Raw genomic sequence first — 136,869 nt, 5'->3', positions numbered from 1 at the left:
ACTTGTCCCTGAGGTCTCGGGGAAGAACATTCACTGCTGCGTCTCCTGAGTCATGCAGGGTCACCCAGAAGCATGAGAGGAGGGGACAGGGAGTCACCCACCTCTCCCTCAGTGTGGCATCCAAGCTGGGTGAAGGGCAGATTCTGAACTGCCCAGGTTTACCTTAAGGGAGCTGTGAAAGAGGGCAGAGATGCTAAAACAAAACAAGCAAACCAACAAAGGTGACATGCCTTTCTAAGGCAGGCGCTGCCTGCACACCTGTGTGTGAGCCGTCTGGAGGCGCTGTGCTAATCTGTGCTCCTCTGTCCCCGCCCCTCCAGCGCAGAGGCCCTGTCCTGCTCATCTCTGTGTGTCCAGCGCCTGTGCTAGTCCTGTTTACTGACCAAATGCAAACGTGTAAGCAAAGAGAATTTCTCTAACCTCCTCGCCAGGCATCTAACTACCGCAGTATCTAACTACTAGCACTTTACAACTTATAAACGGCTTTCCCTTCTTTTAAAATTTAATTTTTAAATTATCTTTTTTTTTTAAGTTAGTAGATCACACAAAAGCCTTTCCCTTCTATTCCAGTTGATCTTCCTGCAATCCTGTCAAACAGGCATTATTATTATTTTCTGCATTGAACTAACGAGGAAAGCGGGCTTGAGTCTGCTGCTTTGTATTTTGTGGTGTGCTCTTGGTCAAGTCACTTCACCTCTTCAATTTTGCCACCTGTAGAATGGGAGCCATTGTTTCTGACATATCCACAGGCCAGGGAATGTGTAAGAATCAAAGATTCCAAGAGACTAAGTGGCCAGAAGCAGTATGGGGCAGAGATCAAATTTAAAACCAGCTTCTGAACTATTTCTGCTGACACTTCAGCCACTGGAGGTGAAAGTCAACTCCTGATCATGCACAGCTGAAAGGGTTGATAAACCCATCTATTTTTCTCTTCTTGCTTTTGGTCATCATTAGGAATTTGGAGAAAGGGGACAGGCAAAGATCTACCTTTATACTTAGGTAACAATCCCTTTAGTGAGTACTATGTGCACAAGTGCTGGGCAGGCAGGTATAATTATGACACAGAAGAAAGAAAGAAATTTTAACTCCTGGCAGACTGTTGCCTGCAGTGAAAGTATCTGAATTAGAATCCCAGAATATTCGTGCTGGAAGGCTTCTTTGGGGTTAGCTAGTCCCTCTTATATAGCTGGGAAACCTGAAGTCTGGAATAAGGAAGTGACTTGATCAAGTTCCAGAAATTGGAACAGTCAAGTGGCCTTCAATTCACTTTATTAAGGAGAAAATAGGAGTGTTGGTCCAGGATCCTGGAATCCTGATGGAGCAGGTCAGGGTTGGGGGGAGTCACCCGAATAGGATCCAAGGCCTGGAACCCACTGCCTCATGGCTGGACACACTTGGAGCCTGCCATTCATTCCCTCACCAGTGGCCGCCCGCAAAAAGAGAGGAACACGGGCTTCTCTCACTTCCGCCAGGTGCATTTTGTGGTGTGCCTCTGGCTAAGTCGTTTCACCCCTCACTTTTGCCATCTGTAAAATGGGGCCTTTGCCCCTTGTCACGTTCGGCAGGCCAGGACGGCACAAGGGGATCAAAGAAGGAGATCAAGTAGAGGAAACATTATTTGTGCCCAGTTTTCCTGAAAAAGCCTATTTCTCCCCAGGACGTGTCCCAGAGAAGCGTCTGGAACTTCCACAAAGCCAGCCAGTCTCGCAGTTAAACCATCAGCAGTTCAACAATCAGCCGCGGGGACCCGGTGAGACGGAACAGCTCTTCAGGCCGCGGGGCGAGCGGGAGAAAGCAGCGCGGCTCACGCGCCCCTCCCGGCCCCACCGCTGCCAGGGCCGCCCCCCGCCCCGCGCTCGGCCCGCAGCCCGCACGCACCCCGGGGCGTTCCCCAAACTTGCTCGTACGCGGTCAGGGGAGCGCGGAGCGTGTCACGGCCGGGAAGGACGAGTGCGTCCGCGGCGGGGCCCCGACGTGCCGCGGGCAGCGGCCCCCGCCCGGCCCCGGCCACGCCTCGGCGGGCGCCACGTCCCGGGCCGGGCGCGATGCCCTCTGCGCGCCACGCCCGCGCCAGGAGCCCCGCGCCGCGCCCGCCGCGCTTCCTGCCGCCTGGACGCGGGGCTCCCCGGCGCGCGGGGCGTCGGCCTGCGGTGGGAGGGCGCGTTGTCCCTCCCTGACCTCCTGGATCAGCGCCTTGCTCAGCGGGGACACTTGCTCAGCTGGGGGTTGGCAACTTCGGGGCAGAAACCCAAAGGGGCAAGGGGCTCAGACCACGGAGCTGGGGCGGCGTCTCCCCTGCGCTCGTTAACACGCCCCTACCCCGGTAAGGCCGATCCACCAACTACGGGATCCGACGGCCTCGGGCGGAGGCGGGTGTAGGGAGCCCGTGGGTCCAGGCCGCGCGTTTACGGATGGGCGCACTGGGGCCCGGGAGGGCAGGGGACTTATCCGAGGTCCCGCTGTAAGGTACAGCTGGCCGGGAGCGGAACCACGTCTTGTCGCCCTGCCTTGGGCCTTTCCTCCAGCTTCTCTCTCCTACCTAAATTAAATCGCCTCTACCCTGGAGCTAAGGACACCCAGACTTTTTGCCAAGCATGGTTTGGCAAAATTAGTGAGAAGCCAGAAAAATGGAAGGTTTCTAATAAAAGCTGTCTCCACAGGTCCAGGGCGTTGTTCAAGTGCTTAGCCGCTGGCTCCTTCAATCATCTGCCCAGCCTTGCTCCGGGATTGCAGCCTGGTGGCTCCTGCCTATGCCGCACCCCCAGCCATTCCTACTCCCTTTACACACATACCTCCCCCCACGACATTTTCTTCTCTGGCACCTAGAAGAGGCAGAAATGCCCAGAGACTTGGTTGACCCTGCTTCTCTCAGGCCCTTGAACCCTGTCTCTAGAATTGCTTCACCCCAGGTGCCGGGGGGCCTCTCGTGGTCTCTTCTACATAGGAGCCTCCAAGGAGACCCAAGTGTCCCAAGGGTCACCCATCCTCCAAGGGCCTCTCAGGTGGCTGTGCTCCTGAGTCACACGCAGGTGCTTCCATACCAGCTGGCTTCCGACAGGAGCCCCCGACGTTTGTAGAGCACTTTGTCTCCCACCCTATGCTTTCCCGCTCCTTATCTCATTCTCACGACTCTGCAGCCAGGACACGAAGAGATCCTTATCTCCACCCCGGGAGGCGGAACGAGAGCTCTGCCCTGCTGCTCACCAGCCATGTGCCCACGGGCCAGCAAAGTGACCTCTCTGGGGTGCCACTTGTAAAATGGGACGAATACCTCCCTGGCAGGGTGGTAGATGGTGCCTGAAAGCGATGGGCTGTGTCTAGCCCCCAGCACACAGTAGCAGGCACCCAATACAAGTTAACTTCTGTTTTAGAGATGAGTTAGCTGAGGCCGAAGACACCTCATACATCAGAGGCAACAAGACTACCCCACCTACCACCTGCGTTTTTCCTCTACCATCGCTGGGAATGTGGGGCTGAGGAGAGAATTTCTTTTTTTTTAAACTGATACCTTTAGATATGGTTCTTCCACTCCATCCACAGCAAATTCTCAAACTGTGTCCTGTAGTTATATTTAGACATTCCTTCATTCCCAGTCTTTAGGAAGGGCTAATTTAGCCATTATCCAAATCCACCATGGCAATGTTTCTAACCACACCAAGGAGGATCCTCAGCTTAAAACTCCTGCATCAAAATGTAGTCTGGGGGGAAGCGGACTTGGTACAATGGATAGGGCGTCCGCCTATCACATGGGAGGCCCAAGGTTCAAACCCAGGGCCTCCTTGACCCGTGTGGAGCTGGCCCATGCACAGTGCTGATGCGCACAAGGAGTGCCCTGCTGCGTAGGGGTGTCCCCCACGTAGAGGAGCCCCATATGCAGGGAGTGCTCCCTGTAAGGAGAGCCGCCCAGCGCAAAAGAAAGTGCAGCCTGCCCAAGAATGGCACTGCACACACGGAGAGCTGACACAGCAAGATGACACAACAAAAAGAAACACAGATTCCCGGTGCCGCTGATAAGGATAGAAGCAGTCACAGAAGAACACACAGCAAATGGACAGAGAGAGCAGACAACTGGTAGGGCTGGGGGGGAACAGGGAGAGAAATAAAATAAATCTTAAAAAAAAAAAAATGTAGTCTGCCCACATCCCTGCCCCCAGACAGCTCAGAGAGAAAATGGCAAGCTGCCACCATTGTGGTAGACTGCAAGCCTTAGCCTGGTCAAGACCTTCTTTGATCAGATAACCTAAAGGGGGAACTATGAACACCAGCCAAGAATTTAGATTCCCACTCAACCCTTCAAGACCTTTTGCCTTCATCCCTGTTCCCTTGGAGAACCACTCCATCATCTCACCTACCAGGGAAGAACCATCTCTGTGATGACAGACCTCAAAATGCTCTCAGAAATGGAAAATAACAAGTGCTGGTGTGGTTGCAGAGAAATAGGAACCCTTGTGCATTGTTGGTGGGAATGTCAAATGATGCAGCCACTGTGGAAGATGGTTTGGTAGGTCTTTAAAAAGTTAAGCATAGAATTACATATGAACTGGCAATCCCACTTCTAGGTATTTACCCAAAAGACCTGATAGTAGGGACTCCAACAGATATCTGTACACCAGTGTTCATAATAGCATTATTCACAATCGCTAAAAGGTGGAAGCAACCCAAGTGTCCATCAATGGATGAATGGATAATTGAAATGAGGTATATCCATACAATGGAACATTATTCTCCCATAAAAAAGAAGGAAGTCCCAATACATGCTACAACTTGGATGAACCTTGAAGACATCATGTTGAGTGAAATAAGCCAGACACAAAGGCTAAATGTTGTATGATCTTACTTATATGAAATAGCTAGAATATACAAATTCATAGAGACAGACAGTAGATTACAGGATACCAAGGGAAAGGGTGGGGGTGGGGAATGGGGAATTAATGCTTAATGGGTACAGAGTTTCTGTTTGGGGTGGTGAAAAAGTTTTGGTAATGGATGGTGATGACAGTAGCATGACATTGTGAATGTAATCAACACCACTGAGTCTTATACTTCAAAGTGGTTAAAATGGGAAATGTTATATTTATGTTACCACATGTATTAATCAGCCAAAGGGATGCTGATGCAAAATACCAGAAATTGGTTGGTTTTTATAAAGGGATTTATTTGGGGTAGGAGCTTACAGATACCAGGCCATAAAGCATAAGTTTTTTCCCTCACCAAAGTCTATTTCCACGTGTTGGAGCAAGATGGCTGCCGACTTCTGCCAGGGTTCAGGCTTCCTGGGCTCCTCTCTTCCCAGGGCTTGCTTCTCTCCACACTCAGGGTTCTTGTCTTCCCAGGGCTTGCTTCTTTCTGGGCTCAGGGTTCCTCTCTTCCCAGGGCTTGCTTTTCTTTCCTCTGTGTGCTTACTTTTTGGGACTCCAGCTTAAGACTTCAGCATCAAACTCAAACATCAAAACTCAACATTAAAACCCCAACTCTGGGAAGTGGAGGTGGCTCAAGTGATAGAGCTTCCACCTACCATATTGGAGGACCTGACTCAATCCCTGGTGCCTCCTGGTGAAAAAGAAGAAGAGTAAGTGTGCCCACACAGCAAATCAGTGCCCATGCAAGTGCCCGTGCAAGTGAGTCACGCAGCAAGATGATGATGCATCAAAAGAGGGACAAGGGGAGTGTCAAGGTGAAGCACGCAGAAACCAGGAACTGAGGTGGCACAATTGACAGGGAAACTCTCTCCACGTCAGGAGTCTCCAGGATTGAATCACCATGAATCCTAGAGGAGAGAAAATGAGAAGAGAAGACAACACAGACAGTAAAAGAACAGCAGGGCAGGAGGAGGGGAAGGGGGGAAATAAGTAAATAAATAAATCTTTAAAACCCCAATTCTGTCCTTTGCCAAGTCTTTTATCTATGAGTCCCCACCCACCAAGGGAAGGGACTCAACACCCTCTGAATCCAATACAATCTAAATGCCCAGAAGAAAAGACCAGTTTATAAATATAATCCAATATTTCTTTCTGGAATTCATCAATGATATCAAACTGCTCCACCACAATAAAAATTTTAAAAAAGAAATGAAACCACAAAAAAGGAACTTAAAAATAAATGCTTTCAGATGATTGTCCAATACTAACAGAAGAAGAACACTGAACCCCCAAATCCTTTCCTTTGGACAGCCACTTACATACCCATCTACTTACTGTACACACATAATATCTTTGCATCCCAGAGACCAACTAGATTGGGGCACTTGGATCAAGGAGGCTTGGTTTAAGGGTTTAGGGAGTCTAGGTCTTTCTGTGGCATTAGGGCCCAACTCTGGAAGTGGGACAGGGTCATTATCACAGATTCCTAAGTAAGGAAGGGTACTTTGAGATTACCCAGCCAGACTCTCATTCTGGAGAGATTCTATAAGTATTTGTGAATTGAGTACCTGCTATGTGCTATAGCTAGAAAGAGGAGATGATCAAGACCATTCTCCTCCCCTTGAGGGGCTCACAGTAGGACTTGGAGACAAAAAAAAAGTCTGCCACTAATTATAAACAATGGGATAAGGACAGCGATGTTTATATACAGAATGTAGGGGTGACAGAGAAGGAGGGATCACCTCTTTTTGGGGAAGACTCAAATATACAGAGAGGGTGATGCTTGAGCTGGGAATTGAAGAATGAATGGTTAGTCCAGAAAGGTGGGTTGGGATAGAGATTGAGTTAGGGCTAGAACTGCAATCTCCTGTATTCTAAGCCAGAGCTCTTTCCATAGATGGTCACTGTTTCTCTCACCTTGAGATAACTTGTTGGGGTCAGGGAAGCTGGACACCTGAATCCAGGCTGCCTGAGCAGGGCCCTAGGTGAGGTCACCAGTGTTCACCCTGGTGTCCATCAGCAGCACCAGACCTGCCTGGGCAGTAGAGGAAAAAACTGAAAGAACCTTCTCATGCAAACAACTCATATAATTTGTGATCCCTGTTATGGAAGCCCCAGAAAACTAATACAGGAGGCAGGGAGCTAGTACAGGCAGAGAGGCTGTGTGGTGGTGAGAGGCCTGGTCTGAGGAAAGCAGAGGAGGCAGAGGGGCATGTGGGCAGAGGGGCTGCAGGTTACCGGTTAGGTGGACCAGAAGTTTCCATCTGGGGTTAAGCTCTCAGAATTCACTAGAGTGGCCTCTTAGGGTCAGTGGAGGCTTCGGACTCTCCACAATTCGTCTCTTGGGCTGAAGTCCCCAGCTTTCTCTTTGACCCTTCCTTAGGGACTGGAAATTTGGACAACAAAGAGGTGGAAAAAAACCACTGCCTTGTAAGGGCCTTGTTCTTTCACTCAGGACAGCGGGTGTGGGTCTTAACAGGCCCAACGCAAACATGTCGCATCACCCCCAGATACATAATTCTATTCATTTTCCAGAAAGATGTGGTTACCTGTGGGGGAGGAAGGTAAATAAGAGTCTTAATTTGTAACTAGCTGATGTTTGAAGTTCTAATTTTGCAGCTTTCTAGGGTGAACACTATTTTGTGGTCTAAGATTGTCTGGGATGTTGTTTGCTTACTGAAGCCACCACCAGTCACCTCAGCCTGCCTACATTCCTATCTGTAAAAGTTCCACTGCTCCAGGCCTGCTTGCGCTGGCATTCTCCCATTGAGGTCGCTGGATTTTACTAGAGACCACTGTGCTGGTACATAGTAATGGATACTCTCTCACCTGAGCTCGCATGAGAAAACAAAAATACAAACACTAAAAAACTAAAAAAGCCACCCCAGCTGTGAAATCAGGGCATTAGTCCAAGCAGCTCAGTGGCTTCCTAAACTGATTTTTGCAAAGTCACAACCAGAAAGCAAGAAAAGTAATTTCCATACACTATATACCAACTGCTCTCATTTCCCAGTTCAATATTCCTGACAGCAGGAGAGCACCCCTCATTCCTGTCAAGTCAGCCTATCATTCCTCTGCTTCTGACCCTCTTCAGGGTTTGACCTGGTCACAGTAGGGACAGCAGGGGGCTTGAGCTGATATATTCATCTTACAGGGACCCCCTCACCCCAAACACGTACAGCTGTCCTTTCCTCAAGCAGGAGACTTTTCAGCTAAAATCGTCTTTGGACTCATCTGTACCCACTCACCCAGTCTGGCAACACTCTTGTGGTTACCATTTCTATCAGTTGACAACATTACAAAATGTGATTTACCACCAAGTGAGGTTATTAACACTTACTGGGTTTTAGTGGGCAGCACTGAATACCAGCCCAGGGAGTTATGGCCCCAAATAGAGCTTTCTTCTTCCCTAGTCTTAACCTTTAACACCAAGTCCATATTAATGAGATACCACGTGACACAGGTGCTCAGTATTGGTTAGTTGTGGTCTTAGATCAGCTTCACTGGAAAGAGGTGATTTGTGACCAGGAGGTTTATTACCAACTGCCCTTAGATAGAGATGCTGGCAAAGCCAGACAAATACAATCAGTAGGAAATATATATGTGTGTGTAGATAGGACAGATGATAGATGGTTAGATAAATAGAACGATAGACAGATAGATAGTCACACAGATTTATTGGAAGGATTTGGCTTATGTGATTGTAGGGACTGGCTAGGACAAGCTGGAAGACTAGAAACTCTGAGGCAGGAGTTGACATTGCAGTCAGTCTACAGGTGGAATTTCTTCTTCCTTAGGTAAACCTTAGTTTTGTTTTAAAAGCCTTTCAACTGACTGGATGAGGCCCGGCCACTTTATCGAGAATAATCTACTTAAAGTCAATTGATTGTAGCTATTAATCACTTCTATAAAATACCTTCACAGAACACAGGAGTGTTTGATCAAATAACTGGTACTATAGCCTGCACAAGTTGATACATAAAACTAGCCATCACAGCCCATTCCTCCTCATCTTAGCACCTGTACACATCTCCTTAAACTATACTTAATCTCCAAATAAACACAATCACTAAACCACCTAACAAGATACAGCTGTCCTGAGTACAGCCATTAATGTGCTAACCCTGTCCCCAGAAGAGGATGCAAAGCCTTGGGTGATGTTCGTGCTTCTCTTTGATATACTGCAACTTAAAAACTGTGATATAGAGAGTTAACTATTATTAATACATCTTACATTAGATAAGGGGATAAGAGAGGGAATAAAACAAAATTATACACACACACACACATATTCATAACAAAATAAGGAGAAAATACTCCTAACAATTACAGTTCTCATTTCTGCAAGGGGTCACATGGTTGTAGCTGGCATTTGCAACTACCTTCCTCAACTACTCATTCCATATTCCCTTTGCCTTCAGCAAGCGCTTCAGCAAGGCTTGGTTCTTTGCCTGGTAGGGTAACCTAAACCTTCATTCCTGAAGGGTATGGGTTATTAAAAGTTCTACTTGAATTAGGTTGTTGTAGTTTTCCATTGACTTTGTTTGTTTGTTTTAAGGAGGTACCTGGAATTGAACCTGGGACTGCATACATACAAAGCAGGTGCTCAAACACTGAGCTACACCCACTCTGCTTCCATTGACTTGAATCACAGGACATGGTGGTGCTAGGAGATGCCTTGAAGAATTTAGTATATTTTGGACATAATCTTCCTTACCTCTATTGTATCGTAGGGCCCAAATTTTCCTTGGTAATAAGGATCTGTTAACTCAACCAATACAGAAATTCCCTTCATTACCTCTTGATTTAGAGGCATGAGATACCTAAAGAGGCCAGATGGCAGTCTTAACTTCCAGTTCAATGGAATGACTGTTGTGTCACCTGGAAGAAGCATTCTTCTCTTTGAAACTAAGACCTCTGGATGAGTAGAGCATAGTAAGGTCATGGGGATAGGGAGCATAAATTTTGCTAGCAGATCATAGGGGTAATTGTGTGTGGTGCCACTCCCATTTCCACCGTGTGAGTCCTGTCTGTGGGAGAAATAGCACCATATATTGGATGCTGATTTGGAGCATATACAGCCTCCTTTAGGCATTGTCACATATCTGGTGCCTGAAACTGGGTCTTCAAAAGGCCATTTCACCATTCTGCCAAGACAGCTGCTTCAGGATGATAGAGAACATGGTAATATCTGTGAACTCCATGAGCATGAGTCCATTGCTGCACTTCACTTGCTGTGAAATGAGTTCCTTGATCAGATTTAATGTTGCCAAAATACATCCTTCCTACGTGCAAAATACATTCACCATCTCCCAAGGTTCTCATCCTATTACGGCATCAATTCTAAGCCCAAATATCTCACTCAGTGACATCAGATCAAAAGTCAAAGACTTTTAACTCATCATCCAAATCAGGTGCACGAGGCTCCTGAGTGTAATTTATTAAATACAGCTCCTGGGCTCAATTCTTCTCCATCTATGGACCTATGAAGCTAAAGAGTAAATTATCTTTTCCCAATACTCCCAACTTACAGTGGTGGAGTGGGCATAGGATAATAGTTACAGACATTCCAGTTTTAAAATAAGATAGGAAAAAAAAAAGACATTCCAGTTTCAAAAGGGGGATAATGGAATCACCAGTCCAAAGCAGTTCTTAAATCCAGTCAAGCAAACTCCATTAGGTTTCAAGGCCTGAGAATAATCCCTGATAGCTCTTGGCTCTGCCCTCTAGGCTCTTGGTTCTTTCCTCTGAGTCATCTTTCCTCTTTCATGAAAGGTAGCATATGTTTGCCGCCAAGTAGTTTCTTCAGCCTGTTTCCTTCCAGTAGAATTTTGGGGATCTGAAACCCTCCTTTCATTTGTACTCCTTCTGTCTCTTTCAGTCTGAGCTGGCAGTGTTTGTGCTGGTACGAAATTCTCAAGAACTGTTTGTCGTGCATGGATTTCAAAGGCATTCACTCCATTAAACAAAATCCTCTTCCAAATATCTTTCTCTATTTTTGGCTTCTGCTGAGATGGCTAAGGGACACCACCATTAAGCTTCCTAGAGGTCTTTTGATTTGATTGAGAAGAACTATGAGGTCTTGTGATTGCATAATCTGGCCTTTTGATCTTTCTGAGGTTTCAGCAAAAGGCTGTACTCCTGGACCTTTTCTTTAGGTCAGCTTTTGGCAGCCATTTCTGAATTTTAACATTTTTGCCACCTGGATAGGCTGAGAATTTCCTAAATCATCAAATCCTGATTCCTTTTCATGGTACCAGGAGTATGTCTTCTTTCTTTCTTTCTTTTTACTTTTTTCTTGTTTTTTTCTTTTTTGTTTTCTTGATCTTCTTAGCAGTGTGTCTTTAATGTCCATAATTTTACTAACAATCTGTTCAAGGTTCTTTCTATCATTCTTCTCAAAATTCTTCCAGCCTCCATCCACTGACCAATTATAAAGCCATTCCCACATTTTTAGGTATTTATTATGGCGGCACCCCACTTCCAGGTACCCAAATCTGTTTTAGTTGCCTATCACTGCATAACAAACAGCACAAACATAGCACTTCAAACAACAAGAGACCCCCAGACGTTCAGACCTGCCTTCAATTGGTGGTTCAACACCCTCAGCCTTTCATTATCTTTCTCTAATGCATCAATGGCACATCACCGGGAGCCTTCAGGGTCCATCATCTTTAGAATTAGTACCTCCCCCAACCTCTCAAAGCCTACCATATTGCACCCCCAGTGCATTCCCTTCTACAGGTTCCCCACTACTGAAAGTTTTAGCAGTGCACCACTGCAGTCTGCTAGGGATGTGGGCTTCCTTATCCCCAGCTAGTCAGCAAGTGATCCAGGTACAACATCCCATTTTAGAGTCTGCTTCCCCGAATCACTCCTGGCACCAACTATATTAGATCAGGTTCCCAAAGAACTGACTCTGAGCATTGAGGAATGCCCTCAAGATCAAACCTGTGGGAGAGGGGAGGAATGGGCAGAGGTCAAGTTGGACACTGAGTTGAACTGTGATACAGTCATGACAAAGGCCTCAGCTGATCTCACAGAAGTTCAGGTGGCTCTTCAAAATGGTTCACGTTGTGACAACAGGTCCAGGCCTTTACACTTCTGCACCAAGCAGCCATTGGATGCCACTGCCCCCGGGGAGGGACTGTGACCTTGGGTGAGGTGGCTCTACAGCCACAGTAATTTCTGGAGAGAGACTCAGTTGAGCATGTCAGCACCAGAACTCTGGAGCAGCTGGGAGAATGAGGGCTCCAACTCTGAAGGGCAGAATATGAGTGGCAGGCACTACAATGATTTTCTGTCCTCTCCTAATAGTTAATATTTGTACTTTGTATTTTGTCTGTTGCTACACAACAAATTACCTCAAAATGTAGTGACTTAAAACAAACATTATTCTTATCTCAGTTTCTGCCGGCCTGGGTTTCTGGCCCAGAGTCCCTCTGGAGGTGGCCATCCAGCTGTCAGCTGGGGCTGCAGTAACCTCAAGGCTCTACCAGGGCTGGAGCATCCACTTCCAAGCCCACCCACGTGGCTGTTGGCAGGCTGCAGAAGATCCACTTCCAAGTTCATTCACGTGGTTGCTGGCCCATTCTTCATCATAGGGCTGCCTGGGTGTCCTCGTGCCATAGCAGTTGGTAATTGCTGTGAGAAAGAGACCACTCCCGAGAGTTTTTCTGTAACTTAATCTTGGAAATGACATCCCATTGCTTCTGTTGTGCTTTATTTCCTAGAAGCAAATCATTCAGACCAGCCCAAGTCAAGGGGAGGGGATTACACAAGGATGCAAATACTGGGAGGTGGGGATCATTGAGGGTCATTTTAGAAGCTGACTGGCACAAATACTATCTGACAGACCCTGGCGGAGCAGTTTACACCCATTGCTTCATTTAATACTTACAATGACCTTAAGGGAGGTGCTATTAATATCCCCTTTTGCAGATGTGGACATAGGTTTAGAGGAGATAACTTGCTCACTATCACACAAATTACTAGAGAAGACTGAGCCCAGGTTTGCCTCACTCCTTTGACACACTGTGCTTCTAACTTCTTTGCTAAAACGTCTTGAGAAGCATCCAAGTTTTACAGAAAATTGAAGTTAAATAGGGCAAAAGGCTAGGGAGTGCTCTAGGTGCAGGGACTGAGGGTGAGATGTGCAAGTCAGAGGCCAGAAGGCTGGTGGAGAGGAATTCTGAAATGGTTGTGGTGTTGGTGCAGTCATCTTCTGTGGACATGTGTCCAGTTTAGAGTTGCTAAGTATGGACTGGAAACAGAGGCAGCAGGGACCTAGAGACAAATGAGCCCAAACCTCAGTTATGGCCACAAAAAGTGAAGCTTCTCACAAGGGATTGCACAGATACTTGCAATTTAGGTACTGTTAGACCTAAATCTGGGGATACTTTGTTTTGTATTGCTGTGTAACAAACCACCCCAAATTATAATGTCTTCTAACAATAATAACTTATTTTTCATGATTCTGTGGATTGGCTGGGTATGTATCCCGCTTGTCTCATCTGGACTCCCAAACGTGCATTTAATTGGTAGGTCAGCTAAACCGGAGGGTCTACGTTGTCTTCATTAACACATGGAGCTTTGGCAGGGGCAACTTTGACCTCTCTTGCCACACAGCCTCTCATCATTCAGGAGTCTAGCCAGAGCTGCTCTACTAGGCAGCCAGGCTCCAAGAGAAGGCAGGCAGAAGCTGAAGGCACCTTGAGGTATAGGCTCTAGAATGTGCCATGTCACTTCTATCACATTCTGTTGGTCAAAGAAAGTCACAAGACCAGCCTGGGTTCAAGAGAGAGGAGAATGGCCATACTGGGGGGGCTGATGGGAGGAGGAAAAACCTCAGACTACACAATAGTGTAGACACAAAGAGGCATGGCTTACTGAGGACCATCAATATGATGGCTTACCAAGGGTCTTGAAAAGGGAGGTTCCCTTGGTAGTGACAGTGGATTACAGGTTCTATGAGGAAGGACTGCATAAGACGCCTGGGATTTGGATCATCTCCCTGCAGGGCACTGAAAGGAGCAATAGCTAATCGGTAAAGGGAGCCTCAGAGTTTGGGCTCAATCAGAAACAAAAACGCACAAAGGCTTATAAGATTGGAAGATACAGTTAGAAAAACCTGACTCTATCTGAGGAAAGGATCAAGATTCTTTCCCCAAATACAGTTCTCTAGGATATTTTCGGATTACTGCTCAGCTGGACAGAGTAGTGTTACCGAAACCAATCAGAAGTAAGGCAGGCAGCACTGCAAAAAAAAACAAAACAAAACAAAAACTAATTACTTGGGAAAGCAGATGTGGCTCAATGGATAGAGCATCCGCCTACCACATGGGAGGACCAGGGTTCAAACCCAGGGCCTCCTGGCTATGTGGTGAGCTAGCCCATGGGCACTGCTGATGTGCACAAGGAGTGCCGTGCCACGCAGGGGTGTCCCCGCGTAGTGGGGAGTGCGCCCCATAAGGAGAGCCACCCAGTGCGAAAGAAAGCACAGCCTGCCCAGGAGTGGCACCGCACACACGGAGAGCTGACGCAGCAAGATGATGCAACAAGAAGAGACACAGATTCCCAGTGCCACTGACAAGAATACAAGTGGACACAGAAGAACACACAGCGCATGGACACAGAGAACAGACAACTGGTGTGTGTGTGTGTGGGAGAAATAAATTAAAAAATAAGTTTAAAAAAAAACCAAAATTAATTACTTTAACTTTAGTCAAAGCCTTGAAAACACATTATCACTCATGAAGAAGTTTGGGTAGGGTATGAGCTGGAGGAGAAACTGGATAGCAGATCAGGATTGTTCATTTTATAGGAAAAGGACAATTCAATAAAAAAGGAGATATCAAAATGTTTTCCACTGGGGATGAGGAAGAAAGACATGAAACGGATATGGCTACTTTTTTTTTTTTTACTTTGAACATTAGCATTAAGTTGGTTACCATACATATCCAAAGGCCCAGCATCTCAGAAATATCATGAAGCGGCACACCTTGTACCAGAGTCTCACAAGAATAAAATATACAATGCTACATTGAGTGGTTAAAAATACACAAAAAAGTAGTTTTAACAATCTATAAATTTTTTATACTTAAAATCATGATTGAGTTGAAATAAAAAAGTGCATTTTAATTGCTAAAAAAATATTGGTATAGTTAACACAAGGTGGGGGGGGGATCAACACATTGAGGGATCTGACAGGATGCTGGGAAAAAGAGGACTTGGGGAAGCTAGTCAGCAGGGGCTAATTTGGAGATTCAGAAGGGGAGCTTAGTTCCACTTCATTGCAATTCCCTGGGGCCAAGCATCTCTCCTCTCCCCAGTGTCTTTTGCATCTTAAGAGATTCATTCTACCTACCTGTCACCTCCTCAACCAAAAGACTCTTCTAAACGTCTTTGAAGTATGAGAGGTACCTGCTGTACACTGAGCCCAACTTGACCTTCAATTGCGTCTCCGCAGAGAGGTAGGAGAGGGACACTGCCCCGTTCTGGACTTGACATAAGTACCCCAGCCGCATGGCCTTAATCCTTATGACCTACCAGGCAGAACAGGGACCAAGCAGCTTCTATTTTGTCAAACTCCTTTGGACAAATATTCAACATTCAACAACAAGCTCTGTAAACCTAATGCTAAACAATTCTGGCAAGTAATCTGGATTTTCTTTTCTTTAAGAAATGAGGGAAAGTGCAAGTGATTTCAGTACTGTTGGGGGAAACAAAAACAAACACAAACAAGTTACATCTGGCCACCTGCTACCTAAACCAATCACAGCTTCAGTTTTTTGTTTTGTTTTTTTTTTTTGTCAAGTGTTAAGAGTTACAAGTAGACACCGTTATCTACCTGTGTCTGATATTGCTCAGGGTCAATCTTAGGTGGGCGAAAAGAGGCCAGACAAGAATCAATTCAGAGGCCATTCCAGGCTCCACAGCTATTCAATATTTACTTCTGGTGTTTTCCCTTAGTTAATTACTGATCTGCTTATTGTGATGAAGATGCTATGATGAGCATAAACAAATCTCATGGTCAGAGAGCTGATTCTGCCAGAGAAAGAAGCCCTAAGACAAGAACTGACAGATGGGGAGCGCCAAAATGAGTCTAGCCTGGAGGAGTGCCTGCTGCAGGGGGCCCTCCCCAGGGTCAGGAGAGAAGTCTGACCCCAAGGACTCCCACCCTGCTGTAACAGATACCCATTTTGGAGGGGAGAAGGCAAGAAGCATTTCCTCACTCATATTCCAGTTGCCCTTGCCTCTCTTGTCTTTCTCAGAGATGTGGTGGTCCTGTGGTGGCGGTGGAATTTGGAAGAAAGAAATAAGGGGGTAGCCTTCCTGCTCTGGCACATAGCACATGATGGATCCCCCATGGAAAGGTCTTGGCTTTCAATCTCGGGGCACCATTATTTAAAGAGGTTATTAAGAGGCCTGCCCCATTTCATGATCCCAAGGCACCCTGAAGCCTTACATCAATCTTTGCTTACATCACGAAGGCTGAGCAACACCTGGACTTCGTTATGAGGAGAAAATGTCTTAAAAATCAAGATATATAAATAAGCATTGAGCTGAGAGAATATTCAATAAAATAGACTTAAAGGGGACTCTTTCCTCAGAAGGTCGAGGCTACAGAAGCTAAAGTACTTTATTGCTCCCTGGTGGACAAAGCCGGTACTGCTCATGGAATAGACTTAAACAGCACATGTGAAAAAAATTAATAAAAACCATTCAAACTTCTGGAAGATTAATTCATCAGGTTTTCAGAGGCTGGAATATAGCTTCGGAAATAAACACCAAAATTAGGCCACACAGTTTCTTTCTTTTTTCTTGTAACCTAATAAGAATGAGTCGAATAATCAAGCATACAACGGTATTTCCAGGAGGGTCAGGTTTTTGTAGAATAAAAATACTTCCCACCAAATTTTAAATGCAATTAAGCACAGTCTCAAGTCCTATGCAGGATGTGATTTGGAGTATCTGTCCTGATCACACAGTTCCTTTTCACCTGTAAAAGATGGGTAGGTAGGAAGCTGTGTTCATTCAGAAGAGCTGGATATGGAGAAGCGACTTGATTCTTTGGCACACCCAATATAAAGACAAGAAGACCCTTTAGTTGATCAAAACAACTAGCAATGCAAGTATCAGATTTCTTACAAAAGTTAAGTGAAATTCAGCTTCTACTCCTCTCCTTGCCCTATCCCCATTTTCTAACCCCCCCCTCAAAAAAAAAAAAATCCCTTTCAAGTAAATTTTAATATTGCTGATCCATCCAGAGATGCTAAAGTCACTAATGTGAGAGTAACCTGAACTAGAAAGATGTAGGGACACTTCTCCGGGCAAGGCCCTCTTAGATACTTGCAACAAATTTGTCCTATTGAAGACATAAAACAGGCCAATAGTCTATTGTGACGGATGTGAATTCTCTAAATGTGAACCACGTATGGCTCACCATCGTTTATTTGGGACTCTGGAGAGAAAAGCCAAATTTTAATGCAGATACTTTAGATAGTCAGATACTACATAAAAGAGGCAAATTTATAAGTAAAAAATGGGAAAAATCAAGGCAAACTAAAGTGAAAAATATTTTAAAACAAGAAACTTGTTACTTAGTGCTGTAACGCAGACATCTACCTTTTGCATTTTGTAAACTATTCTTCCCATTCCAAACAGCCAGTTAAGCCTTCAAATGTCTTGAATTTATTCCTATCGAACAAAACCAATTCTCACAACTGTCCCACCAATAAATACACTTTTGCCAAAGGGATTAAGAATTTAATAACAGCTGCCTTCTTAGACTCCCACCTCATGTGGAGTTAGTCTTGAAAACCTGAGTATTAGTAGCTTTAAAGAAAAAAGGCATGAGATTTTAAGTCAAAAAAGGAAAGATTTTAAATAAGGCCAAGATATTCAATAGCTTTCATTCATTTAAAATAATGAAAGAATACAATCTGATTTCCTCATTTTAATGAGTTTTTTTTGTTTTCAGTTTTGGAAGAACTAAAAGGGAGCAAGAGACCTGTATACATATACTGTAACTTCAGCTTTGGCTGTGAAAGATTACTCAATTGCTAAAATATTTTATGAATAAGATGCTCATATCACATCACACTGCCACTGCCTTTCTCTTCCATCCTTCATATACTATATCAATCATACCTTTAAAATGAATTAGATAAGAACAACCAGAAAAAACAGAAACTAGAGGTTTGGAGGAAAATGGAGATGAAAGAAGCAAATCAAGAATCAATAAGGGATTTTTTTAATAAACCAGAGCGCAATTTTAAAGTAATTTGACTAAAATAAAATTACGGGTACAACCTTGTGAACTGTTTCTTTGGGAGAGAGGTATGTGGGAAAGGGCATAGCAACAGCAGTGCTCAGGATCCCTTGATTAGAAGGGGGGGGCATTTAGGAAGACATAAGATGAGAAAAAGATGCTCAAAAGAGATACTCAGTGATCTTTAATTTGAAAGGAATATCCAAGGAACAGCTAGTTTCTGGGGAAAGAGAAGAAAATGAAGAGTAAGATAAGAATCAAATCTTTCATCACTAGAAATGTAAAATGTAATGAAATAAGATACATATAAATAAAAGTTTAAAATATCAACTAAAAATTACATGAGAGAACAAAAGAGAAATATGTTCAAAATTCTTGTCCAAGGTTTTAGCTAGTCGGTAGACCTAAGCCAACTGGAATCAGAGTGAATTCCAATACTCATGGAGAATGAAATAATCAGAGGTAGGATTTAGACCAGGAAAAGGATGTTCTAGGATGCTGGCTTTGTGAAGGCACTCAAGAACAGAGTGAGAGAGACTGAAGCTGCAGTGAGATAATAGAGGGAGGTGCATACTCACTTTATCTACCATAAAAAAAAAACAACTCCAGGAATGTTGTGACAATACATATATTATTGAGTAATACATAGAGTAACAGGGAAGAAATCCTTTAAGTAGTTTCTTACAACGATGTAGCTTCTACTTATGGAACAAGAAAGAGATGTTTATTTTCTGGATATGCAACTCTTCATAATAGTTTTGACTTAGAGGGTGAATTTGATAAAAGGTACACTATCTGGTTCTTTAAACAAATTTACCAAAGCCAAAGATTCAAAATTGGGACAACCAAGGATCTGATTTTCCTTTGAATCTTGCAAAACCTATCCTCTAAGATGAAAAGATCTGATCATAAATTTTATAAAAAGTATAGAGAGTATAAAAGTACAGAACTGTGAAAATGGATATATTGATAGCAACTTTTATGGCTTCCATAGAAAGTGTAGAGAGGATCTCTGGTTTGCTTTATCGAGGTAGTGTCCAGGGTTGGAAGGTCATCATTATTTTTATGATCAGTGCCACAGATGACAAGCAGTTTAGCTAGGGTGCTGTTATTGCATAACGATGCCACTATCTCTAATGGCTTATGACCTTTCATTCCTGAAAAAAGGGATCTTTTGGGAAATTTCCTATCTTTGTTTATTCAGGCAAAGGAAAATTAGAACCCAGTATTTACTTGCTCAATTTCATAAGTATGAAGAATTCTGATTGAGTTTTTTTTTTTAATGGTAGATACTTGGTAATATTCCTAAATATAACTATGTAACATAACCTATTTTTCATCAAATACACCCCAGTCTATTAAGTGTTCATCACATGGATCAGCAATGCAATAAAAGTTGTCTTTTCTATATAATAGCTCAAACAAAAGTGTTTCTCAGTTTTTTTGTTTTTGTTTCTTAACATTAAAACCAACCTACCATTCTGTAGTTTACTGACTGAAATCTGCAAGATGGGGTAAATTCTTATATATCTGCAATAAATTTCTATCTCAACTTCATCTTCTCACAATTTAAAACTTTCAGTGAAGTAAAAATGAAACTAAATGTACATATCCATTCAACAAACATAAAAACTGAAAAGGATTTCAAGTTTGTATACTAGGGACAATCAAATTATAGGGAGAGTTCTAACTACCATAATAAGGTACTTCCCAACAAAGGCAAATTACAATACAAAGATAGTACAAATATGGTAAGGTCTGTGCTCAGTCATTAATTGAGAACAGTTCATCTGAACAACAGACTATCAGAGTATATGTAGCTGATCTGCAAAGGTTTTTTTTAAAACTACGGTAAAGTTTTGTGTGGAGACCTCCCCTGCTTGCTAAATATAAGAATCAAATCACTCACAAATATAAGTGGCAATGAAGCCTCATGCCTTTAAACTGTTCCTTTATTCAGATTTAAAAATCTAACTCCATATGAGCCTATCTGACTCAATTTGGTAAAGCAGCAGCCTTTCATTAAGTCCAAGGAAGAGTTTATATTTGAATAATAAATCTGTAAAAAAAATAGAAAAATGGGGGAAAAATGCAATGTCAACTCAAGTCCTTCGAATTGATGCAAGCCTTTGAAATTCAGTAAAATTAAGAGATAGACTCAACTGAAAGCAATAAATGCTGAAATGTGGCCTTTGTTGTCTTTAAAAGAATTTCATAAGTACAGAGAACTCAAACTCCTCCACAGTTCTTTTTTCATAAACTGGTAGCAAGTACATAATAAAAGTTCTGAAGAATTTACAGGGTGCTGGTAGCATATGTGGGAAGGAACACACAGCAAACACAAGGTTTAACTTGTTAAAGGACCTCCACCAAATTTCCAACCCTGAGTTTGAGTCTGGGGCATTTTAAACCTGATGTACATATATGTTTAAGGCTAAATCCTACAGTTCTTATATTCAGAAGCATTCATGATGTGAATATTCTTCATGCATTTAATTATTCACATTTAATATGACACTGATAAGAAGTCATTAAGTTCTGAGCAGTTTTCCTGAAGACCACGATTCCCATGTCAGGGAAAGTATTTTGATCCAGGAAAACAATGGAAGTTTTCAGATTGTTTCACAATACATTTCACCAAGAATTATACTGTGTGACAATGCTGAGTTCTCTTTTATAATCCTTTGTGCTTCTGTTAAGGATGATGGTGATTATTTGCTTAATACTTGTTTTTCTATGTAGCAGATGTTTTCTTATGGCTATAATCATTTAAATGCAAAATCAAAGATAACTACCTGAATTTTCCAGTGTATACTTATAGTACACCTCATGAGAAGATTGATTCAATGGTCTCAAGTTTAGATTTCAGAATTGATGCCTAATACTGTAAATTCATTTCGAGCAAAATAAGGTAAAACCAATTAACTAAAATACAATTTACATTTTTTTCCCAAAATCATTTTAATATAACAGGCTTGACCATGAAATAGTGATATGCCTACATAAAAATGTAGATTAACAAATCTGTCATGGAATGCAAAAGAGATTGTTGGGGGAAGAGGAGGCAACCACAAGCCATTAACAGTCATAAGCAAGAAATTAACTTTCCTTATTAGCTTGGGTACCTGGATTCTCAAAGAATGTACAAAAATATTAAAAATAACATTCTTTAAAACATATCTAAAACAGGAAGAAAAGTATGTATGAGATACTTTTCTGCCTCATTATCAAATTTCTTATGCTCATAATAGAAGACAAAGGAAGAAATTTGGAAATATTAAACCAAAATGCTAATAGGGATTGTGGTATTTTAAAAATAGGGCCTTAATCTCAATTGAAAGAGCTCCATTTTCCTACCACAGAGCTAATCAGCAAGAAAAGTCCTTGAAGCATAGCTGTACATTTTATATTAAAAATAAATACAAGTCAGGGTTCTAAATCAGGCAATGACTTAAGGGCCTGAGGAAAGAAAGAAATGAAGGAATTTCAAGATTAAAAAGTGGAAAGAGAGAGAGAGCAAGAGAAAGAACAAGAGCGAGAGAAAGTAAGAGAGAAGTAGACAGAAGTTTTCAGCTATACTGAGTCAGGTCTAGATAAATTTGATCATTTACCCATAACCCACATGTTAGCCCTTCTGTTTGGCCTTCCCTGTAACAAGGTCCTGATTGATCACACTCTTCTGAATTCCCCAAACTTGAAAGTAACTTGCATAAGGAAGGGTATTGGAGGTGCTGCTCTCCTTATCACCCATGAACGCTGGTATCACAAACGTATTTGCAGAAGACAGGGCAGCGATACTTAAGTTTTCCCTTACCACAATTTAAACTGTTAGAAAAGCTCAAAGTTGTGGATATAGCTGATGAGACAAGAGACATTTTAAAGCTCATGTCCAATTTGTGTTCTCATCCACACTTCTCTTCAGCCACTTTGAGCAACATTATATGCCTGACAATAAGGGTTTGTCATTTTAATTTACTATTTTATTTTCTCCTAACAATTCTAGAAAAATAAAGCAACCTCAAAATAAGCAGTGTATTTTATGAGACTGAATTTGTCACCCCATAAGAGTTAAACATGAACACAGTTATTAAGGGAAGGGAGATAGATGTGACAGAGATGAAACAATCTTCACTACTTTATCTTCTTGACAGGGAATGGCTTTTTTATTTTCAAAATGTGCAAGCTCTTAGGTGACTTCTGGAACGAGATCCAACCCTCTGCCAATCACATCATTTAACTCTAACTGAACTAAATGGAACCTGGAGAACAGGAGCATGTCAGTGAGCCTAGAAGGCATTGAGTGCTAAGCAGATTCAAAACTACCAAGAACTTTTGTAAAGTTCTGAAAGCAAAACCTCATTTTTGCAGTAACCTGGTCTGGAGACCCTCTCAGATACATCTAGTCTCTGAAGCACCTTTGGGTTGTACAGATGTAAGGATAACTCCGAACTAGAGAAGTTATATGAATTTGTAAGAATCACATTTTGATGATTATAAAATTTTTTTTCTATTTTTACAACATAGGTCCAGCTACACTGAAAAAATTACACCGCTTATTGAAATACATTTCATTTTAGAAATAGACTACTAAAGAAGTCTATACAAAAACTCTAAAATAATTTCTGTAGTAAAATAAAGAGTGCATTAGGAGAACTACACAAAGAAGAAAATTTCTGTCTTTCTTTATAATGCTTGATATACTGTGATACATGGTGGCCAGCTCAACACTGTAGCCAGCACCAAAAGCCAAAAATAATTCATTACGATACACAGTGATACAATTAATGCTCTGGATTAATCTCACAGCCTTCCCGATTAGTACAAAGGAAACCAGGCCTATCCCCTCTTTGAGGAGAAGTCCAGGATATAAAAGCAAGCATACCTCATCAGCTGATATGAAATTATAAAATTCCACAAGTCTGAGTATTTGAAATTTATAAAAGTCACCAGAAAATGCAAGCAAATTGGGCTTTAGTCCGGTGGTTCCCCTGGTTTAGATGACAGTTCCCTCTGTGAGAGCATGGTAATCTTCTTGTTCATTCCCTTGGATCTGTTGATTTACCAGAGCTCTTGGTGGAGGCTGAGAAGAGTCTGACAGCTACAGAAATGCTCACTGACTCCCTCTCAGCAAACGGCACACATGGGAACGTAACTCTCTTCCTGGAGAACACACTTAAGGAGACAGAGGCTAATGGTGCTGTGCTGAACTGTTCTTCTCTGCCAGGTGCCGCAGGAAGTTGTCCTCACTCTGGCCTCTGTGATTTAAAGGCTCGCTCTTAAAGAGAGCTGGAGGTGGGGGGAGGTGAGGGACTGGAGGTATGGGGAGGTGGTGTGGGTGGTGAGGATGTGGGTGGATGTGAAGGTGGGAGAAGGGGTGGGGGATGGGCCGAGGGGGAAGAGTGCTCACAGGGTTCATGTTGATTGGAGGGGCTGGGGTGCTGGGTGTATTCACCACAGAAGGAACTGGGGTAGCTGGGGAGGTTGTAAGTGGAATCTGGACAGCAGGCGGCACATTCACGGGGCTAGTCACCCGAAAGCACTTCTCCTTGTGGGCCTTAAGCATGTTGGAGAAGCGGAACCGCTGGCCACACACATCGCATGGATAGGGTTTCTCGCCTGTGTGAGTTCTGCGGTGCCTCTTCATGTTGGGGCGGCTGGTGAAGCTTTTGCCACAGATTTCACAGATAAAAGGTTTCTCTCCTGAGATGAACAAAGACACAAAAAAAGTGATTAACATATGAGGCAGTAACTATTCCTCATATTGAAAAAAGGAAATTACCATTCCTCTCTCTTACTGCATATTATATTCTAAGAGTTATAAAGGAGCCCCCCAAATTTGGAGCTTACCAAATTAGAATAAATATGAGTAAAACTTATATACAACCTACCATCCAGCTTGGTTATTAAAAAAAAAAAAAAGAAAAAGAAAAGAAATAAGACACCTACAACACTGATCCTTCACATCTTACGTGAAGAGTTGGTCAGATGGCTTTCCTGCACTCAGGGGAACTAACAGCACTGATGAATTCCTGCCTTCACATTTAGGCACCAATGGCTGGCATTCAACCAAAAGTAAGACTGGAAATGTCCTGTGGAGCGAATCAGTCTCTACATGTCTATGCATACATAATCCTTAGTATGTTGAGAAGCGGACTTGGCCCAGTGGTTAGGGAGTCCGTCTACCACATGGGAGGTCCGCGGTTCAAACCCTGGGCCTCCTCGACCCATGTGGAGCTGGCCCATGCGTACTGCTGATGTGCGCAAGGAGTCCCTGCCACGCAGGGGTGTCCCCACGTAGGGGAGCCCCACGCGCAAGGAGTGTGCCCCATAAGGAGAGCCGCCCAGAGTGAAAGAAAGTGCAGCCTGCCTAAGAATGGCGTCACCCACACGGAGAGCTGACACAACAAAATGATGCAACAAAAAGAAACACAGATTTCTGTGCTGCTGACAACAAAAGCAGCGGACAAAGAAGACGCAGCAAATAGACATAGAGAACAGACAATCGGGGTAGGGGGGAAGGGGAGAGAAATAAATAAATAAATCCTAAAAAAAAAAAAAAGACACAGAGAACAGACAACCGGAGTGGGGGTGGGGGTTGGGGGGAGAGAAATAAAGAAATCTTAAAAAAAAAAAAATCCTTAGTATGCAGCTTATTCTTTGGTTTTTGACTTGGAAAATATTGACCTAACGCATACACTGCAGTGTTTCTCAATGGGCGTGCTACTCGCATTTTCTGCAGAATTCCTCATTATGTGAACTGTCAGGCACACTGAAAAGCATCCAGCATTCCTGGCCCCTGCCTATTAAATGCCCTCAAGAGATCTGGACAATCAAAAATGCTTGCCCACCATTTCCAAATGTCCCAGGGTATAAGAGGGGTAGAGGGGGTACTGCTCCTGGCTGTGAACCACTGGATCAAAAAGTCAAAAAGGAAACATAATCTCATAGTTCTAAGGGCACTTAAGGAGGAAATGAGCCTTGGGTTCTAAGGGCTTACTTTTTTAAGCTTCCTAACTTATTTTACTTCCATGCTATGTCTGATTGCTTCTCTACTGAAGCTAAAGAGGATAAATGAAAAGATTTTTGAACACATATGTCCATATAATCATGTCATATGGAATGCTGAGGTGAGGTGTGGAGTATCTAGGTACGCGTCAGGATCATATGCTTGTATTGATCAATTCTTAGAGTGTAGCTAGCGTCTTTAGAGTAATTTTTGCCACAGGAGTTTATTGTCACTTCAATTATTGCTCCCTTTCCTTCCAATAAGTGTGTTTATTCTACTCTATACTAGTAATTATTCTGTCCTAAGACTTACTGTGTGCTGGCCACTGTTCTATTAACCTTGGAAATTTCCATAACAACCCTATGAAGTTAGTATTGTTAAAAGGAAAACTTTTCATGCAATTTAGGATCTCAAAGCTTTATCAAGCAATTCATGAATCAGGAAGTATCTGTTCCTTACAAAGCATCTGAGTCTTACAAAGTTGGGAGCAGATATACATTGATTAGTATGGTATGCTTGTCCATACTGACAACACTGTAGGGTGCATTTTATTTTTGCAGAAAGCCCTGTACATCAATTGTTTTATCTTCTGGAAAATCCTTTCTCGGAAAATCCCTTCTGCACAATACCTTGTACAGGCTGCCATTTTTATTTTACTTAACAGTGTGTTATTATCCCTATTTGACTGACGAGGAAATTAAGAAACAGAGGTTAAGACACTTGCCCAACATTATAAAGCTAGTAGAAAGCCAGGATTTAAAACTCTGTAGTCTGACTCCGAGGTATGACACTTCACACCTCATACCCAAATGCTTCATGCTTTCTGCATGTCTGCATACACAAGGAAACACATTCTCCTCTGGGAACTCTTCTTATATCCAGAGCAAACACCTCTTTACCTATATCATAGTCCTTATTTCTTTTTTTCACCTTCTCATTCTAGCAGAAAACTCACATCTCCTTTGCCCTCTTTCATGGAAACCAGAATTTTTCTCACTTCCCTGAGAGATCAGATTGAGGAATCAGGAGGATCAGTTTTCTCCTTAACCATTAGTACTATTTTCAGACTATCATAGAAATGTTATCTTATCTTTCTGCTTTTCATTATTCATTCACTGCCACTGCTAGACTCTTCACTGCAATTCATATTCATTCTAGATAAGTTCTGTGCCCAGCTTGTTTTCCGTCTTTTTAATTCATCTCTTCCAATCACTGAAAACTTGAAATTCTATATAAAATGGAATTGGTTAAATAAATTATGGTATATTTATGTGATGGAAAGACCACTGAAAACAATGTTATAAAAGTAAGATGAAAATAAATATTAAGGGAAACGGACTTGGCCCAGTGGTTAGGGCGTCCGTCTACCACATGGGAGGTCCGCGGTTCAAACCCCGGGCCTCCTTGACCCATGTGGAGCTGGCCCATGCGCAGTGCTGATGCGCGCAAGGAGTGCCATGCCACACAGGGGAGCCCCACGCGCAAGGAGTGCACCCGTAAGGAGAACTGCCCAGCGTGAAAGAAAGTGCAACCTGCCCAGGAATGGCACCGCCCACACTTCCCGTGCGGCTGACGACAACAGAAGTGGACAAAGAAACAAGATGCAGCAAAAAGACACAGAGAACAGACAACCGGGGGAGGGGGGGTTTAAATAAATAAATAAATCTTAAAATAAATAAATAAATAAATAAATATTAGGTAAAACAAGCAAGTTTTGAAAATGTATGCATGGGTAGTATCCACCTTTAAAGAAAAAGTCTGCTTAGAAAAAGTATGGAAAGGAATACAACAAATGTTACTAGTAATTATTTCTAGGTAATGATGATGTTAACTTTACTCTTTATCCTTATCTGTATTTTCTGTTTTTCTAAAATAAACGTGATTTACTTGTATAATAAAATGTTTTAATAACTTACCAACCCTCTTAACCTCCTTCTCCCCACCCTTGACTCTCCCATTCTCAATAGCCATATGGAAATTGAAGAATACCTATATCAGAGGACCTATTTTTTTAATAATTAAAAGTCTAGTATGAGCAAACAATCTCTACTTGATTTATTAGTCGCTTTTTAGGTACACTAGACAGTTTACTTGTGAATAGCATATATTTACTGAAAGTTTATTGAATGTATGGCCATTGAACTTTCCCTTACATAATGTTCAAACCCCAAACCCGGATCTCTCATTATTCACAGATGGTCTCATTTCCTAATAGTGTTAAATGGTTACCATTCCCCTGAAACCTCAAGATTACACTGAGGCTGAAATACAGAAGAATCACAATGTAACATTTGAAATCTACAACCTGTACAATGTTCCACACTTCAAGCAAGAGCTGGTAAATTGGGAGGCTGGAAACTGTAGTAACAGATAAGTCCACTAAAGAAACTAGAACAGCTCAACTGTATCAATCAATATACCTGTAGACATGACCTGTTACCTACAAATAAAGCTAGTCTAATTGTACAAAACAGTATTATTTTGAGTCTGAAGAAAGAACACTGTAAATGAAGACAGAGAATCTACAGAGAAGATAGAAAAGAGCAACAATTTGGCTAGTTGTCTCTTTCATTAAAGCATTCTAGTTTGTTTAGTATGAATAATCTTGAGCGGCACCAGAAATCTACATATTTGTATTCTAACCTAAAGCTCTTTCTTGAGTTTGAAACACATGTTTTCAAACTGCCTACTGGTTATCACCGCTTGAATATCCTTTAGATACCTCAAAACTAACAAGTACAAAATGAAACACCATCCTAGCTAGCAAACTGGCTCCTTCCTCCACTATTCTTTAACTTGACAAATGGTACCCAAGCCCCAAGTGTGGGAATAACCCTATATTCCTCTCTCCCACACCACTCATATCCAATCATTCAATAAGTTCATTTGACCTTACCTTGCCTATCTCGCTGATTTCATCTACTGCATATGTAGTCTAGACCATGAAAATCATTCACTTGGATTACTGAAACATCCACATGACTGGTTCCACCATCTCTCTTCTTGCTCTCCACCCTCTAATCCGTTCTCCACAACAGAGCCAGAGTAAACTTGCAAACATACTGTTGTGTCACAATCTGCTTAAAACCATTCAAGAACTTCCCACTTGCTGAGACCCTTCTTCCCTTCGAGTCCCTGTTCAGGCACCAGTTGCTGGGCTTCCCTTTGGGCTCCACGTTTGGCACCAATTGCTGAGACCAGTTCAGCGAAAGGTTGGCTCAAAGGGAAGGCAATGCAGAACTTAAAGAAATAAAGGACTGAGAGAAAGACACAAGAGAGGAGATAAAGATAGGACCAGGGGACTCACAGCTTCTGGAACTGAGAGCCTCGACCCTAGTTTCCACATCATATTTACTGGAAACTACCAAGCAGCTGTTTGCTATCAGAAATGCAACATCATCTACAATAACAGGGAACAACTGCAACATATATAATAAGTAACAGGTCATACTAAGTTCAAATACAATTTAAACTCTTTTTCCCACACCCATTGTCCAAACTCTTTTAAATGGTGGATGGGGTTCTTGGTGATCTGGTTCCCTCTTACCGTTCTTTCTTATCAGATCTTAGCATACTCCCTCTTCCCACACATCCATTCATCAAATTCCAGCCAACTTCTTTCAGTTCCACCTACTTACTATGCTCTCACTGCAAAAGTTCCATTATGGTTTGCTTGTTACCTCAAGGTGACTACAAAATTCGCTTTCCTTCTCTACAGTTATCTCTTCTTCTAGTGTCCTCTCAGGTACTACTGCCATCCTCATTTAATAAACTGCTAGTGACAGGCAGAGCCTGTCCACAGTCCAGCTGTTTTCCCAATTTAAATTTGTACAAACAATATTAAACCATTTTTCATCTATAAAATTAGCAAGGATTTTATTTAGTATTAGAAAGAGTTGGGGAAATGAGTAGTTTCATGTACAGCTGGTAGGAGTGTATGCAGAGGGCTATTTTGCAATATACTCCATAAATCTTAAAAAATGTGCATTATCCTTTTGCCCTAATAATTCCATTTCTAGGAATTTATCCTAAGTAAATAATCATGGATGTGTTAGCCATAGTTATTTACCCCAGTGTTATTTATAACAGTAAAAAAATTGGAAACAGTCTAAATATCCAACGGAGAACTGGCTAAACAAAATGGGGGGTGGCGGACTTCACCCAGTGGTTAGGGCATCCGTCTACCACATGGGAGGTCCATGGTTCAAACCCCGGGCCTCCTTTACGTGTGTGGAGCTGGCCCACGCGCAGTGCTGATGCGCACAAGGAGTGCCCTACCACGCAGGGGTGTCCCTGCGTAGGGGAGCCCCACGCGCAACGAGTGTGCCCCATAAGGAGAGCCGCCCAGCGCGAAGCAAAGTGCAGCCTGCCCAGGAATGGTGCCGCACACACGGAGAGCTGACACAACAAAACTAAACACAGATTCCAGTGCTGCTGACAACAACAGAAGCGGACAAAGAAGAAACTGCAGCAAATAGACACAGAGAACAGACAACGGGGGGGGGGGGGGGGGGGAGGGAGAGAAATAAATAAATAAATCTTTAAAAACAAAAAAACAAAATGGGGATTAACATCCTTTACAGGATTTACTTTATAGGGTTGTTAAAAAGATTAAATGAGATATTGTATGTTAAGCACTAAAGATAGTGCTTTGCATACATGTATGCCTACTGTTACAGCAAATTTACAAGGTGGAATATTACTTAGTCATTAAAATAATATTGTTGGGGAGCAGATGTAGCTCAAAAGTGGTTGAGTGCCTTCTTCCCATTTACAAGGTCCCAGGTACGATCCCTGGTACCTCCTAAAAACAAACAAACAAACAAATGAAAAAACCAACTCTCATTGGGGAGCAGATGTAGCTCAGTGGCTGAGCACCTGTTTCCCATGCATGAGGTCCTGGGTCCAATCCCTGGTACCTCCTCATAAAAATTACGTTAATGACATAATACAGGAAATAAAAAAGCAGGTTATAACACAGTATAGACCCATTTTGCTTTATTACTACATACATGTACACACATACATTTATGCATAGTATATATCTATATGTGTATTTAAAAACTAAATAATTTTTTAAATCGGTGTACATCAAAATGTTAAGTGGTGATCTCTCAGTGGTAAGATGATTTTATTTCATTGTTTGCAATTTTCATATTTTCTAATATGCTTTAATGAGTTTTTATTACTCCTTTAATGAGATGATTAAAAATTTAAGTGATTTTAGATGATTTTATTTTAGATGACTTCAGTGTTTATTTATTTCATTGTTTGCAATTTTCATATTTTCTAATATGCTTTAATGAGTATTTATTACTCCTTTAATGAGATGATTAAAAATTTAAGTGATTTTAGGTGGTTTTATGCCTTTATAAATTATAGAAAATGTTCAGCTTGCCTATTTGGTCAAAGACTACATAGCAAATTTTTATTCAATAACTATAATAATATACACTTTGGTTTTATATTATGGCCATTTAAGAGTCTGAAGAAAAAAAGAAGATTAAGGGAAAGACAGAAATGCAAACAGAGGGAGGAAGGAATGGAGAAAAAGACACGCACAGGGAGACATGCAGAGAACAGGAGGTGAAGGCAGGTGAAGAGGCTTACATGCCCCAAAGTTCTCTTCAATAACTATAATAATATACACTTTGGTTTTATATTATGGCCATTTAAGAGTCTGAAGAAAAAAAGAAGATTAAGGGAAAGACAGAAATGCAAACAGAGGGAGGAAGGAATGGAGAAAAAGACACGCACAGGGAGACATGCAGAGAACAGGAGGTGAAGGCAGGTGTAGAGGCTTACATGCCCCAAAGTTCTCTTCAATTCTTGACAAACGTTTACCAAGCATCTATTATGTGTGAATTTGCAGACTTTCTGCTTCAAAAAAACTTACATTCTGCCTGGTTCTGTAGTTTCAGCCAAATAACAACAAAAAAAAGATTCCTTAAAAGTGACTTAGAACTAAGAGCCTATTCAAGAACTGTGAAACTAAAAGAAGAGAAACTGTTAAATATTCTGGTTTAGCATGCTATCACGTTGGCTATGGCTTCAAAGTTACTTTTTGAGGTTTAATTTAACTTATTAACTTCCTCTCATGACTCTTCATCTAGTCTAATCCTTAAAACCTGAAGGGGCTCTGCTTTGAATGGGAAAGAAGTCCACCAGGCAGGCATTTTCCTTTGGTCTTCAACAGAGAAATGAGAGTTAATGAGATCCATCCACCAGCAGTTTCCTCACCACGAATTAAAAAAGAACAGTAGGTTAAAGCCAGATAATCTCTTGTGATTCTTTCCAGCTCTGCTACTCTGCAAAGTAACAGAACCCAGTATCTCATGATTAGGTTTTATTTAGAAATCTGGAAAATATTTTCAAGCTGTTCAATTTGTACATAACAGTTAATTCCACAACATCAAGTTAAGACTGAGATATAATGATGTATTTATAGGGGAAGCTATTATCTTAGCCAGCTGCCCAGAAGCTGGATAATCAAAGGCTTACAGAGATTCAAATCCATGCTATGGAGAATATACCCTGAAAAGTACAAGGTGGTTAAAATATTATTTAACCTCATTTAATGAATGTATTCCTGAAAGGAGTGAATTCAGGTTAACTCAAATCCAATCAGACTTTAAGCATATTGGGAAGGTCTATGTAAAGCAGTCAGTGCCCTCTATCATTTAAAGGTCTATATCCTTCTGAGAGGGCTTTTCCTTAGAAAAATAACATGTACACATACACAAAACCATTTTCATACAATTTTAGGCAGTCCTGAACATGAGGTGAACAACCCACTGTTTAAAGGAATCTGCAGTTTAAAGGCATCCACAAATAATCCTTTTGAAATAAACGGATTTATGAAAGTCTAATTTCTCAATGTTATAAATTGTGTTTTTATATTTTGGTTTATTTAAAGTGGCATTTTCACTTAGAAAGCAAATTTGTGGTTTAGATTTTTAAATAAACAGACCCACAGATGATTATCAACAAGCACTTGAGACATATCTATACCTTTCCCAATAAATTCTTACCAGTGTGTGTTTTCATGTGTTCATCGAAGTATTGCTTCATGTTGAAGTCCTTGCCACACCACTGGCACATGAACTGTTTGTGCCCAATGTGGATGCTCATGTGGGAGCGCAGCTGATACTTGTATTGAAACCTTTCGTCACAGTTCTGCATTGGACACAGTGGAGATTTTTGAATGCCAAGCACTGTAGCTTCACTTGAGCCCACCCAAATATAGCCTCTGGGATTAGGTTTATTTTTCATACTCAAAATAGTATCACTACTCTTTCTGCTTTATATCTGGTGAAGTTGCTTGGGTCAACTGTTTGCCTTTTTTATATTTATGTTGCTGAGTTGTTATTAATAAAGAGGAAATTTCTCATATAATTACCATTGACATAAACTTAAATTCTCTGAATCTCAGAGAAAAGAAAAATAACTCATTATGTGCTACTCCCAAATTTAACCTAATCTAAAAGAATTGACAGTGCATTAAAAATGGCATTTCTCAATCTAGCCATGAAATAACACACAACCTCAGTGCACATCTGAAGGTTTTGTGGAAATGCAGCTTTGCGCCCTGTTCAATAGTACATCTCCTTCTCACTGCTTTGACATATATACAAAATACTAGCCCCAAGGCCTGGTGTGGCACATTCCTTACCTCACACCTGAAGGGCTTCTCTCCAGAATGCTGCAAGGAGTGCACCTTGAGTGACATACTGCGTTTGAATGACTTTCCACAGGTTTCGCATGTAAATGGCATGTCTTTTGTGTGTGCTGCAACACAGAATGCACTTATACTCAAAGTAAGTCCATGAAAAAAAAATCAAACTGGAAAGGATAAATATCCTACTGTAAGGCAATAAGCCATCTTAATTTTCTGCACTCTAATTTGTGAGGCTTTCATATTAATGTTCTGAAGAGAAAGTAACAACGTTGAAAGAAAACTGGGTATAGATGACTATCCCAACCAATATGGTGATGCTTACAGAAGATATGTCACATTTTGTTTAAACAAATCAAAACTAAGGCAGTTCCTCATATCCTGCCCAGTCCAAAGTATAAAGAGCATAGCAAAGAACATGAGAAAATTATAGGTATGAGAAAAGCAGAAAAACTTACCAACCATGTGTTTCCGTACATGAGCCATGGTATAGAATTTCTTCTCACAAATTTCACAGGAAAATTTCTTTTCTGCATATCCATGGACAATCTTGATATGTTCATGAAGGGACCAGAGTTTCTTGAATGATTTGTTACAGGAAACACACTGAGCAGGATGAAGAGAAATAATCTTTATTTACAGAGGCTTGCAGATAGCCGTTATCTGCCTAATGGCAGATGAAATGGGTGTGCTTTTGATTCATTGCACAAAGCTAGAACCTGGACAAAAGCTATTCCCTCCAAGGAGTCCAGACTCCAAAAACAACATCAATATGTTCTATTTTCCAAGATGCATCTTGGGAATACGAAAACAAAGGCAAAAACCAAGATAAGAAGAAATACAGAGGTTCCACCAACATCAAAGGATTGGCTGCTTTATCAAATTAGTATTGTGTGTATGACAAGAATCTTCAAGTTTTTTTTTGGTTTGTTTTTTTTATATAAGGATTACCAAAAATAGCTTCTTCCTACTCATGGGTCACTATGGGTTTTCACCAGAGAACACAAACTAATTTTAAATTAGCATAAGTAAAACCAAAACATAACAAAATACATATTAGGGGTTATAGATCTGTAGAGGTATAGAAATCTTTTGGTACCTTAGAGAATGCATTTGGAGCCTTCATTAATACAAATAATTGAGATTTCATTCCATTTTCCCAAATCTAATTTATTCTATTAAAAATTTCTCCCTGGTAAAATTTAATGTAACCTCTTAGTTATTAGTATCTCTCTCCCTTTTCCCTGATAGCCCGGTTCTAGATCTGTCTTACATAAACCTACAGGAAACATGTACCACTGTCTACCTAATTCCTTGTATTATGAATCATTAATAGCCCAAAATATCTGGTATAAAGTGTACCAAAATAAAATACTTCTGGATAAAGCAAAACAAAGCCAGAAAGCTCTTGGTAATCATCAAACCCCGGGTTAGTTAAGGGAATGTTAGTAGTCATTGTAAATAAAGATCCTTGACCATCACTGTTATCAGGAAACAAGAGACTCTGGGAAGAGTTAAAAAAGCTAAGACTCCAGTTGGATTTTGCGCAGAAAAAGAAATATTCCTATAGGCCATTTGTAAGGTAGGGTTTAATCTTTACTTGTTACCACATCATGAGAATTATAAGAATAGGTAAGAACAAAGTACATTGTTCTTTAAGACTGTGAAGAGAGTTCATTCAGCAGAATTCACAAAACCTAAACAGAAATGTAAATGTATCATGGAGAATAGTGAAGAAAGTCACAAAAAGGACTTACTAAAAGTCTTCTTTACTGTAACTTAAACAAATTAAAGTAAAAAAATCTCTTTTTAAATAAAGATCGAGAATGCTTTCTCAACAATGAATCATTACAGAATTTGAATTTGACCCCTAGGGTGCACCACTGTATCACACAACCTTTGGCCTGAACTACTGCAGTCAATTCATCACCAAGTGAGGCCACTTTGGAATAGCTCTGTCTTCTTTTTTTACATAATATGTTGGAGATCAAGTCACAATTGATGAATCAAAAAGCAGTGGATTTTTAGCAAATGCAATTTATATTTTTAAAAATCCCTTTAAAGTAAAGGAACAATCTTGGTTGTTGATTTAAGAGCAACAGAGGAAAAGTAAAACTTAAAGGTGACTACCAATCAATATGAGCAGCACTTTCAAAAATCAAAGCAAAACTATTTCACTTTTTAAAAGAAGTTTAGCTTAAATGCAGGACAAAATATTTCTATTTTACATATCTTATAGAGAAATAAACTTACCTTTTATGAACATTAATATGCATTCACATGTACAAATGCAATATAGCTGCAATCCACTTAACACAAAATAATTAGCATGTCTCTTAACCTACCACAATATAGTCCTTTCAAGACAGTAGCCTGGTTTGAATTCCCTGTTTTGTTATCTTAACAATACTGTACTAGTATTGTGTAACCCTACTGCCGGGTGGGCAACATTTTCAACCAGCTCAGCCTCTGTTTAAAGTTTGCATATTTCCATGGGCTCAGCCTCTTGACAAATTTAGTGTTGTCATCTCTCCACTGGTAAAAGCAAACTCACTCCTGGAGATCTTCCATTTCCACCGATCTGAGTCATTATAGTTTTTGTCCCCATCAGATGCACTAGAATCTGGCATCCTTTTAATCCTAAAAAGGGGCCTTTCTCTACTCCTGACCTTTATTCCATATCCCCCACCTTGTCAGAGAAGATGCCAGAATGAATTCTATTGCGTGTCCTAAAACAGTGAATCTCAGTGCAAAGTTGGTGTTGATTTTACCTCCTGGTCAGTCACCTAAAACAGATCCCCCTTCCAATGTACCTGGGTTCCCACTAGTCCAGCGTCAGTTAAATTTAATGTTTTTGAAATAAAATGCTAAGCCTCAGTTTTGAAAAGACCAAAGCAGGAGGTTAAAAAAAAATGTTGAAATCGGTCCCTTCAGCCTCTATTGCATTTATTCTCTTGGGCAGATACCAGATGAGTCTGAATAGCCAGGTTCTATCCTGGAAAGTTTGCCCTCTCGGTGATGAAACCTACCTGAATATTTTTTTCACAGTCTGTTTGCTGGTGAAGGGACAGCTCACTTTCCAGGACAAACTTCTTGCCACATTTATCACAAATCTGCATGCGCCTATGTGTAACGTTCATGTGCTTCTCCAGGTACCAGCGAGTATTAAACACCCTGGGGCACTTCTCACAGGTCAGAGTCTCTTTCTCTTCACACTTAGCTTTCTGGACTGGAGCTTTAGGCTCCTTTGTGGCCCGCTTCTTTCGCTTAGGTGGCTCTACACTCTTCCTACGACCTCTCGTAGTTCTGGGAGTAGGGGAAGTGGTAGCTGCAGCACCAGAGGCAGCTCTCCTTGTTCTCCTCTGTGCAACGCTGACCTTCTCCACTATCTTCTCCTTTTTCTTCTGCCGTTCGTTCTCTCCATAGTCATTGCTGTCATCTGTGGCCTCTTCCTCACTCTCTTCCTCGTCCTCCTCACTGCTTGTCTTAAGAACAGGAGTCTCTTTGGACTGAGAAGAGACACCCTTTTCCCCTTTAGATACATTTAACGTTTGATTATTAAGGTTTACCTCCACTATGATCTGCTCCCTTTTGTAAGAGACTTCTTCCTCCTCCTCCTCTTCTGTGTCATCAGAATGTTCCTGGTCTTCTTTAACAGCATGCACCTCGGACACTGATCTCGTCTCCCTGAAATATGGCTGCTCCTCTGTTTCATGAAGATGTGGTTTGCTCATCTTGGTGTCCACTAATACAGAATAAGGACTTCCTGATTCCCTTTTGTACACTTTCGTAGACAGGTCAAGTTCTTGGTTGGCACCATGGTAAAAAGTAGATGGCACTTGACCACGACGGCTATCTTCTTGTGCCATCCCTGCTACATGCACAGCACAGTTTTCAACCAGCTCTTGACAAGAACTGGCTGTGTGGCTCATTGGTAAATGGCCCAATTTATTAAGCAGTTCAAACTAGAGAGAAATTGCTTTAAAACAGAGCAATTAAGACCCAAATCTTTTTCCATCCACAAAGAATCACTCAAAATGCAAAAAAGATATTCCTGGAACCTGTGTACAATTCTTCTAGTGTTACAGCAACCAAAGCATAAGTCAAACAGGCTTGGTATTACGGCAAAACGAAGCACTAGTGATTTTTCTTTTGAAGATAGCTGCAGTGACTTGGAGGATCTTATCTACAAAGAAAAGCAAAGAGGGGGGAAAGTCAGATACCCATATTTCCTTCTTATAACATGCACTTAAATCACACAACAAACATAGCTAAAAATTATTAAGCTCTTTATATACAATGCTTCATATTGCTTAAATGGTTCAGTGTGGGCCATTACTTTACTGGATCACATGAATTCAACAAATATTTTCTGTTAGAATGCATATTCTATGACAACAAGGGCAACATATCTTTTTCATAAAGGTATCCTTGGAGCTTAGCCACAGTGCCTTGCACAGTGCAGGTGTTTAGTATATATTTGATAAATAAATGAATATCTACTATTGTACAACATTCATTGTTGTAGATGCTATGGACATATTGAGATGGCAGAAAATATGATTCTCATCCACAAGGAATTTACAATCTAGTTATACAACATGCATAATGCATGCAACACACAAGGGCTTTACGTTAATATCAGTCACTAGCACCCACTACAGTGAGGGCTCACAGAACAAAGGTGGTAGTGTGGGATAGGCACTGTGCACCAGGGAAATAAAGCAGCTAGTTGACAATATTATACGAGAGAGAAATGTCCAGCCTTAAATAATTTATAATTTAGTTAAAGAGATTATTTTTTCAGGTTTTAGAGTAATTTTAAGTTGCTAAATTTTTTATTTTGTTTAAATTTTTTCTATGCATAGCTCACTAAATATACTCAGTAACTGGGTGATTTTTCATGTCAGTTGCACAGTTTAAATTTTAAGAAATAGTAACCATCAAGTTGATATGGTTCAAAGAAAAAAAAAACTACTCCTTTAAAAAAAGATTAGAAGGGCACATAATCTACTTTGTGACATATCTCACACTGCTCGTCAGCCAGCCCCCTATCCTCTTGAGTCATCTGAACATTACTGTAAGCACATACTCTATCTAATGGCAAAAGGAAGGAAACTAATATGCACTGAATGCTTGTTATATGCTAGGCAGTATAAAAACACAGTACATTATCTCTAATACTCATCACAAAACTTCAGGGTAAATTTTTAAATTCACTTTTTATTTATATCAAAGTTACCAACAAAAACAAAAAAAGCATGCAGTTTTAAAAGTCAAATATATGACTAGGTTTGTGACAACAGGCTGTGGTGCTCTGCCCTACTTCATCCCAACTGAGTGCCGTATCTCAGAGGCAATAATGTCCAACAATTTTAGCTGAAAATTTTCCTCCTGATATTTCTAGATTCCTAAATAATGATTATATTCCTATTTATTGATTTTATCTTTCAAAATTAGATATTATTTCTTGTCTTTCACTATAGCTTTCTTACCTTATTGTTCCCAACTCTTCCATCGTCCTCCCATATAGGTATATCATTTTTGTTAAATCAGTATTTATTGCTTATGCTATACATTTATACCGTATTTATGTTATACATTATGACTACGTATCGTTTTACAGCTAATATTTTCTATTATTCCTCTGCTATTTATTGCCTTCTCTCCCATTTTCTTGACCTTATGCATTCCTTCTTCCTTTTTAAAAAATTATTTTACTTTCATTTTAGTGAAATTTCAGAAAGGAGTGGTGATAAATGTTGCTGTGTTTTACTTGACATCTGGGCAGATTTTTTGTACTTATAAATGAGGAAATCATGGCTCATAGAGGCTAAATATTTTGTCTTAACTCACATACTTATTAAATTACAAGGTGTTTGACTACAGGTTTGCTGACTCCAAAGCTCACAGTCTTGTATTTCTACTCTGAAATCATCACCTGTAATATCTCAGAAGGCAGATAATTTACCTCAAAAGCTATGTAGCTCTAGTGGAAAAGTTGGAAAATGGACTATTAAGAGTGTTGGCTATTGTTAGCTGTATTTTAAAAATTATTACATGAAAAGGATGGATTCAGAAAACAATTGCTCAATTTACAATCAGGAATAAAATGTCCAGAACATCTGGGATTTGTAGGGTTAGAAGAGAGAAATGCTTAACATAAAACTGAGAAGGTCTTTGAGCTACAAAGACTGATTAGAACTCACCCTTGAGGCAAAGGTCAATTCAATGATTTGGCCTTCAAAATTGATAAACCCTCTTAAGTGATTAAGGTAGTGCCAAGTAAAATAGCTTTTCTAAAAAGAGACTATAGATGAGGTTCTTTCTCCAAAACAGTCTCTTAGCACAGTCCTTTTGCTATAATGCATATTCCCTTAATGTAAATGAGTGCAAATGCTAAAATAAAAAGGGGAATGATGTCAGTACAAACACAGAAGTCATGTTGGTTTATTTGGGACTTTTCACCAGTAAATTGATATTTTAAGTGATCAGGAACAAGGTTTTTCACAATTAAAGAGAAAACCTTAGCAATATGTGAAGACCTTAAGAAAAAAGTAAACATCCTACTTTTGTGCCTTCCTTTAATGCAAGCAGTGGCTGGTTCAGTGGCTTTATGAATCTCTACACTTTCTACTTTATAAATCTGATTTGGTTGAAAGTGTGTTTTTCTCCCTGTTTAAAAATAACAGAGGTTTTTTTTATTGCTTAAGTCTATTCCATGGACCAAAGTAGTGAATGCCCTAGAAGCCCCATATCTCACACAAGTCTTTCGGGTTAACATATAAAGGTGCAGTTGACTGATGATGGCTGCAAATGCCAGTAGTGATTTAATATACTACTGTTTTTATTATCATTTTTATTGTTTTTATTAGTGCACTGATGCTGTGTTACACGGATTTTGAATGGCATGTCCCAATCCTATCATTCCCCATAAACCCCATATCTTAGTGTACAATTTTGTAGAATATGCATTTTTTGGGGGAAAGTATATGTGGCATTAAAGCAGAAATATCTGCACTCAAAATTAAGTCACGGAAGAAGTATGGCATCAATAAAGCATAGCTATATAGCAAATCTAAGAAGTATGGTTAGAAAAGAACTGTAGATGTAGATAGAGCACATGGTGCTAACTGGAATCAAATAGTAGGCCAACTAAGTTTTTGAATGAGTTTATACTGGCAAAAGAACCACCAGCTTGGGCTAAAAAATATTGTGACTGTTCAAAACTTTAAATAACCTTTGGATTCCCAACCATCTATTGTAAGAAGTGGGACAATAAAGCTGTTCATCTCCCAAAGAAAGCATTTTTCCCAATGTCTATTTTATATGTGGTCAAGGAAGAATGATGATACAGAGGAGAAAAAGGAGGGGGAGGATGTCCAAGAGGATGAAGCTAGAAACCACAGAAAAAAAAAGACCAGTACTATGCCTAAGGAGCAAAAGCAGGATCTATTTAAGAATATTCCCCATCCCTGGGGTAGGTGCCCTATTAAGGGCAGCTCAAAGGAAATTCAGAATTTGCTTCAGTCCAGTGGCTGCTACATGTCTCCTATTCTTTTCCCTTTCAAATGGGACTGTTTATTTTTATTATCCTGTCCCTATTCAAAAAGCATATTGTGGAGGGCGGGCAGGCAGCAGATCAATTGTCAATTTCTTTCATAGGTCTCTGGATCAAAAGGAGCAACACCTTGATCTGATATAGAGATTATTATCCATTAACCTCCTCACAAATAGACCACCAAGCATCATATAACAGATTCTGGACTTACAACTTGATGCCATGATTGGACTGGACTTTGGGGTTCTCTACTTTGGAGAGGAAGTGAGTATGTTTTGCCTGTGAGAGAGAAAGCAGACTGAATACCTAATGACCAAGAGGACAGATGGTGATAGACAACCACACTGTTCACCAAGTATTATCAGCTCTCTGTCTTCCTGGCACAGGTGTACTGCACTTCCTGGCCCTGTTGTTGCATGGGTCCACATAAGTAGTTTTGACCATCATGTTGTAAAGAGAAGTGATGTGAGTCACTTCTGAGCTATCATATTCAACTAATAAAACCTCCAGACCTCTTCTCCCTCTTAGCACGGTGACCATCAGCCTTGATCACCAAGTGATGACACAAGCAGGGCCCCTCTACTGATCTATTATGGCCAACGGGTATGGGAAAGAAACCCTTCATTGTTTTAAGTCATCTAGACTGGGGAGTGGTTTGCTACTGCAGCATAACCTAGCCAATGTAAAGGACTACAAGTTACCTGTTAACTAAACTCACTTAAATTAATTTTTTCAGCCTTACGCAGACAACAGAGATGGTAGAATTAGTATGTGAAAAGTTAAATATCAGAAAGACAAGGGGCTAAATTCACAGGAGAATCTTGTCACAAATTAGAAAGTAGGACTTTACATTCTCTTAAAAAATTCTGATTAAGTGCTTTATTGTAATTTAAAGTCTAACACATCCATGCATTCTTCCATGAACCTGAAAGTGGCATCTTACCACTATTCAAATCACAAAAACTCAGAAACATCAATAAATCACACTGTCACTAGAGAAGATGCAGGCTAATTATTCACTCTGAAATATAGATGGGCTTTCTGCCCACATTTTACTTTCTTTTTTCCCCTTTATATATGATTTAATAAACAACAAGAAGAGTTTGCAGTATTATTACCAATCAAATAACTTACTGTCACAAATTACTGTCCTATCAGTTCTGCTAATAATAGACCTTCCAGTGTACTTGATAAAGATGCCATGTGTCTAAAAACCCGAACTAGCCAAAAGACTAGGTTTTTAAAGTAGTAGAGAAAGTTGCTATTTAAATACTAAGCCTTATTGAAACTTCTTCAGCATATCTCAATAAAAAATGCTACTGAAGAGTAAATGCTGTTTACAATCATTTAATGTAAGCTTAACAAGCCTAAAATTTAAAGAACAGTAAAATTAGATTAAATTCATATTAATCTTGTGAAAAATCTTTCATAGATATTGTCACAGGAAGACAACCAACATTATTCTAACTTTTCTAAAATTTATTTTGATTACTTTGGTTATTTAAAACTTTCAGGGTAAAAATAATGACCCACATAAATGATCTTAGAAAGGCATAATTATAATCCAGATACAGAACATCTGATGATTCAGTTTTTGTGTTTAATGACTGGAAGTACTTATTACTTCAGAAAATATTAACATTTATGTTTGAAAGACACTTCCCATTTAATGATTTATTAGATAACCAAGATTTATTAGTTAAGCATTCAAATTATTTTTATGTAATTTTATAAAAAAGGAATTTTAGATGTTTGCTCTGTTTTTTTTTAATCTGCCCCCCCACCCTGCACTTGCAGCTTTTTGCTTGCTATCTGCTTTCTGTGTCCATTAGCTGTGCTTGTGCGTTCTTCTGTGTCTGTATTTTTATTTTATTTACCACCCCCCCTTGTGGCTTGCTTGTTGTCTCCTCTCTGTGTCCATTCGCTGCACATTCTTCTGTGTTTTTGCTTGTTTCCCTTTTTGTTGCATCACCTTGCTGAGTCGGCTTTCCGCTGCACTTGCAGGCTGGAGGCACTCTGTGGTGCTTGTGGGCCAGCAGCTCTTGCAGCATGCAGACAAGCCTGTCTTCACAAGGAGGCCCTGGGATGCAAACCCAGGGCCTCCCATATGGTAGATGGGAGCCCAACTGATTGAGCCACAGCCGCTTCCCTGCTGTTCTATCTTATGAATTATTTTTTAGGCTTTCATTTATAGGGTATACAACTTAGAAAAACATACTCATTAGATTTAAATGAATGAAATTACAACTAATACTAAGTTAAGCACTGTTATTACTTTTAAAATCTAAGTTTGAGTTTCATTTCAGTACAAAAATGATCAGGTTCACATTAACTGCTAGCCAAACTTTATGTTTAAAAACCTAAGCAGTCTGTAACAGAGAACACAAGAAATGCTTCTCATGCTCTTATTAAAAAAAAAAAAAAAAGCAACAAGTTCTGATATACATAGTGAATCTAAATGAAAATTCACAAATGGTGGCTGAAATGGTCAACTTTCAGGCCAGGACAACTTAAGTCCAGATATTATACTTAAACAATTCAAAACTAAAGTTTATAATGGAAATGTAAACAAGTCGTAACTATACATCACTAGTGATGGGTCCCACTAGACTTTCAACGGGCATAGCAGATGTGTATATTTGATAGACAGACTGCTTAGAAAATTAAAGCTATCAGAGCTATAAATAAGGTATACATAAAGAAGAACACAGCAGTGCCAAAGAATTAGGGCCATTTAAAAAAATGAATAAGACATGAAGTAAACACATCTAGTAGTTCTCTCTGTAAGCTACTTTCCACTGATTTATAAAGCTATGGCTTTATAATTCTTTTAAAAACAAAAATGTTTTTACACTGCTGCTTGCAGTAATTTCATTCTACATTCTTGGCTACAATGCACTCTTCAAATCCACTTGCAGAGCTTGACATATCTCATCAGGATTCTCCAGAAAGTCAATTTGTTATATTTTCAGCAGCCTTTAATGCTTCGGTTGCCTTGTGAAGTTCCTTAATAACTGATGATAAAGCTTCTGGGTTAATTCCTTGTTCACAAAGCCATACACAAATAGACTGTGTTTCCATATCTAAGCCAGTATTCAAAATTCTTGAAATCTCGAGCAGAATCTCCATGGTCTCCCTCACTGTGTTTAGATTCACTGCTGTGATGGCCACTGCCCCAGCACCAACACTGGCATGGCCAAGTCCACTGAGGCTGCGGGAGGTGAAGAAGAGCCTGACCTGGATTTTATTTTGGCCTTTATTATTTTATTATTATTATTTTATTTGATTTTGGCAACTTTTCACTTGTCTAAGTTTTGTTGAGAATCTTTTTAGGTTCAAAACTTTAAATATCTCCCAAGGGCATAACAGAGTAACCTTTACAAAACCAAACACATTAGTGAAATTAGGACATTCCAATTTTTCATTATACCACTTTTCATGTTTATCCTCCAACCCAACTTAATACAAATGATCTTAATATAGTTTTTTGTTTTTTTCTAAGAATAAAACTCCAGGTGAATATATGGGTTCTAAGAATTTGAAAATAGAAGAAGCAAATGAGAAATACCATCTTTGAAAGTTAGAGCTGTTTAAATTTATCACTCTATGGTATTAAAAAGTTCATGTTGTTGAGATAATTTTCTATTCTTTTGTAAAATAAATTCCAAAATAAAGTGGGTCATTTCTTAATGTTTTCTATACTCAAAGTACACATTATTCTAGACACCTGGGAGAAAAACATGGTGTGTAAGTTGAGGGGTATACAAATTGAGAAGCAACCAGTCCTGGCATTCTAAAACCTTGACCAGCTACTAGGAAGAAAATAAAACTTTAGGAAAAATTAGAAAACATGATAGCATATTATATTGTAGTAAATTACAGCTTTCAGAATGTGTTTTCTTCAATGCCATTTTTTCCAGGTGCTCAACCAAATAATGTTTATATAATCATCAAAAGTGTTTATTTACTTTTAGTTTTAAAAAGAAAATTTAGTTTTGTTCCCTAAGCATTTTTTTTAAAGGAGGTACTGGGGATTGAACCCAGGACCTTGTACATGGGAAGCAAGTACTCAACCACTGAGCTACATTGGCATCCTCCCTAAAAGTTATTTGTTTTGTTTTTTTTTAATTGTACTATGGGAAGATTTGGAGAATTATGCTTTTCTTTTTTTTTTTTAAAGATTTATTTTATTTATCCCCCCCTACCCCGCCACCGCCCCTCATTGTCAGTTCTCTGTGTCCATTCTCTGTGTATTCTGTGTCTGCTTGTATTCTCATTAGGCGGCTCTGGGAACCAACCCTGGGACCTTCCGCAGTGGGAGAGAGGGGATTTCTCTCTTGCACCACCTCAACTCCCTGTTCTGCTACGTCTTCTTATTTTCTCTCTTCTGTGTCTCTTGTTGCATCACCTTGCTGCACCAGCTCTCAGTGTCGGCTGGCACTCCTGCGCGGGGCGGCTTTCCCATGCTGGGCAGCATTCCCATGCAGGGGAGCACTCCTGCAAGGGGTGGGATTCCAGCGTCGGCAGTCTGCATGGCCAGCTTGCCCTCATCAGGAGGCCCTGGGCATTGAACCCTGGACCTCCTATATGGTAGATGGGAGCCCAATTGGTGGAGCCACATCCATTTCCCCCTGAAAGTTTTAACAGTTAATTTTTGAGATATTCAACAGATTTTTTTAATTCTATTAAAATACGTACCTAAGCATCCTCCTGGTAGGATAATTGAAAAATATTCTATTTGTCACTAGTCTTTTTTTTTTAAATATTTTTTTATTAAAGAAATTGTGGGTTTACAGAACAATCATGCATAAAATACAGGATTCCCATATATCACTCCCCTGCCAACACCCTGCATTGGTGTGGAACATTTTTTACAATTGATACTTCATTTTTTTGGTTGGACTAATTAAAGGCCATGGTTTAACTTAGTGTTCACTATTTGTGTAGTATGGTCCCATGGATTTTTTAAAAAAATTATTCTGTAACCATATATACAACCAACATTTCACCCTTGTGATCGTATTCAGATATGTATTTCAGTGCTGTTAACTGCATTCATAATGTTTTGCTGTCATCACCATCATCCTTTACCAAAACATTTCCATCATTCCAAATATGAATCCTGTACATTTTAAGCCTTAACTTCCCATTCCCTATGCTGTACCAGGTAACCTCTATTCTAGATTTTGACTCTGAGAGCCTACTTATTCTAATAGTTTCAAATCAGTGAGATGATACAATATTTGTCCTTTTGTATCTGGCTTATTTCACTCAACACAATGCCTTCAAGGTTCATCCATACTGTCACATATATTAGGACTTCATTCCTTTTTACAGCTGAGTAATATTCATTCCATTGTATTACATACCACATTATTTAATCCATTCATCAGTTGATGGATGCATGGGTTGCTTCCATCTTTTGGCAATTGTGAATAATGCCACTATGAACATCGGTGTGCAAATATCTTTTCAAGCCCCTGATTTCAATTCTTTTGGTTATATACCTGGTAGTCGGACTGCTGAGTTAAAAGCTATGCTTTCTGGGGAACCACCAAACTGTCTTCCACAACTGCTGCACCATTTACACTGCTACCAGCAATGAATAAGTGTTCCGACTTCTCTGCATCCTCTCCAGCACTTTGTTATTTTCCTTTTTTTTAACAGCAGCCATTTTAATGGGTGTCAAATGGTATCTCACTGTGTTTGTTTTTTTAAAATCAATTTTACTGATACGTATTAATAAATCATACAATTCAACCAAAGTGTACAATCAATGGTATTTGGTAAAATTACATAGTTATGCCTTCATCACTTCAATCATCATTAGAGCATTTTCATTATATCAGTAATAGTGATAATAACTTCTGGGAAGAGGGCAGACTAGAAAGACATAAGACTCTCTTCTCCAGAAAAATAGCTAGAGGACAGGCTGAAACAGCCCAGGAAAAGATCTTCTAGGGTTTAGGACACCAGGTGAAGGCTGGACACTGCCCAGTGGAGAGAGAGGGACAAAGGAGGGAAATCGTGGCTACAGAACTGTGAGTTGAAACCAGCGGCTCCTGCTGCTGGTAGCCTCCCCCACACTAAAGACACTTTAGAATTCTCAGGTCTCTGGGCCTGCTGGCTAAAGACAAAGGGGACTCCCAGGAAAGGTGAGAGAGAGGGACAGAGCCTAAGGTTGACTCAGCTTCTGACCCACAAATTTGGTCTGCTGTGTCCCAGGAGCCCTTCCAGGCCAGGTGGGACCACACAGTGGTTTGCCCTGGGAGCTGGCACAGGACTGGAGAAATCTGATCCTTGCAATCTCCCTCTCTTCTATTCTGGGCTGATTGTTGAGGATGCCATACCTCCCCAGGAAAGGGGTAAAAGATGGACACAACCTATGGCTGACTCAGCTTTTGACTAGCAAATTTGGTCTGCTGTGTCCCAGGACACCTTCCAAGCTGGTAGGGCCACACCATTATTTGCTTGTGGAGTCAGCAAGGGGCAATCTCCTTCTCTACTAAACAGGACTGATTGTAGAGGACTCAGAGGGGAGTGGAAATATTTCCTAGTGGGGCAAAGGGAAGGAGCTGCCAGAGAAGGCTGGAGAACTGTCTCAGAGAAAGTTTCATTTACAAGGTTCTTGGCCTCCAGGCAGGAAGCACTATCACTCTGATGCAATCTGTCCTGTAACAAATACATTCCAATGAGGCATCGAACTGAGAGCTGCCAAAGACGCCACCTGATGGTAGACCAAGGAAGTGCATGTGAGAAAATTAAAAACAAGTCAGAGAGGCTTTATCCAGCCTCTATAGCCTCCCTCCCCAAGGTCCTAGGAAGCGAGTCTACAACCAATTACTGGGTCCGGTGCCCACTTTTGAGCAACCAGCATGGACAATCCTAACAATCCAGGTGACGCCAAGAACCAAAGAGCAGTGGTAATACACAGCCTCCAACCACTAAATCCCTACAAAAGAGAAAGAAATTGAGCATCTTAGCAAACTAGATCTCAATCAAATGCCTACACATCAGCAAAATATTACAACCATACTGAGGAAATAGAAGACATGGCCCAAGGAAAGGAATATATCAAAGGCCCAGAAGAGAAGCAGGATTTGAGAGAACTAATTAGCAAGATATGTACAAATTTGCAAAATAAATTAGTGAGTTGAAAGACAATACGGTTAAAGAAATAAATGACATCAAGTTGACACCAACGGATAGGGCGGCGGCTTACCACATGGGAGGTCCAAGGTTCAAACCCAGGGCCTCCTGACCCGTGTGATGAGCTGGCCCATGCGCAGTGCTGATGTGCACAAGGAGTGCTGGGCCACGCAGGAGTGTCCCCCGCATAGCAGAGCTCCATGCACAAGGAGTGTGCCCCATAAGGAGAGCTGTTCAGCGCGAGAAAAGTGCAGCCTGCCCAGGAATGGCGCCACACACACAGAGAGCTGATGCAGCAAGATGACGCAACAAAAAGAGACACAGATTCCAGGTGCTGCTGACAAGAATACAAGTGGACACAGAAGAACACACAGCAAATGGACACAGAGAACAGACAATTGGGGGAGACGGGGAAGGGGAGAGAAATAAACAAACAAACAAACAAATACATAAATAAAATGATGACACTGAGCAAGTGAAAAGAAGAATTTGAAATCCTGAACAGAAAAGTAGTAGAGCTCATGGGAATGAAAGACACAATAAGTAAGATAAAAAATACATTAGAGGCATACAACAGCATACATGAAATGACAGAAGAAAGAGTAAGGGATACAGAAGACAGAACAGCTGACATTGAAGAAAGAAAAGAATAAAGTTAGAAAAGAATTGAAAAAATTGAGCAGGCTCTCAGAGAGTTGAATGACAACATGAAATGCAACAACATACATATCATAGGAGTTCCAGAAAGAGAAGGGAAAAGGGGCAGAAAGAGTATTTGAGGAAATAATAGCTGAAAATTTCCCAACCCTCATAAAAGAAATGAATTCATATGTCCAAGAAGCACACTGTACCCCAATCAGAATAAATCTGAACAGACTTACTCCAAGACACATACTATTCAGAATATCAAATGTCAAAGATAAAGAGAAGATTCTCAGAGCAGCAAGGGAGAAGCAAAGCATCACATAGAAGGGACACCCAGTAGACTTAGCATGGATTTCTCTTCAGAAACCATGGAGGCAAGAAGACAGTGAACTGACACAATTACAATACTGAAAGAGAAAAACTGCCAGCTGAGAATTCTTTATCCACCAAAATTGTCCTTCAAATATGAAGGTGAGTATAAAACATCCACAAACAAACAGAAATTAAGAGGTTTTGCAAAAAAGAACCCACCTTTGCAGGAAATACTAAAGGAAGCCTTAGAATCTAAAATAAAAAGATGGGAGAGAGAGGCTTGGAAGAAAGTATAGAAGAAAGAATAGCAGAAAGAGTACCAAAAGAGTAAAAAGACAGATTATGATATGACATATGAAAAACCAAAGCACAAAATGGTGGAAATAAATAATGCAATAACAGTAATATCATTGAATGTGAATGGATTAAAAAGAGAAATAAATAAATCTTTAAAAAGAAAAGTTATAGGAGATACAGAAGGCCATTATATATCAATAAAAGGAAAATCTACTAGGAAGATATATCAGTCATAACTATCCATGGAGAACCAGGGTGCCCCAAAATACATGAGACAAACTCTGGAAAAACTGAAAGGAGAAACAGACATTTCTATAATAATCATTGGAGACTTCAACACCTCACTCACATCATTACATAGAACAACTAGACAGAAGATGAACAAGGAAATAGAGAACCTGAACAACACAATAAACAAATTAGACCTAACAGACATTACAGAACGTTGCATCCAAACTCAGTGGCTTATACATTCTTCTCAAGTGCCATGGATCTTTCTCCAGGATAGGCCACATGTTAAGGCACAATGCAGCTCTCAGTAAATATAAAAAGGTTGGGGGAAGCGGATGTGGCTCAAGTAACAAGGCCTCTGCCCACCATATGGGAGGACCCAGGTTCAATCCCTGGGGCCTCCTGTTTAAAAAGAAGAGAAAGTGTACCTGTGTGATGAGCCAAGTGCCCACGCAGTGAACCAAGTGCCCATGTGGTGAGCTAAATGCCCACGCAGTTAGCCAAGTGTCCATGTGGGTGCCTGCGTGGCAAGCTGAGTAACCACGTAGTGAGCTGAGTGCCCATGCAAGTGGCCCATGTGGTGAGTCAAGTGCCCATGTGGTGAGCCAAGTGCCCGCTTGAGTGCCCACATGGTGAGCCAGTGCCCATGCAGCAAGCCAATTGTCTGTTGAGTGCTCACTTGGCAAGCTGAGTGCCTGCATGCTGAGCCGAGTGCCTATGTGGTGAGCCAATGTCTGCATGGTGAGCCAGTGCCCATGGGGAGAGCCGAGTACCTGAGCAGCAAGCTGAGTAACTGCACAGAGAGCTGAGTGCCCGTACAGTGAGCCAGTGCCCATGCAAGTGAGTCATACGGCAAGATGATGGTGTAACAAAAGAGAGACGAAGGGGAGAGTCAAGGTGAAACACAGCAGAGACCAGGAACAGAGGTGGCACAAGTGACAGGGAACCTCTCTCCACATCAGATGTCCCCAGGATCGAATCCTGGTCAATCCTAGAGGAGAAAGACAAGAAGAGAAGACAAAAAGAGAAATAGATACAGAAGATCACTCAGTGAATGGACACAGCAAAAAGAGAGCAGGGCAGGGAAGGGGGAAGAGAAGGAAAAAAAAAGATTAAAAAAAAAAAAAAAAGACCGACATTATACAAAGCACCTTCTCAGATCCTAATAGAATGAAACTGGAACTCAATAGACAAGAAAGAGGTAACTTTGCAAACATGTGGGAGGCTGAACAACACATTCTTAAGTAATCAGCGGGTCAAAGAAGAAATTGCAAGTGAAATTAGCAAATATATTGAGAAATGAGAACAAGAACAACTTATCAAAACTTACGGGATACAGTGTAGGTATCCCTACACTCTTTTTTAAAAAATTTATTTCCCCCGCCCCTTGCCACCTGCTCTCTGTGTTCATTTGCTACCCATTCTTCTGTGCCTGTCTTCTCTTCTTGTCTTCTATTTAGGAGGCACTGGGAACAGATCCTGGGACATCCAATGCAGGAGAGGGATTCAATTGCTTCAGTCACCTCAGCTCCCTGGTTGTTGTGTCTGTTGTGTCTCTCATTGTCTTTCCTCCTTGTTTCTTTTTGTTGTTTTTGTTGCATCATCTTGTTGCATCAGCTCAGGGTGTGGGTCAGCTTGCCTTCACCAGGAGGCCATGGGGAACCAAACCCGGAGCCCCCCATTTAGTAGATGGGAGCCCAATCCATTGAGTCACATCTGCTTCCCCAAAGGCACTCGTGAGAGGGAAATTGATAGCCCTAAATGCCTATATTAAAAAAGAAGAGCTAAACACAAAGATTTAACTGAACTAGAGAAACTAGAAAAAGAACAGCAAACCAATCCCAAAGCAAGCAGAAGGAAAGAAATAATAAAGATTAGAGCAGAAATAAATGAAATAATAGAATCAACAAAACCATGAGCTGGTTCTTTGAGAAGATCAATAAAATTGACAAACCCCTAGCTTGACTAACAAAGAAAAAAAGAGAGAAGATGCAAATAAATACAATCAGAAATGGTAGGGGGTAAATTACAACTGACCCCACAGAAATAAAAAGAATCATAAGAGGATATTATGAGAAACTGTATGCCAACAAACGAGACAACCTAGATGAAATGGACAAATTCTTAAAAATGAACAAACAACCTACACTGATGCTACAAGAAATACAAGAATTTAGCGAACCAATCATATTTAAAGAGACTCAATCCATCATCAAAAATCTGCCAGCAAAGAAAAGTCCAGGACCAGATTACTTCACAGGTGAATTCTACCAAGTATCTCAAAAAGAATTAACACCATGGGAAACGGACTTTGGCCCAGTGGTTAGGGCGTCCGTCTACCATATGGGAGGTCCGCGGTTCAAACCCCGGGCCTCCTTGACCCGTGTGGAGCTGGCCCACGTGCAGTGCTGATGCGCGCAAGGAGTGCCGTGCCACGCAAGGGTGTCCCCCGCGTGGGGGAGCTCCACGCGCAAGGAGTGCGCCCGTGAGGAAAGCCGCCCAGCGTGAAAAGAAAGTGCAGCCTGCCCAGGAATGGCGCCGCCCACACTTCCCGTGCCACTGACGACAACAGAAGCGGACAAAGAAACAAGACGCAGCAAATAGACACCAAGAACAGACAACCAGGGGAGGGGGGGGAATTAAATAAATAAATAAATCTTAAAAAAAAAAAAAAAAAGAATTAACACCAATTATGTTTACACTCTTCCAAAAAATTGAAGAGGAAGAAAAATTACTCAACACATTTTATGAAGTCAACATCTCCCTAATACTAAAGCCAGATAAAGATAATACAAGAAACGAAAATTACAGGGGAAGCAGATGTGGCTCAAGTGACTGGGTTCCCATCTACTATACCGAGGTCCAGGGTTTGATTCCTGGGGCCTCCTAGTGAAAGCAAGCTGACCCGCATAGTAAACTGGTCCGAGCAGAGCTGGCCTGCACAGGAGTGCTGGTCTGGCACAGCAAGATGACACAACAAAAAAAAGAGACACAGGGGAGAGACAAAAGAGACACAGGAGACCAGGGAGCTGAAGTGGCGCAAGAGATTGAGCACCTCTCTCCCACTCCGTAAGGTCCCAGGATCAGTTCCCAGTGCTGCCTCAAGAGAAGACAAGCAAACACAGAAGAACACACAGCAAATGGACAGAGAGAGCAGACGATGGAGGTGGGGGGAGAAGTAACTAAACCTTAAAAAATATATATACAGACCATCTCTCTAATGTACATAGATGCAAAAATTCTCAACAAAATACTTGCAAACAGAATCCAACAGCATATCAAAAGACATAAACATCACAACCAAATGGGATTTATTCCTGCTATGCAAGAGAGGTTCAACATAAGAAAATCAATGAACATAATATACCACATTAGCAAATCGAAGGAAAAAAACTCATGAGCATCTCAATCGATGCAGAAAAGGCATTCAACAAAATCCAGCATCCTTTTTCGATAAAGACACTTCAAAAAAGAGGAACAGAAGGAAAATTCCTCAATATAGTAAGAGACATATATGAAAAACCCACAGTCAACATTGTACTCAATGGGGAAAGGCTGAAAAGCTTTCCTTCTAAGACTGATAACAAGAAAAGGATGCCCACTGTCACTATTGTTATTCTATATTGTACTAGAAGTTCTAGGTAGGGCAATTAGACCAAAAAAAAAAAAAATTAAAGGCATCTAAATCAGAAAAGAGGAAGTAAAACTCTCACTGTTTGTAGATGACATAATCCTGTACTTAGAAAATTCTTAAGTATCCACAACAAAGCTACCTGAACTAATAAATGAGTTCAGCAAAGTGGCAGGATATAAGATCAACACGTAAAAAATCAATAATGGGGAAACAGACTTGGCCCAGTGGTTAGGGCATCCATCTACTACATGGGAGGTCCGTGGTTCAAACCCCGGGCCTCCTTGACCCCTGTGGAGCTGGCCCATGCGCAGTGCTGATGCGCGCAAGGAGTGCCGCGCCACGCAGGGGTGTCCCCCGCGTAGGGGAGCCCCACGCGCAAGGAGTGCACCCCGTAAGGAAAGCCGCCCAGCGGGAAAGAAAGTGCAGCCTGTCCAGGAATGGCGCCGCTCACACTTCGTGCTGCTGACGACAACAGAAGCAGACAAAGAAACAAGACGCAGCAAATAGACACAGAGAACAGACAACCGGGGGAGGAGGGGGAATTAAATAAATAAATAAATCTTTTTTAAAAAAATCAATAATGTTTTTGTACATTAGTACTGAAAAATCTGAGGAGGAAATCAGGGGGAAAATTCCATTTACAATAGCAACAAAAAGATTCAAATACCTAGGAATTAATTTAACCAAAGAAGTATAGGACCTATATGCAGAAAACTACAAAACAATGCTAAAAGAAATTTATAAGACCTAAGCAAATGGAAAGATATTCTGTGGATATTTTGGATTGGAAGAATAAATACCGTGAAGGTGTCATTCTTACCCAAACTGATTCATAGATTCAAAGCGATACCAATCAAAATCCTAACAGCATACTTTACAGAATTAGAAAAGGCAATTACCAAATTCATTTGGAAGGGAAAATGCACCCAAATAGCCTAAAGCCTTCTAAAAAAGAAGAGCAACATGGGAGGAATTTCACTGCCTGACCTTGAAACATATTACAAAGTTACAGTGGTCAAAACAGCACTCCCCAATACAGTCAACCAGTATTGACAAACCTACCAAGTTAATGTCAATGGGACAAAACCATCTCTTCAACAAATGGTGCTGGGAGAACTGGATATCTATAACCAAAAGAATGAAAGAGGACCACTATCTCATTCCCTATATAAGAATCAACTCAAAATTGATCAAAGACTTAAATATAAAAGCCAGGACCATAAAATTACCAGAAGAAAACGTAGGGTAACATCTTCAAGACTTTGTAGTAGGTGATGGTTTCTTGGACCTTAAATCCAAAGCACATACAACAAAAGAAAAAACAGATAAATGGGACCTCTTCAAAATTTAACGCTTTTGCACCTCACAGGACTTTGTCAAAAGGGTGAAAAGGCAGCTGACTCAAAAAGAGAAAAAACTTGGAAATCACATATCCAGTAAGGGTTTAATATCCATGATACATAAAAAGATGCTACAACTCAACAATAAAAAGACAAAGAAACCAATTTAAAAATGGGCAAAAGATCTGAACAAACATTTGTCCAAAGAAGAAATATAAATGGCAAAAAAACACATGAAAAAATGTTCAGTATCACGAGCTATCAGAGAAATGCAAATCAAAGCTACAATGAGGTATCATGTCACATCTATCAGAATAGCCACTACTAAAAAGACAGAGAGGGAAGCAGATGTGGCTTAACTGATAAGCATTTGCCTACCATATGGGAGGTCCAGAATTCGAACCCAGCACCTCCTGGCCCGTGTGGTGAGCTGGGCCACGCACAGTGCAAGGAATGCCATGCCACGCAGGGGTGTCCCCATATAGGGAAGCCCCACACAGAAGGAGTGCACCCCACAAGGAGAGCCACCCCTTGTAAAAAAAAGCACAGCCTGCCCAGAAGTGACACTGCACACATGGAGAGTTGATGCAGCAAGATGATGCAACAAAAAAAGACATAGATTCCCGGTGCTGCCAAGAATGCAAGCGGACACAGAAGAACATACAGCGAATGGACACAAGAGAGCAGACAACGTGGTGGGTGGGGAGGGTTGGTGAGAGAAACAAATAAAATAAATCTTAAAAAAAAAAAATACAGAACTACAAGTGTTGGAGAGGATGTGGAGAGATAGGGATACTTTTTCACTGTTGGTGGGAATGCAGAATGGTACAGCCACAGTAGAGGACTGTTTGGCAGTTCCTAAGGAAGTTGAATATACATTTGCCATGTGACCCTCCAATACCACTACTGGGTATATACCCAGAAGATTTGAGAACAGTGACACAAACATCTGCCACATCAATGTTCATAGTAGCATTAATCACATTGTCAAAAGCTGGAAACAACCCAAATGTCCATCAACGGAAGAATGGATAAACAAACTGTGGTGTATTCACAAGATGGAATATTATGCAGTTGTAAAAAGAAATGAAGTCGTAAAGCACAGGACAATATGGATGAACCTAGAAGACATTATGTTCAGTGAAGCAAGCCAGACACAAAAGTACAAATACTGTATGACTGTGTTACTATGAACCAAATACATTGCATAACATATTGTATGATTCCAAGAAAAAACTAATACGCATCCAGCACATTCAATTGAGAAATGGATGTTTTTATTCAACTGTATTTTTTCTTTTTTAATTGTTAATATTTCAATTATTAAATATATAAAATAAAGTAAAAAACAATGATAATAAAAAGCAAAAAACAAGGACATTCTTCACCCTTCAATCTCTCCATGCTGCTCCTGCAGTACATAGTTGCTATTTCTGCCTATTCTTGCACAATTATTTATTTGTTAAGCAATTTTATTAAGATATATTCATACACCACACACTATCCAAAGTGTATAATCAATGGTCTTTAGTATAATCACAATGTTGTGTATTCATCACCATAAAAAATTTTAGAACAATTTCATTACTTCAAAAAGAAAAACTTCTAATCCCTTAGCAGTCCCTTCTCATTGTGGTTTTGATTTGCATTTCCTTGATGGCTAATGATGATGAGAATCTTTTCCTGTGTTTTCTGGACATTTGTATGTCTTCTTTGGAAAGATGTCTGTTAAAATATTTTGCCCATTTTTTAATTGTCTTTTTGTTGTTAAGTTGAAGATTTTCTTTATATATACTAGGAATTAATCCTTTATCAGATTTGTGGTTTACAAATATTTTCTCCCATTGTGTAGGCTAATTTTTTACTTTGATGATAAAGTCCTTTGAGGAACAAATTTTTTTTAATTTTGATGAGGTCGCATTTATCTATTTTTTTCTTTTGTTGCTTGTGCTTTGGGTACAGTCTATGAAACCACTGCCTAACACAAAGTTCTGAAGATGCTTCCCAATGTTTTGTTTAAAGAGTTTAGTATCTTCTAGCTCTTCTATTTAGGTCTTTGATCCATTTTGAGCTGACTTTTGTATATGGCATGAGGTAGGGGTGACATCTTTTTTTTTCTTTTTTTGCAAATGGAGATCAGTTTTCCCAGCATCATTTGTGGAAGAGACTATTCTTGCCCAATTGAATGGTCTTTGCCACCTTGTCAAAAATCACTGGGAACTTCTGGGAAGATGGCAGACTAGAAGGACACAGGACTCTCCTCTCTCCAAAAAAAAGGAGGTAGAGCAAAGGCAAAAATGGCCTGGAAAAAAATATTCCAGGGTTTAGGACACCAGGTGGAGGCTGGACACCGCCAAGAGGAAAGAGGGCCAAAGGAAAAGAATTGCTATGGCAAAACTATGAGTTAAAAGCTGCAGCTGCAAATACAGACTTCCTCCCATATCCTATAGACACTTTTGAATTCTCAGGCCTTGGGGCAGGCGACCACAGACAAAGGGGTACCCAGGGATACTCCGACCCCACCCAGGAAAGGGGACAGAGAGGGACTCAGCAAAGGCCAACTCAGCTTCTGACCCACAAGTTTGGACTGCTGTGCCACAGGAGCCATTCCAGGCTGGGAAGGACCGTACCACTGTTTGCCTTGGGAGCCAGCAAGGAACTAAAGGGAGTTGACCCTCTTAATCTCCCTCTCTACTGACCAGGACTGGTTGTTGAGGATGCAGAGGGGAGTGGAATTATTTCCTACCCAGGAAAAGGGAGGGCGCTGCCAGCACAGGTTCAAGAACTGCCTATGAGAAAGTCTGAATTATGAGACTCTTAGCCTCTAGGCAGGAACCTCTGTCACACTGATCCTAAATAATCAGTGGGTCAAAGAAGTGACTGCAAGTGAAATTAGTAAATAGATTGAGATGAATGAAAATGAGAACACAACTTAACAAAACTTATGGGATACAGAGAAGGCAGCCTTGAGAAGGAAAGTTATAGTCCTAAATACCTATATTAAAAAAGAAAAAAGAGCTAAAATCAAAGATCTAACTGAAAACTGGAGAAACTAGAAAATGAACAGCAAACCATCTCTAAAGCAAGTGGAAGGAAATACTGAAGATTAAAGCAGAAATAAATGAAACTGAGAACAAAAAAAAAAAAAAAAAGAGAGAAAACAACAAAACCAATAGCTGGTTCTTTGAGAAAAACCAATGAAATTGACAAACCTCTAGTTAGACCAACAAAGAAAAGAGAGAAGATGCAAATAAAATCAGAAGTGAAAGGAGGGGAAGTTAAGAATGACCCCTCAGAAATAAAAAGGATTATAAGAAGATATTATGAGAAACTATATGACAACAAACTAGACAATCTAAATGAAATGGACAAATTCCTAGAAATGCACAAACTATATTGATGCTACAAGAAATACAAGAACTTAACAAACCAATCCACATTTGAAGAAACTGAAACAGTCATCAAAAATTTCCCAACAAAGCAAAGTCACAGGTGAATTCTACCAAGATTTTAAGAAGAACTGACACCAATCCTGTTTAAACTCTTCCAAAAAACTGAAGAGGAGGGATAATTTCCCAATATATTTTATGAAGCCAACATAACGGTAATACCAAAGCCAGATAAAGACACTACAAAAAAAAGAAAATTACAGATCATTCTAATAAACATAGAGGCAAAAATTCTAAACTAAGTAGTTGCAAACGGAATCCAACAGCATATCAAAAGACTTATACATCATGACCAAGTGGGATTTATTCCCAGTATGCAAGAGTGGTTCAACATAAGAAAATCAATGAATGGAATACATGACATTAACAAATTGAAGGGGGAAAACCACGTGATCATCTCAATTGATGCAGAAAAGGCATTCAACAAAAGCCAGCATCCTTTCTTGATAAAGACACTTCGAAAGATAGGAATAGAAGGAAAATTCCTCAATATGATAAAAGGCATATATGAAAAACCCACAGTGAATATTGTATTCAATGGCAAAAGGTTGAAAGCTTTCCCTCCAAGATGGGGAACAAGTAAAGGATGCCCACTGTTATCACTGTTAATTCAATATTGTATTAGAAGTTCTAGCTAGAGCAATTAGACAAGAAAAAAAAAAATTAAGGGCATCCAAATAGAAAAAAAGGAAGTAAAAGTCTATTTGCAGATGACATGATCCTATATTTAGAAAATTCTGAAATGTCTACAACAAAGCTACCTGAGCTAATAAATGAGTTCAGCAAAGTGGAAGAATACAACATCAACATGCAAAATCAGTAATGTTTCTGTATGCTAGTACTGAACAATGAGGAGGAAATTGGGGGGGGAGGGGAAATCCATTTACAGTAGCAACAAAAACACTCAAATACCTAGGAATCAATTTAACCAAGAAGTACAGGACCTATATCCAGAAAACTACAAAACAGTGCTAAAAGAAACCAATGAAGACCTAAAGAAATGGAAAGACATTCCATGTTCATGGAATGGAAGACTAAATATCATGAAGATGCCAATCCTACCCAAACTGATTTACAGATGCAATACCAATCAAATTTCCCACAGCCTACTTTACAGAAATAGAAAAGTCAATTACAAATTCATTTGGAAGAGAAAGTGCACCCAAATAGCCAAAAGCATTCTAAAAATGAAGAACAATGCGGGAGGAATTTCACTGCCTAACCTTGAAATATATTACAAAGTTGCTGTAGTCAAAACAGCATGGTACTGGCATAAAGATAGATACATTGATCAGTGGAATAGAATTGAGAGTCCAGAAATAAACCCTCATCTCTATGGCCAACTTGTTTTCAACAAACCTACCAAAGCCAAGTTAAAGGGACAAAACAGTCTCTTCAACAAATGGTGTTGGGAGAACTGGATATCCATAGCCAGAAGAATAAATGAGGACCCGTATCTCACTTCCTATACAACAAAGGTTCTTAACCTTTTTTGTTCCATGGACCTCTTTGCCAGTCAGGTGAAAACCATGGACCCCTTACTAAGTCCACACTATACTGTGTATTATTTAATAAATATATCACACCCATACCAACACATCTCCACAAGAATAAAGATGTTTTTTGAATTTCAATTCAAGCTCACAGACCCCTGTATAGGAATCAACTGAAAATGGACAAAAGACCTAAATATGAAAACCAGGACCATAAAGCTACTGGAAGAAAATGTAGGGTAATATCTTAAAGATCTTGTGATCTATGTGCTTTCTTTTGTCCTGAAACCCAAAGTACACGTAAGAAAAGAAAAAACAGATAAATGGGACCGCTTCAAAATTAAACACTTCTACACCTTATAGTGCTTTGTCAAAAGGGTGAAAAGGCAGTCAACCCAAAGGGAGAAAATGCTTGGAAATCACATATTTGTTAAGGGTTTAACATCCATGATATATAAAGAGATGCTACAACTCAACGATAAAAACACAACCCTATTAAAAAATGGGCAAAAGACTTGAACAGACATTTGTCCAAAGAAATACAAATGACAAAAAAAAATATGAAAAAATGTTCAACATCACTAGTGATCAGAGAAATGCAAACCAAAGATACAATGAGACATGATTTCACACCTATTAGAATGGTCACTATTAAAAAGATAGAACTACAAATGTTGGAGAGGCTGTGGAGAGACAGGAACACTTATTCATTGTTGGTGGGAATATAGAATGGTACAGTCACAGTGGAGGACTGTTTGGCAGTTCCTAAAGAGGTTAAATATAGATATGTCACATGTCCCAGCATACCACTACTGGGTATATACCCAGAAGAAATGAGAGCCAGTGACACAAACAGACATCTGCACACCGATGTTCATAGTGGCGTTATTCATGATTTTCAAAAGCTGGAAACAACCAAGGTATCCATTAACCAAATGAATGGAAAACAAACTGTGGTGTATACACACAATGGAATATTATGCAACTATAAGAAAAAATGAAGTAAAAAAGCAAAAAAAAAACCCTGGAAGATATTATGTTGAATGAGGCAAGCCAGGCATAAAAGGACAAATACTGTATGACTGTGCTACTGTGAAGTAAATATACTGTGTAACCTCAGAGTTAATAACTTGAATATGGATCACCAGAAAATAGTTGAGTTTCGAGAACGGAAAGCAAAGGGTTAACTTGTACAGAACTGATAAAATGGATATGTGTTAATTCTTTGGAAATGAATAGAAAAGGTGAAAGTCCAACATAATGTTTATAACTAGCAGTATTGTTACATGGGTATGACTGTGGTTTACATGGAAAGTCTAAGATCAAGCATGTTAATAAAAGGGAAGCTAAAAAATATAACACGGAAGTATACAGCATAGTAAACCCACATGTGAAATATGAATATGGGCAAAATTACATATGGAAGACTTTTTCTTTGAAAATGAACAAATATATGTTAATACTACAAGATGTTAATATCAGACACAAAAGGCGGCGGACTTGGCCCAGTGGCTGGAGCGTCTGTCTACCACATGGGAGGTCCACGGTTCAAACCCCGGGCCTCCTTGACCCATGTGGGGCTGGCCCATGCAAGGTGCTGATGCACGCAGGGTGTGCCCTGCCACACAGGGGTGTCCCCGCGTAGGAGAGCCCCACACGCAGGGAGTGCGCCCTGTGGAGAGAGCTGCCCAGCTCAGGGGAAAGTGCAGCCTGCCCAGGAATGGCGCCGCCCACGTGGAGAGCTGACACAACAGGATGACACAAGGGGAAGCACAGGTTCCCATGCTGCTGACGGCAAGAGGCAGATGGAGAAGACGCAGCGAGTGGACAGAGAGAACAGACAGCCAGGGTAGGGGGGAAGGGGAGAGAGATAAATAAATAAATAAATCTTTTAAAAAAAAATCAGACACAAAAACCCATTATGCTAAATGAAAGAAATTAGACAAAACATACTATAAATTGTATGATTCCATTTATATAAAATTTATGTAAAATGTGAATATGAATCCATTTACAGAAATAAAATTAGATTAGTGGTTATGTAAGGCTGGTAAAGGACTGCTAAGGGGTGCAAAATTTTTTCTTTTGGAGTAATGAAATTGTTCTAAAATTTTTTATGATGATGGCGGCGGACTTGGCCCAGTGGTTAGGGCGTCTGTCTACCATATGGGAGGTCCGCGGTTCAAACCCCGGGCCTCCTTGACCCCTGTGGAGCTGGCCCATGCGCAGTGTTGATGTGCGCAAGGAGTGCCCTGCCACACAGGGGTGTCCCCTGCGTAGGGGAGCCCCACGCGCAAGGAGTGCGCCCCTTAAGGAGAGCCACCCAGCGCGAAAGAAAGTGCAGCCTGCCCAGGAATGGTGCCGCACACACAGAGAGCTCACAGAACAGGATGCAACAAAAAGAAACACAGATTCCCATGCCACTGACAACAACAGAAGTGAACAAAGAAGAAGACGCAGCAAATAGACACAGAGAACAGACAACCGGGGTGGGGGGGGAGGGGAGAGAAATAAATAAATCTTAAAAAAAATTTTTTTTATGATGATGAATGCACAATATTGTGATTATACTAAAAAACATTGATTATACGCCTTGGATAGACCATATGGTTTGTGAATATATCTCAATAAAACTGCTTAATAAATAAACAATTGTGCAAGAATAGCCAGAAATAGCAGCTAAGTACAGCGGGGGACGCATAGTGAGATTGAGAGGTGAACAATTTTCTCGTTTGTCTTTTTGTCTGCTTTTTATTATTATTATTGAAATAATGAAAATGCTCTAATAATGATTGAAGTGATGAATGTACAACTGTGATTATACCAAATACCACTGATTGTACACCTTGGATTAATCGTATACTTTATTAACCTGTATCAATAAAATTGACTTGTTAAAAAAAAATCAGCTGGTCATAAATGTGAGGGTTGATTTCTGAGCTCTCAATTCTATTCCACTGGTCTATATGTTAGTCCTTGTGCCATTGCTATGCTGTTGTGATTAATGTGACTTTGTAATATGTTTTAAGATCAGGAAGTATGAGTTCTTCATTCTACATTTTCAGAAGGCTTTAGCTATTCGGGGCCCCTTACCCTTCCATATAAATTTTTTTAAAAATTATTACAGAAGTTGTGAATTTACGAAACAATCATGCATAACATACAGGATTCCCATATATGACCCCACCACCACCAACACCTTGCATTGTTGCGGAACATTTATTCAAATGATGAAAGAACATCACCTAAACATTATTGCTAACTATAGTCTATGGATTACATTTGCTCTATTTCCCCCATTAACCACCCTATTATTAACACCATGTATTAGTACTATATATTTGTTATAGTTCATTAAAGAACATTCTCTTATCTGTACTGTTAACCACCGTCCATCACCCATCATGGAGTTCACTGTGTTATATGATCCCATGCCTTGCACAATCTATCTAAAGTGAACACTCAAGTGGCTCTCAGTTTCACCAGAGTTGTGCTGCTATTATCTCAATTTTAAAACTTTTCATTATTCCAAAAGGAAAAATCTCATACCTCCTTATACCCCTATCATTGACCCTGAAAACTGATATAGTACCTTCTTTGTCACTGAAGCAAAAATCTTCCATCACTGCTAACTATAGTCCATAAGTTACATTAGTTGTATTTTTCCCATGTATCACCATATTCTTAACATCCTGTAACTGTGACATACATTTGTTCGAATTCATAGAACATTCTTATATTTGTACTATTAACCACAATCCTCATCCACCATGGAGTCCACCATGTTATACAGTCCCTAGATCATCTTCTGGCTTTTTTTCAGTTGACATTTACATCCCTACACTAACCCTGTCAGCCACAATCGCTCTTATAAATCAATAGTGTTACTTATACTCACTATAATGTATTACCATTAATTCTATTTCTACACTTTTTTAATAAATCTTATTAAAAATTCTACATATATTAAGCATCAGCTCCCCCTTCTCAACCCTCATTTTCTCTCCCAGTAACCTATATTCTAGAGTTTAACTCCATGACTTTTCTCATCATATGCAGTTCACATTAGTGAGACCATACAATATTTGTCCTTTTGTGTCTGTCTGACTCATTTCACTCAACTTAACGTCCTCAGGGTTCATCTATGTTGTAGTATGCATTCTGACTTCATGTTTTCTTAAAGCTGAGTGTAAGTATTCCATCGTATGTATAAAACACATTTTGTTTATCCATTCATTGGTTGATGGACGCTTGGGTTGGTTTCCATCTTTTAGCAATTGTGAATAATGCCACTACGAACACAGGTGTGCAAATGTCTGTTTACACTACTGTTTTCAATTCTTCTGCATATATTCCTAGTAGTGGGATTGCCTGATGATACAGCAGTTTTACATTTAGCTTCCTGAGGAATTGCCAAACTGTCTTCCACAGAGGCTGCACCATTACATATTCCCACCAAAAGGAATGTTCTTATTTCTCTAAATCCTCTCCAGCACTGGTAGTTATCTGATTTTTTTAAAAAAAGGATGGGCATTCTATATGGTGTGAAATGATATCTCATTGTAGTTTTGATCTGCATTTTCCTAATATTCTAGAAAATTTCTAATAGCTAGTAAAGTTAAAACATCTTTTCATGTGCTTTTTTGCTATTTGGACTTCTTCCACTTTGGAGAAATGTCTATTCAAGTCTTTTTAAAATTTTTAAATTGGGTTGCTTGTCTTTTTATCACTGAGTTATATGTCACTGAGTTGTATGATCTCTTTACATAACTTTGAAATCAAATCCTTATTGGATATGTGGTTTCCAAATATTTTCTCCCATTGAGTAGCCTGCCTTTTCACCTTCTTGACAAAATCATTTGAAGCACAAAAGTGTTTTAAGTTTGAGGAGATCCCATATATCTGTTTTTTCTTTTGTTGCTTGTGCTTCGAATGAAAGGTTTAACAAACCACCACTTACCACAAGATCTTGAAAATATTTCCCTACATTTTCTTCTAGGAGTTTTATGATTCTAGTATTTATAATTAGGCATTTGGTGCATTTTGAGTTAATTCTTTGTATAAGGTGTGAGACAGGGGTCCTCTTTCTTTCTTTTGGATATGGATATCCAGTTCACCAATTGTTGAAACCCTTCCATATAAATTTGATAATTGGTTTTTCCATTTCTGCAAAGAACATTGTTGGAATTTTGATTGAGATTGCATTGAATCTATAATTTGCTTTGCGTTGTACTGACATCTTAATGGTATTTAGTCTTCAAATCCATGAACATGGATTATCCACCCATTTATTCAGATTTTCTTTAATTTCTTTTAGCAATGCTTTGTAGTATTCTGTATACAAGCACTTTATATCCTTGATTTGGTTTATTCCTAGATATGTGATTTTTCAAGTTGCTATTCTGAATGCAATTTTCTCCTGATTTTCTTTTCAGATTGTTCATTGCTTGTGTGTAGAAACACTACTGATTCTGGGGTGTTGATCTTGTACCTTACCACTTTGCTGAATTCACTTATTAGCTTTAGTAGCTTTGTTGTGGATTTTCCAGGATTTTCTATATGTAGGATAATTTCATCTGCAAATTGGGGAAGTTTTACTACTTCCTTTCCCATTTGGATACTTTTATTTATTTTCCTTGTCTAATTGCTCTGGCAAGAACTTCAGGTACAATGTTGAATAATGGTGACAGTGGGCCTCCTTGCCTGTTCCTGATCTTACATGGAAAGCTTTCAGTCTTTCACCATTAAGTAGGACGTTACCTGCAGGCTTTTCATATATGACCTTCATCAGGTTGAGGAAGTTTCCTGCTATTCCTAGTGTTTTTTTAAGTGTTTTTTATCAAGAAAGGGTGCTGTATTTTGCCTTTCCTGCATCAACTGAGATAATCGTGTGATTTTTCTTTTAATGTGGTGTATTACATTAATTACTTTTCTTAAGTTGAATCAACCTTGCATACCAGGGATAAATCCCACTTGATTGTGGTGTATAATTCTTTTAATATACTGTTGGATTTGATTTGTTAGTATTTTGTTGGGGATTTTTATATCTATATTCATAAGAAATATTGGTCTGTAGTTTTCTTGAGGTATCTGAATCTGGCTTTGGTATGAGTGTGATGTTGGACTTAAAATGAGTTAGTGTTTTTCCTCTTTAATTTTCTGGAAGAGTTAGTGTAGAATTGGAGTTAAGCCTTCTTGGAAGGTTTGGCACAATTTTCCTATGAAGCCATCTGGTCCTGGGCTTTTCTTTGTTGCAAGGTTTCTGTTTAGTGATTCAATCTCTTTACTAGTAACTGGTTTGTTGAGATCTTCTATTTCTTCTTAAGTCAATGTAGGTAGTGTTTCTAAGAAAGTATCTATTTCATCTAGGTTTTATTTTTTGTTTTTAGTTTTTTTTCTTTTTGAGTTATTGGGCCGGGGATTGAACCCAGGACCTCATACTTGGAAAGCTGACACTTAACCAGTGAGCCACATCAGCTACCAAGTTGGTTTTTTCATTTGTTTGCTTGTCATTTGTCTTTGTTTTTAGGTGGCACCGGGATCAAACCCGGGACCTCCCATGTGGGAAGCAGGCACTCAACCACTTGAGCTACATCTGCTCCCCTAGGTTATCTTACTTATTTACATACAGTTGTGTTTATAGTATCCACTTACAGTCCTTTTTATTTGAGTGGGTCAGTAGTAACATCCCCCTATTCGTTTCTGATTTTTGTTATTTGTGTCCTCTCTTTTCCTTTGTTAGTCTAGCTAAAAGTCTGTCAATTTTGTTGACCTTTTCAAAGAACCAAGTTTTGGTTTTGTTGATTCTCTTTACTGCTTGTTGTTTGGTCTTTTATTTTTCATTTATCTTTGCTCTAATCTTTGTTACTACCTTCCTTCTGCTTACTTTGAGTTTAGTTTGCTCTTTTCTATTTTTTCCCTAGTTCTTCAAAGTTTTTGAGGTTAGGTCTCTGATGAGTCTTTCTTCTTTTTTATGATAAGCATTTAAAGATATAATTTATTAGCAGTGCCTTTGCTGCACCCCATAAGCTTTGGTATATTGTATTTTCATTTCACTCACTTTGAGATATTTCCTAATTTTTCCTCTGATTTCTTTAATCCACTGATTGTTTAAAAGTATGTTATTTAATTTCCACATATTTCTGAATTTTCACTTTCTCACTCTGTTACTGATTTCTAGCTTTATTCTATTATGGTTGGAGAATATACAAGGTATGATTTTAATATTTTTCAACTTATTGAGATTTCTTTTGTGACTCCACATATAATCTATCCTGGAGAATGAGCCATGTGCACTAGAGAAGAATGTGTATTCTGTTTTCTTTAGGTGCAGTGTTCTATATATGTATGTAAGGTCTAGTTTGGTTTAGTGTATCATTCAAGTCCTGTACTTTCTTACTGATCTTCTGACTAGATGTTCTATTCTGTGGTGTGTTGAAGTCTCCTACTATTCATTTAGAACCATCAGTTTCTCCCTTCAAATCTGTCAGTAATTGCTTCATATATTTTGGGGTTCTGGTGTTAGGTGCACATATAAGTGTTACATCTTCCTGTTGAATTGTCCCTTTTATCACTAGGTAATGACCATCTTTGTCCCTAATAACTGTTTTTGACTTAAAGTCTATTTCATCTTATATTACTATAGCCACCCCAGCTCTTTTTTGGTTACTACTTGCACAGTACATATTTTTTCCCATCATTTCACCATGAACCTAATTGTATCTTTGAATTTAAGGCGAGTCTCTTACAGACAGCATATAAATGGGGCATGCTTTGTTATCCATTCTGCTGGTCTCTTTTGACAGGAAGTTCAATCCATTTACATTTAAAGTTACTACTGATAATACAGGTCTTCCTTCTGCCACTTTGCTATTTAGCCTTCACATCTGTTAAAGCCTACTTTTATATTCATTTGCTTTCTTGTATTGTACCATATTGAATACCTTTTCATTTCTATCTGGATATATTTTTCATCTGTTTTCCCTGTGGTTACCATAGGTTAAAATTTAACATCCTGAATACATAACAAATATCTTTCATTGATACCACCTTAACTTCAATAGTAGACACACATATATTTTTCCTATATCCCCCTCCATCATTTTTTGGTACTTATTGCCACTTACATCTTTGTACATTATATGTACAAAAACCTAAATTTAACATTACTTTTTATGCATTTGTACTTTAACACCTGTTGGAAGTAAGAAGTAGAGTTACATACCAAACATTAAAATACAATAATACTGGCATTGATAATTACCCAAATAGTTATCTTTACCATAGGTCTTTATTTCTGTACCACTGTCTAGAGACTTTTCATTTCAGTCCAAAGAACTCCTTTAGCATTGCTTGTAGGCTAGGTCTAGTGGCGATGTACTCCCTCAGTTTTTACTTATCTAAGAGTGTTTTCCTATCACCCTCATTTCTGAAAGAGTTTTGCCAGGTATAAAATTCTTGGCTAGCAGTTGTTTTCCTTCAACACTTTATTTCAATCCTCTGCCTTCTTGCCTCCCTGGTTTCTGATGAGAAATTGGCACTCAATCTTATTGGGACTCCCTTGTAACATACTGCTTTTCCTTGCAGCTTTCAGAACTCTCTCCTTGTCCTTAGTATTTAATAGTGTCATCATTACATAACAAGGTATATTTTTATCCATGTATATCCTACTTGATTTTCTCTGAGCCTCTGAGCATAATCACATCTTTTGCTAAGTCTGGGAAATTCTGTCTTTATTTCTTTGACTAATCCTTTTGCCCCTTTTTCTCTTTCTTCTCCTTCTGGGACTCCCATAATGCATATATTGGTGCACTTGATGGTATCCCATAGCTATCTTAGGCTATTTCCACCTTTAATATATCTTTTTTTTCTTTTTGCTCCTCGGCCTGACAAATTTCAACTGTCTTGTCTTCAAGTTCACTGATTTTTTTTCATCTGCCACCTCCAATCTGCTCTTGAAACCCTCTTGGGTATTTTTCATTTCATTTATTATGGTATTCAAATCCAGTAGCTCTGTTTGATTCCTTTTTCTAATTTCTATCTATTTAGACTCTCCTACTGTTTATTCATTGTTTTCCTGATATCCTGTAGTTCTTTCTCTGTACTTTCCTTTATCTCCTTCAGGATGTTTAAGATCACTTTTTTAAAAGGCTTTGTTCAGTATGCCCACATTCTCTATTTGTCTTGTACTCTTTTGTTGCACACTGTACATTTTAATATTTTAAAATGTTAACTCTGGGACAACCAGCAAGATGGCAGCAGAGTAAGGGGGCAGTTAGTAATCACCCAGAGCTATCTAAAACACCTGTTTGAGGGCTCCAGGAGACCAGAAGAGCATCCTGCAACATCCTTGAAAGAATGGAAGGAGGAAACTGCCCATCTCCAGAGATGACTCATAAGTAGAGCACTCCAAACCCCTGAGGCTAGTGCCCATCCTCCACTGGCGGCACAAGCCACCTGAGGAGCTATTCTGTGGTTGGAACTGGAAGCCCTATTTCCTAAAAACAGGAGGAAGAGACAATTGGCCACCACTTCACTTCAGCTACTGATTAGTCAATTTGGCTGGCTAAAGATAACCTAAAAATAGCTAAAGTTTGAACCTGTCCAAGTAGGACAGAGGCTGGTAGCCACCATTTTGACTCTGCCCCCAGCATAAAGGGAAGCCAGGCTGACTGAAAATCACAGTGATGGTAGGGTCTAGCTACTTTCACCCAGATGGGCCTGCAGCTCTAGCCTAGACTTTAGCCCCATCCCTAATAGGGAGGAAGCTGGTGAGCCCTGTACCAGTCTCTCTAGGCAACTGCAGGTACATTTGGCTGGCACAGACTGAATAGTCAGAAGTCAGCCTGGCAACTGTGATCATTTTGGACCTGCATGGCATAGATTGCTACTCCATCCCTGCCCCAGGAGAGGAGAAAGGGGTGTGAATTTCCATTAGTCTCTCTGGGCATCTACAGTCTACGCCTGCACAACTTGGATTATAACACACAGTTGTGGCTCTGTCCCTATCCCTGGCAAAGGAGAAAGTTGGGAGAAGTGTCATCAGTTCCTGGAGCAATGAGGGCAGTTTGAGCCTCCATAGCTTACAGTACCAACTACATCCTTGGGCTCCTACTACATAACCAGCAAGGGAGAAAAGGGCAAGAAAGCCCTAAATTAAAGAAACTGCATCCAGAATAAATACATATAGTAAGACAGATGCCAAGACACCAACAAAAAATTAAAATCCACACCAAGAAACAGGAAGATATAGCTTAAAGGAAAAAGATAAGCCTCTCCCCAGGTGACATAAAGGAATTGAGACAACTAATCATAGATGTTCAAATAAATCTCCTTAATAAATTCAATGAGATAGCCAAAGAGATTAAGGGCATTAAGACGACATTGGATGAGCACAAAGAAGAATTTAAAAGTATACATAGAAAAATAGCAGACCTTACAGGAATGAGAGGCAAAACAAATGAAATTAAAAATACACTAAAATCATATAATAGCAGATTTGAGGAGGCAGAAGACAGGATTGGTGAGCTTGAAGAAATGGCCTCTGAAAGCAAACATACAAAAGAACAGATGAAGAAAAGAATGGAAAAAATTGAACAAGTTCTTAGGAAACTAAATGATAGCAAGAGAAGTGCAAACATATGTCTCATGCGTGTCCAAGGAGGAAAAGAGAAGGGAAAAGGGGCAGAAGGAATAGTTGAAGAAATAATGTTGGAAAATTTCCCAACCCTACTGAAGGACACAAATATCCATGTCCAAGAAGCAGAACATACTCCCATCCAAATAAATCCAAACAGACCAACTCTGAGACAAATATTAATCAGAATGTCAAATGTCAAAGTCAAAGAGAATTCTGAGAGCAGCAAGAGAAAAGCAATGCATAACATATAAGGGATACCCAACAAGATTTAAGTGCCGATTCTCATCAGAAACCACTGAGGCAAGAAGACAGAGGTATGATATATTTAAGATACCATAAGAGAAAAACTTCCAGACAAGAATCTTATATCCGATAAGACCGTCTTTCAAAATGAGGGCGAGCTTAAAATATTCACAGATAAACAGAAACTGAGAAAGTTTGTAACCAAGAAACCAGCTTTGCAGAAAATACTAAAGGTTATGTTACAGTCTGAAAAGAAAATTCAGGAGAGAGGGGCTTGGAAGAGAGTCTAGAAATGAAGATTATATCAGTAAAATAACTAAAACTGTCAAAAGTGGTGAAAACAAAATATGACAGATAAAACCCAAATATTTTGGATTAAACTTAACCAACGACTTGTATTCAGAAAAATTCAACTCATTGTTAAAATAAATCCAAAAAGTCCTAAATAATTGGAAGAACATTCCATGCTCATGAATTGGAAGACTAAATACCAGGGAAGCGGATGTGGCTCAAGTGATAGACCTTCCGCCTACCATATGGGAGGAACCGGGTTGGATCCCTGGGGTCTCCTGGTGAAAAAGAAGAGGAGAAAGCGTGCCTGTGCAATGAGCCAGTGCCCATGCAAGTGAGTCATGCAGCAAAATGATGATGCTACAAAAGAGAGTCGAAGGGGAGAGTAAAGGTGAAGCACAGCAGAAACCAGGAACTGAGGTGGTACAATTGACAGGGAACCTCTCACACATCAGAGGTCTCCAGGATCAAATCCCGGTGAATCCTAAAGGAGAAAAAATGAGAAGACAACACAGACAGGAGGAGGGGAAGAGGGGGAAACAAATCTTAAAAAAAAAAGACTAACTACCATTAAGATGTCAATTCTACTTAAAATGATAAACAGATTCAATGCAATCCTGATAAAAATTCCACCAGTATTTTAAAAATAAATGGAGAACATGATTATCAAATTTATTTGAAAGAGTAAGGGGTCCTGAATAACCAGAACATCTTAAAAAGGAAAATGAAATTGGAGGACTTTCACTTCCAGACTTTTAAATCATATTATCAAGCTACAGTGGTAAAAACAGCATGGTACTGGCATAATGACAGACACACAGACCAATCAAACTGAACCATCAGTTCACATCTATGGTCAAGTGATTTTTTTTTTTTAAAGATTTATTTATTTATTTAATTTCCCCCCCTCCCCTGGTTGTCTGTTCTTGGTGTCTATTTGCTGCGTCTTGTTTCTTTGTCCGCTTCTGTTGTCGTCAGCGGCACGGGAAGTGTGGGCGGCGCCATTCCTCGGCAGGCTGCTCCCTCCTTCGCGCTGGGCGGCTCTCCTTATGGGTGCACTCCTTGCGCGTGAGGCTCCCCTACGCGGGGGACACCCTTGCGTGGCACGGCACTCCTTGCGCACATCAGCACTGCGCATGGCCAGCTCCACACGGGTCAAGGAGGCCCGGGGTTTGAACCGCGGACCTCCCATATGGTAGACGGACGCCCTAACCACTGGGCCAAAGTCCGTTTCCCTGGTCAAGTGATTTTTGACAAGCTTGTCAAACCCACCCAGCTTGGGCAGAAGGGTCTATTCAACAAATGGTGCTGGGAGAAATGGAAATCCATAGCCAAAAGAAGGATAAAGGACCCCTAACTCACACCTTACACAAAAATTAACTCAAAATGGATAAAAAACTTAAATAGAGAAGGAAGAACCATTAAGCTTCTAGAAGAAAATGTAGGAAAATGTCTTCAAGATCTGGTGGTAGGTAGGAGATTCTTAAAGGAGATAAGAGGAGGACTGAGATGGACTACTGATATTTAATGTATATAGAAGTTTTAATTAACTTTACTATAAAAAGGTGGAAATGTAGAGTTGGTGGTAACACAATATAGTTAACAGCTGGCTTATAAACAGGAATGTGGCTGAAAAGAGTAGTCTAGGGATGTAAATGCCAACTGAAAGAAAGCTAGAGAATAATCTAGGGACTGACTAACACAGTACACCCAGAAGTGGTTGAGAACTGTGGTTGATGGTACAGATGCAAGAGTGTCCGTTGTGAGCTAGAGCAGGTGTACATCACTATTGCAGAGCGATGGGAATGTGAAGAAGTATGGGAAAAATACAACTGGAGTGACCAATGAACTGTGGTTAACAATAATAATGTAATATTCATGCATCTATGCCAAAGATGTACTGTGTTGATAATGGGGGAGTATGGAAAAAGTTTGCCAAAGGTACGCTATAGACCTGGTAATAGTCTGATGATATTATCTCATAATCTGTAACAAATATTCAACCATGGGTGTGTTGATAGAGGGGTGTTATATGGGAGTTCTGCACATGTGCATGACTGTTTTGTAAGTTTACAACTTCTGTCATAAAAATGTATTTAAAAAAAAATAATAGGGTAGGTTGGGGGAAAATACACCACATGTAAGATAAGGACTATAGTTAGTAGTAAGATAGTAACAGTATTCTTTCATAATTTGTAACAAATATCTCACAAAACTGCAAGGTATTGATGGTGGGTTGATGTATGGGACCCCTGTATGATGTCATGCAATTTTACTTTGTAAGTTCACAACTTTTACTATACAGTTATTGTTTATGTATACTCGTGAATAAATGACACAGCAATAATAATAATGAACTGAGTTGGGGGAAAAATACACCAAATATAAGATTCAATCAATCAATCAATCAAGTTAACTCTGGGATTTATTCCCTAGGATGTCTGTTTCTTGGTTTTGTAACCACCAGGTGATAAGACAGAGCTTTTCTTAAAGGCAGGGAGTAGATGTGGCTCAAACAGTTGGGTGCCCGTCTCCCACATGGGAGGTCCCAGTGCCTCCTAAAGAAGACAAACAACAGCAGACATCAAGCAAAAAAACAGGAAGGTCTGCCAAGGTGAATGCACTATACAGGGTTTTCCCTGTCTTACTGGGCTTCTGTCTTGTCCTGGGCTTTTGCTTGTTGCTTATTTCAGAGTTCCCCTGTTTACTTTACTAAGTTTGGTTGTCCCCTCTGCTTCCTAGGGCACAAACCTCCCTCTCCTAGGTATCTGAAGCTGGCAGGCTTTTGTCCAGACTGTTCACCTGTATGTTTATTTACTACCCCACCTACCAACCTCACCCTGTGATGGCTCCCTTGTCTCTTTGCTCATCATTTTTGCTTGCAGTCTGCTTTTTTCTTCTTTAGGAGGCACCTGAAACTGAACCCAGAACCTTCTATGTGGGAGGTGGGCATCCAACTACTTGAGCCATATCAGCTCCCTGCTCATTCTGTTTTTGCTCACTGTCTGCTTGTTGTTTGCTCACTGTCTTGCTCTTGTCTGCTACCTGTTTTGACTTGTTTTTCTCATTATCTGCTTGTCATTTTTGCTCATTCACTGCTTGTTGTTTGTCTTCTTTAGGAGGCACTGGGACCTCCCATGTGGGAGACCGGCACCCAACTGTTTGAGCCACATCTACTCCCGCCTGCCTAGCTTTTTACACTCCTTTTGTTCTCTCATGCTGCCTGCAAGGCAAATTCTGGAAGGAGCGTCATTTTGGGGAGGACTTTCTAGTTCAGTCTTTCCCAGCCAAAACAGGGCCAAGGACCCATGAAGGGGGTGCAGCCCAGCTCCAAAGTGACCCGTGGAGAGGGTCAGGAAGGGTCCCAAAAGCATCTAAATGGCTCCCCACAGCTGAGCTTTCCTGGCCTACCCAGCAAATGCAGCCCCTCTACTAACTTTCCCCCACAGTCCTGAGAAAGCTCTGCATGCATCTTTAAATCTCCACTGCCTCTGCTGCTGCCCCTGTCTGGAGAAGATTGAAACAATAGCTGCTCTCAGAGCCAGGACCCAGAGATCTGAATTTGCTAATGAAAAGCCAAGATCCTTTTCTTGGGGAAAAGGATTATGTCCCTTTCTGTCACCAGCTGCTAACCAGGGAATGCACCCCAGGGCAGACTGCTGTGAGAGTGGGGGATGGATGCTGATAGCCACAGGCGTAGAAAGAACAATTTACTGTTCTTCAGCGTAGTAGTTTATCAACCTCTTCCTCCCACTCTTCCCTGGATGCTGTACAGTGTTCACTTGGCCTCTGTAGTTTCAAAATAGTTGTTTCAGACAGCTCTTGCCTATTTAATAGCTGTTTTGGTGGAAGGACTGAGTCTTGGAGCTCCCTACTCCACCATCTTCCCCAGATGTGTGTCCTGTGACCAGTCTTTTCACAACAAAAGGGCAAACTACAAGGTATGTCAACTTGCTATCTCTGCTTACTGCACTCCATTCAGAGCCAATTCCCCTGAGCTCTTTCCAAAGCTCAAACTACCCATACATTGCCAGACCTCTGTGCTGCTGAATGGAGAGGTTTCTAGAGAATACAGCTGTCAATAAGGATCAGGTCAAAACTAAAACTATTAAGAAACTGAAAGGAACAAGGAGGAAAACATACACACGTATCAGCAAAGTTCTTTAAAAAAAATTATCCACTAGGAAGACATTTACATGTCTGTGACAGTGATGGTCTGCTTTTTTTTTTTTTTAAGTTTTGTTACTTTTGCAGAAGACTACTTGCTTTTTTCTTCATTAGGAAAAGTATGTTAGTGACACAGTTGCCAACTGGCAACTATGTTCAAAATTTTTGGATGGTCAGATAATAATTTAACACCTATTATATGCTTAATATAAGACAAAAAAAAGAAGTATAAAGTAATCCAAAAATTTAGAAGTGAGAAATCGCATATATTTAGGAAGATAGAGTCATCGAAAGTTTTTAAAGAAAGAATATGATTAGAGTTGTGTTTTAGGAGTCAAATTATATCACAGCAAACAACTGTAGGCCTATATTTAAGCATATTTTTGAACATATATATAATAAAAACAAATATACAAGACAGAATAAATTTAAAATAAGAAATTGAAGAAGAAAAATAGAAGATAATGCCAAGAGCTAGGATAATAAAATGCAAGTATAAACCATTTTATACTAAATCCTGTGATATATCAGTACTAAAACACCTGAACTGCAATTTTTTAAACTTTTATAATATGCAAGAATGTGTTCCTCACAGAAGATAATTACTTAATTTCCCTACCTAGAATTGAAATTGAATTCTAAATTCAAGTTCATACTAAAAGTTTTTTTTTTTTTTAAGATTTATTTTATTTACTTCTCTCCCCTTCCCCCCCCACCCACTGCCTGCTCTCTGTGTCCATTCGCTGCGTGTTCTTCTGCGTCTGCTTGCATTATCAGGCAGCACTGGGAAACTGCATCTCTTTTTTGGTGCGTCAGCTCTCCACGTGTGTGGCACCACTCCTGGGCGGGCTGCACCTTTTTCATGTGGGGCAGCTCTCCTTGCAGGGTGCACTCCTTGCACATGGGGCACCCCTGTGTGGCACGGCACAAAAAACCTTCTATCAGTAGGGAACCTTTCAATAAGCATTATGGGGTACTGGAGGTACTAAATTGCTATGTAATTTTAACAAATATAATAAGTCATTTAGACCCCTCTGATCTTTTTTTTAATATATAAAACAAAACATATCATGACAAAGATTGTGTGACCAAACAGACTGATAACTAGGGTTCAATTTTAACCCAATTTTTGCTACTATCAACCCTTAAATTTTACCTTAGTCTATCTGCCAGAAAAGTGGGAGTCAAGAAAACGAACTACAAAACTGAAAAGCTTGGTAAATTCTACTCTGATATATAAAATGCATATGGGAAAGATGATAAAATTTACATTTTTATGATGACTTAGTTTACATTTTTCATACATTTGTTAAACATTTGTTAAGTGCCTACTATGTGATAGACATTGTAGGAGTTGGAACCATTAAGGTGTTCAAAGATCTAACTGGGAAGGCAGACATAGAAACTGGTAATCACAATACAGTTTTCTAAGTGCAATAACAAAAAAATTCTGGTTTTCTATTAATAATTTCTAGACCCAATTCATCCCACTGTTTCCTATTGAGCTAAATGGTAAACACCATTATCTCAACAGATGCATTTAGACCTTGAACAAATAAATACTTGACACAAAGTAAAAAAAAAAATTTTTTTTCAAGGGTCTAAATTTTATCCTTGGCAAGTGAAATTCACTTCCCTTCCAAAATGCCTGCATGTCAGATTAATTCACATGAATACATTAATATTTTCAATTTAATCCACCTGCAGTTTGTGTGTATGCCATCATCATGTCCACCCCCCCAACCCCCACATTGTTTGTGGTCGTTGCACCTGCTCTCAGTGTCTGTTTGCTGTGTGCTCTCTGTGTCTGCTTCTCTTCTCTTTAGGAGGCACGGGGAACCAAACCCTGGACCTCCCAAGGTAGAAGAGAGGCGCTCAATCACGTGAGCTACCTCAGCTCCCTGGTTTGTTGTGTCTCTCACTGTCTTTCCTCTTTGTGTTCTCTTTTTTTCTTTTAACTTTTTATTGAATTTTATCATTTACACATGACTATACATTAACAATAACTGTATAGTAAAATTTAACATACAAAACAGACATGCATGTCATTATACAATCTCCTATACATTACCCCACCACAAGCCCCTTGTATAGTTGTGAAGCAATTGTTTCAAAGTATGAAAAAGCATAATCAAAACATTATCCTTCACTGTTGGTGAGAATGTATAATGGTGGAAGAGAGTTTGGCATTTATTCAAGAAACTCTATAGAACTGCAATATGATCCAGCAATCCTATTACTAGGAATTTCTTTTTGCTTTTTGCTTTTTTTTAATTTTTTAAAATTAAAGTTAATAGATCACAAGGAATGTTACATTAAAAAACATTAAAAAAAACAAGAAACATAAGAGGTGCCCATATAACCCACTCTGCACTCCCCACATCATTTTTGTAAATTGTAATTTTTGAAGATATACACATCACCAAAAAAAGTTACACGAAAAAATATAACAGGTTCCTGTATACCCCCCACCCCCCACCACCAAAAACCTCCCTCATTTGTGTTCTCTTTTGTTGTGTTATCTTGTTGCATCAGCTAATCGCACCTGCCCACCACGCCAGCACGCCTTTTCCAGGAGGAACTGGGAACTGGACCTGGGATCTCCCATGTGGTAGGCTTTGGAAAAGCCCAATCTCTTGAGTCACATCGCTTCCCAGTTTGTGTTTCACAGTAACCACTTTTGACACATGGCTAAAAGTTTTAATTGTTTTATTTATATCATTTTCTTGCAACAAAATGGTTTTCAAGTGCATAAAACTAAAATAATTTTGTGGTCTTTAAACTTAGTGTGTAAAGTAGAAGCTACAAAACTTAAAATATAAAGTGAAAATTTATAGTGAAAAAAGTTCCACATCGCAGAATACTGATAAAAATACTTCATTTCCAAGGTGCTCACAAAATTGTCTTTAAGTGCACTATTTACCAACACCAAATTCCAAAAGTCAATTTTATAATAAACAAAAAAACCTCAAATGACATATTTTAGATAAGCATTATAAAGTGTTCCCAGATGCCTATAGTTTATATGGCTGAAAATTAAACTAATTTAATACAATCTAATCTACTAAAATAAATGTCAAACAATTAATTTTTAATCAGCCCATAATCCATTCTCTGTAAGAACCTGGATTGAGAAATGCTTGTCACCTTCAGTTTTGACAAGGCTCTTATAAAAATAAAATTTTACTATTTTTTATATATGCATTTAAATGAGACTTCCTGAATAATATGCAAGTGCAGTTAATGAAAGAGGAGAAAGGAGAGGTATTCCTCTTAGGTGTTAGCAGAATGCTCTGGGTCCTGGGCTTCTAGGTGCTTGGCTTACGTAGTATAAAAGAACTTAAGGGGAAGTGGACTTGGCCCAGTGGTTAGGGCGTCCGTCTACCACATGGGAGGTCTGCAGTTCAAACCCCGGGCCTCCTTGACCCATGTGGAACTGGCCCATGCACAGTGCTGACGTGTGCAAGGAGTGCCATGCCACGCAGGGGTGTCCCCCGCGTAGGGCAGCCCCATGCACAAGGAGTGTGCCCCATAAGGAGAGCTGCCCAGCGCAAAAGAAAGTGCAGCCTGCTCAAGAATGGTGCCACACACACGGAGAGCTGACACAACAAGATGACACAACAAAAAGAAACACAGATTCCCGTGCTGCTGACAACAGAAGCGGACAAAGAAGACGTAGCAAACAGACACAGAGAACAGACAACCGGGGAGGGGTTGAGTGGAAGAGGAGAGAAATAAATAAATCTTAAAAAATAAATAAAAATTTAAAAAAATAAAAAAGAACTTAAGGACAAGCCACAGGGTAGGCAAGAGCGTAAAGAGTTTATTAAGAAACAAGAAAAGAGTACACAATCTGAGACATAGATGCAGGCAGTGGGTGCTGCAGGGCGAGAGGAGTACGGAGGAGTATGTGGGGGGGACCCCAAGTTAGGCCTTTTAAAGACCTTTACTCCTCCTCCTTCCTAATGTTGGGGAGGGGTCCCAACTGTCTGCTGTTTTGATTGGTTGCCTCACGTGTTAGCTCTCAGGGTACCAATGGGGAGGCCTGTTGTTTGGAGGTATCCAGGGTTTCTTGATCCTAGAAAGAGTTCCAAATGGGATATCCTGGCTGGGGTCTTTCTGGCTTTGTTCTTTACAAGCAGCCTTCCCTGTAGGAGTTTTCCAGGCAGGGTCTCATGGCCATGTTCTCTGCAGGCCATGTTCCCTCTTTCCTTATACTAACCTGCTTCATGGGTACTACGTAATTACCTTTAACCATCAACAATCTCTGCAGTTCCATATAAGACAATAAAAATAATAATCCCCCCTAGAGCAAAAGAAGAAATCTGCAGCACCTACATGATCACAGTGCATATTCAAAACATTTTTTCATTATTCAATTCAGTTCACAAACATCACTTGCAGGTAGGAAAATATAATTTAAACAAAGGAAAAATCTTTTTAAGGAGATTTGTGTATATTACTGTGATCATTTCTGTTAAAAACTGATAAGCAAAGTCGTGGCTACATGAATATTCAAATAAAATTCAGTGCCTTTAAAAACAACCAAGGAAGCAGACTTGGCTCAACGGATAGAGTGTCTGCCTACCACATGGGAGGTCAGCGATTCAAACCCAGGACCTCCTTGACCCATGTGGAGTTGGCCCACTCACAGTGCTGATGCGCACAAGGAATGCCATGCCGGGCAGGGGTGTCCCCCGCGTAGGGGAGCCCCATGCACAAGGAGTGCACCCATAAGGAGAAAGAAAATCCAGCACGAAAGAAAATCCAGCCTGCCCAGGAGTGGCGCTGCACACATGGAGAGCTGATGCAGCAAGATGACACAACAAAAAGAGACACAGATTCCTGGGCCGCTGACAAGTATAGAAGTGGACACAGAAGAACACACAGCGAATGGACAGAGAGAGCAGATAACTGGGGGAGGGGGGGAATAAATTAAAAAATAAATCTTTAAAAAAAAAAAAACAACCAGAGGAACATATCCACAAGGTCTCAGTCTAGACTGGACTGAATGCAATTATTTAATGCAGTAGTCCATTTTCAAAATAACTATGCAAGTACCTTGACCATTATTAACTGATATCCTGCCTATTAAACTTTTTTTTTTTTTAAGATTTATTTTATTTATTTATTCCTCCCACCCCTTGTTGTTTGTGCTCGCTGTCTCCTCATCTTCTCTTTAGGAGAGACCAGGAACCAAACCTGGACTTATGTGGGAGAGAGGCACTCAATCACTTGTGCGATCTTAGCAACCTGGTTTGCTGTGACTCATTGTCTTTCCTCTTTGTTTTCCTTTGTTGCATCAGTTCACCACACTTGCCTGTAGTGCCAGCTTGCCTTCTCAAGGAGGCCCTGAGAACCGAACCCAGGATCTCCAATGTGGTAGCCAGGAGCTCAATCACTTGAGCCATATCTGCTTCCCCCTATTAAGTTTATTAGAAAAAATCAGAGGCTTTTTTAAAGGCCTTGTGAATCTTCCCTTTCTTAAACTCCTAAAGGTAACCCCCAAGTTGGAAATGAGATATACTTAGCAGGTATATGTTAATATAGTGACTACCTATAACGTAATGCAACATGAGAAATCCATGTACAAGTCTATTTGACTAGATCACCAGTGAAATTGAATTAAAAACTCATTTAGAAAATGAAACCTCTGAGAAATGCCCTCATTAAGTTCCTATATTTTACACCCAAACAAAAATGACAAATATTTTGGATGTATGACCAACATCAGGAAATGCTGGTATTTATACATCTGACCTACTAAAACACAAAGGACTGTTACTGTTTTTTCATGAACAAAAATTTTTTGACATTTCAAAAATTAACACTGTGAAAAAAAGCTTAAATGAATTAGTCTTAGGTCAATAGGTATAAGGAAGTAGTCTAAATAAAAAATATCTGGGTAAGTGGCTGTGGCTCAAGCAACTGAGCTCCCATTTACCATATGGAGGACCCAGGTTCCATGCCCGGGACCTCCTGGTAAAAAAAAGGAAAAAAAAGGCGTCCCAGACCTGCATGGTGCAGAGGCACCCCAAAAAGACAATGATGCAACCAGATAGGAAAATATACATATATCTGAAAGCAGATGGGAAGGCTTATTAACTCAAACCACAATATACCTAAAACATAGTCAATGGAAAAAGACAAACTGCTAACACCATTGCCTGTCTTTTCCTTTCCATAAGTCTATCTGTCCCTCTCCTTTGTAGCAGTTCTTAAACTTAGGGGTAATGGGGCTTTGGTATTCTTTTGAAAATTATAAATCCTCTCCCTCAGAAAAATGAACATGCAAAATTTTACATGCAATTTCAAGGGACTTAACCATTCCCAGAAACTCATCCATGGATCCCCTGGCCTAAAAATTCCTGTCACAGAGCAGATTTGCTTTTGTTTGTGCATTTGGATTAGGTATATGAATTACATTTTTCTCTAACTCCTTTTCTCCTCTTCCTACATCTTTCTCTTCTAGCCTCTCTAGCACATCTATGGTCACAAACGAATAACAGGTTGAATGAAAGAACAGTATATGAGTAACATCTTTAAATGCACAATACAAGAAGATTAACTGTGGCTATAAACAAGAAGATCTGTACCTTGTCTACAATGTCCTGCTCTAGTTTCAGGGAGGAAGCATGATAGAGCCATAGAGATTTTAGTATGAACCTTAACATGCTACTTAACCAGGTATATGACCTTGGACAAGCCAATCAATCTCCCCTAATCTCAGTTCGTTCCTCTTTAAAACTAGAATAACAATACCTACATCTCTCAAAGGGTTGTTGTCAAGATTTAATCCAGTAACATAAAGTTCTCTGCACAGAGGGACCTGGACAGCTGACTCCTTTTTTCCTTCTAGTCTGATAAAGTCTTTCTTAGAAAAGTTATAAATTATGGATGGCAGATCAGATGGAGATATCCATAATTTTAGTTTGTTGCACACATTTTTTGCATAGTGAACAGAACGTAAAAGAGATGAGACTAAGGGAAATACTGGGAAGGGAAAGAAAATTAAGAATGAGATAGGGGAAGCGGATTTGGCCCAATGGATAGGGCATCTGCCTACCACATGGGAGGTCCAAGGTTCAAACTCAGGGCCTCCTGACCAGTGTGATGGGCTGAACCATGCACAGTGCTGATGCATGCAAGGAGTGCCATGCCACACAGGGGTGTCCCCTGCACAGGGGAGCCCCAACGCCCAAGAAGTGCGCCCCATAAGGAGGGCCATCCAGCACGAAAAAAGTGCAGCTTGACCAGGAATGGCGCCGCAAACACGGAGAGCTGGCGCAGCAAGATGACAATAAAAAGAGACACGGATTCTGGGTGCTGCTGACAAGAATACAGGCAGACACAGAAGAACACGCAGTGAATAGACACAGAGAGCAGACAACTGGGGGGGGGGTGGTGCAGGGAAGGAGAGAGAAACAAATAAAAAAATAAAATAAATCTTAAAAAAAAAAAAATAGGCCACACACAACCAAAGAAAAATAGATAAATTCATTTTCATCAAGATGAAAAACCTGTATCAAAGGACACTACCCAGAAAGTAGATAGACCACAGAAAAGGAGAAAATATCTGCAAATCATAGATCCGATAATATAGAAATAACTCTTACAACTCAATAACCTAATTAAAAATGGATAATTTTTAAAGACATTTCTCCAAAGAAATAAACACATGAAAAGATGCTCAACTTGCTTAATTATTAGGGAAATGCAAATCAAAACCACAATAAGATACAGCTTCACCCTTGTTAGGATGGCTATGAAATAATAAAACAAAGCCAGAAAATAACAGGTATAAGTGAGGATGTGGAGACCGGAAGCCACACAGATTGCTGATGGGAATGTAAAATGATACAGCTGCTGTGGAAAACATTTTTGGGGTTGCATAAAAAGTTAGAGTTACAGGTGGCAGACTTGGCCCAGTGGTTAGGGAGTCCGTCTACCACATGGGAGGTTCGCGGTTCAAACCCCGGGCCTCCTTGACCCGTGTGCAGCTGGCCCATGCGCAGTGCTGATGCACGCAGGGGTGTCCCCCACATAGGGGAGCCCCACGCACAAGGAGTATGCCCCGTAAGGAGAGTCACCAGTGCAAAAAAAAGTGCAGCCTGCCCAGGAATGGTGCCGCACACACGGAGAGCTGACACTACAACAAGATGACGTAACAAAAAGAAACACAGATTCCCGAGCTGCTGACAACAACAAAAGCGGACAAAGAAGACGATGCAGCAAACAGACACAGAGAACAGACAAACGGGGGGGGGGGGGGGGGGGGGGGAATAAATAAATCTTTAAAAAAAAAAAAGGAATGAAATACTGATAATGGTAGAACATGGTTGAACCCTGAAAACATTATGCTAAGTGAGAGAAGCCAAACAAAAGGCCATAACAATTGCATGATTCCATTTACATGAAATGGCCAGAATAGGCAAATCTATAAGACAGAAAGTAGATGAGTGGTTGCCAGGGGCTGGGGGGCAGAGAGTAATGGGAAGTGACTGCTAATGAGTTCAGAGTTGATTTGGGGATGAAAAAAATGTTCTGGAATTAGATATTGGTGGTGATTGCACAATCTTGTGAATATATTAAAAAGCACTTAATTGTACAATTTAGAATGGTGAATTTTATAGTATGTGAACTGTATCTCAATAAAAACAACAAACATCAACATCCCCTTTTATCAGTGAGGCACATTCACTGCATTTGGTGACTACACCCTGGAGCATTATCACACCGCATGGACCATAGTTTACACTGTAATTCACACTCTCCCCCAGTCCACCCAGTGGATTATGGCAGGATAAACAGTGTTCTCCAACTGTCCCTGCAATATCGTTCAGGACAACTCCAAGTCCCGAAAATGCCCCCATCACACCTCTTCCTCCCTCTCCCAGCCCTCAGCAACTTCCGTGTCCACCATCTCCATATCAATGATACAATTTCTTCCATTGCTAGAGTCACAACAGTTCTATAGTAGAATACCAGCAAGTCCACTCCAATCCATATTATAGTCCTCCATCCTGTGGACCCTGGGATGGTGATGTCCGCTCCAACTCTAAATCGAGAGGGGGCTTAGATCCCACATGGCTAATGGATGCAATTCTCCTGATGTTGATGTTGGAGGAGCAGGGGTGGTGGGGAGTGGGGTATATGAGAACCTCTTATGTTTTTTAATGTAATGTTTTATATGATCTATTTATCTTCTTAAAAAAGACAATAAAAAATGTTTAAGAAAAAAAAATAGGCTAACCATTCCTTCGTTGGTTCTATTCAACTCCCTTCTTAATCTTAAAGCATTTAAGATAGTAAAGCATTTAAGATAGGCTGTAGAAGAAACCCATGAAGCTTCAGGTACCTGCTATATCCATTCTATCTTTACTTTTTACAATGGTTCTTAAAAAAAAAAATACAAGGCATATGCTGAGTGTTTTACCTGGAAACAAAGCCAAAACTATGTCAAAATCAAAGGAAAGAGTACCCAACCACTCCTTAGGAGGCCTGGAGCAAAACTTTACTCAGTAGAGGTGTTCTACATTGGATGTTGGCAAACTGACCCAATGGATCCTCCCTCTCTTTTGGAAAGTATAGCTAAACATAACTTAGGTTACATACAAAGTTTGGTTTGTTACACTATCCACACTAGCTTTAGTTAAAGGTCAATAAATCTTGAGGCTTCTAGTATATCAGTCTTGTAAGAATGAGATCCTGTGTCACTAAAATTGGTGCTACTCAAACGAGTTTATATGATGTGAATGCCCATGTCTCTTTTTTTCCTCCCAGCAGAAAAAGAGCTTAATTTTTTTTCTTGATTATAAAGTTTATAGGTCAAATGGGTTTATATACGGTGGCAGTTTTAGATTATTTATGAATCCCAAAAAGAGAAAGATTGTTTGTAAACTAATCTGTTCTTCTGGGAGTGACACTCTTTGATTATATTGGATTCAGTTGAGGGGCCCTTGATTAAATTAAAATTAGGGCTTTGATTTGACCATGTCAGTAAGGCAGGACTCAGGTTGAGTCCCCACACCCTTGGTGGGCCAATATAAATGAACACGCACTCAAGAAGACACATGGGAAGAGAGAGAACTCTGTCATTATTTTATCCTGGGGCCCCAGTAAGAGATGAGTCATTTGCCTGATAGTTTGCAGCTGAACTTGGGAAGAGACCAAGACAGTTAAGAAGGCACAGAAAGAAATAAGCACTATGCCAAGAAAGAGAGGATGCCCTGAGAGACAAGCCCTATGCAAGCCTGCCACTGAAAGGAAGCCCAGAGGGGAAGGCTGAACTCTTAGAGATCAGAGACCATCCTGCTTCAACATGTGGCAATTGACTTTAGTGAGAAAGCAACCTTGAGGTGGACTCTTGAGGGCCTTGTAACTCTAAGTTTTTATCCCAAATAAATACCCTTTAGGGAAAGGGATGTGGCTCAAGTGATAGGGCTTCCACCTACCATATGGGAGGACCTGGGTTCAATCCCTGGGGCCTCCTGGTGAAAAAGAAGAGAAAGCAAGACTGTGCAGCGAGCCAGCGTCCGTGTGGTGAGCCAATGCCCATGCGGCAAGCCAGTGCCTGCGTGGCAAGCTGAGTGCCAGTGTGGTGAGCCAGTGCCCACACAAGTGAGTCATGCAGGAAGATGATGATGCAACAAAAGAGAGATGAAGGGGAGAGTCAAGGTGAAGCACAGCAGAAACTAGGAATCGAGGTGGTGCAGCTAACAGGGAACCTCTCTCCACATTAGAGGTTCCCAGGATCAAATCCAGGTGAATCCTAGAGTAGAAAAAATGAGAAGACCAAAAAGTGAAATAGATACAGAAGATGGCACAGTGAATGGATAGAGACAGCAAAAACAGCATGGCAGGGGGAGGGGGAGGAGGAGAGGGAAAGGGGATAAAATAAATAAATCTTTTTAAAAAATAAAAAAAGTAAATAAAAAATAAATACCCTTTAGAAAGCCAACATACCATTGACTATGAGGTGCAGTGGTGCTCAGGGATGTATTCACCAAATGCAATGAATGTCTCATGATGATGGAGATTGTTGCTATGGGGGGAGGAGTGGGGTGAGGGGGGTGGGGGGATATATGGGGACCTCAAATTTTCTGAATGTAATAAAATAAAAAAATTTTTAAAAGCCGACAGATTTTTGGTACTTTGCACCACCACCACCCCTCTGGCATACTAATACATACACTATGTGTTTTCTGCCCAATTCCCATACTCCATTCATTGATTCACTCACAAGCTTTGATGATTATCTATATCCAAATTACCAAGAGTCTAATAAAGGAGAAGATATTTAGTTATGCATTCCTTCAAATAATTATTATATTGACCCTAGCCTTCACGAGCTTAAAATTTGGTTGGGGAGCAAGAACTACACAGGAAAAAGGAATCACACTGCAAGACTATATATAATTTAATTATAAAACAAAGAAAAATTTTAAGTGCCACAGAATTATTCAGAAAGGTGGTGAGATCAGCTAACCAATAGGCAACGCAGAACTTCCAGAAATAAAGGGCAGAAAGACACAAGAGGAGATAAAGATGGGACCAAGGAACTCACAGCTTCTGGAAACTGAGAGCCTCAACCCTAGTTTCCACCTCGTATTTACTGGGAAACTACCAAGCAGCTGTGTGCTATCAGAACTGCAATATCATCTACAATAAGGATCACTGCAATATCTACAATAGAACAGGTGTAACATTTACAATAAGGCACAGGTAATTATTTTCCCACAGAAAGGTAAGAAAAATGTGGACTGAACAGGCTAGAGAAGGCCTTGTGAAGAGCCTGATATCTGAGCAGGGTCCTGAAGAATGACAGAGATCCAGAAAAGGCAGAGGAAAGACATTTTAGGTTGGGGAGAAGACTCCAGGGGTAAAGCTGTGGCATTCATTATGAATAGGAATACTACATTCACAAACTGATGGGGATGCAGGCCTAGCCAAAGGGGACTTTCCTGGGGATTTATGTGTGATAAGGTTACAAAAGTAGAATAGGGACAACTACTGGAGGGTTTTGTTTAGAGAGTTGAGTAATATAGGAACCAACAAAGGAGGCAGAGAGACAAAAAAAAAAAAAAAAAAGAGAGAGAAACCAACAGCATTTTCCAATTAGATGTGAAAGATGAAGAAATGGATCAGAAATTATTTAGACTATTTGAATTTCTATTCCTATATCTAATGAGAAACAGGAGGGAGAGATGAGAAGGCACATTTTAAAAAAATGTTTTGAGACAATAAACCTCAAATTCAGAGATAGTATCTGTCTTTTGCACAGTGACTAGATGGAGTTTTTTTGCTATTAATAAATAATGCCAAAAAATTAAGTCCAAACTTCTTTCAAGACTGGAGCCCTCACCTTACGTTACTAACTTCATTTCCTACCATTCCTCCACAAACCCTATGCACCAGTCTCAAGGATCTATTCAATGTTTCCTAAGCATGCCATATAATCTATGTCAATGATTAATGTATTTTGCCCCTTGCGTCAGGAATGCCCTTATCCCCTGCCCCCCAACAACTGAATCTCACTAATCTTTCAATGTTCAGCTCAAACACCTGTTATTCTGGAAGGGCTTTCCCAAATTCCTCAGCCCTCATCACTCTATTACTCCTCCTATTATACTTATTTCATTCTATTTTTTATGAAAATTTCTTGCATGCCCACATTCTCCAATGATTAATAAACTTCTAGAAGAGTCAATTATTTTTGTGCTCTATATCCAAACCTACTATGGTGCTTTTTTTTTTAACACATCCTTTAAGTTAAAGTTAATAGATCACACAGAATGTTACATTAAAAAAACATAAGTTTACTATAGTGCTCTTGAAATAAAAATTGCTCAATAGATTTAATAAATGCAATTCTTCTTTTCTCATTTTTCATTCATCCACTTGCTTATTCTGCTCATCCACTTCACTCCCTCCCTCTGTCTTCCACTCTATAGCCATCACTCCCTCTTTCCCTTCCATTCTACTACTTTACCTCCATGCAACAAATATTTATTGAGTTATTACTGTGTGTCAGGCACTGTTCTAAGCTTCGGGATATAGTAGAAAGATAAGACAAGAAGTTTCTGCCCTAATGGAGTTTATGTTCTATTAATATGTCTTAGATAAGAAACATATAAACAAAAATATAAGGTAATTTCAGAGAATAATAACTGCTATGAATAAAGCAAGATAAAGGGACAGAGAGTAGGCCAGAAGAATACCCTTTAGATAGGATAGTTAGGACATTCAAATTGACCAAGTTGGTGGTTTAAGATGCTCCAGAAATCTATGAACAACTAAGCAAAAACTGACAGAGCCATTTTCCTCAAAACTCAAAACAAACCAGCAAAAACAACAAAAACACAAAGTGTTCTAATAACTTGACAAATACTGAATAAAGAAAATGCAGCTTTCAAAATGGTAGGTGAAGCTTGTGGCACTCTCACTGGCCCTTTACCAACCCCTCCTCAGTGCAGTATGGAGCCAGCCTATGCTCCCATTATGGGTCCTGGCCCTGTTCCAGAGGGAGGAAAGAAATCCTGACACACATATAAGGTTCCTGTATGTCAGTGCTAATCTATCATGTGGGAGCATGAAAAACTGTACCAGGAAACTTGTCACAGGCGCACCCTCCTAGAACTTGCCCTGTAGGTAGAAACACCTTCCAGACTACTAAATAAGTGAATGGATAACAATTAAGTGAAAGAAGCCTAAGGCAAAAGATTGCGAGCACCTGGGAGGGAGAGAAAGTCTATTTCACAGGGAGAAGAACGGGCACTCAAATCCCTGTAAATGGGGGAATTCCAAAGGCTATATGCGAAAGCACAAGCCTAGGACAAGACTCAGGCTCAGAAAACTGTGAGAGCACCCTGAACTTTGCATTCACTTAGAGCTGATCTAAGGAGATCAGCTTAGGAGGGCTAAACTCTAAAGAGCACCAGCCAATATAAAGCCAATCTGCAAAGACTGTGAATGGTATTTGTTTGTTTGTTTTTGTTTTTGACATTAGTTTGTTAATTTTCGATAGCTCCCTGGCACACAAGGAAATCTGTCATATCACTAGTTAGCTACAAACTGAAGGAACAAACAGCTGAGGAACTAAATCCCAGAATTTACACTTTAAAATACTAAAAAAAAAAAAAAAATACAAGACAAGACAAATAAAGAAACTGGAAATGATAGTCCATCCAAAGGAACAAGATAAAAATTCACAAACCACCAATGAGGAGACTTTGGACATAGTAGACAAATACTTTTAAAAAACAATCCTTGATATGCTCAAGGAGATAAAGGAAAACATGGAGAAAGAGCTAAAGGAAATGAGGAAAACAACCAAAGAATAATAAAAGAATCCCTTTAAAGAGATAGAAATTTTTTAATAGAACTACACAGAAATACTGGAGTTGAAGACCATAATAACTGAAATGAAAGATTCCCTAGAAAATTTGAACAGCAGATCAGAGCTGGCAGAACAATCAGTGAACTCAAAGACAAGAAAATTGAAATGATTCAGTCTGAGGCGCAGAAAGAAAAAACAATTAACAACAGCAAACAGAGCCTAAGAGACCTGTTGAACACCATCAAGCATACCAATATACAATATATGCACTGAGAGGGAGAAGGAAGAAAGAAAGAGGCAAAAAGAATTTTCAAAGAAAAAATGGCAAAAAAACTTCCCAAATTTAACAAGAGATGAATATGAACATTCAAGAAGTCCAATGAACAGCAAAAACTCAAACAGAACTATACCTGGACACAATAATCAAGTTGTTAAATGCAAGGGACAAGAAGAAAGCTCTGAAAGTTGCAAGAGAAAAGCAATATGTTATGTATAAGCGAGTCCCAATAAGAATAAATCTCAATTTCTCAACAGAAACCACAGAAACAAGATGGAATTGAGAAAAAATATTTAAAATGCTGAAAGAAAACAATTTCCAATCAAGAATTTTAATCCAACAAGACTATCTTTAATAATGAGGGAGAGATTAAGATATTCTGAGATAAAAGCTGGGGGAGTCCATCACCATTAGGTCTGCCCCATAAGCAATGCTAAAGGGAGTTCTTCAGACTGGAAAGAAAGAACACTAGACAGTAGATCGAAGTGGCATAAAGAAGTAAAGAGCTCCAGTAAAGGTAACCATATAGGCAATTATAAGTGTCAATACCATTTTTTTGGATGTAACTCCATTTTCTACCTCTTACAGCTTCCAAAATGCAAATACATAAAAGGCAATGATAAATCTGTGGTTTTAGATATATAAGAATAAGAAATAATTTGTAACAAATACAACAAAAAGATGAAGATGGATGGAGAGGTACAGGAATATTATATAAGTATATGTTACTGAACTTAAGTTGGTATCAAATCAAATATGATTGTTATAAATGTAGGATGTTTAATTTAGGTCCCCTGGTAGCCACAAAGAATATATATGAAAAATATATATACAGAAAGAAATGAGAAGGGACTCAAAATGGTACAATATGAAAAAACCAAATACATGTGAAAGTGTGAATTAACGGAGGAATTGGGAAACAAAAAAGATATAAGACTTACAAAGACCAAAGAGCAAAATGGCTGAAGAAAACCCTGCATTATCAGGAATTACTTTAAATGTAAATGGATTAAATTCTTCAGTCAAAAGGCAGACATAAGCAGAATGGATAAAAAAAGCATGACCGGACCATATTCTGTTTACAAGAGACTTACCGTAAATTAGAAGACACAACTAGGTTGAAAGTGAAAGGACAGAAAAAATATACCATGCAAATAAAAATCAAAAGAGAGCTATACTAATATTAGGTAAAATGGGCATTAAGTAAAAATTACAGGGAACAAAGAAGATCACTATATACTGATAAAGGGATCAACTCAACAAGAAAACATAACAATTATAAATACATATGCACCTAATGGCAGAGCTCAAAATATATGAAGCAAATATTGATAACTCTGAAGGGAGAAAGAAAAAGTTCTACATTAATAGTAGAAGATTTCAATGTGCCACTTAATAATGGATAGAGCATCTAGACAGAAGATCAATTAGGAAACAGAAGACTTGAACAATACTCTAAACAGATAGATATAGAACACCTGACTCAATCAATGGCAGGAAAATACATATTCTTCTAATGTGCACATGGATCCTTCTCCAGGATAGAACATATGTTGGGTCACAAAACAAGTCTCAACAAATTCTAAAATACTGAAATCATTCCATGTATCTTCTCCAACCACAATGGAATGAATTTAGAAATCAATAACAGAGGGAGAACTGGAAGTTTCACAATGTGTAGAAATTAAACAAAGCATTCTTAAAACCAATGAGTCAAAAAAGATTTATCACAAGGGAAAGTAGGAAATACCTTGAGCTGAATAAAAATGAAAACATAACATACCAAAACTTATGGTATATAGCAAAGGAGGTGCTGAGAGGGGAATTTACACATTTATAATGTAATTTAAATGCTTATATTAAAAGAAAAGATAGAATTCAAATGACAACTAATATCACAACTGAAGAATCTGGGAAAAGAAGAGCAAACTAAACCCAGAGCTAGCAGAAAGAAGGAAATAACAATTATTACAGCAGATGTAAACGTAATAGAGAATTTAAAAAAAAAGATTCAGTAAAACCAATCTTGGTTCTCTGAAAAGATCAATAAAATTGACAAAGAAAATGAGAGAGAGAATACAAATAACTAATGAGACATTACTAATGAGACATTACTACTGATCCTACAGAAAAAGAAGGGTTATAAGAGGATAATACGAGGAAAGTAGATGTGCTTCAAGCAGTTGGATAACTGCCTCCACATGGGAGGTCCCAGGCTCAGTTCCCCATGCCTCTTAAAGAAGAGCTGATGCAACAAGCCAATGCAACAAGCAGGGAGCAGATGTGGCTCAAGTGGTTGGGCACCTGCCTTCCACATGGGAGGTCCTGGATTCGGTGTCTGGTGCCTCCTAAAGAAAACAATTAGACACAACAAGCAGAAACAATGAGCAGACACAGCGAGCAGACTGCGCATGGACAGACAAGGGAGTCATGGGGGGGTAGCATGAGCAACTACAAGCCAACACACATTCAAAACGCCTACACTGATTCAAGAAGAAATAGAAGATATCAACAGACATCAAGTCAACAAGATAGCAACAAGAGGTTGAATGAGTAATTTAAAAACCTCTCAACAAAGACAAATCTAGGACAATCCTGCCTAAACGCTTCCAAAAAACTTAAGAGGAAGGAACACTTTTTAACTCATTCTATGAAGCCAACATCACTCTAAAACCAAAATCAGATAAAGGTAATACAAGAAAAGAACATTACAGACCAATATCGCTTATGAATACAAATGCAAAAATCCTCCGCAAATTCCTAAAAAACAGAATCAACAGCACATTAAAAGAAATATAAACCATCATCAAGTGGAATTTATCCCAGTTATGCATGGGTGCTAAGACATAAGAAAATCAATTAATATAATACACTGTATTAATAAAACAAAAGGAAAAAAATCACATGATGATCTCAATTGATCCTGAAAAGGCATTAGACAAAATTCAGCACCCATTCTTTCCCCCCCAACTTGCCCTTCTCCCGCCCTGCTGTTTCTGCTATCTGTGTCCATTTGCTGTGTGATCTTCTGTATCGATTTCTCTTTCTGTCTTCTCTTCTTGTCTTTCTCCTCTAGGATTCACCAGGATTCAATCCCGGGGACACCTGATGTGGAGAGAGGTTCCCCGTTACTTGTGCCACCTCAGTTCCTGGTCTCTGCTGTATTTCACCTTGACTCTCCCCTTTGTCTCTCTTTTGTTGCATCATCATCTTGCTGCATGACTCACTTGCATGGGCACTGGCTCATCACGCAAGCACTCGGCTTTGCTGCGCTGGTACTTGGCTTGCCATGAAGGCATTGGCTCACCACGCAGGCACTCCTGTGGGCACTCAGCTCGCCACGTGGGCACTGGCTCACCATGCGGGCACTCACATGGGCACTCGGCTTGCCATGTGGGCACTTGCGTGGGCACTCAGCTCACAACGTGGGCACTTAGCTTGTTGTGTGGGCAACCACGTGGGCACTTGGCTCACTGTGCAGGCATACTTTCTCTTCTTCTTTTTCACCAGGAGGCCCCTGGGATCAAACTGGGGTCCTCCCAAATGGTAGGTGGAGGCCTTATCACTTGAGCCACATTCGCTTCCCTCAGCACCCATTCTTGATAAAAACAGTTCAAAAAACTAGGAATGAAAAGAAACTTCCTCAATAGGATAAAGGGCACATATGAAAAACCCACAGCTAATATCATACTCAATGGTGAAAGACTGAAAGTTTTCCCTCTAAGATCAAGAACAAGACAAGGATGCTCACTGTCACCACCATTATTCAACATTGTATTGGGAGTTCTGGCCAGAGCAATTAGGCAAGTACAAGAAATACAAGGCATCCGAATTGGAAAGGAAGAAGTAAAACTTTTCCTATTTGCAGATGACATGATTCTATATTTAGAAAATCCTGAAAAATCCACAAAAAAAGCTACTCGAGCTGTTTTAGTTTCCTTGGCTGCTAAAGTAAATAAGATGTATTGGGTTGACTTAAACAATTTGGAATTTATTAGCTCACAGTTTTGAGGCTAAAAGAAAGTTCAAATCAAGGCAACATCAAGACAATACTTTCTTCATGAAGACTGTCATTCTGGGGCTGGCTATTGGCAATCCTTGGTTCTTGGCTTCTTTATCACATGGCAATGCAAATAGTCACCTCTCCTGGCCTCTCTGTTTTCTTCCAGATTCCATTAAATTTCATTTTCTGGCTGCTCCCTCTTTCTGTGGAAACTTCATTCTGCTTATAAAGGACTCTAGCAATAGCATGAAGATCTATCCTGAATGATATGGGCCACCTCTTAACTGAAGTAACTTCATCAAAAGGTCCTACTAACAATGGGTTAACACCCACAGGAATGGATTAAGCTTAAGAACATGTTTTTCTGGGGGTACATATAGTTTCAAACCACCACAAAGCTAATAAATAATTCAGCAAAGTGGCATGGTACAAGATCAACATGCAAAATCAGTACTTTCTATATACTAGTAATAAGCAATCTGAGGAGGAAATCAAGAAAAAATATCCATTTACAACAGCAACTAAAAGAATCAAATATCTAGGGATAAATTTAACTGTAAAGGAGTTGTACATGGAAAACTACCAAACATTGCTAAAAGAAATCAAAGAAGACCTAAATAAAAGGAAGGACATTCCATGTTCATGAATTGGAAGACTAAATATTGTTAAGATATCAGTTCAACCCAGAGCAATTAACAGATTCGACACAACTCCAGTCAAAATTCCGACAATCAGGGAGCAGGTGTAGCTGGTGGTTGAGTGCCTGCTTTGCATGTACGAAGTTCCAAATTCAATTCCTGGTACCCCCTAAAAAAAAAAATCCACCAGCCTTCCTTGCTGAAATGGGAAAGCCAATTATGAAATTTATATGGAGGGGGGAGGGGGGAAACAGATGTGGCTCAAGCAACTGGGCTCCCAACTACCATATGGGGGGGTCCCAGGTTTGGTTCCCAGGGCCTCTTGGTGAAAGCGAAGCTGGCCCACACAGCAGAGAGCTAGTCTGTGCCATGGAGAGCTGACCTGTGCCGTGAGCTGATGCAACAAGATGATGCAACAACAAAAAAAGACATAGAGGAAATGAGACACACACACACACAAATCAGGGAGCTGAGGTGGCTCAGGCGATTGGGTGCCTCTCTTCCACAAAGGAGGTCCCAGGATCGGTTCCTGGTGCCTCCTAAGGAGAAGACAAGAAGAGAAGACAAGCAGACATAGAAGAATGCACAACAAATGGACAGAGAGCAAACAGCAAGAGTGGGTGGTGGGGGATACATAAAAATAAAATAAATCTTTAAAAGAAAAATTTTTAATGGAGGGGTAAGGAGCCCTGAATAGCCAAAACCATCCTGAGAAAAGAAAAATGAAGCTGGAGACTCACACTTCCCAATTTTAAAACTTATTACAAAGCTACAGTAATCAAATCAGCATGGTATGGGCACAAGGACAGACATACAGACCAATGGAAGTGACTGAGAGTTCAGAATAAACTCTCACTTACCACTAAGCTACATCCACTCCCCAATGACAGTTGCTCCCCCAACTGATTTTGACAAGGGTTCCAACTTCGCTCAATTAGGAAAGAACAGTCTCTTAAAATAAAATAAAAAAAGAACAAAGGTGGACCCCTTCCTCATATCATATACAAAAATAAACTCAGAGAGTGGATGTGGCTTAAGCAGTTGAGTACCCACCTCCTACATGGGAGGTCCCAGGTTCAGCTCCTGGTGCCTCCTCAAGAAAAAACAGACAACGAGCAGAAAATGAGCAAAAGCAATGAGCAAACAGATGAAGGATTCCCATCTGGGGGGGAATCAACTCAAAATGGATGACAGACCTAAATATTAGAATGAAAAACTATGAACCTCCTAGAAGAAATCAAAGGGAAGCAACTTCAGGACCCTGTGTCAGACAATGGTTTCTTAAGATTTTACACCAACAGCATGAGCAACAAAAGGAAAAATAGATAAATGGGACCTCATCAAAATTAAAGCCTTTTGTACAAAGGACTTTATCATTAAAGTAAAAACACAACCTACAGAATGGGAGAAAATATATAGAAACCACATATCTGATAAGGGTTTAATACTCAGAATTTATAAAGAAATTTTGCAACTCAACAAAAAGTCAAGTAACCTAATTTAAAAATGGGCAAAAGAGGAAGTGGACATGGCTCAAACGACAGCATCCGCCTGCTATACGGAGGGTCCAGGGTTTGATACCCAGGGCCTTCTGACCCATGGGGTAAGCTGGCCCATGTGCAGTGCTGCCACACACAAGGAGTGCTATGCCAAGCAGGCGCACCCCCACGTGGGGGTGCCCCACACACAAGGAGTGGGCCCCGCAAGGAGAGCACTCCACAAGGAGAGCTGCCCCACGTGAAAAAAAAACCACAGCCCGCCCAGGAGTGGCACCACACACACGGAGAGCTGATGCAGCAAGATGACACACAAAAAAAGAGATACAGTTTTCCCAGTGACACCTGATAATGCAAGCAGACTCAGAAGAACAGACAGTGAATGGACAGGGAGCAGACAACGGGGGGGGGGGGGGGGGGGGCGGGGGGAGTGAGAGAAATAAATAAAATAAACCTTAAAAAAAAAAAGGGCAAAAGACTTGAACAGCTGTTTCTCCAAAGAAGATATACAAATGTCCAAAAAGCATATGACATAATTAGCCATTAGGGAAATGCAAATTAAAACCAAAATGAGATACCATTTCACACACACTAGAATGGCTACTATCAAACAAGTGGAAAAAAATAAGTATTGAAAGGATGCCTGGCACCGAGGGATTACTACCAAGTATTAATCAGTGATGCATTTGGAGATAGACCTTGATCAAAAGGGGGAAATATTAAATAAGAGAGTTTTTATGGCTAGGAGATTTAAAGTGAGTTCAGAGGTCATTCCAGAGGTTACACTTACGCAGGTCTCAGACAGACTTCACAAACTGCCACCATAAATAAAGTTTCAAACAAAAGTGCTCCTGAGGGGAGCAGATGTGGCTCAAGCAGTTGAGTGCCCACTTCCCACATGGGAAGTCCCAGGTTAGGTTCCCAATGTCTCCTGAGGGAAAAAAAAACAAAACAAAAACTAACAACAAGCAAAGCAAAAGAAAAACCCAACTCGGGGAAAGCGATGTGGATGTGGCTCAGTGGTTGAGCACCTAGCTTCCCACATACAAAGTCCTGGGTTCATTCCCTGGCCCCTGGTACCTTACCAAAAAAAAAAAAAAGTGCTCCTGAGGTCCCCAAGGGCATCTGGACATCATAGGCAAGCCACCACAGCCACATAAAATCAACACCGTCTCAGTGGGTTCTATCTGGGAATATATGAAAAAAATACCCCAATTTAACATAGTTATACTTATTTCTAAAACCAGTAATGATTCTTCTATTTCTCTTATTTGAACCAATAATTTTCAAATTACCTGTTAAGTATATTTCTCAGAGACTTAAAGCCTTGGATTGATCCTATGCAGGTTAAGCCCTGAAAATCAGCAGATATGTAGCCAACTCCTACTCTCTAGTTCTTCAGGCTTGCCCTGGACAACTAACAAAATGATGATGATGGATGGATCAGTCCCATCCCCAATACAAGGAGTATCTTCAACAGGAAGCAAAACAATTCCTTCCTCTGCCCCATAATATCTATGTCCCTTTTCAGCCTGAAGCAGATGGAGATTTGAACCCAAATCCTCAAGACTGAAGAATGAACAAAAGAAGGGGAGAAGTAACCACTGACTGAAGCAGATTTATTGTTAATTGTAGTTATCTTGTGTTAACTGAATAACTTGAAATACTGATTTAAAAAAAAAAAAAAAGAGGAGTTCTACAAGGCCAGTAGGAGCACTAACTAAAAGTGGCCCTGCGATTGCTCGGTCAGTCAGTGATAATGCCTGGGAAGCGTGGAAAGGAGGTCTCCAAGTATGGCCCATGGGAATCTGTGCCAGCACAGAGACAAAGTGATAGCCTTAGAAGTATCCAGTCCAGGCGTGGATGGATTTCTGAAATCCAATGAGAGACAAAGGCTAGCCAAAGCAAGATGAGAAGGAAGATAAAAATGCCTGGTTGCACAAAAACAGCAGATCCCGGAGAAACAGAAAAAAGAGCCAAGCTCCACGTGAAAAGCAAACTGAAGGATGGTGAAAACTAGAAAAGCAGTGCCAGCAGGAGGACCAGAAGAGGGCAGCCGTGTAAGAGAAGAGGAAGCAGAAGTTCTGGGAGGAGCAGCTGGAGGCAATGATACTTTGGTCTGTGGTCCCTGAAGCAGACGTAGCAGCTAGAGCTAAAGAAGTGCTCATCGGAATGTAGAATGGTACAGCCACTGTGGAGAACTGTTTAGCCAGTTCCTAAGAGAAAGTGAATATAGACTTGGTATGTGACACTACCACTACTACGTATATACCCAGAACTGAGAGCAGTGACACAAAAAGACATTTGCATACCAATGTTCATAGCAATGTTATTCACAATTGCCAAAAGATGGAAACAACCCAGGAGTCTATCAATCAGAGAAAGGATAAACTAATCATGGTGTACACACATGATGGAATATTATGCAAATGTAAGAAAAAACGAAACCATGAAGCATATAACATGGAGGAACCTGGAGGACATTATGCTGAGTGAAGCAAGTCAGACACAAAAGTATAAATACTGTATGATTGTGCTACTATGAACTAAATATATACTGTGTAAACTCATGGAATTAATAACTAGAATATAGGTCACCAGAAAATAGGAGGTTAGAGAATGGAAAACTGAGGATTTATCAGTATAGCCCTGGTAAAAACGTTCGTTAATCTTTGGAAATGAATAGAAAAGGTAAAAGCATATCACAGTGTTTGTAACGAGCAGTCCTATTATATAGGTATGACAGTGGTTGAAAGGAAAAGTCTAAGGTCATATATATAACTAGAAGGAAAGCTAAAAAAATGTACCATGGGACTGTATAACAATGAAACCTCATGTGAAATATGAATAATATTGCATATATAAAACTGTTTTTCTCTGAAACTGAACAAGTCTATGTTAATATTACAAGATGTTGATGTAAGGCAAAAATACAACCAAAGAAAACTATGGTAATAAATTAACTATATAAACTATAGTATTAATAATCGTCCAGTAAGGGTAAAAAAAAAAAAGAAATATACTAAGGGAAAGAAATTTGACACAAGGCACTACATATTGCTTGATTCTATCTATACAAAATATAAATACTAACTAGAGACAGAAACAGAATAGCAGCTATGTACAGCAGGGGAAGCATAGAGAGATTGACAGGTAGTAAGTTTTTGCTTGTCTGTTTTTTGTTTACTATTATTGGAATAATGAAAATGCTGTAATAATGACTGAATTGATGAATGCACAACTATGTGATTATATCAAATACCCCTGATTATACACTTTGGACTGATTGTGTGCTTTATTAATATGTATCAATAAAATTGATTTGTGAAAAAAAAAAGCATATACACGTTCTCCAAAGAGCATGAAGCCATCATACCCAGGGTCTCCCATGAAATACCACCTTTCTTCCTTTCCCAACTGAGAAACTCCCAAGAAGAAAGCATAAAAGAAAAGACAAACAAGGAACAGGACAGTGTCATGGGCCAGGAGGCGTTTGGATCACCTAGGGAGGAGACTCCCCAGAAGCAAGTTGTGGACAGGCATCTCTCCAAAAAGCATGCTGCTTCAGGAGGGAAGGCCAAGAGCCACGAAGCCTCAAGCCATAAAGCCTCAGAGAAGCCCACAGCAGGCAACACTTAGGTGGAAGAGGCTGCAAAGTTTCTGGCTGAGAAGAGACCACAGGCCCAGATCCAGAAGGCACAGAAGGAACAAGAAGAACTGGAGAAAGAAGAACAAGATAGACTGGAGAGCGAGGAATTGAAAAGAAAGTCAGAGGCAGAGAGGAAAAGACGTCATGTAGAAGAAGCCTGTACATAAGAAGAAAGAAAGCAGCAAGAAGATGAAAAAAGAAAGGCAGAAGAGGAGGTCAAGAGAAAGGCTGAGGAGGAGCTGTCATTGAAAGAAAAGCAAAAAAAAAAAGCTATGCTTGAAAAGTCTAGAAAGAGAACAAATCATATTGCAGATTGAGCAGAAGTGACCGTAGAGGAAGAAAAGAAGAAACCACGAAGAGAACAAGGTAGAGCGATGTTATCTCCAGAAGTAAAGAAAGAAGACCCTAAAGTGGGGTTTCAGCCCGTTCTGTGTGTGTATGTGTATTTGTGTGTAAAATAAGACAAAACCAGTTGTCTCCAACAAAATAGAAATCAATGTGTTGAATACCTGCTGGGAAGTTCAAGGTGTGGGGCCCACAGAAACTTTTCCCAGAGACATCTGCACTAATGGGCTTAAACTAGTCAGGAGACTTATTCATCTAGACACCCCTGATGGGAAATCAAAGAGTCTAGATGACTGAAAAAGTTCAGTCTATGGATATGAGTTGGTGTTTGGAGAACCTGTGGAGCTGTTGGTTAGTGAAACCCCGGCTGACCATCTTGCAGAAGCTTCTGTCATCCTTAACCTCTGGTTGCCAAACGATTCACTCTGAATATAATTGTATTCCTAGGCAGCATGTCAAACATTGGTGACACTTTGATTGAAACCTTGAGCCCTGAGCCTTGTTGGGCTTTGGTGAAGTTTCATTTTATGGTTTTATTTACAAGCTTCAGCTGCTGATAAAGCACTTCCAGTACTTCTCTATTATCATAGAGATCCTCTTACATGATGCCAGTTTGGAAATTTACTTTATAATCATCCTTATTTCCAAAGTTAGAGCACATAAGCATTTAGATGTCTTCACTTACAAATATTCTACACCTTTACTCAAACTCTATTTAATTACCTACAGAACTTGAGGTGCATATCTCTGTTTGAAAGAAGAAATTCATGAGCATCACCACTCTCCCGCTCCTGGGGTATCTTCATTGGAAGATACTGTCAAGACGCCCTTCTTTATTATTAAGCTTATCCACCTGCAAAATGCATTGCCCCACATTACTCATTTGGGGCTAAAATAGTAAGTCCAGCTGAGTTAGGAATTAAAGTGTATAGTGATTTCTGTTCTACTATGCATATACACTGGCAACTGCACATAGCTAGGACCTTTTCATGTTGTACCTTAAAATAAACAAATCATAGTACCTCCAAACCACTGAGTAGCTTTTGGGTTGAATGAATGACTGATGTCTCATTTGCAGGTAGTTAGTTTTCATGCTGTTTGTTGCTACTGTTTTTCTCTTGGATCCCAAGGGTTTTGTTTGTTTGCTCAACTCTAATAACACCAGACACAAATGATCAGTTCTCTGAAACGAGGGGGTTCTGAATTGGACCCAGTATGTCACTTTAACAGACTGTAACTTAAAAACTTCTGGATGACTACTAACAGAAGAAATTGTATCACTGATGGGGAGAAAGTGGCCACAGTAGTTGCTAAGGGCAGGGAGTGGGAAAAAGAGATATGATGAGGGGGCATTTTTGGGACTTGGAGTTGTCCTAAATGATATTGCAGGGTCAGATGCTGGACAGTATATATCCTGCCATAACCCACTGAATGTACTGGGGGAGAGTGTGAACTACAGGGTAAACTACTATCCACGTGGTGCAGCAGTGCTCCAAAATGTGTTCAGCAAGTGTGATGAGTGTGCCACAATGATGGGGGAGGTTGTTGGTGTGGGAGGAGTGGGTTGGGGGGATGGGTGGTATACAGGAACCTTTTGTTTTTTTATAATTTAACCTTTTTTTGTGATGTAGGTATCTTTAAAAAAATACAATTTACAAAAATGATGGGGGTGGGGGGTGGGATGTGGGTTATACAGGAACCTCATGTTTTTTTAAAGTAATGTTCTATGTGATCTATTAACTTCAATTTTATAAAGTGTTATTTAAAAAAAAAAAAACTTCAGGATGAGGGAAAAATGACATGAGAATGTATACTCCACACATTTTATGCCATATATTGATGTGTCTTCTTAATTTAATTTCTTGTAGTATAATGTGACTTTTGGATTAAAATGATCTCCTGGTGAACAATGAGTGCTTTGGAAGGATCCATAATTCTGAGAAAGGTTTGCAGCCAGGAGGTACAAAGAAGTCTCAATAATCCTGTTCATGTGCTTTTAAAACCAACTACACTTTAAGAATGTTAGTTATGGAAACTGTGTATGTTTGTGTGTACATATATACATAATAAAATACATGCCTCTAACAATGCAGTGCCATTTATCTTGATCAATAAGAGGGGAAAAAATCCCTCTGATGATAAGCACACAGAAAATGATAGTATGGTTCTTCTGTCTTCAAACACTGTCTTGGGAATGGGTGTAGCTCCGTAGTTGAGTGCCTGTCTCCCATGTACTAGGTCGCGGGTTCAATTCCCCATACCTCCTAAAAAAAATTGCCTTGCCATCTTTTCCTACAGTTTTATTTTCCTCAATGTTAAAAAAGCTGTAAGAATTACCATATGACACTGGAATCCCACTTCCAGTTATATTCCCAAAAGAACTAAAAGAAGGGATTCGAACAGATGTTTGCACATGATGTTTACAGTGGCATTATTCACAACTGCCAAAAGAAAGAAGCAACCCAAGTCCTCCATGGATTAACAGATAAGCAAAATGTAGCATATACATACCATGGAATATTATTCAGCTATAAAAAAAGTGAGGCTCTGATACATACATACAACATAGATGAACCGTGAAGACATCATGTTACGTGAAAAAAGCCAGATACCGAAGGACAAGTATATGATCTCACAGATATGAAATCAGCAGATTCATAGTCAGATATTAGAATACAGGCTACCAGGGGCCAGGATGGGAATAGGAAATGTGGAATTAATGCTTAATGGGTACAAAATTTCTGTTAGAAGTGATGGAAAAGTTTTGGTAATGAATGGGAGTAATGGTAGCAAACACTGTGAATGTAATTAAAACTACTGAATTATATATTTGAATGTGGCTAAAAGGGTAAGTTTTTGGTTGTAATATGTTACTAGAGTTAATTTTTTTAAATCATAGGACTATTACAACACAAACAGTGAACCTTAATGTAAACTATGGACTATAGTTAAGTATACAATTATAATAACATTCTTTCATCAAGTGTGACAAAGGGGGAAACGGATTTTGGCCCAGTGGTTAGGGCGTCGGTCTACCACATGGGAGGTCCGCGGTTCAAGCCCTGGGCCTCCTTGACCCGTGTGGAGCTGGCCCATGCGCAGTGCTGATGCGTGCAAGGAGTGCCGTGCTACACAGGGGTGTCCCCCGCGTAGGGGAGCCCCACGCGCAAGGAGTGCACCCAAAAAGAGAGCCGCCCAGCGCGAAGGAGGGAGCAGCCTGCCGAGGAATGGCGCCGCCCACACTTCCCGTGCCGCTGACGACAACAGAAGCAGACAGAGAAACAAGACGCAGCAAAAAGACACAGAAAACAGACAACCGGGGAAGGGGAGGGGAATTAAATAAATAAAAATAAATCTTTAAAAAAAAAAAAAGTGTGACAAAGGTACTAACACATTAATACAAAGCACTAATAACAGTGGGGTTATATGGGAACCCTATTTTCCGCATGATTTTTCTGCATACCTACAACTTCTTTAATACAGAAAAATTACATTAAAAATAAAAGGATAGTCAGAGACTGCCTCTATGAAAAGATGACATCTGAGCAAGGTCTGAATGAAAAGAAGTCAGCTATGCAAAGATTTGAGGAAAGAGCAGTTTTCAGAAACAATCAATGCAAAGAAAGGACTTGAGATAGGAATCAGCAAGAAAGTAAGGCCAATGAGGCCAGAGCAGGGTAAAGGTTGGGGAGGACATTACAAATGAGGTCCAAGGGACATACAAGCAGCAGATCACATAGGGTCTGGTATACCCCTCTGCTGGATTTTATTCCAATCACAGTTGATCAGTCATGGAAGAGTAAATTGAAAGCAGGTGAAAGACATAATCCAAATACTGTTTTTAAAAGAGCATTCTGATCACATATGAAAAATGGACTATAGGGAGGCAAATATGAAATCAAATTATAAAGATCCATAAGAAGATGTTTTAATAGTCTCAGTAAGTGATAACAATGGCTTAGACTTGGGTGGCAACAGTGAAGATTGGGAGAAATGTTCAGATTATCTATTTTGGGGACAGAGCTAACAGAACTTGCTGATAGTGACAGGGCATTGTGTGGGGAAAAGCAAGGCTAATTCCTAGGTTTTGACTTGAGCAAGCAGGAAGATCAGTTAATATCATTAACTGAGATGTAGAAGACTAGAAAGAGCAGTTTGAAGGAAGGGAAGAGAAACAGATATCAGAAGAGAAACAGATATCAGGAGTTTTATTTTAGATGTTGCATTAAACTGTTGGTTACCTAGATTCTCCGATTTTGTTTAAATATTTACCCTTAGACAAAGTGATCCCTCCCTCAGCTGAAGGGTAAATCCTAATTTCTAATCCCCTCCCCTTGTCAGTGACTGGTTTAGAAACGGGCCCATGAGCAGGTTTTGGAGGCTAGATTTGAATAAAAGTCTACAGGGAGGCTTTTAGGAAAGGTTTCCTAACTTCTTGGGGGAAAAAAAGCAAAAGGAAGAAACCATCATCATCATCTTCTGCTGTACGTCATCTTGTCTGTATGTGATGACTACGATACCCATCTTGCAACCATTATGGGAGTTGGCAAAGGACAGGCAGACATGTCGAAGCTGGCAGAACAGAAAGGTGGAAAAAACATGGGTCTTGGATGCTGTCATTAAGCCATGGACTTAGATCAGTCCTAGACTGTGGAATCTTATTATTTGTGGTAATCAAATTTCCTTTTCAAACTATTTTTTAACAAATTATTTTTAACAAATGTATTTTATTGATACATATTAATAAAGCAGAAATCCATCCAAAATGTATAATCAATGGTATCTGGTATAATATCATAGTTGTATACTCATCACTTCAATCATTATTACAGTATTTTCATTATTCCAATAAAAAAAAAAACTCATTACCTCACAGTCTCTCTATGCTTCCCCCATAGTACCTAGCTGCTACTGTTTCCATTTCCCTAGTTTGTATTTACATTTTATAAAAACAGTCTTATATATGCAACATTACCCATATTAATATTTCACATGAGGTTTCACTATGTTATACAGTCCCATGGTATATTTTTTAGTTTTTCTTCCAGTAATTCTAAATTCTTTTTTAAATTGGGTTTTCTATTATTTGAAGCTTAAAGCACCCTAATTTATAGTTTGAGGGGCAAATTAGACATCTAAGTGAAGCTGCCACTATCCATTGAATATAAAGAGTGTGGATATCCAGAGAGAAAAGTCAGGGCTAGAGTTATATATTTGGGAGACATAAGCATACAGAAAGAATTTTTTTTAATTCAAACTTTATTTCAAGTTGAAGAGATAAAATAACATACAAAAGGCAGCTCAACAAGGTATGGAAGTATTACTCCTAAAAAGTTCTGTCCAGGCACTGTTATCTCATCTAATCCCAACAACACACTCAATTGTTCTTCCCATGTTCAGAAAGATACACAGATGAACATAGATTAAATGGCATTGTTAAGGTGTCCTTATTAATGAAGAAAATAGAGAAAAAAATGCTTAATAATTATTCATGCCTCACAAAACCAAATCCCATATTTTTTCACCTTTAGCATTAATATAGCAGCTTCTTTGATTTTGCTACAAAACATTACAATACTTTTGTTAACTATAGTCTAGACATTACATTAGTTATATTTCCCCATGTATCACCACATTCTTAACACACTGTAGTAAAAGAACTTTCCTGTATTTATATTATTAACCACAAACCTCACTACTTCCAAAATCATTGTTATACATTCCCAATATTATCCTCCATCTGTCCTCCAACTAACATTAATCTTCCTAGACTACTTGTTTCAACCACAATCACACCCATGAATCAACAGAGTTTGTTACATTCATTATAATGTATTACCATCAGGTCCAACCACTACCACATATTTACACTGACCTTATTATACATTTTACATACAGAAAGAATTTAAATTTGGGGGCCAGGAAGACAGAAAAGGGGCTGTACACCAAGTCTTCAGGCACCTCAAGGGCAGAGATGAAAGAACCAACAAAGAAGAGAGAGAAGAAATTAACACTGAGGTAAGAAGAAAACTACTCAACTGCAGTGCACAGAAGCCAAACGTAACACAGAAAAGAGTAACTGTTGAATTTAGTGACTGAATAATTCCTTATCATGAAGACCTCCTGTCTTACCACCCAGTCCTTCTCCTTGTTAAAACAGTAATTAGTGTAATGGTTAAGGTTCAAACTTGGGCTGAGTTCTGGAACTATCATTAGGGATTAACTATGGGGTCTACTTAACCTCTTTTAGCCTTGATCTTCTTGAAAAATGAGGATAATAATAATAAATCTCTTATAGGGCTAGTGAGAGGATTAAATTAGATGATGCATGGAACATTAACACAACACCTGGCACAAAAACAGCAATAATAATAATTAGCCTTCCTTATTCCTATATCTAAGCTGCTAGGGAAAAAAAATCACACTGGTGCTGCCATATATTCCTGCTGTCCAACCTCAGGTAGGCCCTTACTGGCATTTAGCAATACAGCTACCTCTCGATTCCCACAGACCACAACTTATTGCATATACCCATCATTCTCCTCCAACCTTTCATCTCATCCAGGTCCCTCTTTTCAAATGATCCTACTTCATACTGCACAGAAAAAATTAAGATTATAAGAATGTATTCCCTAAACTTGTCTCTATCTGTTTCTTCCATCTCTGTCTGACCTCTAGGGTGACTTCACTCAGAGTTTAGGTACTCAGGCTTTGTTGATCCCACTCCCTCCAGGCTCTAACAGATACAAGATTTGTTCACTTGGTAATAATGTCCCACACATCTCCTCTCATTTCTCTATAGGATGATCACCCATGGTACTAAGTCACAGTCAAATCTCTATCTGTAAAAACAATAAACAAAGCAAAGCAAACTTTCCTAGTCTAAGTCCATCGCTAGCCACAATCTCTCTCTCCTTCCTTCTGTTCCCAGCCAGGATCTCAGGATCTTGTCCATGTTCTTGTTTTTCATTTTCTCATCATCAATGTATGCCTTTTTAAATTAGAGAAGTTATAGGTTTACAGAAAAATCATGCATAAAATACAGAGTTCCCATATACCACCTATTATCAATTTACTATTCAACCCACAGCAACTGGACTTCTGTTTCCATCACTTCACTGAAACTGTAAGTCAGCAATGACTTCACAACTGCCAAGTCCAAAGAGCAATCTCATCTTACTTCAAGTCTAGGTAGACAAATAATACTAAACATTCCCTCTTCTTAAACTCATTCTCATCATTATTCCTTCCACTTCTTTGTGTTTCTGACACTCCTTTGAAACTTTTTTCTTCCCCTGCTCATCTTCTAAATACCGATTTCCAAGGTTCTATCTTTATTAATACTCTTATCACTCTTCTAAGTGATAGCTCATGCATTCTTATGGCTTCAAATATCATCCATATGTTGAGGAAACCCAATCTTTACTGCCTAAGGCAGACCTCTCTTCTTTGACAATTCTCCATCTGGCCAGATACAGTGTGGTAAGGTAGAAAAAGTAGGCCCTTTGATGCCCTTATCATCACAGGTGATTATATCCTCTCTGACCCTCAGAGATAATGTACAAATGGTATCTATCATAGGACCTGGCCCATTAGTTAGAGAAACAAACAAACAAATAAATGCTAATATTATAGGCTTCAAGAAGCAACTGTCCAGAAACATCTCTTATCACTCTGCAAGTTAAAAAAAAAAAATTACAGACCCACCTACACTACTAAACTACCTACCCAAAAGATGCATATGCTAAATCACTACAGAAGAATTGTCTATTTGGGGGAGGGGAATACCTACAAACAAAGATCATTTGTTCATACATCATTAAATAAATGTTAACATTTTGTTCTCTGTATAAATGGTGTCACAGTGACAGATATATATACACACACACATATATATATAGCTCTATTAAGCAAAAAGTAGCCTGTATAACGATTCAATTGTTAACTCGTTCATTATTTTTTTTCAGACACTATGCTAAGCCTTCAATTATAACTATATACAAGACAGTCCCTGCTTTCTGGAGTCTCCGAATCTAATGAGGAGCACAAACAAATCAGCAATGACCACATAGTATGATAAATATCACCACAGAGAGTACAGAGCATAGCCAGTCAGGCAGCCAAGGAAGGAGTGTCATGGGTGTGTGGGAAACTTCACTAGAGGACTCAACTGCCAAGGTGTAACTCACAGAAGAGTAGGAGCTGTTAGCCAGGTGAAAGTCAGGAAGTGAGTGGCAAAAAGATGAAAGTGAGAAGAGGAAGACTGATGGAGTCAGGAGAATACATAAAGACAAAGAGATTGTATTGTGATGAGGAAGAGTAGGAGCAAAGGAAGGTGGTAGAACAGAAGCAGGAATAGAACTAAAAATAGAGGAGAAGTTTGAAGGTTTTTTTTAAGATGGGAGAAACATAAGCATGTTTAAATGCTGATGGGAAGAACACCCTTAAACAAAAGAACTCCATTACAAGAAAACATTTTGGAATCCATCATAGTAGGAGTTCATAAAACTTTTGGAAACTATATATAGAAAGAAAAGTATGATAAAGCTACAATCTTAAGCTCCAACTCATTTCAGAATACATCAACCAAAAGAAAAAGACAGACACATTACAAAAAGCGCAAGGAAAGGTAATACAGTGCCTAATTTTCTCTTGGTTATATTATAAAAATGATTCCAATATTAAACACAAACTCAGAGTACTAAATCACAAATGCCCTGGTATTTTCAAGTGAAAGATATCTATAATATACCTACCTAAAAGCAATTTCATTTGTTTTTCATTTCTATAATATGCCTACCTAAAACCAATTTTCATTTGGAATACTTTCAGTCATCACTTCCTCAAATCTGGTAAGCCTTCCCCGCCCCCCCCCCCCCCCATTTTGGTCTTACTGAAGAAATATGTCATCTTGAGATAAGCTTTCTATAAACTTGTGTACAACAACCACATAAGAAAATATTAAAACATTTTTATGTTCACCTTCAGGAAATTCTAAACTTTAAAACCACTCTAAATTATAATATGACCACTTCAAAGAAAAGGGGACAATATCAAAGTTAAGACCAAAACAGCTTTTGACACAAACCACTGCATTTTGCAGAAACAGTAACCTAGTTTCATTTTGAATGTCCTGTTTATTGCCCTCAAGGGATCTGCAACTTTCGAGCAAGAATTTTTTCATTAACTGCCAGGTAAAGCAGAGACTGCAAAGAAAAAAGTCAATACATCTTCATGCTACAACACATCTCAACTCCTAATTTAAAGGGAAAAAAGTGCAGTCCTTATGCATACACACACATACATATACTGGTTATGTCTCTTATTGGTGGCATAACACTAAAATTTTAACTCAAAGCTAAACTACAGAACATGGGCAATTTAACAATCTGTTTGTGAAGAAGGAAAATCCTCACATAAAGTTATTCTTGGCTATTTGCTCCCTAACACAATAACTGGTCAGCAATAACCCGAGTTAGAAAAGCTGATGAAAGAGTATAGGCAGTTTGAGATTATTTATGAATTCCAAAACAGAGATTATATTTGTAAACTTGTCTGTTTCTCTGGGCAGGATAACCCTTTGATTGCATTAGATTCAGCTGGGCCATCTGATTAAATTATGTAAAGATTAGGGCTTTGATTCAACCACATCATTAGAATCCCAGGCCCTTTGGTGGATGAATAAAACAGACTCTCACACAGAAGAGAGATACACAGGAGAAGAACACAGAGGAAGAGAGACAGCTCCACAGACACAGCAGAGGTCCTTGGAAGAGAGATGAGCCTTAATGCCAGCCTACCGATGAGATCAGAAGAAGCTGGGACCATGCAACCTTAAGAGGAATGGCAAGTCTGAACCCTCCAGAGACTAACAGCCATCTTGCTACAACACATGGCAACAGACTTTGGTGAGGGAATTAACTTACTCTTTATGGCCTTGTTACTGTATGCTTTTACCCCAGATAAATACCCTTCATAAAAACCCAACAGATTTCTGGTACGTTGCATCAGCACCCCTTTGGCTAACTAATACAAAGATGTTCAAATAAAAAAGATTTTCTCCACATAAAATTCTTGACTACCTTTTCATAAAATATGGTTCTCTAGACGAATTGTGAAGGACTGTGCATATTTCAGTAGGTCAAAAAAATTCCAAACATCCAAATTTCTGAATGAATTATCTGTTCAAGATGCTATCTCCCCATAAATTACAAAGGAGTTATTTTTAGGATATAAATTAGTAACAATATACATTTTAGACGATTATATCTTAACTGCACTGAATGTCTAAAATATGAGCCTATGAGCCTCAAAGGCACTGAGCCCAAGAGGAAGTGAACAGACCCCTGGAGCTTGCAGACAAATGAGTAGGTGGAGGAAGTATTTATGTGGGGAGATGATTTTTATACAATGCCTTTCTTAATCTATAATCTAAAGAAAACCACAGCTCTTCACAATATGTGTATTATAAGTAGATGTAATTAGTCCAAAACCTTAATAAATATTTTGTTTGCTCTTTGTGCATGTGTATAACTTTTGTCATAATCCAAATTCAATGAGTGGTCAAGATAAAAGTGAATGCTGTCATACTACCAACACGACCAAGCAGGCTGTGCAGTCAGAGACTTAGGAAAATAGGAGTAAGTCTAATTCTCTTTCACTTAATCATGTTTAAGAAAATATTTTAAATAGTAATGTGGATTTTTATTGTGATATTCCTAAATATACTTCCCTTGTCAAACATCGAAGAATTTTCACAGTAGTTCACATCTATGCAAATTTTCTATCACTAATCTTACAATATCTTCAAGAAATGTGACAAGAGCAACCAAGGGCAGTTTTGATGACAGAAACAACGTGTAATCTGTCCTCTGGTCCCAAAAAAATTTACCTAAGAATCAGAGAGTCAAGTGGGTATTAATCTCTTTAACAAATGGAGGAAACTCTGAAAGAGCAAGAAGTAGTCAAATATATAAATGCTATGCTCTTTCTCCCTTAAAATAAAATCCAACCAGATAATAGATGATTATTTTGTTTTTTGAAGTAGAGGTAAGGAGGGGTGGCAGTAAGGTGGTTATCTAGATTCTCTAACTTTCTTACAATGAACATGCATTATTTCTGTAATAAACAATCCTAAACTTAAAAAAATTTTTTAAAAACTTGAATTCATCAAACCCATTCAGATTCAATATCTAAGATCATTCAGATCCAAGTGTTGATGAAAGTTGACAAAATCTAACCAAGCCTCAAAAAACCAGCAGACTTTTATTAACATTCAACAAATATTTACTGAGTGCCTACTATGTGCCCAGTGGCACAGACACAACTGTGAACACAAAAGATAAGGTTCCTGTTCTCAGGAAGCTTACAGTTCTGCCAATTAGTTTGCAAGACCAAAAATTATATCATAATTTAGAAACATATAGGACACTGTAACCTGACAAAAATAGAGAAAGAAAATTTATAGCAACTACAATTTTGTCTTCAGTGGAACTTATTATATAGATCTGGCTAAAAGTAAGGTTTAAACTCTATATTGCTCAAACTGAAAACCAGCAGATAAGTAGCCAACTCCTATTCTCCAGTTCTTTGGGCTTGCCCTGAACAACTAACAAAATGATAATGATGGATGGACCAGTTTCATCCCCAAAACAAGGAGTATCTTCAACTGCGAGCAAAACAATTCCTTTCTTCTGTCCCATAATATCTACATCCCTTCTCAGCGTGAAGCAGTCAGAGTGATGAACATCATTCCAAATCCCTCAAGATTGAGGAATGAACAAAAATAAGGGTGAGTGTAACCATGGACCAAAGCAGATTTGTTATTATAGTTATCATCTTGTGTTAACAGAGTAACTTATAACATTGATTTAAAAAATCTGTATTGCTCAAGTACATGGCCTATGTTTTACCAAGAGCTGGTATTAAAGTTGTTATTTGTGTTCTCCAGCTTATATACTACACACTATGTTCTGCCACCTTCACATATATACCAACTAAGAAGAGAAGACTATTTTAGAGGGTTTTCTAAGTTTGCTGTACTATGAGTTAACAAGGATACTCTTCTTAGTCATTGTGTTGTGTTATTGTTTTTAACGGTCAGTACAATGATCTGAAGCATTTTCCTTTGTATAAAAAAATCAGATGGAAGCACAGCCCATAACTGCAGCTCTCTCAGTTAAATAAAAACCTAATGTCTTCCTTCCCTGATTCGTTCCCCCCATCCTGAACTAATACATGCCTTAATTTTAAGCTGCACATTTTACTGTTTCTAAAATAAGAATGATATATACTTTCCCTCAGTTCTAAGATGCTACTGATTTCTAAGTTCTTCTTATATAGATACAATGGGCTTCATCAAAATAACGTTATCTGTTGCATTATTCACAACAGTCAAAAGACAAATGTCCAGTAACAAATTAATGGATAAACAAACTGTGGTATATACACATCATGGAATATTATTCAGCCTTTTGTAAAAAGGGATGAAGTTCTGATACATGCTATGATATGAATGAACCTTGAAGACATCATGTTGAATGAAACAAGACACACAAAAGAACAAATACTGTATTATCTTACTTATATGAAATAGAGTATGCAAATTCATAGATATCAAAAGTAAAGTACTGGTTATCAGGTGAAGGGAGCTAAGGGATAATGGAGGAATTAATGTATAATAAGAGTGTGGGGTTTCTGTTTGGGGTGATGGTTAAATTCTGATAATGCATGTGAATGCGATTAATCCCACTGAATGATAAGCTTGGGACTGGTTGAGATGGGAAAGTTTATGTAGTGTATGTTTCCACAACTAAAAAAATAAATAGTTACTAAAGAGACAGTAACAATTTAACACAATCCATGATCTTCAGCTGGAACTAATAATGGAGGAGAAAAAGCACCGAAACACTGGAATACAGACTGCAAGCTTTCTATAAAGGTTAAATTTCTTGAACTAGGTAACTGTACTTAAGATAGTTAAGTAATGGAAGAGGATTTGGCTCAACTGATAGAGCGTCTGCCTACCATGTGGGAGGTCTAGGGTTCAAATCCAGGGCCTCCTTGACCTGTGTGGTGAGCTGGCCCACACGTAGTACTGATGTGCACAAAGAGTGCCATGCCATGCCATGCAAGGGTGTCCCCCGTGTAGGGGAGCCCCACACACAAGGAGTGCCTCCTGTAAGAAGAGCCACCCCATGTGAAAAAAAAAAAGCACAGCTGACCAGAGTGGGGCCACAAACACAGAGAGCTAACACAGCAAGATGACACAACAAAAAGAGACACAGATTCCCAGGCCGCTGACAAGAATACAAGCAGACACAGAAAATCCCAGAGCGAACGGACACAGAGAGCAGACAACTGGGGGGGGGAGGGGAGAGAAATAAAAATAAATAAATCTTTTTTTAAAAAAAGGTGGTTAAGTAAGACTTTGACATCTCATATTCATGGGCAAAAAAATACTTTAATAATGTCATAACAACACACATATTATTTTACCAGTTATTAATTTTTCCCTTTTGTCCTTATCTTCTCCATGACATTAATTTGTTTTCAATTTAAAAATTTTTAAAAAGATGGTTAAGTGAGTATCTTTGTTCTCAAGAAATGTACAGGGAAGTGTTAAGTGTTCTAGGAGCATTATATATACAACCTATTCTCAAATATTCTGAAAAAGGTAGCTAGATAGATGGATGAGAGCGAGGGAGGGGTGGCAAATGTTGAAAGTTGGTGGATGTGAGTAATCTGGGTATAATTGGGTGGGGAGTATGTTGGAAATCTCCATATGGTATTTGTATTATTTTTGCAAATGTCCTATAAATTTGAAATTATTTCAAAATAAATATTTAAAATGTGGTAAGCTAACAGAAGGAATACACGTTCCATTTAAGCTAGAAGGAAAATGATTTTAAAAATCCCTATCTGGGCACCCGCCTCCCACATGGGAGGTCTCGGGTTCAGTACTGGTGCCTCGTAAAACAAGATAAGCAGACGCCACCCCTGCCACAACGAGCAGATGCCACAAGCCAGCAGACGCCACAGCAGCCTGTGGGGAGCAGATGTGGCTCAAGCCATTGGGCACTCGCCTCTCATGTAGGAGGCCCTGAGTTTGGTTCTTCGTGCCTCCTGGAGAAGGTGAGCAAACAATGAGCAGACAGACAAGAGAACCATTTGGGGGACAAGAGGATAAGTAAAGAAAAATAACGTAAATAAATAACTCTTTAAACCAATCCCTTCCTCCTCTGCCATAAGTTAAGCTGTTTCAAGGAATGATTCAAATTAATATTCTGAGTTTGGGTGCTATAGTTTGCCTTGGGAAGGATTCTTAACATTAGCAACTATGGAGTGAAACATGCCAAAGTACTGGCCTGTCTACAAGGGTACTCTACCTCAAGGCCAGGATCTTTTTCTGCTTTAAGAATGGCCAAATACTTAAATATCCTCAGAGCAAGATATTAGGGACAGTGAAACCAGCTTCTGTAGTAGACTATTGGCTACTACTCTTGATTCACAGATCAGTTCATTTCCTAATAAACAAAAGGTGGCCATTTTCTACATGCTCCTGGAGAAAGTGGCTTGTAACTGTGCTGAAAAAGAGTACCACGGGGAAGTGGACTTGGCTCAATTGATAGGATGTCCATCTGCCACATGGGAGGTCTGCGGTTCAAACCTCAGGCCTCCTTGACCCGTGTGGAGCTGGCCCAGTGCTGATGCACACAAGGAGTGCCCTGCCACGCAGGGGTGTCCCCTGCATGAGCCCCACACACAAGGAGTGCACCCCATAAGGAGAGCCGCCCAACAAAAGAAAGTGCAGCCTGCCCAAGAATGGCGCCACACACAAGGAGAGCTAAAACAACAAGACGATGCAACAAAAAGAAACACAGATTCCTGGTGCCACTGATAAGGATAGAAGCGGTCACAGAAGAACACACAGCAAATGAACACAGAGAAAGGACAATGGGGGGGGAAGGGTAGAGAAATAAATAATAAAAAAAAAAATCTTAAAAAAAAAAAAAGAGTACCACAGTGCAAGACCTAATAAATGTTATGAATCATATTTCTGCATGGAACACAAGGGCAGGGGAAAAGAATCATCAAGTCTACCTTAAAAGACCCAGTGGTTAGGGCGTCCGTCTACCACATGGGAGGCCCGCGGTTCAAGCCCCGGGCCTCCTTGACCCGTGTGGAGCTGGCCCATGCGCAGTGCTGATGCGCGCAAGGAGTGCTGCGCCACGCAGGGTGTCCCCCGCGTAGGGGAGCCGCACGCGCAAGGAGTGCACCCATAAGGAGAGCCGCCCAGCGCGAAGGAGGGAGCAGCCTGCCCAGGAATGGCGCCGCCCACACTTCCCGTGCCGCTGACGACAACAGAAGCGGACAAAGAAACAAGAAACAAGACGCAGCAAAAAGACACAGAAAACAGACAACCGGGGGAGGGGAGGGAAATTAAATAAAAAATTTAAAAAAATAAATCTTAAAAAAAAAAAAAAAAAGAAGTCTACCTTAAAAGAGCCCGGGGCAAAACTGTCTGTCAATGTCAAAAGATAACTTTCAAAGATATTAATGACAAACACAACTGACATTTGTTTAAACAAATACAGAGATCCAAATACATTATATATAGTATGTACATATGTAGAATGTTTATTATAACTAAAGTACATCTAAGAAAAGATATTCAAGCTTATTTAAGTACAGAATTAAGCTTGATAGACGTCCACGTCCACCTACCATATAGGAGGTCCAAGGTTCAAACCCAGGGCCTCCTGGCCTGTGTGGAGAGCTGGCCCACATGCAGTGCTGCCAACGTGCAAGGAGTGCACCCTGCAAGGAGAGCCACCCCATGCGAAAAAAGCGCAGACCACCCAGGAATGGCCCCACACAGAGAGCTAACGCAGCAAGATGACACAACAAAGAGAGACACAGATTCCCGGTACCACTGAGAATGCAAGTGGACACAGAACACACAGCGAAGGCCACAAAAGAGCAGATAACAGGGGGAGGAGAGAGAGAAGGGGAGAGAAATAAATAAAAATAATCTTAAAAATAAATAAATAAAAGCTTGATTTAAGATATTTCCAGATAGAAAAAGAATATATGTGAAAAAACTGGTGAAATCTAAATAAAATCTGGAGTTAATAGTTATATACCGATGTTTGTTTCTTGGGATTAAGAAACACACCATGGTTGTTAACAATAGAGTAAACCAGGTGAGGAGCATACAGGCACTCTCTTTGGAACTTTTTTATAAATCTAGAATTATTCCAAATAAGTTATTTTTTTAAAAAAAACACTTATTGGAATTACAAATATTCAGTTATAACATTAATTAAAAGACTTTCTTTGAATAAAAAAGGTGGTCTGCTTTATAAATTATTTCTCTTAAAAGTGAACTTTTTAAAACTTTTTTTTTAAGCTTTGTTTTTAAATATTCTCAAGTTTACTTGGTAAAGACTATCAACTTGCAAATGGTCTGAGTTTTTTTCACCATGTATAAATGTTTTATGCCTTAAATCTCTAATGCTAAGATAACAAGACAGACTTTTTTTTTTTAATCAAATACTACAGTACTGATTTAATAAGTATAAACTTGAAAGAGCTATAGGTCTGTAATAAAAATTCAAATTTGGGGAAGGTCAAGCTTTAAAAGAGCAGCTAGTAAAGAAGGGTAGAGAAAGGAGCAGCAAGGTAAAGAGGCACACCCGACTGTGGGGACGTATAACTGACTGCTATCAAACCCATGCAAGTTTCTTGGTTTCTCATGGAAAACATGTTATACACCTATTTTTTACCTGGCATACTTATGTCCATCAGTTTCTAAATAATAGTCTGTTACATTTTTTCAGACCGACTTTTGACATTAACTGGCATGGCTAACTTTAACTTATGTATATGATGCTATGTGAATATGGAATAGCCTTCCTTAGAGCAGGTCAGCACTATTTTCCTAAGTGTGAAGTGTGCATATTTTCAGACTCAGCCATTGAGGATCTCACAATTATAAAAAGATGTGTTCGAAAGCATTCATTATAGCTTTATTTATTATAATAAAAAACTTGAAACATATAAAAGTACCCACAGACAGGGGCATACTGTAGTCATCCAAATTATGATATAGATTTATATAAACTGGCATAGAAATATGTGCATATGAAAAAAAAAAACAGGTTAAAGAACATGTGGGAACAGGATCACACAGTCCCACTTATGTGGTGAATACATAATCTGTGGCATGTCCATACAATGGAATACTACTCAGCAAATAAAAAGAAAAAAAAAAAGTGTTGACATACACGAAAGCTTGGATGAATCTCAAAAGCATTATGCTGAGTGAAAGAAGCCAGTTTCAATGGTTACATATTATATGATTCAATTTATATAACTTTCTCCAAAAGACAAAACAACAGCATTAGGTAACAGATCAATGGCTACCAGGATAGAGGGGGAGGGGGAAGGTGTGAAGGCAAAGGGAAAGCACCAGGGGCCTTCTGGGGCTATGGAACTATTCTGTATCCTGCCTATGGTGGTGATTACACAAATCTATACCTGTACTAAAATTCACAGAGCTATACATATCAAAAAGTTGATGTCACTGTATGGTAATTCGAAAAATAAATGATCTACTCAGCCTCTGGTTTCTAAAAGCCAGAACTTCTCAGAAGACAAATATATATAGAGAGAGAGAGAGATTTTAAATTCTACTCTTTTTTTAAAAATAATTTTTTGGGAAGCAGATGTGACTCAAGCAATTAGGCTCCCAACTACTACATAGGAGGTCCAGGATTCGATGCCCAGGGCCTCCTAGTGAGGGCAGGCTGGCCCGTGTGGCAAGCTGGCACACACACAGTGCTGGCCCACACGGAGTGCTGCCCTGTGCAGGAGTGCTGGCCCATGCGGAGAGCTGGCGCAGCAAGATGACACAACAGGGGGAGACACAGAGGGGAGAAAACAGAGGAGATGCAGCAGACCGGGGAGCTGAGGTGGCGCAAGACAGTGATTGTCTCTCTCCCACTCCAGAGGGTCCCAGGGTTGGTTCCCAGGATCGGTTCCCGGAGCCCCCTAATGAGGGTGCAGGCAGAGAAGAGCACACAGCGAATAGACACAGAGAGCAGACAACGGGGAAAGGGGGGTTTCGGGACCTTCTATAAAGTCCCATTGCCAAGAAAATAACACACTGAACATGGCAAGGTACATAACGTCACTTTGCCTGAATTTTCCCATTGGTAAAATGGGGATAATAATAATACTTAACTCAAAAGGTTATTATGAGGATTAAATAGTAACAAGCAAAGGTTTGTTAAATTAAAATATATATACATTTACACAGTATATGACTTTGCTACAGAAATGAAAAGACAATCTCTGGCAAACCAAGTTCTGCTCATTGCTTTTCTGATAGAGTTGTCTCTGAAATACAACCCCAGGGTCCAGAGTCTGACTTTTTGCAGAGAAGTAAATGTTCAGTATTGAGACTTTGCTGTATTTTTATTCTGTAACCACTTACACAAGTAAATTATTGTTTAAACCAGGCTCTGTAAAGGTTATACTATAGAGTTTAAAACATCTTTCTTTATCTCATTAATCATCTCTATTCCACCTAACAATGAATAAACAGGTAGACGGTGTGTGTTTCTATGAAGCAACAAGAGGTGTACCACCCTCCCGAAAGACCATTCAACCTTAACCTTTCGAGAGTTTCAGAGCTTTTAAGTTTTACTCATCTACATGGAGTAAGTTATAAATATGATTTTTTTCATCCCTAATTTTTTAGCTTTATAGTAAATCCATACCTCTAAGCATAGCTTTCAATTTTATCACTCTCCCCTGCTTATTTAATCCAATAAGCAAGTGTTTAGCATCAATTACAAGCAAACAATTTTTGTTACACACTATTCAAGGCAGTGATTTTCACACTGCCTGTCTCAACCCACTTTTTTTCTAAATAAAATAGAATAAAAAATAACAGACTGGCTCACAGATAGCAAAAGTAAGTACTGTTTTACAAAGCGTTTGTTTCAGTTGTGAATGTGAATGAATATATGTGGGTACACCCTCATTGCCTCTTACTGTGGATCATGGTCAAAACTTTGAGAAATTTCCTTTAGGGAATTAAATAAATGATAGTTCTAGATTAATAACAGTCCAATCCTACAAGTGATGCCTTCTGTGAACATGTCTTTTAGTACTTGGTGAATCACCTGACCTTAGACACATAAGCCATCTTTAAAGGAAAAAAAAATACTATATATCTAACTTTCGAATTGGATAATGAAAGGATTAAGGAGAGACAGGAAGGAAGAACAAACCACCTTTTGGATATTGATTAAATACCTGACAAGCTGGAGATGTAGAAATTTATATATTCTTTACCATAACCTGGCAAAATTAGCCATTTGAAATTAAATAGCATTTTTTAAATGTAATTGAAACATTTTCTCACCCAGCAAGCTTTTTTTAAACTTACTTTACCACATAAGATTGAAATACATTCTGTCAAACAACCAAATATTTTCCTTTAGAGCAAAGCAAGATTATCACGAAGATTATAAAAGGAGAAATCTATCCGCTTTTTAAAAAATTATTCCCCTATGTCTTTGCAATGTAACATATAAAAGAACTTTTTTCCTCTGTGATTAACCTTTAGATAACAGCAGTATTTCAAGGTAATTTGGCTTTACCCAGTAGGGGACTATAAATAGCCTATTTTTAAAAAAAGAAAAAGATTATTTTCCTACTTAGACCTATTCTAAAATCAGTTTTCATATTTAAAATCCTACTGCTATTTAGAAAATTACCTAGCTTATTTCTTCTCTAAACTAAATAAACTAAAACTGAGCTTCATGTACTAAATCTAACAAAGTAAATGCTAAAAGTGCTACTTGTCTACTAGCATCAGTTTAGACACTAGCTGCTTTACAGCAGGGTTTTTCAACCTTGGCACTTTTGACATTTTGGACCAGATGATTCTTTGTTATGGGGGCTGTCCTGCTGTCCTGTACAATGTAGGACATGTAGCAGCATCCCTGACCTCTAGCCACTGGATATCAGCAGCACAGACCCACCTCCAGCCATGACAATCAAAAATGTCTCCAGACATAATCAAATGTCCCCTGAAAGGCAAAATTGCTGTTGAGAACTACTGCTTTACAGATCTATATTTTAATCATTATTTCCATGTTTGGGCAAAAGGAGGGGAAAATGACACTACTTCAACTAAAGCGAAAAACTGTTCAACTGCAATTGTAATAGAAATGACGTCTCAGCCATTATTAAGCTACATGGTTACATATAATTATATTCCATCAACAAACATGTTGACAGGTCTACCAAATTTCAAAATATTCAAAACAAGATTAACAATATTTAAGTTTTCTTGTGTTCCTTTATGTTTAGACTCTTGAGCTTGTAAAGAAGTTTAAATACATAGCAGTTATAAAATTACATTAAGTAAAACATTTTTTAATATTAGTAATGTAGGAAGGATTATTTCAATATTATGAAATGACACAGCAAAAGAAATATTTAGCATTACAAAAACAAATATTTCAGGTACTGTAATTAGTTTTAAGGCATTTTCCATATTTAACTTCTCTTTATTTTAGGATAAAAGAATATGGGGTGGGGAAGAGATGTGCTCAGTGGTTGAGTGCCTGCTTCCTATGTACAAGGTCCTAGGTTCAATCCCCAGTATCTCCTTTAAAAAAAGGAATACAGGGAAGCGGATTTGGCTCAACGGATAGAGCATCCACCTACCATATAGGAGGTCCAGGGTTCAAACCCGGGAGCCTGTGGTGAGCTGGCCCACGCACAGTACTGATGGGCAAGGAGTGCTGTGCCGCACAGGGAAGCCCCACATGCAAGGAGTGCACCCCATAAGGAAAGCTGCCCCGTGCAAAAAAAATGCAACCTGCCCAGAATAGTAAGATGATGCAACAAAAAGAGACACAGATTCCAGTGCCGCTGACAAGAATACAAGTAGACACAGAAGAACACACAGTGAATGGACACAGAGAGCAGACAACTGCCAGGGGAGCGGGGAAAGGGAGAGAAATAAATAAAAAATAAATCTTGGAAAAAAAAAAAAAGAATATGGGCTGGGTCCTGAGCCTCAGCAGAGTTGCAACACCTACTCTCCAGTTTGTTGGACTTACCCAGGTCAGCTAACAAGGAGGTGAGGATGGACAACCACCACACCAAGGAACTGAGAGTCTATAACTGCAAGCAGGAGAGTCCCATTCATCAGCCATGTGGGATCAAAGCTCCCTCTCAATTAAGAGGTGGAGTGGGCACCATCCCAGAGTCCTCAGGATTGGGGAATAAAATATAGACTAGAGCAGACTTATTGGTACTCTACTATAGAATTATTGTGACTGTAGCAATGGAAGAAATTATATCATTGATGTGGAGACAGTGGCCACTGGAGTTGCTGAAGGCAGGGAGAGAGAAAAAGAGGTGTAATATGGGAGCATTTTCGGGACTTGGAATTGTCCTGAGTGATACTGCAGGGACAGATGCAGGACATTACATATTCTGCCATAACCTACTGAATGAACTGGGAGAGAGTGTAAACTACAATGTAAACTATAATCCATGCTGTGTAGCAGAGCTCCAAAACGTATTTATCAAAGCAATGAATGTACCACACTAATGAAAGAAGTTGTTGATGTGGGAAAACTGGGGGAGTGGGGCATATAGGAATCTCCTGTATATAAATATATATATATTTTAAGATTTATTTTATTTCTTTCTCTCCCCTTCCCCCCCCTTTCTGTTCTCTGTGCCCATTTGCTGTATGTTCCTCTGTGTCCACTTGCATTCTTGTCATGTGGCACCGGGAAACTGTGTCACTTTTTTTATTGCATCATCTTGCTGTGTCAGCTCTACACGTGTGAGGCACCACTCCTGGGTGGGCTGCGCTTTTTACACGCAGGACGGCTCTCCTTGCGGAGTGCACTCCTTGAGCATGGGGCTCCCCTACACAGGGGACACCCGAGTGGCACGGCACTCCTTGCATACGGCAGCACTGCACATGGGCCAGCTCACCACACAGGCCAGGAGGCTCTGTGTATCGAACCCTGGACCCTCCATATGGTAGGCAGGGGCTCTATAAGTTGAGCCACAACCGCTTCCCTATTTTTTTTTTAAGATTTATTTATTTCTCTCCCCTTCCCCCCACCCCGGTTTTCTGTTCTCTGTGTCTATTTGCTGCGTCTTCTTTGTCTACTTCTGTTGTTGTCAATGACACGGGAATCTGTGTTTCTTTTTGTTGCATCATCTTGTGTCAGCTCTCCATGTGTGCGGCACCATTCCTGGGCAGGCTGCACTTTCTTTCACGCTGAGCAGCTCTCCTCACGGGGTACACTCCTTGCGCATGGGGCTCCCCTACACGGGGGATACCCCTGCGTGGTGGCACTCCTTGCGCGCATCAGCACTGCACATGGGCCAGCTCCACACGGGTCAAGGATGCCCGGGGTTTGAACCACGATCCTCCCATGTGGTAGACAGACGCCCTAACCACTGGGCCAAGTCTGCTGCCCCCCTATTTTTTTAATGTAACATTTTTTAAGATCTATGCATCCTTTAAAAATAAATTAAAAATATATTTTTTAAAACTTGGAAAAAAAAGAATACAGGGCTAAAAAAAAAGTTTTGAAATTATTTTGTCACATCAAATATTTCAATATTTATTTTAAAATAGCACATTACGATTTTCCTATGAGTCAGTTGGAGAATACACTTTTTTTTTAAGATTTATTTATTTATTTAAATCCCCCCTCCACCGGTTGTCTGTTCTCTGTGTCTATTTGCTGCGTCTTGTGTCTTTGTCCGCTTCTGTTGTCGTCAGCAGCACGGGAAGTGTGGGCGGCGCCATTCCTGGGCAGGCTGCACTTTCTTTCGTGCTGGGCGGCTCTCCTTATGGGGTGCACTCCTTGCGCGTGGGGCTCCCCTACACGGGGGACACCCCTGCATGGGGCGGCACCGCGCATCAGCACTGCACATGGGCCAGCTCCACACGGGTCAAGGAGGCCCAGGGTTTGAACCGCGGACCTCCCATGTGGTAGACGGACAGCCCTAACCACTGGGCCAAGTCCGTTTCCCAAGAATACATTTTAAATATAAAAAAAGTTAATATACATAAACTTGAGTCAAAATGTTAAGTATAAAAGTATACACAGGAGGGGGGGTGGGGGGTGGGGTTGAATGGGACCTCACATATATATTTTTAATGTAATATTATTACAAAGTCAATAAAAAAAAAAAAGTATACACAGTAACCAGAACAGCATTACTCATTACAGTAAAAAACTGGACACAACCCAAATGTCCAATAATAACAGAGTGGACAAATTACAACATATTCATACAATGGAGTATTATATGAGAATAAAAATTGTTACATGCAAAAATATAGGTGAATCTCAAACACAATCTCAAGTTAAAGATGTCAGTATGTACAAATAAGTCCATACTGTGCTCCACTTATATACAGTTTTAAAAAAAACAGGTAAAGCTAATCTATGGTGATAGAATTCTGGACAGCAGCAACCTTTAGGTGGTAGTAACTTAGAAAGGACACAAGAGGCTTCTGGGATGTTAATAATCTAGTCCTTGTTCTAGGTGCTGCTTAAGAACTTTTCCACATATTTTGTTCTACTTTAATACATTTCCTTGTTTAAAAAGTATACATCTCCCTCCAACGCTGGTTCCTCAGTTATCCAGTTCATCCTCCCAAAAGACAATTAAATGTTATTAGTTTCTTAAGTGCTTTTACAGAGTTATTTTATGATAACAGGAAAATACCCAAATACATTTTCTCTCCCAACCAAACATTTATACAAACAGCAGCATACTTTATGCACTGTTCTGTACCTTGTTTTTTCATTGACACTATACCTTAGAGATTTTTTCGTAGCAGTATATAATGAGTTCCCATATTCTTTTTTTTTTTTTTTTTTTTTTAGGAGGTATCAGGGATTGAACCCGGGACTAAACCCAGGACCTCATACACGGGAAGCAGACACTCAACCATTCGAGCTACAACTGTCCCCCTCGTTGTTTTTTGCAGTTATATAATATTTATTCTATTGTATGAATATACCCTACCTAATTAACCAATTCTATACTGATGGGTATTTAGGTCATTTCCAAACTTTTGCTCAGTTCATTTTAATTTAAATGACTTTGCATGCTAAAAATAGAAGTGAAGGGTTCCCTACAATGAGGATCTTTCAGGCAAGGCAACTTCAAATATCTGGATCACAGCCTTAAGGGGAATAGGGCAAACATGTAACTTTATTCATAAAATTGAGATCACAAACACATAGTCTCCCCCCATAAAAATAAAATAAAATAAACATTTAACCATCTGTTTCAATTTTCAAAGGTCACTGTAGTACTTTAAATACACTGAGTTGATATATTCAGAAGGGTGAAAACAATTCATAAGGCCTACTTATAAATATTCCCATTTTATAGATCACATAAAGTCTATTGAATGCCAAAACTGAATAAAAATTCTAAAGCTGAAAAGTATAATGGTATTGAAGACCATATTCTGTACCACCTTTAAAGGTAAAGGAATCACATGACACCATATGTCTTTATGAAACCCAGCTAAGAGTCATAACCCTCTAATGCCACAGGCATAATTAAACCAAGAAAAATCAGGCTATGAAGCCATTCTTTGGATCATTTCCACTTCTGTTCTCTTTCAAATCCTTTCTCACCACACACTCACTGGTAGATTAAGAAACTGACAGAGCAACCAGCTATCTGCTGGCCCACTTGACTTTAGTGGACGAGGAAAAACAACAGTTAAAAAATAAAGCTCCCCATTTCCCTGCTTCCCCACAAGAAAAAAGTTTACTTAGCAAAAGGTATTAGAGTTGAGGAAAAAACATGTAACTCAATCACCTCAAGTTTGTGTTTAGTTATTCTGGGCTCACACAGCATAAACGCGGTTATTACTACTCGTACCCTGATGAAGATTAAGTTTTTTCAAGTATTCTACAAAATCCACATCAATGACCATTATTTGCCAATTCATCTTTATCAGCAATCCAATCCTAATGACTAATTCCACTGATGGGCAAGCCCCTAGGTAGTAGCTCAATAATAAAAGAAAACATGGATTTCCTTGAGGTTAATCCTAATGAATTACTGACATGTATCTTACCTGAAAAGTTTCTACGTAACTCCTGTGGGCTTGCAGATTAATCATTAGAACCTGCAAAAACTGACATCTTAATTTAATTTTATGGTAACCTAAGAAATCCTCCTTTAAAAGCTGTATGCACCGATTACAACTGTATACATACTCTTGAATCTACTTTTCAAAGAAATTAACCTCTCAAACTATGTTTAAAAACATATGGTAAAACTGCCTTTTCGTGTAAAAAACAAGGGCAGGAACTATACACACAATCCATAGGCCTAAAGCCAGACAGTTGATAAAATTTGACAGGAAAAGGGACCTTACTTTTCTTTCCTTTCCCTAAGTAAAACTGCCTAAAGCACTTAAACCTACGGCCCTAATAACCAATCTGAAAAGAATAATGGGAATTCTATAGGAGAAAATGTTCACAACTTTTTAAAAATAAAAGATAACTGCTATATAAACAAAAAGATTAACTAAAATAAGCATCTGATGTCTCCACTGATTCTGGCAAGCACTTTATTGTTTGCATTAACCATGAAAATTTACACAAGGCTTTGCACATATTTCAACTCTGGACACAGAACTCACCGATATACGTGAATGTCCTAAAACACCCCTTTCACCATATATGCTTTGAACAGGCATAAACAAGCACAGGCTCAAGGTAACACTGTACAATTTGGAGCTAAATTTTATTGTCTCCACCAAATCCAGCCAGCCAGAGAGCAAAAAGCAAAATTCCAAAAAGCACACTGCACCTGCAAGAGTCAGTAATGCTCCAAGTCAAATATTTGCAATTTCCTCATTCTCAAATCTGCCCAAATGAAAATATAGAGATCACAGCTCCAAACGTATAAATCTTGTCATAAGCCAAAATGATCTATAGTTTCACTCCCATATCACACGTGTCTTACCATTTATTGAGTCCTTAACATGTACATACACCAGGAACTGTGCTAGGAACTTGAGTACATCATCTCTAATCCTAACAAATCCCATTCTGCTGATAAGAAAACTAAGGCCAGGGAGGTAACATTATAAAGCCAGTAAATGATGGAGCTGGAATTCAAACCTAGTTATGCCCAGATCCAAAGAACTGTCTTCCTGATCCCCCTTCAGTTAAAGCCACTAACTGCAACACTATTTCACCTCTATCGAAGTAAACTCAAGAGCTGTCTGAGATGATGACAAGGGCTGAGAAAAATATCACACCTGACACTGTAACAAAAGACCCAAGAGTTCCCAGCAAGGAAATGCAGTCACCTTCTTTAGAATAACTAGTTCCAAAAGCTATAGTTCAAAATACAAGAGAATTCACATTTTCCCCCCTTTGGCTGTCTCTCAACTGACGTTTTAGAACATGGGAAATGACACTCAAGCATATATTCACAGTTTGTTTGTTTTTTTTTGGTAAAATTACTTAAAACCCTTGAGAAAAGGGTGTGTGGTTTGTTTTTTCAAATAGTTCAGGTTATGGTTTACTTTGACAGACTCCAGAGATTCAAAAACAAAATCATATCAGTAGCATTACTAATCAACTTTTTTTTTTCTACAGACTTGTAAAGTATTTTCTTACCATACTACAAGATTACTTCCCATACTTAGAGCAGAAATGGAAACAGCTCTGGGTGTCATGAATCAGATCTTGAGGCCACAGTTGCAGAAAGTAGGTGCTGTTTCCCTTGAGTAGGAGCTGCTGATCTGAAACCTCCTAAGGGAAGGGTGTCTAAAGAAGAGTGTGGAAGAAACTAAAGCAAACTGTTTATATTAATGAGAGTGAGCTGCTGGCACCACTACTCCTTAAGTGTTTCACTGCTATGCAATTGTTTTCCAGCTTCCAAGCCCTGAATCTGGCAGAGAGAATGCTTTGTCACAGCCATACCTGTTATATGATCAGCTCTTCTGTGGTGTGTGGGTGTTTAACTAGGTAAGTGACTGGTTAGAAGAGGTTCTGCAATATTAAACCAAGGAAGCATGTTGTCGTTGTCCCCTGAGATTTTAATGGTCTATTTCTTTACTATGCTGACAAAGGAACATATTTGCAACTTTGAAATGGTTTTGGTTTAGGATAGGCAAATAATTTCCAACAGTAAAACTTCAGACTGTGACATGAAGAAACAATAAAACCTGTAATATAAACCACTCGAAGCATGTTTATTAGATATTTTTTTTAAAAAGCAATATTTGCAACCTCAGCATGCCTTCAAACTTCACAAAGTACACTGCATAATTATTAAAATAAATTCTATTGTTCAGGTGTGTGGAACAGGTTCTGTGCAAGATTCCAAGGCTTCCTTGACTTCCAAAGAGCTGTTAATACCATGAATTCCTTAGCTACTCAGGACCCAAAAAAATGAAAGAAAAAAAAATTAACCTTGAAGGATTCTTTAACTGGAAAACATTGCCAGAATTATAAACTGCTAAAGAGTTGGGCGCTGTGTTTATTTCATGTCCTTGCCCATCAGTACACGATCACAAGCTGGAATAAATGTCTCAAATGAAACTATTATCAAAAAGCAAAAGTTGGGTACAGAGTAATTTAAATGAAAGTGCTGACATTTATCCCGTTTAGTGGTAAAATGGTGCAATGGTCATTCCTAGTTTTAGATTCTAAACATGGAAACTGAATTCCCTAATTACAATTAAAATCCCTCCATTAAAACAAAATTTTAAAAAATTATTCCAATGGTTATGTTACCCTTATTAAAGACATAAAATCATATTTAATAAGGTTGAAAAAATCCTCTTCACAGAGCAGGTCCTCTGCTGTAGGAACGATAAAACCTTCTTTTAAAAGATCAGCCTCAACTAACATGTTAAAATTCCTAATGGGCTTTATAAAACAGAACACGTACTCTGATGTTGAAATTGTTACATTCAGAATACAGGGTAAGGAACATACATTATCAACTGATCATATTTAAACAAATTATGTTAACTCCATTTTTAACTTTTTCTGAAAGACTCACACATCTGCTTTTTACAGGAAGACTGAAATAATACCTTATGAATTCCTGACTCAGTTTACTCAAAGAGAAAAACACAAGGAGAGGCACATAACCTACTTTGATGTTTATGTCTTAGCACCAAAGAAACGCCAATCCTTAAGAAAAAGCAAAACAAAACACACAACTCAAGTTCCTTTCACTTTTGCATAACATAAATCTTAACTTGAGGTCCCAGGACCTGCTTAAGAAACTGTAATTGCTAAGGAAACTGCCTATTTCACTGAGAAGTGGGGCCTAAAGTCTTCCATGACCTCAAAGAAAGGTTAGGGACCACTAAAGCAGTATTTTCAGGATCAGTAAAACTTAGTGGTGACCATTTTAAACACGATTATACTCAAAGGTAGTATCTATCTGAATGCTTGTGCAAGTCCTGATACAAACAACCAACGGTCAGCACTGACAGAGTACAGCTCACCACGCACAATTCAGCTGTACATGGGAATATCACTTGTATTCAGCACATACACTCACACAAACCAGCAACAGCAGCTCTTCATTCGCTAAGCATACACATGTTGTCAACAAAGCATGTACTAGTTGCCAGTCGCAGAATACCAGCCTGGCCATCCTCTGGAAAAAAATGCACATATATTCTTCCCAAATATTATCCTATTTATTGGCATGTAGATATTAAACACAACAACAGTAAATGAAATTCCCACACACCATATGTATTTAGATTAACTGGAGGGAAAAATCACTCAGGTATTACACCAAGAGTCCATGGGAGATGTATATAAGGGAAACATTATGATAATGACGCTTGGACATGAGGACTATCTGGGGGAAATCAAAGACACCCTCACTCAGGAACATCCTGGGAATACGGTTGTGGAAAGCATTCTTTTCTAAAGGCAAAAGCACATTCCTTTGAATGGCACAAGCCATTCCTGACAATGGATTCGCGATGACAGGGGCTGCTGGCAATCAGGAAGTGTGCTTGTGTATTTGTGTGGAGGGATGTACTAGATATGATCAAAGACTGGCCTCTCCAAAGAAGAGGATATGAGATCTTAAATCTTAAAGACAGACTTGGAGGGTTAAACAAGGTCATTTATCTTTTCTAGAGAAGACATCCCTCGACAATGAACCTGTTATACAGAGATGTAACGGGGGAGTCACTACCTTTGGTGTCTCGGATCTAAGGATCTTAAACTAGAGCCTGATTGGAAGAGAAAAGGAGGTGGGGGTGGAGAAAGGTCTGCTTTACCCATTGGGGTGAGTGTTGGGCTGCTGGTGCTGATTGTACATTAGATGCATTTTATCTCCAGGCGGCACAATACTCCCGAGGGTTGGAGGTTTGGGCGCAACCGCAGGGCGGGGGAGGCAGTGGGTGCAAGCCACCAGCTGCAGGGCAGGAAAATGCTTGCAGGAGGTCCGGCGCAAACCTCCGCCCGGCCCGCTAATCCACGCAACCCCAGCCTCCCCTCAGGCCTCGGACCAGCGGAGCCAAGCCCAGGTCCAGGAGAGAGGGGGCGAAAGGGCAGAAGCGGGGTGCCCCCGGCCCAACCTCAGAGCCAAATGAGCGAGGCGCCCGGGGCCTCCCCACCGGATGGGGGCTGCTCCGGCCTAGTGCGCGCAGCTGCCTCGGCGAAGGGTTAACCCGGCCCCCAGAGCCCTGCCCGACCCGGCGGGCGGCGAAAAGGAAGGGCAGCAGCCGGGAGCTAAGCCGCGACGGCGGCGTGTGCGTGGGGGGGAAGGGGCCCCTACTCACCCGGGCCGGCCGCCTCCACCTCCGCCGCCCCGACCGCCGCCTCGGCGGTCCATCCTTGCGGCAGGGGCCCTGTAGCCGCGGCGCTCGAGTAACAACCGCCGGCCGGGCCGGCCCCTCCCCCCCGCCCAACGTCTGTCCTCAGGGCCGCTCCTTAGACCCGGCCTCGGCCGCCGCCGCCGCCGCCGCCGCAGTGCTACGTGGCTGCCGCTCCGACGTCTCGCGACTCCCTTCCGAGCGCGCGAGGGCGAGCGGGGCCGGCGGGGCGGGCGGCGCGCGGGGAGGGAGGCAGGGGAGAGGGTGTGCGTGTGTGGATGTGTGTGCGGAGAGGGGCGCAGGGAGGGAGGGCGAGCGGCGGCGAGAGCGCGCGCGCGCGCCCGCGGCCCCTTCCCTCGCCGGCCGGCCCCCCCTCCAGCCCAACAGGATCCCGACACCTCCCTCCGCCCGCCCCCCCCCTCGGCATCTCGGCCCCTTGAAACGGCAGCGCGCATGCGCAGCCCTCGGGCCGGCCCTGGCGCACCTTTTCTCCCTCCTGCCACTTTGTGAGCGCTTCGCCGCCCAGATAGCTGCAGGCTCCCGGCTCCACCTCCGCCCTCTCCCACTCCGCCCACTCCCCAGTGCCCAGGTAAAGGAGTGGACTGCGCGTGCGCGCCGTTCTCCTTGGGTCGGGGGCGTGGTTGCTGAAAGGAAGCCAAAACGGAGAGTGGGAGGGTGCTGTAAGTTGGGGGTGTGCGATAGCCCAAAACTGGGGACGGGGTAGGATTAAGGAAAGGTGCAGTGAAGAGGGGTCGAAAGTAGAAAAGTGGGCCAAAGTTGAAAGAGCCTTTGGTTTTTAAATAAAGTTTTTTAAAAATCTGACTGCTGGCCTCCTTGTTCCTGGAGGGCAGTGTGAGCCGCATAGAACAAAAATAAAGAAGGCAAAATACAAGCAAGAGTGGTCATTCACAAGACGAATGGGACCGCTAATAAAAGCTGGAGAAATTTAGAGATTGCCAAGGTGGTCAGAAATAGAGTACGGTTTAGAGCAGCAGTTGTTTCGTGGCCAGGAATAGGGAAGATGTGGTGTTGAGACGGAGCTGCCACGTACGAGAAAGGAAGCCTCCATTGTAACTATTACAGCATTATGACTAATTAGCTATTAATCATTAATATAATTAATGGCACTGTTAGCTAACAAGGTAGTATTTATCCAAGTTCAGAGCCAAGAGAGGGTGTTCATAAGAACTCCTTATCCTCCTTCCATTATTAAAAAGCACATTTAACAAATGTTTCTGCACTAAGGTTGACCTCCCTAACACAGAAAACATTTTCAGTACAGATGCTGCTACTTCTTCCCAAAATAGCACTCCCCCAGAATAAATCCTGGGGGAAGAAAATGGCCTGAGTGTGGGGCAAGTGTAGGGAAGAGACTGCAACTCTAAAACTCTGTTGCTAGCCCCTTCCAAAAAACAGATGCTTGGTTCTTAATTACACTTGGACTCCATACTCCAGGGATCAGTTTTGGGAACTTCGGATCATGTTCTTCAATAGTGAGTGCCTTCAGTCGATAAACACTGAAGTGGACATTTCATCAGGTAGAGAGAACAGCAGGCAGAACAGGAGGAAAAAGAGCATAAATAGTAATAAGAAAGGTTTCGATTCCATGTAAAAAAAAGAACTTGGCACCTCTGGGGCCTGATGAGCCCGGTACATCTTGACTGAGATGTCCAGCTTTGCCTTCTTGGACACTTGATTCATTTCACACCCTCTGCCCGCCAGCACTATCCTGCTTGGAAGAGGGGTGTGCAGCATGACAGCTAAATAATGAGTGACCTTCCAAGTATCTGTGACTCTTCATCCACAAGACTCCTAATAATTAGAATAGTAATAATACTACCTTCCATTTGAAGAGTGCTTTATGGTTTTTTCCGTGTGGTTATGTCCATTATTTCATCAGATCTTCCAAAAATCCTGTGAGGCAGGCAGGACAGGTATTATTCCCAGTGGAGGGAATTCAGGCCAAGAAAGATTTAATGGCTCTGCTGAAGTCACCCAGCAGAGTAAACATAGAGGCAGGACAGAACCCAGGTTTCCTGACTTCAGCGTGCTATTCTTTCAGAGGGTTTGGGAGGCCCACTCTGAAAAACGGCTACAGATTCTTGTGGGAGTAAAAGCAAGTGTCCTTGGCATGTGATGGAGAATACTATTTGTTTGTACTTCTTCATCTCCTTTATTTAATAGTTTTTCTTCTCCTTTCACTCTCCAGGACCTTAGTCAATGTAAGATTTGCCCCATGTATCTGGAGCCTCGGGGCCCATTGTTTTGGAACGCCATGGACCTCGGCCCTGGCAAGGTCCCTCCCTGGGGATCCCAGTTTCTCTGCTCTCCTTTAACTCTTCCCGTTCACATAACTACCAAAAGGAGGGGCTGCCAACCAATGTGGTCACTCAGCAGACTGCAAGAAGGGGGCGTCTGTTCTCTGACGGACTTAATTCCAGTACCTTCCTTGAAGTTCAGTGCTGGCACTGCAGCTTGGTGGAATCATAGCAAGCGACATTTAGCACCCACATTTAGTCTTATCAGAATCTGATTGGCAAAGGATAAGACTTCTGTCATCCTGGATGCCTGGCTTTGGATAGTTCTTCATTATTTTCTTCATTTAGGCCGTGATCAGAAAGCAGCAGAACCCATTTTTTTTAATTAAAATATTTTATTAAAACATTCTATAGACTTTGATGGTTCTTAAAACCCTCATACATTTCATTTAAACAGCAGTGGAGATATCTGGTTGTTGTAACCTGAATTGGATGTCCTGAAGCAGGCTCCCTGCTCACCTCATTTCATCACTACCTGAATTTACAGGCCTCTACTCTAAGTCTGTAGTAGTTTTTGCCACTTGTACTTACACAGGGACAGTGGCCATGGCTCCCTGCTCACCCATATATTAACTAACTTAACCTTGTCCTATAGCACCAGACTAAGAACCAGTATCCTAGCCAGGCCTCCTAGGTTCTCATACTTTGCTAAATCACTTTACCTTTTAGGCTTTGTCAGAAGAGGAGCATATATGGCTTTTAGGGTATCCCAGATCTGATACTTAATATTCTATTCTAGAAACTCTATTACGTTTATTAATATATTGCAATTCCTTTCCTTCCCTAAGAATTACTGCCCAATTCTCATCCCATAGGAAACTGCCCCCTTTATGGGGTGTTTAAAGCTGTCCTGAATTTCCCCTTTTTATTAGCTTTTTCTCATGTCTCAAAGTGACAGGGTTCAGCGACAGCTCAGAAAGCTGGGCTTTCGGTTTTTCTGTCACAGGCTTATGTGTATGTGTGTCTGTATGTGTGCTTACGAGGAGGTTGAGTGTGGAGTGAACTGTGTGTGTGAAATGTGGAGCATGTGTACAGTGTGTGTATGCATGTACACAGCATGAAAAATCAAATCCATTCCTCCCCCACCCCATTATTTAGAAAATGCTTTATTAGTTTCTGTAATCAAACCACGTAGATAAGACCTTAAGTCAAAGCCATCCATAAAGGGATACAGGCCAAGGCCACCTTCACTCTGTGCTCCATCATCTCCCACCATCCTACACTCTAGTGAAAAGTTAAAATAAATGCCATAATGTTGTAGAAGAAAAAACTGTTTTAAAAGTTTGCACTAAAAGGCCATAAGTAAGGGTGCAGCTGTTTTTGCCTTGGGGCTAGAGATGAGGGAGACTTTGGGGATTGGCCAATGTCTCTATTCTCTAAAGTTTGGTTTTACCATAGTTCCTTCTACCCTAATACTGCCCCCTGTCCTGACAGCCAGCCATTGCAACATGGCCAGGCCACATATGGTTTGCAGTACCCCTACAAGCTGTGGTCTCTGTATATCAGCTTCTCTATCTGAAACATCTCAGAATTTGGATTTTGATTACTCTGGTGTCCTTATCATCAAAGTGCATTTTATGATTTAAAAAAACAAACAAACATGTTTATGTTACAATTCTTACAAGCATTCTTCTGCATTAATTCATTTAATCCTTCCCTCAACCCTGGGCTGTAGGAAAGGAAGAAAATGTTGTTCCCATTTTTTTTTTAAACAGTGAGAAATAAAATGAGACCTAGACTTAAGGGTCACAGAAGCAAACTAAAACCAGGGTATCCGGTGTCCAAGTCCAGGACTTCTTTATGTCACAGTGATGCAGCCCTTTGCTGGATATGGTTTCTGCCCTCTGAAAGTTTGGACTCAAATGGACAGTCACTATTCAGGCAAACATAAAAGGATACATGATTCACAGTCAGCTCACACCAGTAAATAAATGTGTTAAATAGATAAGGAAAGGAAAGTCATGTTTACATGGTCTTCTAATGTCTGTGTTTTGTTTTGTTTTGTTTAATTATTCCAGTTGAGTAGAAAGGACAATGGTAATAAAGCTAAGTTTTGGGTCAGTCCCCTCTTTGCCTGTTGGCTTTGAGAATGGAAAAATATTTGTAACTCTTTGCAGACTCTTTCCCTCCTTGTCTTCAATATTCTATAAACCTTCCTTGAGTTTCTACCAAGTATGATACAAGGTGGAATTCGAGGCCCATTAAGAAATCATCTTGGGAAACCGACTTTGGCCCAGTGGTTAGGGCGTCGGTCTACCACATGGGAGGTCCACGGTTCAAGCCCCGGGCCTCCTTGACCTGTGTGGAGCTGGCCATGCGCAGTGCTGATGTGCGCAAGGAGTGCCGTGCTACACAGGGGTGTCCCCCGCGTAGGGGAGCCCCACGCGCAAGGAGTGCACCCATAAGGAGAGCCGCCCAGCGCGAAGGAGGGAGCAGCCTGCGAGGAATGGCACCGCCCACACTTCCGGTGCCACTGACAACAGAAGCAGACAAAGAAACAAGACGCAGCAAAAAGACACAGAAAACAGACAACCGGGGGGGGGGGGGAATTAAATAAATGAAAATAAATCTTAAAAAAAAAAAAAAGAAATCATCTCATAAAATGTAGTATATAAATAATATGGAATATTATTCAGCTGTAAAAAGGAATGGAGTTCTGACACATGCAACAGCATGGATAAACCTTGAAGACATCATGTTGAGTGAAATAAGCCAGACACAGAAGGACTAATATTGTATGATCTCATTTAAATGGGAAAAATTAGAATATGCAAATTTATATAGCGAGAAAGAATATTACAGGTTACCAGGGGTATGGGTGGGGGAATGGGGAGTTAGTACTTAATGGGTATAAAGTTGTTGTTTGGGGTGATGGAAAAGTTTTGATAATGGATGGTGGTGATGGTAGCACAACTTTGCAAATGTAATTCATGTCACTGAGCTGTATACCTGAAAGAGGTTAAAATGGGAAATGTTATGTTGAATATGTTACCACAGTTTAAAAATTTTATTAAAAAAGAAATCATCTCTGCCCTCAAGGAACATGTACAACCATTTTCCTAATTCAAACCATTGTAAAAACACTGGTTAAACCTACATATACCATTTCTACTGATAGAAAAAGGATTAATCAACTCAATACCCGTCCTATTGGTTAAGGGTATGAGATTCATCTTTATCTATACAAGATAGCCAGTTGGGATAATGGAAAGGTGGACTTTTGAATTCGAGGGAAATAGGTTCTATCCCAGAGAAACAAGACCACCATCTCTCAGCAACGGTTTAGCTTCAAGGTGGTCATTGCTGGATCTCTAAAGAAAGGCAGAGAGGAAGCCTGGGCTTAGGGAGTGTGAGCAGCCAGGTCTGTGCAGGGACTCGCAGCAGGGAAACGTCTTCCTAGCTTTAAATGGACTGTTGCAGCCCAATTCCTCTCCTGCCGCAGCATCTGTCTACAGCAGAGCAATCTAAGGCAGTTAGGAATCTTTAAAGAGGCTCACAGATTTTTTTTAGAGAGCACGCTTAATTGTTGTCTATAATTGACGTGACATATGCCCCAGAGGCATGCACTGAGGTCCAATTCAAGGGATGTTTTTTTAAAAATTGGAATTAATTAATTAAAGAAGGCAGCTGCACAGGGTTGTGTGTTAGTGCTAAACTCTGAAACCCTAAACTAGCCAACCCACCCAACCGGCCACACCACCGGAAGAACAATCCCGGCGGTTCTCACCGTGGTGAGATGGGAGACCTGGGAGGCAGTACAGGAAGTGGAGGTTGCAGGGGGGAAAGGTGGGTTCAGGGGAGTATCTTTTAGCTTTCATGACTCCCACAAGGCTTCGCGCCCGAGAACCTGTTGTTCTCAAAAAGAATTGTGTTGGGGGAACTAGGAAACTGCGGAAAAAGGCCCAAAGGAGGTATGTGAGATTACGGGGAGGAGTGGCAAAGAGGAGAACGAACCTGTCTAGAGCAGAAAGCTGGAATGGAAGATAGAGTTGTTGCCAGAAGTGAAGAATGACGGGCCCCTCAGGTAAGGACTGGGAAGAAGCGGAGGCCGAGGGGGTGGGCGCGGGGTGAGGGTGGGGATGGGGATGGGGGTGGAGAAGATTGGCGGAACCTATAGAAGGTGGGGCCGGGATGTGCGGGCGGGAACGTGGTGCCTGAGGCCCTGACGTTCAGAGGCGGTGTTAATTAAACCCCTGACCCGAGGTCATTAACAAAGCTGTGGCAACTTTTCAGAAGAGTTGGGTTAATCACAATAATAACAATAACAATAACAATTAACGATAATGAGACCTTATCTGGGGCAAGTGTTTCCTGGAGCTTTGTAGGCATTAAGTCATTAAATCTCCTAGCCCCTCAGGGCCACCTTTTTCTAAACAGCGAGGATACAGACTGTGTTTGTGCACCTGAGCACCAACTTGGCATCCCGTTACCTGTCCCAGGCCTGTTGCCATTGACTGGGCAGGTTACTTCGTTTACATAGGGATAAAATCCAGAACCTCTTTGCGGCTTCATAAATCGCTATAATCTTTTGCAGTGGTTGAACGTCTCTGAAATGATTGCTTAAATGGCATGAGTTTTACAGAAAGAAGAAAATCAGCTATCACAAGGTGCCTGAACAGCTTTGATGTGAAAACTCAAGTCGCAGGCCGAGGGCACCAGGCTGTGAACACTATGGTGCAGTGAAAGAGACCTGGAAAAACCCTGGCTGTCTGCTGTGGTGGAGCAGACCCAAGCCTCACAGCCAAACGGGGTAAACTGAAGGACTTATGGCACGTACCCTCACAGACCAACGAAGGGAATTTAGAGGGAGAGCTGGAGGGAGGTAAGAAAAAAGGAGTCTTTCGAGATTTGGGGAGCCACCTGGGACAAAGCCTCAGAACAGAAGCCTTGAGCAAACCTTAGTGACTAGCTTTGCAGATTGCAATAGTTTTTTCTCTGTTGTACCTCCAATAACAGTAATTAGTACAAATTATGTGCACCTAGCCAAAAGGCAGAATTGCAGTCGTACCCTCTATGATGGTAATTGTCATTATCCTAGTAAAGTATCAAAGACCACAGTTTACACCATGCATTGTATAGCACTTAAAAAAAACTTCAATGTACTTAAGTAGGGTAGGTATCCTGGTGGTCCCCAGGTCGTTGGAGAGCAGGGATGATGCTCCCTATTAATGAAGGGGGCAGGGGAGATCAAGAGCAGAAGCTGAGTTTATGGGAATTTCAGAGCTGGGCAGCAAAAGAACCTGCATCACAATTGAAGAGCCATCACCATTTATGACAGAGAAATAAGAGGGACCTGTTCCCACTAGTCTGACCCTAAATCCCTTGCCATGCCTCTGGATTCTAGAACCATCCCTTCCATCCCTTTCCTGAGTTATTACAAGGAAATCATCTGTGAAAAGGTACTGAACTTTTAGGGCTTGACTATCAATCTACCTTGTAGATTGTATCAAAGAACACACAGTGACATGTTACGTGGTGAGGCTGGGGGATGGAGTGTTCTGGTTAATCAAGTATTCTGGTTCATGAAGCAGTATTAAACACATAATAATATTTGGGGCAATATTATTGAATAATTATTTATTGTTTATCTGAAATTTAAATTTAATTGGATGTCCTGCACTTTATCTGGCAGT

At 40.0% G+C, this 136,869-nt stretch overlaps 1 protein-coding gene, 1 long non-coding RNA gene and 1 pseudogene across 3 annotated transcripts in view; 1 reads left to right on the top strand and 2 right to left on the bottom strand.

The window, feature by feature from the left end:
• Positions 1-18,744: 18,744 nt before the first annotated feature.
• ZNF652 (zinc finger protein 652) lies at positions 18,745-129,054 on the bottom strand. Its single transcript, XM_058284021.2, has 6 exons — positions 128,886-129,054; positions 35,843-36,999; positions 33,272-33,419; positions 32,811-32,926; positions 32,170-32,314; positions 18,745-23,832 (listed from the first exon to the last, which is right to left on the bottom strand). The coding sequence occupies exons 2-6, from the start codon at positions 36,743-36,745 to the stop codon at positions 23,321-23,323; spliced, it is 1,824 nt and encodes a 607-aa protein (XP_058140004.1). The 5' UTR covers positions 36,746-36,999; positions 128,886-129,054; the 3' UTR covers positions 18,745-23,320.
• On the top strand, positions 97,466-99,479 carry LOC111763394 (MAP7 domain-containing protein 2 pseudogene; annotated as a pseudogene).
• A 4,971-nt stretch (positions 129,055-134,025) lies between the features above and the next one.
• Positions 134,026-136,869, bottom strand: part of LOC139437262 (uncharacterized) — a 20,720-nt gene continuing 17,876 nt past the window's right edge. Inside the window, exon 4 of one of the 2 annotated variants that reach the window (XR_011647000.1) lies at positions 134,026-134,185. This is a non-coding gene — a long non-coding RNA (uncharacterized lncRNA). Of the gene's footprint in view, positions 134,186-136,798 lie in introns of those variants that run through there. The other variant, XR_011646999.1, reaches the window with a different exon arrangement.

The sequence above is a fragment of the Dasypus novemcinctus genome, chromosome 21 (assembly GCF_030445035.2).
Source record: "Dasypus novemcinctus isolate mDasNov1 chromosome 21, mDasNov1.1.hap2, whole genome shotgun sequence".
NCBI lineage: Eukaryota > Metazoa > Chordata > Mammalia > Cingulata > Dasypodidae > Dasypus > Dasypus novemcinctus.
This window is presented reverse-complemented; position numbering and strand designations above follow the sequence as displayed.

What these genes read in the sequence shown, in the direction of transcription:
- ZNF652 (XM_058284021.2), bottom strand. Translation starts at nt 36,745, where the DNA reads ATGAGCCACACAGCCAGTTCTTGTCAAGAGCTGGTTGAAAACTGTGCT. An exon ending in ACTGTGAAAAAAATATTCAG is followed by an intron (nt 33,420 to 35,842) that starts GTAGGTTTCATC and finishes CATCCTGCTCAG; the next exon opens with TGTGTTTCCTGTAACAAATC. An exon ending in AGAAGCCCTTCAGGTGTGAG is followed by an intron (nt 32,315 to 32,810) that starts GTAAGGAATGTG and finishes TGTCCAATGCAG; the next exon opens with AACTGTGACGAAAGGTTTCA.